The sequence below is a fragment of the Enoplosus armatus genome, chromosome 2, assembly GCF_043641665.1.
Source record: "Enoplosus armatus isolate fEnoArm2 chromosome 2, fEnoArm2.hap1, whole genome shotgun sequence".
In the NCBI taxonomy this organism is placed as follows: domain Eukaryota; kingdom Metazoa; phylum Chordata; class Actinopteri; order Centrarchiformes; family Enoplosidae; genus Enoplosus; species Enoplosus armatus.
In genome coordinates, this window is record NC_092181.1 from 24,605,491 (window position 1) to 24,749,669 (window position 144,179).

Consider the following 144,179-nt stretch of genomic DNA (forward strand, 5'->3'; position numbering starts at 1 on the left):
GTGTGAATGATGAACACACGCGCGTACGCACACAACCGGGGCTTGAAAAGCACGTACGGCAGACGCAAATACACACATCACACATGCTCGAAGGAAAGCCACTTCCCTAAACTTGCCATCTGGGGAAGTTTTGGTGGTTTTTCTGTGTAAATTTGCACAGTTGTGGTTTCTACAGAGCTGCTAAGAAAAGTCTGTACGGACTTGTGGAGCAGAGGAAATGCGTCAGCAGAGGAGGAATACTAACCTCTCAGGACAAAGTCATCCATTGACACACAAGCTGCAGTATATTGGGTCTGTGTGTGAGGGTGTGTATGACCTTGTATAGTCAGGGTCATTGTCTTACCATTTGACTGGGAAAACAGGTGAATACTGAAAAGCTGCTAAAGTAGGTTGTTTTCCATGCAATGCTCTTTTTTACACTGAAACATCTGAATGGTGTACGTCCAGGAGCTTCAAGCAACGCTGTGCATGGGAAAACTTGGTTTCATCACAGTATTACTTATTTATTACTAAAATGCTCAATAAAATAATCACACGGATGTTCAAAGCTGAACTCTCGAAAAGGTTTTAGGCCTCGTGATTCCTGGAAAGAAAGGGAAGATGGGGTTAATAAAAGATGTGCAACCGTGTTTTTCTTGGTCGGTAGCGTCCTCAAGTCCCTCCGGGGTGCAAGATATAAGCGGGCTACAATTTCACTTTGAGTAATCTTCTTTAATCGACACCAACGTGGCAAGACAGTGGACACCCGACTTCACTCTCTCTGGGTTCACAGCAGACTCCTCACTCCACTGTTGCACATGTTACTCTCAGTCTGTTACACTCACAACTGTCCAATGGCAGGTAATTACCCTAAGGCAAGCGGACATGAACTAGCAACTTAAATATCACACGTATAAATAAAATATGAGTTCTATAAATGATAATTAAGTAATTATTGCAAGTAATAATAAAACTTCTGCAAGTGCAACATAATATTGTGGAATTATTCCTACTGAAATATATACTATCTATATACAATACAGCTTAATAAGCAACATAAATTAGTATGGTAAACTTTAGTATTAATAACCCAAAAATGTAACGTGTACAGTCACTAAGGTTACCGATGTAAGAGGGGAGACAGAGGGATGGAGGAAGGAAGGAGAGAAAGACCGAAGGAGAAAATGACTGTGAGGTAAAACTATTTATGGAATGCACCTTCACTTAAAGTCTAACCAGGCAACACACACACACACACACACACACACACACACACACACACTGTGACAACCTAACCCGTTTCTACAGTATGTGATAAGGTAATAGGGGCATTGGGTTTCCACTCTTTCCCCACAAACACTATCTGATTTAGGGGACTTCCTGCCCCCCCCCCCCCCCCCCCCCCGAGTCTCCTGGCTCCCTTCATTCTTAAATTCTTGAATTACATTGATATCAATACTTCATGGTGCGTGCTGCTTCATGTGTGTGTACTCATGCCAGAAACCATATACACCCTATAAATGTATTTGTGCATTTCTGTCTTCTGCTACTTTGAGAACAATGTGTGTGATCATTGTGTTACCTTAAGTATATATATAATGTTAAGATTTATGATTTTTGGCTGTGATTGCACCTCCTATATCAGTGTTCTCCAGGGGCGTGAATTTTTGGTTTTGCCTGATAATATTAGTACTGTAATTACTTTGGTCCGATATCTGTGTGTGTGGGGGGGGGGGGGTTCAACCACAGACTATATAAAGATGGACGACGTGTCACTTCCTCCCACTGTACAAAATGAAGCCAAACTATCCCCGATACGGCCGCTGCCATTTTGCACTGGTGATGTCATCTGGGGCCAGAGTCAGTAGTTATCGGGGGGGGGCATACACCCGCCTGACCCAATCGCGAGCACACCACAGTCAATCAGAAAAATCTGAAGAATTCACACCTAACAAACATCAGCGTGATAAGAACTACCTAAAATGACAGAAACCATCTTTAAATTTATTGGCTGGTGGGCCGATGTTAGCCGTGGCTCTTTACTCACACAGGTTACAGGACTAGCCACCACAACTGGACCCATGAAAGAGAGATAGCTAACACAAGCTAGACCCCCTCCTCTCTATAACGAAGGACGAAACACAACGCCGAGTTTGTGAGAGCAGGTGACAGTTGTTGAAATAACAAGAACGAAAAGTAACATCTAGTGGGAATTAGTGCTAGCGTTAGCGTGGCTAACTAGCTTCCACTTTGCAAGCGAAATACAAACATACAGAATGATGACTGTTGTAAAGGCACAGATGTTGGTACACGGCACATAAAGAACGCTTGTTGAAAAATGGGAAGCAAAACGCTTATATCAACGTTTGCAGGCTACATGACATGTGAGTCAGTAGTGCAGTTAATTCAGACTCCACAACTTTAAGTCTGTTCGGATGTGTGTGATGTTGGATTGACTTCTGCTCCCCCCTTTGCTGTCACATCCACTGTCCTCACTGTTTCCTGTTTACATGAGACGACTTCCTCTGAACATCGACAAGCCTTCACACCAAACGGCCTCAGACCTGTCCTCTCTCTCTCTCTCTCTCTCTCTCTCTCTCCAGATGAGTCCATAAACAGCAGGTAGATAAATAGAGCAACACCTCACCTCAACCTCTTTTCTGCTCTTTTGTCCCTCTGAAGGAATTGATCAATGGTGGAGAGGAAGCTGAAAGTTGAAGCGGCTCAAATGGCCAAATTTTCTTTCATCTCTCTCCCTTTAAAGATGGTTTAGTGTGTAATACACATAAACATACACACACACTTATACGCACACATACACACACAGAAACACCATTTTAGGAGCTCTCTAATGTCCTGCCATGCAGGTGTGTGCTAATCTTCTAAATCCAATAATAATGGCAATCCTGATCTTCATACGATCCCATCAAGATCAATGGAGCAGCTGAAGTGTGTGTGTACGGATTAGCAGACAGACACACGAGTATAAGCACACGCATAAAGTAATACATACCGAATCTGTACCAGTTTGTCCAGTAACAGATTTGTGGGCTTATTTTTGTTGCCATTTTCAGGTAATTTGGTTCCTGTTCTGCAGCAATTTAAGTGAGCGAGTAAAACATTTGGGTTGTACAGACAATTCACTTAGTTTTTACCATCAAGATGTTGCCACTCATCTCACTCTTGGGGTAGATCCAACCAATCCAACCTCCATTTTCTCAACTGTTTTTATGATTTTGTCATTATTGGTTTATTAATTTCCTCTTCCACAGTAGTTTGGCTAAACTGGAGGTTTGTTTAAAACCTGCGAGATCATCCAACTCCTTGTGTTTCTTGCACCATTGGACTTATTAGCAATGTCACCGCATTCCCAGATCTCAAAGGTGCCCTGTGAAGATTTTGACCAGGTTGTATGAAGAAAAATTTGGACTTGCTTGGATCTTCCTCCAGATCACCTATGGTCGCCTCGCAGGTAACTGTAATTGCATTTTAATGTGGATATTTCATGTCTCAATTAAAACCATAACAGCATGAAGACGGTGAAACACAAAAACAGGTACTCATAATTATTAGGGGCATTTTTGCCACAACATTTTTAATGTCATGGCCATTTAACAAAGTTACAAGGACATTTTTCCCCCCCAAGTCTCAATTACTATCTGACGAACAGACACGTACATCTTAAAATAGTATTTTCACACACACACACACACACACACACATACAGACAATAGTGTTTAATGGCCCATTGTAGGTTATGGAAAAGACTAACAGAGGGGGGGAATTTACAGTACTGAGACAATGGAAGAAAAGGAGAGATTCAAATACACTGACATCACTAACTGAACCGCTGAGAAGTGTATGAATGTGTGGAAGAAGGAGGAGGGACACAGGAATACTGGGAAAGAGATGGTAAAAAAGAAAGACATCATAAGTCTAGCAGGATAATTTCATAATTCCTTTAATTGGACTGAGGTTAAGAAACATGACTGGTTTTGGAATTGTGGAAAGAGGTGAGGAAAGAAGAGAAGGTGAGGGAAAGGCATTGAGCGAGGAAAGAAAGGAGAAGGTCGGGCTGTGGAAGGAGAGGGAAGGATTGATGATGAAACAAGAAAGGTCAAGAAAAGGGAATGAAGAACTAGGCAAAGACATGATACAGAGAGTGATGGATGGAAAGAAAGAAGAAACAAGTAAGTAAAAGGAAGTATGTTGGGGGCAGACTGCAAAGGACCAAAAGAAAGAAACAGCAAAGAAGGTATAGCAACAGAGTGATGGATAAAAGGAGAAAAAGAAGAGGTGAAGGGATGAAGGAGAGATGACATGGGAAGAGGGCAAAAAAAGGAAAGAAGGGAGGGGAGAGAGAAAAGAAAGACGATGGAGGGATGAATGAAAGTAGGGGTGAGAAAGTAAGGAGGACAACTAAGGAAAGGAAGATGAGGGGAGAAAGAGGGGAGGAAAGAAGGAGCAAAGAAGGGAAGGAGAAAAGAAAGGGGGCAAGGAAAGAGCGAAGGAGAGAGAGAGAGAAGGGGAAAATCCAAGTTCCACATTAAACCACAGTTGAGAAAGTAACACCGCCACTCTTTCATCAATGGTTTGGTGTGTGTTCCTGTGTGTAAAAGTGTGCATGCGGCGCTGTAGCTGCATGCCTGATGTGACGTGTGTGTGTGTGTGTCTGGTCGCAGCCCGAGGGCATGACTGAGTGAGTGACTAATTGTGCCGTCTGCTTGCCATAACACACACACGCACACACACCGAGATTATGCAATCACTATCGGGATAATCTCCTTGGCCCGGCATTTTTTTCCCCCCTACAGGATGAATATCGACACGTCTAGATTACTCTCTCGTCTAGAAATCCTTCACTCTGCTTACCTAATCCCTGACCCCTTCTTACATTACACCATCTATGCATTCATCCCTCACTCCATTCCCATGGTCACAGAATAACTAATACCACACTTCCTGGAAAATTCCCATTTCTCCCGCCATCAGTGAGCTGTTTGGTTCGAATCTAAATTACATTGCAAAAACGATTTGGTAATTTTTAATGAGTTTATGACAGCAAAGGTTTAATGAATCAGCATGACTTCGTACAAACCTTTCATGTCGGGTTCGTTGTGGTTACTCGTGTGTCGTGTCTTTCAAACATGCACTACAACCCTGAACTTATCTAAACATAACCTGGAGAAGCTGTATGTGAGAAGGCAAATGTTGGAATCAGTGGGACTGGACATTAAACAGACTTTTAAGACCAGCACCCTAGTACAAAGTCCATGTAATGTCCGGTTGAGCCCATGAGAGACTAGAGCCAGAGAATTCACAACGAGCGAGTGGGCCTATATATAAAAATACATTTACTTGTCTGCGAGCAGTTCGAGAGGTTTAAGACTGGATCCGTAAACCACTCACATTACCAGATAATCTGGACCGAACATCGGTACCAACCAAGGTCCCAGATTTCTCTTCTCGGAAGGGGTGAATATGGATATGGATAAATGGGCCCAGAACTCCTGTAGTCTGAGCCTGGCTTCAGATAAATGAAAAGTCTTTGCGTGTATCAAAAATATTGGGTTAATAAATAGGTAGCAAGCATCTCAGAGTTTATTGTTGTATACCTTTTTGCATTAATGTTATAGCAGAGGAATAATGACCATTGACCTTTACAATAGATGAATCTACATGTGAAATAATTATCCTCAGTACCTCTATAGAATGAAATTGCCATTGAAATGGGTGTTCAGTGATGCATAACAATAAATAAAGAGAGAAGAGGGCCAGGATTTGAATCTGTATTAATGCTGAAACTGGTATATGTTGAAAGGACCCTCTCCTGCTGTGGTCTTATACAGTATACAGTATAGTATTCTGATGGACTTTGATGTATCCTGTTTCTCTTTCCTTTTTGGGGATCATTAAAGTTTCATCTTACCTGTAATGTTGTGAATAAAGACTTTTGAAAATGTTTTTGTAGTTTGCTGTTTGATGTTGAGCGAGACTTACTCTTATCATTCCTCACACAAACACAGATATGGGCAAAATAGTAATATCCGCCTGCTCTTCATTCCTGGGGCTGATCTGTGACACACACACACACACACACACACACACACACTCACACACACACACACTCACAGGCATACACACACGTGGACCATAGCCTTCAGATGAAGGGTTAACCCTTTCCTCCCCACCTGCTTCCTCCCTCCTCCATGGCTGTTCCTTTTTTGCAAACCCAGTGTTCGTCTTCTGCCTTTCTCTTAATGTCTCCATCAATAGCGTGCAAGTATTTCTTAATTTACATTTCAGAGTATAATAATAATGATTATAATATAATTTTAATAATAACCTAATTGTTCCTCTATTATATAAAAAGTTTTATGTAATGGCCATTTGTTTTAGATATTTCTATTTTGACAAGTCGCATATTTCCATTCAAATGAGCATTTTCTGATCTGCCACCTCTGTAAGTTTGAGCAACTAAAGCTACTTGATTAAGGGAAAGATCCTGATCCTGGTGCAGGGAACAGGATGTCTCACTCCTCCCACTTTTGCTACTTTGAGAGGACAGTAATTACTCTCACAGGTTTGTTTAAAGATAAGCAAATGTTAATGTTGTCGTGTTTCTGCTGCGGTGAGAGTGCTAATCAGAGTAGTAGCACATTCAGAATGTTTCGTTGGTGCAAACAGGACTAAAAACACTGCAGTCAAGTTGCTGAACTTATTCAAAATGTACCCAGACTTCGAAAAAGTACTGATTTAAACATGGGAATGGGCTGTTTACAGAGTTTTAAAAAGCATAGTATCAACAGTAGGTTAAGAGTTTTAAGCTTTGCCTACATGTTACTCCAGCTACTCAACTATTATATCTATTAGATGACAAATTGTGTTAATGATAAGTTAATTATTAGTGAACAGAGAAGAATATACGCAAGTTAAACGATGATTTTAGAAATTCTTGCCACAAATTATGATATACACTATAATGTGGAACATTTCAAAGTCAATTTGGGGAAATAAACTCCTCAACAACATTTTTGATCTGTTGGAGAATGAGAGAAAAAGTAAAACGCTCTCTTTCTCTGTCTCTTATCTGCACTATGAGGACACTTTCTATGAACACACACTATACAGATAGTTACTTGAGGACACTTTGCAATTGACTGTATTTCTAGATTTAGAAATGATGAAACACGGCCAGACATATGCAGAGAAGTCTCAACTAACATTTATCATATGAAGACGTGTCAGTAATGTTTATGATCGCTGGCAGCATTTTCACCTCCACATCTGTGTGTGTGTGTGTGTGAGTGTGTGTGTGTGTGTGTGTGTGTGTGTGTGTGAGCTGAGCTGTGCCGGATGAAAATGGAGTGTCAGCCACAGTTCAGGTAGCACTGAAACACAGAGCAACAAGTGAAAATCAAAACATGGACAGCTGGTCCCACACACAGAGTGGAGAGTTACTGTGGAAGACAAACACACAACACAGATGAGACCGATATGAAGAGGTGACAGACAGGGCAGGAACGACCAGGAAGGAGAAGAAGAGTTCATAGCTACTGTAAAGCTGATGTATTTTCATTGGTAATAGCGGTGGAAGTGTAACAGCAGTAAAATAACATGTTTGAATGGCCTTAATGAAACCTTGCCATTTGACATTGAGTCAATTTACAAAATGTAATCTTGTAGAAATGAAGCATCAAAGTAAAAGACTTGATTTTTTAAAAGAGGAATAGGATTGAACTTTGCTATTCTTTTATTCAGTGTTACACTACTGTCAATGAAACCCGCGCATAGATGTCTCACATTAAAATCTGTATGACTAGACTAGACTTGACTCTAACGAGCTCCTCACAATGAACAAAAAGAGTGTTTCAGAAACTGGTGAGTTGTTGTAAACACCTCTGCCAAAGCAAAGGTTTTGCAACTGTCGCTAAAAGTCAAATTTATCACAGTGTAAACCTGCCAGCCTCAGGTATGTGATGCACAACAAGCTGTTTCCATGGGCTTCACTGTGACAACAGGTATTGTAAATGAATATATACGAAGAACCTAAAAGTTTGTTGTCCACTTGAGTAAAAAAGAACTGAATGACACTAAATAAGAGAATGAAAAGAGGGGTCAAGGAAAAGAAAGACGGTTAAATGGTTTTAGCAGCAGGAAAACTTGCGTCTAATGTCTGCAGGTCATGGAAAAATCAAACTCTCTCAGAGGTTGTGACCCAGGCAAACATGAATGTCTGGAGCTTGCTTCACACTCTACATCTGGAGGATTTGTTCTCGTAAATCTCTTCCCCTCACACACTCAGACACACACTCACTCTAACACACTCAGACACTCACACACTCCCTCCATCCATTGCGGCCTTTCAAGTATCAATGGCTCCATTGATACGCTTGCGTGAGTCTCTCTGGGTGGATCCTGCTTTTGGGGTTTAGCCCTCCATTAGACATCCTGACCCTAAGTTTCCACACACGTACACATGCACACATGGCCATGCACGGATACAGAAATGTTCATAAATCAATTATTGTAAATTAGGAAATTGCTTTTTCCCTACGTGGCCATTTTAGCCATTTAGAGGATGTGAGGTAAATTTCTAGGCTAGACTATAATATTCCAGATGTTCAGATATCAAGAAGTAACAAACAATGGAGATATTAATTATGCTCTGAATGTGAAGTGATTTTTGCCTCCACACAGAGTGTTATTTTTAAAAATCGTATGGGCTATCCAAATACGCACTGTGCTCTTGTAATGTAAAATTTAAAGTGTGACACAATGATTTTAATGGTCAGTTATAAAAATGTTTATTGTGTGAATTCTGTGAACTGACAACGTGATTGCTACATGCACACACATCAACAGCAGAGAAGCAGAGAAGTGCATGCACTAAGAAGAGCGTTCAGAACAGGATCTAATGTGAGATGGAACCTATTGATGGTGTTGATACTCAAAACAAGTAACGGAAGTGTCAGTACACTTAATATGGCTTAGCTTAGTATGGGTCACTATGTGAAAGCTGTGTGGTTATTGGAAATAAATCCTTCTGCCACGAGACTCCTGCTAACAATCATACTGCATTTTAAAAGAGGTCAGCGGTCAGAGATGGCCTTGAGCAGGTAGATGTTGACTTTGGATTTTTCAGTGACTTTAAAGGTCCCATATTGTAGAAAGTGAGATTTCCATGTCTTGTTTGATTGTAAAGCAAAGCAAACTATACAGTCACCGCAGTCAACCACGCCAGCAGGTCGTCTGCTCCAGGTACGCCCACCAAGAACAGGGACTCACTCATCCACTTGCTCAGTCTGTCTGAGTTATTGGTCCGCTCTGCTCAGGACGACTCTTCAGGTCTTTGGAGGTTGTTCAGTTTTTCTAAAATGGCTTGTTTCAGACAGAGGGTGATCTGAGGGGCTGCATAAAGGGCCAGTAGAAGATAAATAAGGACTTTTTTGAACTGTGAATCACGCAAAGCTACTCAAGTGGAGTCCCAGAATAAAAATATAGAGCTGAAATGAGCATAATATGGGATCTTTAAGTTAAAAATGGTTTTTCAGCTAATGTGGCTGATGCTAACTAAAAAAGGTGGGTACATATAGTGCTGTATAGTGTTTGTTGCACTGAAAAGAAAACAAATGCAATAAAATAATAATAGTAAAGCTTGGATTACAGATTAATATAATAATAATAATAATAATAATAATAATAATAATAATAATAATAGAGAAATCACAAGAATCAGATCACTCTTGATTCTCTTCAGATCATATAAAGATTTCCGTGGAGGGGATCAATAAGAGTTTTACTCAAGTCAAATTCCCCCCCCGAGGATCAATAAAGTATTTCTGATTCTGATGCTGAAAATACATTCTGTAAAAATAGGTTTTAAGACGACGTTTAATAGAGTAGAGAATATTTAAATAAAGAGATCTGATCTGATGCTACATGGAAGGCTGTTCCAGAGCCAAGGAGCCAGTATAGCAGCAGCACGATCACCCTTAGTTACTAACTTGAACAGCTAAAAGGATCAAACTGCCAGATCAGTGGTCTTTCAGGACAGTAAGGGGTTAAATGTTGTTTAATCAAGAGAAAAGTAATACTTTAACCTCCCTTGTGAAAGACATTGGGAGCCATGGATCGATAAGTTCACTCTTGTAACTAAATACATAAGAAATAAAAGTTAATCAATTTTTATAGGGAGTTTATTTAGGATATGCTGCCTACACATAGATAAAAACAATGTTGTTGTATTGTCCTGTTTCAGACAGGAGGCGGGCAGCGCTCCAGACATGAGCTCACAGGGAGACTCCCTTTGGTGTGGTGGGGAGGTGAAGGGGAGAAGCTTTGTGGTGTCTGCAGAACCTAGGTGGGGATGCACAGTTCTGTAAATGTGTATAGCATCATACCTGTACACAAACACCTACCCACATTTATGCATGCACACACTTGTACATGTGCATTCATCCTTGAAAATACTTAATGTGCACACAAATAACTCGCATGTACAAAGGAACAGTACGTGAGGCAGACAGGTCACTGGAAGGCTGACGGTTCAAATCCCCTGAAAGCCTAAACAAGTGGAGCGGAGACGTAAATGACGAGTAACCACCGCTCGCTCAAAAGATTCAAGCCATGAAACAAGGCACCAAAGCCTGCAGCTGCCCAGTGGCTGTGGTTTTACCAGTATGAATGCAATTCATCTGCCCCCTCGGGTCATTACTGTCAAAAAAAAAAAGAAAAAGAACAGAATCTTCTCTTAGTCAGCTTGTCTGGTTAAATGAAATACACACACACATGCAAACATCAGACATATCATGTCACATTTTCCCTTCCTTTTGTCTAAACTCACATTTTTACAACCCACTGTTCCCCTTGATATGTCTAAATCACCGTCTGTGTGTACGTCTATTGATGTGGCAGTATCCATCGTTACACTATACAGCCCTCGTACTATTTATAGACTGAAACAGTCTTATTATTGCAGCCCTTGTTCACCACATGTCAGTATCTGTTGTATTTGCACCCATATAGGTGATACGATAAGAGGATAATCTATATGTTTCACCTTTACTGTTTACATTGAGTGTATAAAACTTTCTTGCTCATAATGTTGTCTGTCTAACTTCGTAATACAAATTTAATATATGTTATCGGAATTTCAACAAAATCTTACCCAACAACCAAATGAATAGTCCACAATATGCCCCTTCTGGACTCCTTTTGCATAAAGCACCACTCACATTAAATGATGAGGATGACGATATTCTATATTTTCGTTATCGTATTGAATCGCAAGTGTGGATACTGAAGGAAAAACAAATTGTCAACATTACACTCGGTTGTTCATTACCAACATTTCAATCCCTCCAACTAACACTCATCTTTCTATCTGGTCATTTACATTTACATTACTCTTCTGTCATCGCACCTTCCAGTTTAATAAAAATACTGGATTAGCCTTCCAACAGCCCACATATCTCTCATGAAGCAATGATGGATGATGAACTGGGGTAACAAATCACCTCAATTTAAAACGAGAAAAACAGGGACCTAATCACATCAGATGAAATCAAAAGTCAACGTTGGTCAGTTGAACCAAAGTTTAATTTTATTATTAATAACATTGATTGCCAACCCCCCCCCACACACACACACAGACACACACACTTCAGTAGTTTTAATTATAATTTACTGTGACATTGACGCTGTAATTAATTTTATGGTTAAGCTGTACTATTCTTGACAGTGTAGCTTGAGGATAAACGCAGGTGGTGGCTTGTGAAAGAAGTCAAACTTGGACAGAAAACTTTGACACCCACTCACAAAAAAAAAAAAAAGGGGGCTACTTCTGCTCACAGTCAGTGGATTTGGAAAAACATCAAGGTGACCGGCACTCACCTACCGGCCTACTCATCCTCAGGACAATCTGAGGAAGTGGTGATGATGTTGTTTGACGGCGGTGGACCGAAACGAAAAACAACACAGATCTCCTTTTAAGGAGTCTTTCCGCTGGCTGCCTGAAAGCCTCCTTCTCGCTCTCTGTCTGTCCACTACCTGTGATGTCGCTGATAAAGAATTCCCCACTGGCGAGACTTCAGGGAGGCTTTAGTTAATAAGTGACAATATGTGACAGGGACTTACTGGCCTCTGCACCACACACAAAAACACACAAAGACACTGTCTCATTTCTGTCTTTCTAGTCAGTCTGTCTCACACACACAGACGGAAACATAAAATCACATAACTGTGTGTAATGCCTGATGTTTATGTCATGCTCTGTTTGTCCCGTTGCCTATTATACTCATGCTCAAACGCACACACATACAAATACACAAGTTTCTGTGGTTGCATAACCATAAAGCCACTTGGGGGCAGCGCAAACAAGCTGTAAACACAACATTGACATATTATCACTTAATAAAGTTGTTTTGGAGAATGTTTTAGCAAACAGTCGCACATTTACACATCCAGCAGACACAGAGCAATGTTAACATGCATCTGGAGTCATGTTTCTGACCACCTGAAGAATTCAAGTTAATATTTACTCTTCTTGTAGCACTGTTTTTGGTCTTCACCAACTCCTGAGGGAAATATCTGGCTCTTTATCTGCTGGTTCACCAGCTGGTTGCTAAATTTGGTGCGGATAGGTGGCATAATGTAGGTTTATCAGAGCTTTTCTGCTGAAAACAGCTACTTGCAGCTGCTGGAAATGAGGTTGATGAGAGCAGTAAAAATGAAAGTGATTCGCTAAAAGGCTCTGTAGAACCAACTAAGTGGAACAGCAGAGTCGGTGATAATTCTCTGTGGTCACTACTAGCGACACCTTTCATAACATGTAGTCCTTTCATCCATTGTTAATATAGTAAAGTACTGAATAGCGTCGCTGTTCCAAAAAGCAAGTCTTAACCCTAAATCTCATGGAGACATACAGATTTACTGTAAACAGGATGATAGTACAAGAACAGTCTCTGTGGCATTGCGACATGCCACAGGTGTATGTCTGTTCCCATAATACTCCTCCTCCCAACCCTCACTCTCTCACAGACATCTCTGACTCACCTTGATGACATCACGACAGTGAGGTCAGTGTCCTGTTAGACTGGGGGCGGATTAAACCTGCGGCACGCTGCTGTCACACTGGTCTCAGGGTAGCTTAAGCTCGACCACACGGGGCCACTCTGTGTGGCTCAGAAGATTAAAATGTGTGCCACGCTGCTGGTGATGTCATGAAGTTGAGCTCTGCTCATGACCCATATTACGTTTCATTCCTCTTTCTTTGCATTTCATGTAGACTGTGATCTTCTTCTTCAGTAATGGTGTGAAAATATATGTTAAAGGGTCAATTCACAGAACCACATGTTTCATTAGTCCAGATTTTGAGATATCCGTCTTAATACAATGGAGATGAATGGAAGTTGGTTTGCTTTGCACACAGCATTTAAAAGTGATGCTTTCCAGAAACAGTGTGCCCATTACGCAACATGTCGTCAACACTTGAATAAGGACTATTTCTTAAGTAGAATGTGGTTCCAATGAAAACATTTCACAGTGAAGTTATCAGTCATTAGAAGTAAGTAAGAAAATAATGTTTATTTATTTTTTGTAATTCAGGTGAACCATCCCTTTAAGTAAACTGTGGAAATGCTCGTTGGCTGCTATGGAGGGAAAATCCATCCTGTTTATGCACATTCCAAAATTACAAAGGTCATTCTGTGTCATCTTCCTTGCAGGAAAACAGATTTGAGGGTGGAAATGCCCCTCGGCTTTCTCATGAAAGACATTTGAGCGTTCTCTGGAAAAAAACAACAAAACAAAACAAAGGCAGCTGCTAACATGGCAACTTTATCAACAATTCATTGAAAGTGTCTTTATTTCCTCTATGGAAACCCCACTGACATCATCATCATCATGATGGTAGGAGTTTAATTCTAAAGTGAGAGTTGAGGTTCTTGCTCAAGAGCACTTCAGCAGGGCACATGATTTTTGTGGGGGGATTTTATCTGCTGGTTACAGTGTAAACACTCATCTGGTGGTAACCATAGATGTCTGGACTCCATCCCATATTTAACCATCTAAATTTAAGCTTCTCACCAGACTTGCGCCATAAAATATTTAGTGAATGTGGCCTAGAATAAATGAAGCAAAGCCTGCAAGCCAGGTCAGGCAGACAGTGCGACACTCACACGACACGCTCTATTCGCTGCAAAATATATCTATCGCACACTTCGCAAAAGGGTTGTTCATTTAATCTGTTAATGATCTGTCTGCTTTGCTGTAACACTGCTGTAAATGTTTACTGCCACTGTACCACTGCTGCTGCTCATAAAGCAACCTCCTGGTGGCACAACAGGAACAGTCAGGGGATCACCAATCAGGGGGGTACATCATATGGGAACTATGAATGTCTGTGTAAACATCTGTGTCATTCCATCAAGGAGATGTTGAGGTATTTTTCTGAATTAGCAAAATCTTTGACCTGCTGGTGGCGCTAGAGGAAAAGTCAGGGGATCACTAAAGTCATTAGGATTCATCCTCTGGGGAACATGAATGTCTGTATAAAATCACTCCATCCTTTAGTTGTTGAGATATTTCAGTCTGGACCAAAATGGCGGACCAACCGACCGACTGACCGACATTGCTGTCCCTGTAGAGCCATGCTGCTCGCATAGCTAAAAATAATGTAGTGTATCCTATAACAATGATATAGTATGACAGTATGATATATATATTATATACTATATGGTATTTGCATGTAGTATTGGATAAGGAAAGAGCTTAACTTCCCTCAGGGGGAAGTTTATTTTATCATTTATCATCACTCCCCTATCTCTGCCAAATTTCAACTTTAAACACTGTACACAACATCTGTATATGAGCTGGCGGAATTAACTTTTTTGTTCATCCAGGAATAAAACAAACAATTCTGGGTCTTGTCAGATTTTTCCTATGTCACTGACAGTTATCCAGCATTGCATAATGTTAACCTTATACAGTGTACACACCTGCAGTACAGTGTGTGTGTATAGTGTGTGACTGGTGGATTTACTGTGTGCTGCCTATTAGGCCTTGATAAGAGATGGCTGGTGATGACTCAGACAGTGTGTGTGTGTGTGTGTGTGTGTGTGTATGTCTGTGAGTGTGGGCAGTGTGTGTCACCGTCTGTAGGTGTGCCCCCATGTCTGTTCGAAGATTTCACTCTCTCTTACCCTCCTCGTCTCTCCCCCTGTGTGCCCCTATCTTCTCTCCCTCTCTGTGTCCCTTTTACCCACCCTCCCTCTGTCTCACTCTTGGTCTCAAAAACAACCCCCCCCCCCACACACACACACACACACCCCGCACCGCCCCCCTCCCCAACATAAACACATTTCACTCTCACTCTATTTTTTGATCACATTCCAACCCAGTGACTTCAGGCCAGAAGTGGGAAAGCTTGTGTGTGTGTGTGTGTGTGTGTGTGTGTGTGTGCCCATGACGTCAGCTGTTTGTTGGCGTTCTGTGGTTGTGTCTGGGGCACCAGCTTGGTAGATAAGCAGGGTGGAAGTCTGTGTGTGTGTTGTGTGTGTTGAAGTGAAGAGAGGAGGGAAATGTCAGACATGAAAGAGTGTATAAAATCTTTTTTGTTGAAAGTCAGTGGAACTGGTCTCAGGAGTGATGAGCTTGTCAACTTTATAGACTCTTCATTGTTGGGCATCTGATGATTGAGTGTATTCCTATTTCTCTGTCTCTCCTTCTCCCCAGCCGGAGGAAACTGCTGCATAATGATAACAGACTGGGAGACAATGGGTTCAACGGGCGTAAATACACACGAACAAACACACACGGCCATGCACAATACATACACACACACGTTGTGCTGGTGAAGCCCAGGGGTCAGGGGTTCTGTCTGTGCTGCTGATAGTCTCCAGACCTTCTGAAATTATTTATCAAATATGGAACAATCCGGACATACCAGACGCATTTCTGAGCTCTTTTTCTTTTTTTTTTTTTTCCTAAAATGACCCGTTGGAATAAAGAATTATCCCTCTCCCGCCTTCCCTCCCCCTGCCTGGACCTTGTCTGCCCAGTGATAAGGTCAGATTGGATTTATTTTGGGCTGCTTGCAATACTGCAAAGAGTACCAAAGCCCTGAGGGTTTCCCTTAAAAGCATTTTGTTGTGTTTTGGAGAGGTTTGATCCCTCACATGTGGCGAATAAACTGAGGGAACAATTCTAACAACCTGGTCTGTCTTTCTGAGAGGTTTGACCTTAACTGGTTGCATTACCTGCTACTGGTGTTGCCACTTTCTATAAAAGGCTTTTACGTTCATTTGTGGAAAACAATTAATTAGTGCAGTGCCTCACAGCCTCTCTAAGAGTGTTACTGTTTATCAACAAGGTTTTCAAGAGCAATAAGTCAAGACAAGCGTTTATTGTCATATACACAGTTAAAAACAAGTTTCCCTGTACAATTAAATTCTTTCTTTTTCTTTCACAGGGAAACACGAGGTATACAAAGTGAAATATAAAATATAATATACATGATACTATATCATATATGTCTGATATATTACAGCTACACCTGCAGCTAATGCTTGAGTTCCTATGGCACAACATAGCCACAGCAGCTAAGTTAGGTGGGCAAAAAACTTTGCATTGATGCAAAGACGTAGATGTGTTTAACAAAATGAACACATGAATACTCTGTGGAAGATTTCATCCCAAAAGGCTTCATCTCAAATAAAATTTACCTCAATGCTCATTTGACAACATTTAAAGACATGACGTAAAATGTCAATAAAGGTAACCAATAACTTCACTGACGAATGGTTTTGCTTTCATGCCAGTGTTTTCCCAAAGCTTAATATGTTCAATACAACAGTCTATTGGAAAGAAAAATATATATATCCGTTTGATGAGTATACAAACTTTATATAATGATTGCTCTGCTTCATATCACACTGTTTGTTTCATTCACATTCACTCCTGTGCGCTTTGGTTCACTTGTAGATGCTGGAGGCAGCTTAATATCTCTCACCTCCTGCCCTCCTGTTTGAATGAATTTTCCCTTTGAAATAAGGCGACTGTGATGTCAGACAGTTCAGTTTGCTTCCAGATAGCATCTTTTTCACAGAGAAAGGTTTTATAAGTAACTTCACTGTAAAAGGCAACACAATTTGTGTTATTCTGTAATTTGAATAATAACATTTTGTGAATCAAACACCATAGCAATTCATGTTTTCACACTTTTTACTTGAGTTTGGTCTTAAACGTTAAATTGCTAATTTAATGGCCCTTGAGGCGATTTTATACAGTCTAACCGGCCTGTTCGGCGGTTCAGGACATACTTATTCACGGCAAGATGGCTCCACTGTGTGTCGGCAGGCCTGAACAGCAGCTGAGGGGAGGAGTTTCATGGAGGTCACATACATCACCACCAGAGGGCGCCCCGTATTTTGTTGTTGTCAGATGCACGGTGCCATGAACCGCTTGAACGAGACCGGAAACAGTTTCAAAATGTACAGCATCATTTCTATGGTCGTGTACAAAGAAATTAAATAAATAAATAAAAAAAACTTTAAAGGGGCCTCTCTGTTGTACAGTATTTCCTGGTGATAATGTATTGTTTTTATCCTTATAAGTAATATTTTATCATTTAAACAAGAAAACCACACACCATTCAGCTATGTGAGACCTCATTGTATTGCCTTTTACTTGTAATAATAATAATAATGATTATTATCAGTATAGCAATAATAATAACAAATATACATAAAATGTATACAATTAAATAGTAATGCAACAAATAGAATTAAATAAATAGAATAAATATATGTTTTTGTCCACCGGCTCTAAAGCGTAATACAAACTTTATTTTGTAGATCTTAACCGGAAGTTTTAATCTTTATTCTGGCTAGCTTGACTGCTACTGTCAACATTTGTAGCGGCGAGACGTCCGAGCTGTCACAGCAAGCTTCAGACTCAGCCCGCAGTCATGCCATCCATCTCCACACTTTACTTATTGAAATCCATCAATAATTAAGTTTCTGTCTTGAGACTTTGTCAGAGTTGAAGATGTTTGTGGAGATGTTTCTTTAAACGGAGCTTGGTGGTCGTGAGGGCTGAAGAGAGGATTATCATTTCCTGACAGAGAATTTGACAGTTAACCGCCTGGCTGTCGGTTGGCGTGGTGTTTTTTTGTTGAACTGCGACAGACCTTCAACAACACAACGAGGTAAGTTAAGGACACGCAGTAAAACAGAAGCCCAACTCATGTCTGATGTTGTACTCGCTTGGTAACTTTAGCTGTTAAAACAAAATGAGTTTTCGTGTCTCGGTGTTTAGTGTGCATGTGTGCTGCTTCGGGATGCTGTTGACAGTTCATCAGTGACAACGTAAGCTAGTTAACGTTAGTTAAGTTAGTTACATTTCACAATTAACTTAACGTTACATTTAAAACTGTGCTATACAGTATATTACATTATTGGGTTGCTAAAAATATATGTTAAATTGCTTCAACTAGCTAGTTTAGTTCAGTGTGTAGACGGATTTTTGTATATTTTCAAAATTGGCTTAGCCAAGTTGATGGCTACACATTTGAACGTTACTAGCGTTGAAATAAGCTAAGTTAGGCGAACTAGTTAGCTGACAGTGGTGGGATGTAAGTGACGTTACACTTTGTCAAGTACTGTAAGTACAGGTACTTGTACTTTATTTGAGTATTTCCATTTTATTATTTGCACATATTTACTTCTTAGTTAATTAGCTAGCTACTAGTTACTTTGCAGATTATTAATACAAAAAATAGCTAATCCACTAATAAATTATGATGTATTTATATGGATTAAGCCACCTGGCAGTATTTAAAGTAATGGAAATGAGCCCCACCTTTACCAGCTGCAACATTAGTGATGCTTACACATACATGCATAAATCTAATCCAATAATATAATATGTTTTATTCTGAATTGGGCATAATGAGTACTTACTAGCTGAAACCTTATTTAATGTAAAAATACAGGTATATATTACCTTTATATTCCTACTGGGAGAGGAACCTTGGTATGTCTGTCAAATGCAAAACAAGACCATGTTGTGTCATTTCATGTAACCAACAAGGGTGTAATTTGTTAATTGTTGTAACTTCTGAAAGTAGGGTAAAATTAACAAAAGCCTATTCTCTCTCTAGTTTAGTTATCCGGGTCAGGGGATCCAGAAGGGCATCCAGGGACCACCAGGGGTCCTTCAGAGGGTGTCTCTTGAAAAGTGATGTGTAATTTAGCTGAACTGAGAATGAGGTTGAGTGTTTTTGTTTTAAACTTTACGGCCTCCCATTGTCAGTACATCAAGTTTGTGGGAAGTTAATATTCAACAGCAGAGACTTTTTGGGACTTTAAATCTTACCAGATGCATCTGATTGTTTTTTTGGGTTAGTGGCCTGAATATTTTTATTTTTTTGTTTGTTACGAACCATGTACAATCTTACCAGATGCATCTGATTGTTTTTTTGGGTTAGTGGCCTGAATATTTTTATTTTTTTGTTTGTTACGAACCATGTACAATCTTACCAGATGCATCTGATTGTTTTTTTGGGTTAGTGGCCTGAATATTTTTATTTTTTTGTTTGTTACGAACCATGTACAATATTAAACATCATTTGATCTATTGTACCAGACTTAGCGTAAAACTAATTTTCATTTGCAGTCCCTTGGCAGGTCTGAACTTGGTAACTTTGATGTGCTTAATTTACTTTGTCTCGAGGTAGGGCTTTGTTTTAATATAGCAGCAATGTTGTTTTGAATGGAACCATATTGTGCTCATATCATGATAGTAAACAATTGAAAATACAGGAGTTATTGTAATCAGGTTATTATAGAGATAACTCTGATATGCTGTTCTGTTGCACAAACAAACGGTTAGTAAGAGATACAACAACAAATCTCAACAGTTAAGAGAGGGCTGTAAGATGAAGATGAGTTTTGAGGAGGCGTAGAGGGCATTTTGCCTGCCTGAGACTCTCATGCAGCGATCCTCAGACAGCTGAACGGCCCCGGACAACAAAGGCTTCGCAGCTGTGTAACTTCTTTCCAGAGGATCTCAGGCTTGTTCGTACTCCCAGCCTTACTGTAAGCCCTACTGTAACTCAGACAGAGAGAATGCAATGTAAGCATCTGGTTCACATTGATGTAAACAGACCTTATTAAGTAGCTGCTCAGCTAAATGACTGTAGCCCGTGGTTTCCCCTTCTACTTTACAAAGAGCTTGGGATAATTTGTCTAAAGGCAGTGCACACAGATGACTCATCTGCTCTGTATGCCTGAGTCATATTTCACTGGCACTGTCCTAAAGTTAGCCACAGTATTCAACTGTTTGGCAGTCCGTTTTGGCTTGATGAGGACCAATTCTCTGCATTCCTTTCTTTGCCCTCTCCTTACCACTGAATTTCCTTTTCTTCTTTCCCCAGCCTTTCATTATCGTGCTTTTTATTCCCCCTTTTTTCTGCCTTTTCCACTCATTGGGAAAACCCTTGCTGGCTTTTAAACCTACAAGAGTGTTATTTACACATGTTCCCTCCTGTGAATTCAAACTAAAGTACCTCACACACATTCCCCTGTTTCATCATTTCTCCCCTTTGTCATTTTATCCCGTTGTCCACCATTCATCCTGTCATCTTTGTTGTGCTGTCCATCTTTCTCTCCACCCTCCCTTTGTCCCAATCTGCTCCAGTTCTTTCTCTCATTTTTTCTCTCATTACCTCTCTGCTCTTGCCATTTTTTTCTTCTTTGTCAGTGCCCTGCCAGTGTCAGTGGTCAGGATACTGGACCAGTGACAGTGCCCCGCCCTGCCCAGCCCTGAGCAAACACCACCACTACATCCCAATCTCTGCTCCCTCAGATTTAGATCCTGTATGGATGCCTGTCTGTGGCTTTTTGGCCTCACATATGCTAGTACATGTATGTTTGTATTAGGTGTTTTAGCCAGTTTTACAACTGCTCTTAGTGCTGGAGTGGGTCCAACCTGCATTAAGCAGTGCTCATACACCCAAAAGAATTTCACTTTCTTTTGTTTATACATTAATTCATTACCCGTAGCTCTTGTAAGGGGATGTGAGGTACCAAAGGGATGACTGACGCAGCTCGCTGGTGCTCAGGAGACAGTTTCACTCTTGGGTTTTGCTGCTAATTCACTTCCTGTGGGCAGAGCACTGACAATACCTGGCACGCAGAGTTTCATTTGGACAAATTCATCTGAAGTTACTGCCAGATTATGCAGAGATGCTTTCCTGCTGCTGTCACAATAAGGGCTGGTTGAATCTTCACTGCAAGTGTAGCTGTAATGTCACATGATTTAAATGAAATTTTAGCAGCTTGTGCTCCCTGTTCTGGATGAACAGCACCTTTTGTGTCTTTCTGCACATGATTCCCACAGGAACTGAAACAGGTTTCCCTCGGTCTATCAGACAGGGAATGTACATGCACATGGAGGAATCATACCTCAAGACCAGAGTGCCTGAGGTAAAAACAAAAACATGCTTTCTTTACAGCCCTTCAGCGAGAGAACAAGGCTCTTGAAATCTTTAAAATGTCTTGCAACCCATTCCAGGATTAAAAAGGCTCTCCAAGTTTTGAGTATGAATGGGCAATTGTAAAATGTAATTTAGTTTTGAGATCAAGGGGATAGGATGATTACTAGCCTGAAACAAAGAGGGTAAGGCTACAGAGGAATGAAGGATGAGATCAAACATTTCTACAGTATTTCTGTGGAGAAATCGGTCAAGGATGTGAAGGTGAAATGAGAATGATGAAAAAAGAAAAAGAGGAGAAAGAGCTTTGTGTTGTCCTCTGCTTTAATAAGGAGGGGGTTGGGATGTTCAGCAGGGGAAAAGTGCTGAGCTAGGCTGCGCTGAGATGCCGTTTAAAGTGGAAGGAGGATTTGAGGGAATTATCGAACAAACTGCTCCTTTCTCTACACTCTTAGCTAAAGCCTCTTGACGTGCTATGGAGAAAGAAATGCTAATTGTGTGAAAGAGAGTTGTTTGCTTAATACAGATGCAGGCTGTTGTTGCTGTGGAGTCAAAATATTTGTGACCCCTGTTGCTGTTTGTTTGCTTTGTGTTCATGACAGGATGTGCTAAATGGTTTTAAAGCATGTCGTAATTAAAGAAATACATTTTGTTGTCAGTTTTTTGAAATACTATCTTTGAGAAATGATGTTTGTGTCTGATAGCAGTGTTAAATATTTCATCATCCGCAGTTCAGTAGCCACATCCTCTTTTTTTAATCAAACACACTAAGGAAAATTAAAGAGTTCAATCTGTTGTCAGTGACCTCTTTGGTATCGGCTGCTGGTAATCTAATTAGTTATTAGTAGTCTACTTTATGATAATTCTGCCATTGAAAGATCTCGCAGGATACGAGCATCAGAGGCCAATATGCAAAATGAAAATGCAAGAACTAATTTACATAAACAGCCTGGTGGTTGTATAGACACACAAGGGAGGGTTACAATAAATACACACATTTACAGCTGAGAAATGGCTGCTTCTTCATGCTGTTATCACTATTCCAATACAGTATTTTTGTCCTTTAAAGTTTAACCAATAAGCAGTTTGCTGTGTGAAAAATGTTTCTTAAGCGAAGAGATTAGTGGCGTTATATAAAATAAGACCTCACTTATGGATTGTTTGCAGCTGCTGCTGCAGAAAAATCAGTTCCAGCATGACGGTGTGTTGTCCTTATTTACAGTAAACAGAGAAGGTCTGTCTGCTGGCAGTGGCAGCCACAGCAATGGACTGCTGTTAGGCGTAATCATGTGTGATGTTGCTATTGTTGCCTGTTAACAACATCAACACAGTTTGATGATGTTCTGATGTCTCTTTACTCTTATCAGTCGTATCAGCCCAAATGTTTATGTTCAACGGTTACATGCACAGAAACAGTGGAGGATGATAAAATTAAATTAAATTAAAACATGTGGATAATCAATATAGTAATGCTGAACAGGTGTACTGGGAAAGGTTGCACATGAATGTAATAGTCTCCACTGATGAAGATAATCAAATTTAACTAAATTTGATCAATACGCCCCTTTTGGGAGCAGAGGTTTCAGTGTGCGTGTGTGCTGACTTCCTGTCTCTATCTGTTGGGTACAAACAGCCACAGCTTCCTTCTCTGTCACCCTCTGCCGCTCTTTTCAGTAGCGTTAGTAAGTTACTGCTCTGCTGTAGTCCTGTCCCTGGCGAATGATACCAGAAGGCTAATTCAAACAGTAACCAGGTTAGTTCTTCTAAGACAACAAGTCTCTTTTAAGGCCCAGTAGGAGGCAGGATATACTATAAAGTTACAAGACTGGATTACAAAGCAGATTCTAAAGGTTAGTGGATTTTCTGATGCTGTGGAGTTAAATAAATGGAGACTCGCAGAAGGGGTTGTCACAGAGCTGATTAACGCCCACTGGAATGGATAGACTAACGTTTATAACTTTTAAAAGCAGATTACTTTCTAACATCTCCCTTTTAATGGCCAAAATGTTACTTTCTACGTGATGATGAGTCTTTGTGTGTTCACTGACGTCGTGAAATCCACCCATCATAGCCGCAGCACTAGGATGTGCTGCAAGCTACTGCATGTAACTATAATTAAAAGGATGGATGACATTCAGCAGGAAAGACAGTTGAAATGAATCAATACTTGTACTCTCTTCTTTCAGCACTCTTGACATAGTAATATACTGTAAAAGTGAAGTAGTTAATTGCAGATATTCAGAGCTGTTGCAATATGCCGGGCTTTGTTGTCCTCGGGCTGACGTCTGCTGAGGCCACTCTTTACTTGTAGGCACAGCAGTGGTGTGCAGTTGGAAAGAATATGCATCTTACGGCAATAATACCAAAATAGTAATATGTCATATTTGATGGTTATTTTGGAAGTTTAGATAAATAAATCTTTGACTTTTGTATTTTCTTCAAATTCATTTAAGGGGGGTAACATGAAAGTTTGCTTGCCACAGGAGTTGGCCCAGTAGGCGGTAAAGCCCGTGAGCTGTGGTTTATGCTAATCATTTGCACTGTAAGAACAGACTGACCAATCAGATTGCTCATCATCTCAGATGCCTGTTACATAATGATCATGATGGCAGCATTTCTGAAAGTTAAGGCGGATACTTTCTAACAACCGTGACCACGACGTAGTGCGGCTGAATTCAGGTCTCTGCTGTCGACATCTACATCACCTGCTGTTAAACTGTAATACTCTCTCAAGATTTTTCTTCTCTTTAAGTATGGTGGGTCAGTTGAGGTATGCTGCATTTGTGTGTTTTTGTCTGCAGTATTGTTTTGTAAGAATGCACTCTGAGTGTGTCTGACAGTGTCTGTCTTTGCTCTTTAAGCTTGTGTGTTGAAATGCATTTGTTTTTGTGTTTTGGTGTTTTATTCATGCTCTGTAGGTCTCAGTGAGTGTTTGTCAGGATGGCTCCTGTAGATTAGTTGGATTACAGACTCCCAAGATTAACCAAGAGAGCATCTGTCAGGGACTTTCTGCTAGTATTACAACTACCACTGCTACTGCATTTACCGCTAGTACCACATGTACTGTTTGTATTTACTGATGCTTTACCTACTGCTGCTACTGCTACTACTAGAATATAACTACCCACTGCTGCTACAACGTGCCTACCACCTGCGTTTGTGGGTGTGTATTGATCATTATTTTGCTTATGTACAGTATGCCTTCCTAGTTGGTAATGATGTGTTGGGCGTCCAACTTGTAACAGATGAAGCTGGTGGAACTGCAAGAGAAATCTGTTTAAACCCCTTACGGCATGGTCCTGAATCTGAAAGTACAGTTGTGTTGGTCAAAAATAACTGAAAATAAATCAATATTTAGTTGAAGTTAGCTAGTGTGTGGAGTTATTCTGTAAGGAAAGATTGATTCTGTGTGATACGTTTTGTCAGTAATTGATGGAAAACAATATTCTGCTCCTTGTGTTCCGTGTAGACTTCACTTCACTAACATCAAAATCACGCTGTGTATACGGCACTGTACTGGCCACCTCCTGCCAGCATGTTCTGATCAGAGGCATTATGCAATTTGAGGAGCTATGTAAAACATTGGTAAATCACGTCTTATTATTTTTCCTCTCTGTGTCTTTCAGTCATGTCTCGTAGGAGTTCTCGCCTGGTGTCCGGCGGCTACTACAACTCAGATGAAGAATCTGATTCAAGTAGCGTGACAAACATATCCTACCGTGAAAACCCTGTCAAGTACGTAACTCTAACTATGTGTGTGTGCTCGTATGTCCATAGCTTGGATTCTAGTCAGCAGCTCTGATTTGCAAATTGAAATGTTAAGCAATCTTTGTCCTTTGTCCTGTACCACCTCCCCCTCCTGTGTGTGTGTGTGTGTGTGTGTGTGTGTTGTCTTATTATCGACAGGGTTTTCAAGAAGAAGGCAGGGACCCGCAAGGCCGGCTCTCGTACCCCCAGTAGAGCCAATAGCAATGCTACTTCTGCCAGCCCCGAGCCACACATCACTGCAGGCCAGTATGATGGTAAAACCAATACAACATCGTATCTGTGCAAGAGTAATAATGACATAATATCCTGTCAGTAATAATAGCATGAATGAGGTCTTGTTTCAGCAAAAATGCTTCCAAAATCTCAAATGTGAGGATTTGCTGCTTTTTATGTTTTGTACCAGTGTAAATTGAAAATGTGTATTGGACTGCTGGTTGGACAGAGAAGAAGATATCACAATGGGCTTGCTAAAATTGTGATGTGCATTTTTAATTATTAATTAGTCCCTACTTGCAACCCCTTGTCACTGGTTGCATATGTTTTCTTTCTTCTTCAAGTCTTACAACAAGAAAACAAATAAATAATTATTATGTGATTATTCACAGCTGACAGCTCTGTTTTTTCTCCCTTCTCCCTCTCAGGTCTGAGTCCTTCTCCCTCAAGCAGTCAGACCCAACCAACCATGAGGACTGTACCCTACACTTCGACCATGGCCACACCTCGGCCTGCCCTGACCCCATCATCAGCTCGGAATCAGACGCCGACCCGCTGCCCCACAGTACCTCCAGAGAAGAGCCCCTACGCTGCGCTCTGCAGCTCCAGCAGACCAGGATTACACCTCAGACCCAACCACAAGGAGCTGAGTCAGAGCGTGGACAGCTCAGGGTACTCGTCCTCTGAGGGCACTCACATGAAGCCCACAGCCGCCACCACCACCAGCTACACCAGTAGGAGCCACAGTGATAGTGGGGCTCCCACTACTGGATACAGAAGCAGAATTAACAGTGCCTTCTTTAGTCTGATGGGTGAGTATGGAGTGTGTGTTTGCTTGTATGTGTGTGTCTGTGTACTACTATGTAATAATGTCATTGTTTCCTATGTTTTGTGCAGACTCAATCTCATTGATGGCCGTCGCAGTACAATCAAAAATAATGCATCTGACAGCTTTAGGTATGGTGTTGGTGTACATGTTTAACTTTGTCTTTATATATATTTGCACATATATGAACAGTGTGTAAACACATGTGCTTGTTTTTGTAGCTTTGTTAAGTGGATTTACACAGCACGTGTCCACATTTCCTCATGTATGTGTATATACTGCTTTCACATGCCTGTAGGTTTGGTTTTGCACTTGATGCATGTGATTTGGCTTCAGCTTATCAACTTTTCTTCTCGTGCCTGCAGCTAATACATCATTCAGCAGTCACATGAAGAAGGCTTGTGGTCTGTTTCTCCTCCTCCTCATCCTACTTCTATGTAAGTGACATAAACATTTAACAGATTATGTCTGTCAGGGTTTTCAATCACAGCATGGAGACAGGTTAACTTATGCTGTGTCTTAAATGTTGAAGTCTTGTTTCCCATGTTTCCTTGTCAGAAAGAGACGATTTAGTTTTTATGATCACTTTGGAGAGCTCACTATGTTTGACGTGACGCTCACAAAGTTACTTAAAGAAAATCAAAGATTTCCTTCTTTGAGGATTGCTCTCTAGTTTTGTTTATATTGTGTATATTTTTGTTGGCTTTTTGTAGCAGGGTAATGAAATATCCTACCACACCTACTTTCCTGACAACATCTCAGTCTTAGTTTAGTGGTACTCAGGGTTTTCCCCCCAGGAAATTAGCTCGCAGAGGTGGTAGGGTCTGCCCCAGAATGTGTGTTTGACTTGCACTGCAGCACTGCGCGGTCTCCTCTGCTTGTGTGGTGACTTTTTCCTCACACAGCCCCACTTCAGTGTGACTGAATGAGTCACAGTAAATGTCAGTCATTACAAGTTTTACATGTGAGGGCCTTTAATCTTAGAAGCTACATGGAGTCAGGAGATGTTTACTTTGAGCAGACTGTGTCTCTGTTTCTAAGTGCACCATTCCTCCTGTTTTCTCCAGGTATTTGGTTCCTTCTTCCTTTGTTGGTCTCTCTCATTTCCCGCATGACTGTCACAAAGACCCTGTCGCAGACAAGACCCAAGAGTCAACCTGTTATCCCTGCCACTCCTCCTCAACTCAGCACCGTGCATCCTACACCTGTGGTGGTAGGGCGCATCATCTTCATCTACCTGTTTATGTGTGTGTGTATGTGTGTGTGTGTGTGTGTGTGTGTGTGTGTGTGTGTGTGTGTGTGTTAAATTGAAATTGATTGGCAATGGATGAGTGGATAGATTACCGTGGGTTATTGCAAATGTTTCTTAGCCTTCCTCCCTGTTGTGTAATGTGGCAATTTTACATGAACAATATAGTATTTATTTCCTAGTCCACATTTGGTAATTTAATAGAGGGACATTAAAAAGCAAAACTGTAAGATTGTGCAAGAACCAGACAGCAGAATCAATAAAGTACAAGGAACTGGCAACAAACAGAATTAAATTAGAAGAGAGGGGAGTGTACATCCATTTCCTTCAGAGAAGTTGTCAGACTTGTTGTCCACTCCTCAAATGAGGTCTGGGAGGTCAACGGATTGAATGATGTAACTATTATGAGGCCTACTTAGCATACAGTGTATACTGTAAGCATAATGACAGAATATAAAAGGAAGACTACAATAAAACACAAAGTCATGAACTAGAGATCATCTAGTTGGTCCCTTCCCTTCTTCCTACCTTCCTACTTCCAGCGCCCTTGCTCGGACTACACCCATCTTCGAACATGGCCTTCATTTTGATCTCAACTTTTGCACAGTTGTGACGCCAAATCAGTCCACAGACAGACATATGAACACCTGGCAAACCACTTCTGTGGTAGTTCCCGCTACAGTAGGTGTCTCCAGGGCCACATTTGCCATGATGACACACACAGAGAATCACGGCTGGTAGTAACTAAAATGTTTCTTAGTTCCTTATAACAAATATCTGTCTGTCTTCTGCCATTCCTTTCCTCTTGTGGTTAATTTGCTCGGTGTGTTGTGAAAAGTCCTGCCTGGTGAGTCCAGGATGGAGGCCAGGCTGGGAGTAGTAACAGGGTCACAACCCAGCTGTACAAGAGTAATATCTAGTGGTGGTGATGGGGAACTGCAGAGAATTACAGGCAGATTTTCTGCATGATTTTGTAGCTTTCTTATTTTGGATTGTTAGAAGAGAGGGGAGGATAACAAACATCTATCTATTTGGGGTTGTTGGTATGCAAATTTGGGGTCTTTTTTGTTACATCGATGCATTAAGAGATGTTTTTCCCTCTAGGATCCAGCAGCTGTGTCTGCTGCTGTAGAAGTGAAGATGCAGCATCTTATGGTAAGAGACAAATCGTCTGCAAATTATTGACAAACATGAGAAACTCCTGAGGTGTGATGCTCCATCAGCTTCACTTTCACACACAAAAATGAAGCCTGCTCAGCGTAACAAAATAAAGAAAGTGATGAAAGGACTAAAATAACTTTGAGGCCTCATATGTACATCTTCATGTTTTTGGAGTGTAACCTGTGTCTGTGTTTGTTGCAGGAGGAGCTGCAGCTGAAGCAGGAGGAGCTGCAGCTGAAGCAGGAACGCCTTCTCTCCCAGGTAAGGGGGTCTCACTCTCTGTTTCTGCCTGTTTCTTTCTCTGTTATCCTCTGTGTCTTCTGCCATTCCTTTCCTCTTGTGGTTAACTTGCTCGGTGTGTAGTGAAAAGTCCTGCCTGGTGAGTCCAGGATGGAGGCCAGGCTGGGAGTAGTAACAGGGTCACAACCCAGCTGTACGAGAGTAACATCTAGTGGTGGTGATGGGGAACTGCAGAGAGTTACTGGCAGATTTTCTGCATGATTTTGTAGCTTTCTTATTTTGGATTGTTAGAAGAGAGGGGAGTGTACATCCATTTCCTTCAGAGAAATTGTCAGACTTGTTGTCCACTCCTCAAATCAGGTCTTGAAGGTCGAAGAATTGAATCATGTAACTATTATGAGGCCTACTTAGCATACAGTGTATACTGTAAGCATAATGACAGAATATAAAAGGAAGACTACAATAAAGCACAAAATCATAAATAACTACAATGTTTCTAACATGGAGTTCCTTATAACAAACATCTATCTATTTGGGGTTGTTGGCATGGAAATTTGGGGTCTTTTTTGTTACCTCGATGCATTAAGAGATGTTTTTCCCTCTAGGATCCAGCAGCTTTGTCTGCTGCTGTAGAAGTGAAGATGCAGCATCTTATGGTAAGAGACAAATCGTCTGCAAATTATTGACAAACATGAGAAACTCCTGAGGTGTGATGCTCCATCAGCTTCACTTTGTTTTAGCAAAAATGAAGCCTGCTCAGCGTAACAAAATAAAGAAAGTGATGAAAGGACTAAAATAACTTTGAGGCCTCATATGTAAATCTTCATGTTTTTGGAGTGTAACCTGTGTCTGTGTTTGTTGCAGGAGGAGCTGCAGCTGAAGCAGGAGGAGCTGCAGCTGAAGCAGGAACGCCTTCTCTCCCAGGTAAGGGGGTCTCACTCTCTGTTTCTGCCTGTTTCTTTCTCTGTTATCCTCTGTGTCTTCTGCCATTCCTTTCCTCTTGTGGTTAACTTGCTCGGTGTGTAGTGAAAAGTCCTGCCTGGTGAGTCCAGGATGGAGGCCAGGCTGGGAGTAGTAACAGGGTCACAACCCAGCTGTACGAGAGTAACATCTAGTGGTGGTGATGGGGAACTGCAGAGAGTTACAGGCAGATTTTCTGCATGATTTTGTAGCTTTCTCACTTTGTATACTTTGTAACTTACAAGTACTCTGGAAGTGCAAACCTCTGCATATCCCAAACATTTCTCCAACTTGCTGTTGCAGACAACAAAGGCATCTGTCCTGATTTAAATGGATTTTGTTAGCTTTTAAAACTTTGATATTTGAATCTGTTTTAGTTTTATGGTAACATGAAAAAATATCTGATTTTGTTTGTTAGGGCAACCCTAACCCCAAACCCCAAACAAACATCTATCTGTCTTTTTTGTTACCTCGATGCATTAAGAGATGTTTTTCCCTCTAGGATCCAGCAGCTTTGTCTGCTGCTGTAGAAGTGAAGATGCAGCATCTTATGGTAAGAGACAAATCGTCTGCAAATTATTGACAAACATGAGAAACTCCTGAGGTGTGATGCTCCATCAGCTTCACTTTCACACACAAAAATGAAGCCTGCTCAGCGTAACAAAATAAAGAAAGTGATGAAAGGACTAAAATAACTTTGAAGCCTCATATGTACATCTTCATGTTTTTGGAGTGTAACCTGTGTCTGTGTTTGTTGCAGGAGAAGCTGCAGCTGAAGCAGGAGGAGCTGCAGCTGAAGCAGGAACGCCTTCTCTCCCAGGTAAGGGGGTCTCACTCTCTGTTTCTGCCTGTTTCTTTCTCTGTTATCCTCTGTGTCTTCTGCCATTCCTTTCCTCTTGTGGTTAACTTGCTCGGTGTGTAGTGAAAAGTCCTGCCTGGTGAGTCCAGGATGGAGGCCAGGCTGGGAGTAGTAACAGGGTCACAACCCAGCTGTACGAGAGTAACATCTAGTGGTGGTGATGGGGAACTGCAGAGAGTTACAGGCAGATTTTCTGCATGATTTTGTAGCTTTCTTATTTTGGATTGTTAGAAGAGAGGGGAGTGTACATCCATTTCCTTCAGAGAAGTTGTCAGACTTGTTGTCCACTCCTCAAATCAGGTCTGGAAGACCGAGGAATTGTCTAATGTAACTATTATGAGGCCTACTTAGCATACAGTGTATACTGTAAGCATAATGACAGAATATAAAAAGAAGACTACAGCAAAGCACAAAATCATGAATAACTACAATGTTTCAAACATAGAGTTCCTTATAACAAACATCTATCTGTCTTTTTTGTTAGCTCGATGCATTAAGAGATGTTTTTCCCTCTAGGATCCAGCAGCTTTGTCTGCTGCTGTAGAAGTGAAGATGCAGCATCTTATGGTAAGAGACAAATCGTCTGCAAATTATTGACAAACATGAGAAACTCCTGAGGTGTGATGCTCCATCAGCTTCACTTTCACACACAAAAATGAAGCCTGCTCAGCGTAACAAAATAAAGAAAGTGATGAAAGGACTAAAATAACTTTGAGGCCTCATATGTACATCTTCATGTTTTTGGAGTGTAACCTGTGTCTGTGTTTGTTGCAGGAGGAGCTGCAGCTGAAGCAGGAGGAGCTGCAGCTGAAGCAGGAACGCCTTCTCTCCCAGGTAAGGGGGTCTCACTCTCTGTTTCTGCCTGTTTCTTTCTCTGTTATCCTCTGTGTCTTCTGCCATTCCTTTCCTCTTGTGGTTAACTTGCTCGGTGTGTAGTGAAAAGTCCTGCCTGGTGAGTCCAGGATGGAGGCCAGGCTGGGAGTAGTAACAGGGTCACAACCCAGCTGTACGAGAGTAACATCTAGTGGTGATGATGGGGAACTGCAGAGAGTTACAGGCAGATTTTCTGCATGATTTTGTAGCTTTCTCACTTTGTATACTTTGTAACTTACAAGTACTCTGGAAGCGCAAACCTCTGCATATCCCAAACATTTCTCCAACTTGCTGTTGGCTCCTTGGCCCAAGCTACATCTGTCTGTGTATTTTAATAGATAACCATTCATATGTTTAGAGCCCTTAATCAGCTTCCAAGCAGGGGTAACTTTGTTTTTATTTAGGATGAACATCTACTCTGTTTAGAAACCTGGCTTGAGAGTGTGAGAGAGAGTATGAGAGTGACATCTGTAACGTCTTACTGAGCCATATTCACACTGCCCATCACTCCTCCAATCTCACCATGAGGCCAGTAATGACTGACCCTGTCATCTCTTTCTCTCTCAGATGAAGGAGAGACTACAGCTGGACATGCAGCAAATGAAAGCCAAGCTTGAGGTTGTGGACTCAGACAGTCGGCTGCGTCTGGAGCAGGAGCTTGCTGGGTTGGGCAGGCAGATGGTGGATTACCAGACAGACAGCCACTCTGCTGCTGCCAGCCTCAGCCTCAGGATCCAAGCTTTAGAGGCCCAGAATGCCAAGGTAACAGCGCTGGTAGAGATGACGGCCGAGACTCAAGATTTTTATAAGGAAATATCGAGGCAGTCATTAATCCTGTCTTTTGTTCATGTTATCTTCTAACCTGACGTGTTTCCTTTAGATTGTGTGGCTATAATGTGACTGCCTGTTTCTTGTAGCTGTCCCAGGAGTGGTCGTCCTTCCAGCTGATGCCTCCTCCAGCCCCCTGTCCTGATACCAGCACCATCCCCATCCACAACCATCTCACCCCAGAGCTCCAACAGGCCATGGAGAAGTGGCTCACTGACCGCATCAAGGTGGCTGGAGGGATAGATACTGTATCAACTCTTAAACCCATATAAATATAATCACAGTACAAGAAAATCTGTCGTTGTGAGGCTTAATTACTCTGTCAGTAGTTCTTAATTAGACCTCTGAATAATACTGCTTATATGATCTTCAATCAATGTTAATGTGTCCGTGCGCATCTGTATCTTGGCGTATGTTGATAAATATGACTTGGTGCACACATACTTACGCTACGTACTGTATGTGAATGTGAATCAGGAGCAGGATGCTATCAGGCCTGGTGACAAAGGAAGCTGCTCAGACTGTGGACGTCCCGTGGCTGACAAAATGGCCGACTTTGCACTGGAGACTCAAGGTTGGGAAGAACATCCCCATGTCACTGTCACTTGGCTTTATTCACCAATATTTAATCTCACTGTGTGGTCACGCTAGCAAAAAGAGTTATTTTGCATTGAAAACAATCACATTTTATTTTTAATATGTTCATTCAAAATGAGTCCCTTACAGTTAACATATATAAATTGTGTGTGTGTGTGTGTGTGTGTGTGCGCAGGTGCCAGTGTGGTCAGTACCAGGTGTTCAGAGACATATCGTATTCGTTCAGCATGTGTGACCCTGTTTGGATTCCCTCTGTGGTATCCATCTGAAAGCCCACGCACTGTTATTCAGGTATTGTGATGTTCTCTCTATGATCTGTTTCTCCTCTTCCATCCTTTCTATCATGTCAAACCTGTTATTTCCCCTAAACAACGTATCATCCATTACCTTCCACTCTCTTCTATCTTCTGAAGACATCTGACATCTCTGTATTTTCTCCTCTACTCCCTTTTCCTTCTCTCTCTCTCAATGTTTCTTAGTAAGAAAAAGGCTATACACAGTTTTAACAACTTGGCCCGACACTTAACAGCTGTGGCTCCTCCTTTCCTCCCAGGGCTACCCGGTGCTGCTCCCAGGGAAATGTTGGGCGTTTCACGGTGTCCAGGGGACTCTTGTGATCTCTCTGTCTCACCCTACCATGATAACTCACGTGACGCTGGACCACCTGCCGCGCTACAACTCCCCCACCGGCCGCATCGACTCCGCCCCCAAAGACTTTGAAGTCTATGTGAGTGCTCCCAGTCTAGAAATGCAACACATGACTGCTGCTGTTTAAAAAGTGATTTGCTGCATTGAGTGTCTTGCATGCTCTCTGCTCTGGAGTATTCTGACAGAACATTACCTAAACTGTCTGCCTGAATTCTGTTTAATTAACAGACATTTTTATTAGACGATAGCAGCTTTAAAAAGGAAATATTATTATTAGTCAACTATAACAAAGTTTGGATGATTGTGAATTTGGCATTTATGTCATTTAATGTCATTTCATATGTCATGTCATGTGCCTGTTGGATTTGTAAAAAGACCGATGAGGCTGGGAAAATATTGGACATGATCTATTATTAAAACAAAATTGTTTTTGGAGAAGTTTCTTACTGCTTTTTTGTTTGTTTTTGGAAGGTGTAAATCTGGTGGTCACCTTCCATTTTTCTTCCTTTTACGAGGCATCGCGTAGAGCGGCGTACCAATTGATGATGGTGATTCTGAATAGTCACCGCTCTGACATAGTTGCGATCTCTCTTTCTCTTTCCCAGGGAATGAAAGATGACACAGAAGAGGGAACACTGCTGGGGACATTCACTTACAATGAAAATGGAGAGTCAACGCAGACGTTTAAGCTGCCTGTGAGTTGAAACTGATAAATATGAATAAGACTTGGCTTAATCACTTCCTGTCCTGTTTACTGTGAAAATGCAAATAATCTCACAACTTCTTTTGTCTTTTTTGTCTTCATCTCTCCTGCACTGTTTTCCTCTACTCTCTTACATTTTCTCTTTTCTTTTTATTCTTCTCTTTCTCTCTCTGTTCTTTTCCTCCGTGCCCCCCCACCCCCCTCATGCAGAACCCCAGTGACGTAGTATATCGAGTTGTGGAGCTGCGCGTCCTCACTAACTGGGGTCATGTGGAATATACGTGTCTTTACCGCTTCCGTGTGCATGGACAGATCGCCTCTACATGAGACGCGAGATTCACGGACCACGACCTGACGGCTCATTCCGACATATCAGAAAGTGCATTTGCAATGTACACTGTTTAAAAAAGTAAAATTCAATTTGGTGGTCTGAGGTGCGTTCAGGGCCAAATGCTACTGAAAAAGTGTTGTCACTCCTGTGTGTAAGCAGGAGCAGCTGTGTTTTTTTTTTAATTGCACGCTTGGCTTTGAATAAATGTACAGAATGAAGTGTTTCTAAGAACCAAAAACACCTCTAGTGAAACCATTTCAAAGCATAAAGTTCTGGAAACTTTATGCTCTTGGTCATAGGAGAGTGCCTCATTATGATTTTTAACTTTCATTATTATTAATTATTACTGCTATTTATCAGGTTTTCCTACTTCCTTTCCAACCTGGGAGATCCATTTCTTTATGTTTTTCCACTGAGCAGCTGCAGTGGCTCGATGAGACTCTGACAAGTCAAAGGAAAGACTGAGTTTTTAAATGAACTTTACTGACCCAAATTTCCACAGATGGTCCTGCCATTTGAACTAGCAACGTGTTTGCAAGCTAGCACCTCAAGGCTTCCTGCCACAGCACATAAGTAATGAAGAGACATAAAGGAAGTAAAAAAAAACAACATATCTCTTAACATGCTCTGTCCATTATTAATATCTTTACAATATAAACATCTAGTTTGTGAAGCTCTCAGTCTGGCATGTTAGTTTCCTGTTATCTGAAGTAGATGAAACAGCTGTTACGCCATTTTTGACGGGACATTCTTCCGATATTTGGTTGTTGCTGATGTTGTCACTGATGGGATGTACCATCCTATGAACAACAGGTAGAAACTATACAGAGGGCAGCAGTGAATGTTTTTGAAGAAGTATTGTTTGTTAGTGTTAAATTTGATTTTATAGTCCTACAAAAGGTAAAATATGCAACATGTGTTTTGTTTTCTCTTTTAGCACGTTTTAACTCCTAAGTTTTGATTTCATTACTGGTACTTGAATACTTGAAAACCTCTTTTTCTAACCTCTTTGAAAGGCGTCATGTTGACTTCATGACATCTGTGTTTCTACGTCCTTGTACATAACACTTCATTTTTTGTATGAGCTACACAGCCAGGAAGGAAATGTGTGTATTTATTACTTTCCAACGTGTTATACACATGTAAAACCATCAAGTTTACGATTCAATAGCTCTAAAATAGTACCTGTTCACACATATATTGTTTGGACTACACACAGCAGAACTGTGTACATCAGTGTCATTCAACTGTCTCCCATGTATTCTTTGTTTCTTTGTGGTACAGTACATTTAGATGATGGAGAAAATATTAGATATTTGTTCTTATTATGAAGTGCACTAGAGGTAAATCCAGGTCAAATCTATCATTTCTTGCTAATTTCCTCTATTAAGTTTATACTATAATAATCTTAAATGAGATGTAGAGAGAGAGAGGCAAATGAGATAGAGAAGCTATTTTACAAGAAATACAGTGGTAAAGATGAACTCATATTTGTAACTTTTTATTTTTGTGGTGTGGGGTGGATGCAAAATATTTTTATATTTGTGCAGGTTACACGAATTTATGATCTTAGTGTATTGCATTTTTTTTTAATTTAAACTGATGATAATTGTAGTTAATACAAGGACAAGGACTGGTACAGTTCTAATGTTTTTAATTTTACTTAATTCATTAAGTACCTTGATTATGCATAACCATTAATTCATATGTGCAGTGCTTAAGAATCTCTTTAACTTCCTCATAGTAGATGCACTTTTATTTAATATGTTGTATTAAAACTTGATTGGCTTTTGAGATGCAGATAAGGTCAAATGTGTGTAATTATACACAGTACAATGAGGTGGAACGTTTGTTTTCCTATTTGAAAGCTGTTGAACGGCCTGTACAGTCCTAACGCTTCTGTCTTGTGTATACGTGCTCTTTCCTGGACGCACAATACAGACAGTGTAGTTCTCTTAGATTCTTGTTAGTGTAAAGCCAAACAGCAACGCAAAGAACAATGTTAATTAGGTTCATCTTCTCCATACATATCAGATGTATGTTTAATTCATCTCAATTTAAAACAAGCCTAAAATACGACTTAAAACAGTAAATCCAGATGTTTATTGCCGTTGCTGACAATTGTTTTCTCTTGTAATTAAACAGATTCATGTGTCAGATACTGCCTGAGGTGTTCTCCCGAGTATTTGACTATCAATGCCTATTTGTAAGCCAAAGTATGATGTTTGTCTGATTTAGTGAATAAAGTATTGTTATATATTTTTGTCGTTGCATGTATTGTTTTATAAAGTCCTACTTTCTAACGTCGACTTTTTAAACGTATTGGAATCTGCATTGTAGTTGTCACTGTGAAGTTACATACTTTTAACCACAATGGACCTTTTGACACTGTGAAGTGGTGTAACTAATAACATTAACGACGGCTCAGGTCCATTAACTGTTCCAGTAAGTCATTCCAGTGGGCCAGCACACACAACCCCAAGAGCCCGGAACTGGCTCACCTTTAAAGTTCTGTATGAGATTTCATGAATCTCTGTATTTAAATGAATGGAGAAAAAAAACATTTCTTTCAACATCTACAATATCTTTTAGAAATCAAGGCAAGGCAGCTTTATTTATAGAGCACATTTCAAACACAGAGGCAATTCAGAGTGCAAGCTCAAAATTGACATAGGCAAGAAAAAGCATTAGAATGACGTTAAAAACAAGCAAAACAAACCAATAAAATCAATTTAGATAGAATAAAATGCAATAAAAGACATAAAATGAAATAGAAAGCAGTTATAGTAGAGTGCAGTAAGACGTTTTAAAGTTGCTAAATCCAAATTAAAGCGGTTCTCTGACTTTGTGTTGCGCTTACATGAAATTGAGTGATTTACGTACGACAGATTTTTCAAAATCAAAATTGAAGCACCAGGGACCGAGATATCCTGACATCCTTCACTAGAATCTGGATGACTAGTAAATGCCCACATCTTTCTAGCTCTCTGTTATAAATTCAACACCTCCAGCCCCATCAGAGATAACCCAGATGACATTATCAGGGATTATGTTCTTAAACCACAACTGTTTTTGCGGGCTGACGATGAGTAAACTGATGGTGTGTAAAACAGTTGGTTGCGTAATTAAAAATGTTATGAAACACAGCATTATTTATCTAAGTGCTTGTTTGTCGTTTGACTTTTCAAGCTCGTCTTCCCAGCGGGGTTTTTCTCAACACCCAACACAGTCTGGGCACATTAGTAACACCTTGCATTAGATTTCTCATTTATGTTTACCTTGCATCACTTGTTTACTGAACAGAGTACAGGTACACAGTGCTGCTGTAGATAAGAATTACCCATAGGAATAGACCTGGGATCAGATTACCCTTTTATGAACCATCAGAAGGCAGAGTCCCCTTCACACATTAATACATGGACACAATGCCAACCCCATCTAACTCAACCTACACACGCCCCCTTTGAACGTATCCAAACTGTCCAGTGACTGAAGATGTCTCAGCAACCCTGTTTTGCATTACTGCCCAATCACAGCTTGCGTTGGTTACTGCACTGTGGAGAGATAGCCATTGTCCCTCAGACTGGAGCAATCCAACGATGGCATTAGTCCCTGTGGAGCGTATTTATAAACCCCTGGCCCCCGTGATCTGGTGCTACATGCAGGAAAGTTCTGCAGTAAGTGAAGAGGACTAGGACTGCAGGACTCTCTCTTGAGGTACGATGGGTTGATGTGATGTCTGGTTTCACTGTGTAGTCCAGGTGTTCTGTATGGAACATTTATGTGTGATTGTGACAATGAATAGTGCATTAAAATTGTTGCTATGAAGTTGACTGTAAAGTTTAGACTTTAAAACATGTGACACTTTTTAGGGGGGCAAAAATGATACGTGGATAATCAAATGTATCCCTCTACTCCCCATTCTCTGTCATGGCATCCCAGCCTCTCCTCCCAGCGTCAGCACTTCATCCCCACAATGTTCAACACCACTCTGAACCCCGCCACCAACCTCTACGAGAACTCTACCACCGCTGGTGGCCCCGGTGGACCTCCACCATGGTACCAGTTCCCAGTATGCGCCGTGGCCCCTTACGGCTTTATTTTCTACTTTGGGGTCAAGGTGTTCAACCTGGCGGTGGGGACGCCCTGTAACATCCTGGTCATCTGGCAGATCGCCACCAAGAAAAGTGACGCGTCCACTTCTGACATCTTCATATTCAACCTGGCCATCTTGGACGCCTACTTCTGCCTGATGACGCCCATAGAGATGGTCAACCGACTGCTGCTGGATGACAGTCGCATCTGGTACTCTCAGAGGTTCGCTTATGGGATCAAGGACGTAGCACCACTCTTTCTGGTGAGTTTTTGTATGTAATCCTGTACGCCAGCCCAGCATCAACTCTGCATCATGAAAAAAGCCAAAGAACTGTGACAGTGTCTTTGACAGCAGGCTTTTCTTAACCTGTTACCTGCGATGACACAAGGTCCTGTGAAGCTCAATACATGTGGCTAGGCTCTAATACAGGGGTATCCAACTAAAATACAAAGAGGTCCAGTTAGAGAAAAGAACATCATAATGTCTAACTTGCGTTGTGAGTAAGTGTGATATATATTGAAGAAGCCTGGTCGTTGTATCAACGTCTGCATGTAATCAACAACTGACTGTCAAATCAAATAAAGAAAGTACAATTCAATATCTATTGTCACTTAACATTGAACTATACAGATATATAATACTGTAGATATGTATAATGTTCCTCTCTCATTAAGTAAAAGAAGGGCTGCATTTCAAAATAAAAGAGAGAAAATAAATAAAACAGCTTTTGAAGCAGCAGCTTGAGTTTCTTTGTTAACTGTTTCACATCTTGACTTCACAGTCTCTCTTCCTGTGTCGCTCACTCGCCTCATCATCGCTCACTCGCCTCTCACCTCTCTCGTCTGCCTGTAGTCCAAGTCGCAATGTTTATCGCCTGGAATGCACAGATATGATTGGCTGAGTAGCATCACGTGGGCTGGCTTAACTCGTATGCAATTGGTCTGTGAGTTTCCTGATCCGCGAAACCAGTGCCGTAAAGACTAGAAAAGCTGCGCCGGTTAAAATAGAAGCGTCAGAAATACAGCTTTCTAAAAGCAAGTTTGCTGCTGCGTTTGGATGTTACACCGCTCATAATCCTGAATAATGTACTGTGGTTGCTGCAAATTCTACCATCATCTCATAGCCTCATACCCTTATTTGTCTCATAGGTTTATTGTAATTTAATGCTGTTGTATTTTAGACACATTTAAATATCATGAGCCTGATTGTTGGTCTTTAGAGAGCAGAACACTTTCTCCTTTGATAAGACGTATATGTATATGAAGGTCCATCTTTTTGTCTGGAGAATTCATTTTTCATCCATTAAAACTGTAGTCCAGTAATTTTGATTCAACCCCCTCCAGACACAGATTTTCCTTCCACTAAAGTGTTGAAATTTACTGCAACATGATATTCCTTCACTGATCTGCTGTTGCAGGTGTGTATCTGCCTGGACCGCTATGTGGCCGTGGTCCACCCAGTGCTGTTCACTGGTATCCGGGACAATAAGATCCGCATTGGCATTTCTGTGGTGGTCTGGGGCCTCATCCTGGCTTATGGCCTCACCAAGTGCACCCTGGGAGTCATGAGCGTCAACGAGGTCTTCAGCGGTGTCATCCTCTTCTCCTTTGCAGTCATGGTCTTCTGCAACTTCTCCGTCATCTGGGTCCTTAGACGTTCTGTGGTGGGAAAGGAGGAGATGCACCCGGTGAAGAAGAAGGCCTTCAAGATGGTGCTGATCATCCTGGCCATCATCGTGGTCAACTACCTGCCGCCCGTGGCTCTCATGCCCTTTGTGTCGTACTACTCGTTCATGGTGTTCCGCTGCCAGATCAGCATCAGCGTGTTCTCCATCATGGACCTGAGCTGCAGCATTGAGCCTCTCCTCTACATCACGAAGATGGATCGCGTGGACGGCAGGTGCTGTGGCTCGAAGAAGCCGCGTGATGTCAAGGTGTGATCAAGCCTCCATCATAAATTAACCCCATCTTGGAAACTTCTTCCTATGGATATTCCCATTTTTACCACGGATGACTGGACAAACAAAGCTAAAACGCAGAAACTACATATTTGGTCACAACTGAGTTTGACTGGCATCTGACTTTTTGATGTCTGTTTTACCCTCAAAAAAAGGGTTATGCCACAAAAATGTATCATTTCTGTGAAAGCATCACATTGAAGTTGCAGTAACAGCAAAACAGAGCTAAACACCAAGCTGAACTGCAGTAACTGTAATCTGTGGACTCTTCTGGCACTTTCTGCCAGAAAAACAGCCAACTAAACACCTAGCAAGAGACACACACACCAACACACAGATACATTTAATTCATATAGCTATACTGTAAATAATAAAGCTTTAAAATGATTAACTTGGACAGGAAGGCTGCATTTTTCCATCCTATTTCTTGTTATCAAAAAGCAGAGTGCAGTATCTGATTATATGTTTGGTATATAGTAGGTTCTATGATAACGATATATAAAGGTAAGATAATCAGCCTAAAATGCATAAAATGAAGAAATATGCTGCAACCTTTCTGTGTGTCAGTTTGCCAGCCAGCCTTAAAACTAAAAAAAAAATGTTTAACTTCACTGTTGTTACTGCTCATTGCCTTTGTAGGGAAGAAATGTACAAAATGTCAAGATAATAAAGTGTAGCTACAAGGGTGTGTGAGAGCACACAGATAAATATGATCAGTGCACATCAGGTTTGGTTTCCTTTCTCAACTCACATTTTACTCTTTATTTCAACCATATATATATATATCCTTTCAAATGTGGCTTCACTAGCTCCAAAGCAGTCACAAGTAGGGTTGGGTATCGTTTCAATTTGATCGATTCATGGTTCTGATTCCAATATTTTTCAGCTGTTTCTGATGTGCTATGACACAGAAAAATAAGACTCGATGGATGTTGCTGTGAATAAGCAGATATCAATCATTTCTTTTGCATACTTAACACCACACCAAGTCACGGCTCAGTGACATTCATCCACAAACTTTCGAGCGTATGCTGCAGTCAGCCATGCCTCCAAAGTGTCTCTTCTCACGTGCTTTGTTGGTGTACTGTGTAACAAATCACGTGACGTTAGGTCCTGGAAAATAACAACTTTTATGGATATGCTAAAGTTAGGAACCAATAAGCAGCATTGAAACACACGCGTCTTATCGAATCCACAGTTCTTGGAAATTTGGAATCAGTTGCGGTTCTTGATAGCCAACCCTAGTCACAAGACAAGTTTACACAAGGAACGGTTTTTCCCCCTTGTCTCATGAAATATGCTTTGCTGTCTTCACTTAACTAAAGTGGAAGTAGAAGAGGCTGCTGGTTGAAAGTGGGTAGATTGTTCCTGTAAGACTTTAGTTCGTTATCTCCATCTGCTGTAGCAACCGGTGTTAGAAACCCTTCTCGTTAACACGCACACCTCTTTTTGTCCATTTCAATGACAGCCTGGGGCAGAAACTGGTTTACAGAGCACTGATTAAGCACTTAGCCAGTCATTAATGAAGCCTCATAATCAGAAACGCACTGTGGGACCAATTAGCAACAGTGTAATGAGTGTGCATGCAGATTATGTACAAACTAAATATGTAACACACTGTAATTAATGATGAACACAGTGTAATCACTGTAATATATTTGAGTTGTTGTTTGAGAATTAAAAACTGACTTATATTATTTCAACTCTCAAAAGGATACATTATAAAAAAAATTAAAAAAAACAGTTGAGGTAATCGTCAAAAAATATAATGTAACTTTCGTCTGTGGTTTTCTTTTTCAGAGTGTAATATTTTTTATTTTAAATAACACTGACTTTGAAGTGCATAAAAATATCCATAGATTACCTCAATATAAATAAATTTAAACACTATTCTTGATCAAAACTTAATGAATCAAAGTGTTTGTTGTCATCTTACAGTACACATGTGAAGGAACTTGAACTGCAGAATGATTTGTCTTTTTTATTTTAATTAGAAAAACTACATTTTACATGTTAATAAAATCAACTCTAAAACATTTGGTGTATATTACATTACAAAATAAGTCACTCAAATCAAATTGCCTGCAGCAGGAAATTAAGGTGTTTGTTATTTTATACACTTCTTGTTTATTGTGTATATTGCATGTGAGTAGGAATCAAACTTTAGCATCAATCTGAGTAATTTTGATGTGCAGGTCCTTCAGACTTTCCAGGCTGGCTTCAGGTCCATCTTCTGAGGTCACATAACCAGGATAACGGGGGTAAAACTGGGGGGGGGGTGGTTTACTGGTGTCTTCTCCTGTCCCCGACGATGAAGGTAGACACAGAGGTATCAACTTGGCGTGAGCGTAGTCAACCTCAAACCCCTCAAAAATAAGCCCCACCCCCCAGGCACCTAAACCCTCCTCAAGAAGCTTCGACACCTTCCTGGCTGCCAGCACCAGTTCCTCATAGTCCCCTTTTTCTAGTCTGAATATATCAGAGGTCAAAGGTCGGCGTGGGACCAGCACAGTAAAGCCAGGGGAGTTGGGGAAAGGAGTGAGAAAGGCCACATGACCCTTGTCCTCCCACACCCGCCAGTTCTGCTCCTCCCCACGAACAATGCGCGGAAAAAGGCCCGGATCAGCCGGATCGCCCCCAAGGAAAGTCAGATTGGGCGGGGTGTCAGGTAACGGGAGCTTGGCTCGAATCTTGGCCTGGATTTCAGTCAGGCTGGAGTCCCTCCATCGAGGAGCAGTCTTGGAGGTGCAGTACCCCGGGTCGTGGGCATTGTGCTCCTCTTCTCCAGCCTCATGCGGGCACCATTCTGCCTCCAGACCATGCAGAGGGAGGACACGGATCTGTGGATATATTTAGTTACTGAAGCGCTGATTGACGTGAACACAGGAGTGATTCGAGCTGCTGACCGGCTTAGTTGTGAGTTTTTGGAGGAAAGCAATTTTATTTAAAATTTTTATTTAACAGACAATTCATAAGCTCATATAAATATATATATATATATATATATATAAATATAATAATAATCTTTTTATTAACAACTACACCTCCCATGAGGCGCTGAGAGCACACCTATGTTCAAGACTCATGGGAGCTGTACAGTAGTTACAAATGCTTATGAAATAATTGTGTCTAGTCGTTTCTGAGGCTTCACTTTCCATGCACTGGTTGTACTGTGCAGCCAACCACTCTATCAACTGGTCAAACAAACCCTCACCTGGGCAGGTCTGTCTCTGTGGGGTCTGCTAACCAGCGCACACCTCCGAACTGCCAGCCTGTCACACAGCAGCTCTGCAATAGCTCTCGCCTCCAACAGCCAGGATAAGAACTCCTGCCTCTCCAGATGGAAGATGCTACCTCCCAGGCTGCCAGGGGTGCTGCGCTCCAGGATAACAGAGCCCAGGGTCCAGGGCCTGGGATGAAGGTAGGCCACCAGTCCCCCTGACTGCCAGATGACATGACGGAAAAGAGTGGAGGACATTCTGTGGATGATTAACAGCAATCCTTTATATTTTTTTTCTTTTAAAGCAGTACAAATCAGAGGATAACATAATGTTACATGTTATCTATATGATTGACAAAACTGGTCCAAAATGCCAGATTCCTGACTGGTTCCAGGTAGAGGGACCATATCTGTCCTATTCTAGCCTCTCTGCACCGGCTACCTGTACACTTTCACATTTATTTTAAGGCTGCTCTGTTAGTTTTTAAAGCCCTGAGTAGGACTACTACATCACAGACCTCCTTCACTAATTCCAGGCTCCTCTGGCTTGGGCCTCATGACCATCCCCCGCTGCAGATTTAAACAAAGAGCTGATTGTGCATTTATTCCCCTAGATCTACTCTTATTTTGTTACTTCCTGTGAAACTTTATTTTGAAAAGACACTGTATGCGTTCAGCAAAGGGAAACTGAAAGGAAAAAAGGTTCTTGTAAACAGTGCAGAAACGGAAATTAATAAGTGCATTTATTTGTGTCTAATAATTTTGAGTTTATTTTATGGAACCAACTTTCTGGTGCTAACAGAGTTTAATGTATTATTTTGCATAGCTCTTACGTTGGTCTATGAAGGATTGAAGAATAAACTGCATTAGACCATCAGTACAGGCTCAGTTACATTTCCTTTGACTGGAAGTTCAATACATCATTTATTTATTGAGGAGGTATAAAACCTTAAAGTGATGCATTTTTCATAGGTCAAATTATTTCTTTATTATCATGGATGTGGCATATAAAAGCAACCAACCACTGTAAAACCAGACTCAAGGATGAAGCTATGTATTGATGCTACTGATATTTACTCAGAAATATTCAGTAATTTCTACTTAAAAAAAAGATGCAGTTTGTCTGAAAAAAAAATAGGGGAGATAATACTTCAGAGGGTATCCGTGGATACACATATCTGTTTTTACTTCAATGCATATCTGTGGATACTATAGTAGTATTGTATCTGTATCTGTACTTAAATACCATTTTTTTTTAACTTTTACTTCAGGTGAGTATTCTCCTTTTGTGCTACTTTATACTTTTACTCCACTACATTTCAGTGGGAAATATTATACTTTTTACTGGACAGCTGGAGTTACTGGTTAATTTTCTGATTGGACATTTACACATTCACACACAAAACTTGTACAGTTACAACAGTAAAATGCTACTTACACATTCATGTTTCTGTGATAATAATCATTGATATAATGTATAATCTTTTAACTTTCCGTTTTTTCGTTTTAACGATTCGTGCATAAACAGACAGACAGACAGACCACATTTGTATTGGTGGCTATGATTCAATCTTATTCACATATCGCCAAATCATAAAAGACCCAACCCTAACCCTATCCACATTTATATAAATGTTTTGAGACACTGAGTGTACAGACCTTTTGGTGTTCACATGTGCGACACCTGCTGGTCATTTATTGTAACTTGCTGTTGGTTTCGTGCCGTTCTTCTTTCTGATTATTGAGAACAGACTTTACTGTCCGCAGCACATCCTGAGGAAAACTTACTAAAGTGCTTTCATTTTCGAAACAGACATGATGCGTTATGATCACTCAGCTGCACATGAACAGGCAACACAGTAAAACGCTGCAGCATGACTTTATAATCCAATTTGAAATGATTTTTTTTGTTATTGTCATTGTAAGTCATAAAACAAAATTCTGTGCGGTACCTGTCAGTAAGAGCATAATAATACATTATTCTTCCATTTTAATCAATTATTAAAGACTAATGGGCACCATAAATTGATATTATTACCACTACCATTACCATTACTCTGAATCTCTATGTGGAACTTGCATTGTGCTGTATGTTCCCCCCTCTCTCTTTCTCTCTCAGCCCAACTGGGAACTCTTGGGTCTGTAAATATTACGAATCTGAATGAAGTCTGGTCTAGACCTGCTCTATATGAAACGTGCCCTGGAATAACGTCTTTTATGATATGGCGATATGTAAATAAAACTGATTCATAGCCACCAATACAAAAACTGAGCGGTAACTTCGTTTTATCACTAAAATCAGGAAAAACAAGAAATCGAGCTAAATTTGTGATCTTTGTTGTTGCTGTCCAAAATTTAAAAAACGAAAAAACGGCCTGCTTCTGGCTTCTGTCTGTGTCAAACGCATCGAAAACGCAAACGGTTAAAACGCACCTTGGTCTAAAACGTACCTTGGTCCCGCAAGTTACAATAGTCTAATAAATAAAGTATTTCTGATCTGCCTCAGCTGCACTGCACGGACCTGTCTCTGGTTGCTTGGTAACGTTAGCAAACGGCAAGCTTGTTAGCACCACGGAGCTAATGGTCCACATAAAATAGATTTTATTTACACAGAGAGATGTGTTTGTAAGTCGCAGTGAGTCAGTCTCGTGTGTGGGTCCCGATGCTTGTGCTCGCGCCTACAGCTGGCGAGCACGAGCAGCAAAATGGAACACTCCGCGTGGTCAAACTGTGACACACCCGACGCTTTTAGCTGCTTCAGACATGTTCAATGAAAAAAGAAATACTACGACTGTGTAACTTAACGTTACCGGTGGTTCGCTAATTTTGCTAATATGATATCGACTTCAACAAAGGATGGGAGCAAAGGAAACGCGGTCTCATAATGCCGCGTTCACACGTATCTCTTGTTTATATTTGTCTGAAAAACTGACGTTTTTAGCTTCTCGTTGTCAAAATACTCGATGTTTTCTCCTTGTGTGACGGAATTATATAACATCAGATTGTAGAGTCGGTCGCGGAAGACAATACACTTTGGACTGCGACACTGTCGATCATTACCGTCGACATGCCCGCCGACAGTGCGTGGGTTTCAGAAACATGCCCTATCATAAAACACCTGCTTTTAAAATTGAGTTTGGTGTACCGGTCTGTCCCGTCGAGAGGCCGTCGGAAACAGGGGATTTGGACGTTAATGAGTCACATACATTGAGCTGACCTTCAATAATGAACCTTGTAAACAGCATACAATAACCGACCTGTTTTCAGCGTCTCTTGACTCGTGGTAAAAGATCGTGTAATAAACACAAAATGCTATGAAAACAGAGAAGGTGGCTCCGCTTTGCGACATCACTCAGGGATGTCGGAAACCGAAAGTGAAAAGTCTAGTGGGCAAAGCCTTTCTTTTCAGTGTACTGAGTCATCAGAATCAATTCTTTAAAAAGATTCGTTCACCAAGTCATTCAGCGCTTTACTGGAGCTCCGTCTGCATGGTCCCATCCTACGCTGTATACAATGCGTTTATATCGTCCCACCACTCACTGAGCTGAGGAATTTATAGGGGGAAGGGTGTTTGTTGAAGGTATGATAGTGTTATCAGTCAAAGGGATCGATGAGGGGGGGGAAGGGCTGTATGGTTAAGTTCTTTCAGGAGTAGGTGGCACTTATTAGCAGTTCAACAGTTACTCATTGACTTGTCCTTCTGGGAAACCGCAACTGCCATCATAAATGTCATTCAGCTTGTCTGAAAAACTGAAGAGAACTTGGGGAGATCGACCCTTGGAGGTCTGAGGGGGCCATCAACAGCGATGGTCCCTCCAGAGGAGACAATACATTGCAGTCATGCATTTGGTGGAAGAAAATACAGGCGCATCTCAAGGAATTAGAATATTGAGGAAAAGTTCATTTATTTCAGTAATTCAATTCAAAAAGTGAAACTCATATAATGTAATGAATCTGTATAATATGCGTTTCACTTTTTGAATTGAATTACTGAAATAAATGAACTTTTCCTAATTCATTGAGAGGCGCCTGTACATCCATGGTTAGGTGGCAGTAGCCTACTAAAACTCCTGTTATTCATTTATTTAATGACGCGCATTGATCAACATCATCATCCTTATGAAAGCTTCTGTTTATCTTTTTTCTAATATATCTTATAGGTCTGTATCGGTGGCTTATATGTGTATAAGTTCACTCGCCTAGTTCGCATGTGATATTTTATTGAAAGATGTCATATAACTAACTAATTGCAGTTTAAATGTTTACTTAGATTGTTGTACTACAGCTTGTGCGATTTCTTTATTTCCAATATTATCTGTAAACGCATGGAAAATTTGCAGTTTTGCAAGACATCATGAGCCCGTAGCAGTAATAGTTCTGGTAATCATGATACAGATCACGAACAGAAACTGAAGTCAGAAACTGATGCAGCTGATTACGTCTCAGAAGGCGCCTCCGACACACTGAAATGAGTCCGCAGGTGTTTCTGATTATGTGTAAAAAGCAGTGAAGCAGAGAAAAGTGTCGCAGAGAAAAGAGTCCCCTGAAATCCACCGCCCCTCCCCAGCCCCACCCCAGCTGTCCACGCGGCTTCTGTGCTCGGCTTCACATGCTGTAAATGGAACTACTGAAAAAACTAATCCGGCTCCAAACCCTGCTTTCACCGGTTTGCTGTTGAACTCAAGCAGTATGGCACATTCATCGAATATGTGAAGAACAATAAAGTTCTACAAAGACTTTCAATATTAATGTAAAATAAAAGGATGTACATTTTATTTGATGCAAAAAATAACTCACAATTGATGTCTTTGGGCTCCTCTGGCTTGTACAAAGTTGCTCCTTACTGTCTTACTGTTTTTGTGTGACAATTGTTATTTTACCGCTTTGTTGTAAAGTCAGTTTTTTTTTTTTTTTAAGTGGAACTACTAATGAAACGCAGCGCTGTTTCAGAAGAAAACGAAAAATCGAGTCGTTTTACAGAAGTGCCATTTTATTGTAGGCCGAGCATACAGTTTGCATCAGGTACAGTAAAGAAATAAAACCGAGCCGCGTAATAGAAAATATATTTATATATAATATATATATATGATATATTTATTTCAGTAGCCGCCCTCTCGCCAAACAGTGACGTTGTTTGTGTTTCTGTGAACGAGCGCTTTAGTTCACGAGATGATCTGAACGTTCGGCCGTGCGTCAGTTCAGTGAATCGGACTCCGCAACGAATCTTTTGAACGAATCTTTTTTGTAAATGAACTGATTCTAATGATTCAGTTCACTGAATATATATATATATATATTTTAAAGACCTTTAGTAAATAAAGTCTGGCCATTACAATAAGTTGGTAACAAAGTTATAACATTACAAATCCCAGACGGAGCACAAAACAATAAAAATAAGGCAAAAACAAGGAAAAACCAGAGGTCTAATCAGAAATAAATAAATAATAATAACTGTAAATGTCCAAGGCTTGTGCTAGTTTTTATACATTTCAGTGCGTTCTTGAAATTTGTTAACTCATTAATGACGACTAAGAAGAGTGGGCTGGCATTAATAAATTTACATGTGTGGATAAATTGTTTAGTCGTAATAATCAGGCTATTGTACATCATTTTTCGTTTTTTATCCCCAATTATAACTCCAAATTTAATATAATTATTGTCTAATTTGGGCAATTGAAAGTCCTTTTCAGATATCCAATTTTTAATTTATTCCCCAAAAGATCTTGTATGATTACAAGCAAAGAACAAATGTTCTAAAGCTTCAATATCCAAATCACAAAACATGCCATTGTTTTTGTCCGTGTTGAATCTGTGTCTCAGAAACTCATTACAAGGATAAATATAATTCATCATTTTGAAATGAGTTTCTTTAGCTTTCGGTGAAGTAGGGAGAGTGAGGCATCTTGTTCTAATTCTGCTTGAAATCTCTTTAGGATGATCTTTCAATAGATTTTTCCTTTTCATTGGTAAAGGGAAGAGTTCGGAGGTCATACAATGAAAAGAACTGCTTTGCTTTCACTTAACTGGCTTCCTCCTTCTTCCTTGTGGTTTAACTGCAGCTGGCATCCTTAGTGTTGCATTACTGCCATCTTCTGGAGTTAGTTAACTCCTACAGTGTCTGCTTTGGCCGACCTTTCCCATCAAGTTCCTTTACATTTCCCTATAACGTAAAGTGTGCCTATCAGATTACTCTCTGCTATTCTTAATCTATTCATTATTACCTCCTCTTGTCTTTTTCCTCATGTATTTCTTACAACACCCACTCTACTTTGAATTGAATGTCTTCCCCTTTTCTCCTGATCTCAGTGCGGTTGCCACACTTTATGTCTATGTTTTCCTGTTTGGTTAGTTTGTCCACTCTCTAATTACCCAGAATGCCAGTATGAACAGGAACCAAAATGAATGTGATCCTATAAATAGTCTAGTCTTAAAAGCCCAGGCATGGCTCACATCTAATCCTACAGTTTTTGATTATCTAATCAAATTAATCTAATTAGAGCTACACACACACACACACACACACACACATATATATATATATATATTTCAAGGATGCAATTGGCTCCCTAGTCCAACCCTACAAGGCATCTCATCACATTTATACATTTTTTTCACTTATCCACAATATTTTTAATGTGCTCTCTCCATAATACTCATTAGTCAAAATATACTCCCAAGAAACGAAATGTCTCAACTGTCTCTAAATTATTTTAATACAGTTTCAAATTAGTATTTTCTCTAATCTTTTGTTAGTCGTCAGCTGGGGGACATAAACTCTTTGGTTGAAGTTTGAAGAAGTGACACCAGAGAGGGCCCTTGAGTTGCAGATAAAGAGGAGTGAATTGCTCACTGGTAGAATAAAAAGGTTCAGAAACAAATTAAGCACCATTTCTGCAATAAAACCTTTTGACTAACCGGTCGTGCCAACACATATTCAGTCTGCACCACCAGTTTCCATTTCGACAGAGGTTTAATTCCTGTGTTGTTGCCTTCTTCTCAGAAATATATTCACTTCCTTTTTCTGCGGAACTCCAACAACAAAAAAACCCAGAGTATATTTGCAAACATCCTTCTCTACTGTCTCTGCCCATTTCTCAGTTACACGTGGCCTGATATGACTCACACACACACTTGTACTTCTTTGCTTGTGAGGACCCTCATTGACATAATGTATTCCCTAGCTTCTAATTTGTATTTAAAACATTTTAAGTTTGAGGTAAATATAAGGAAGAGAATCATTACTCTCCTATGCAACACATGTCACCGAATACCTCCAATATAATATATTATGGAGTGGCGTTTGTCACATATTGTATTTCAAGCATACAGCGGAATACACCTGTTATTGCCCCTCCTCATATATTGCAGAAAGTGTTGGTCAGCCATATATTTTCTATAGTTACTGTGTATAAGGAAAATATGTGATGTAGTCATTTTATTTAGTGATGCATTGTCACAAATGGCAATTAATTGGCATGTACTAATAAAAAATATGTTACATAATTTCCAATTATTTCCAATATATGTCAAAATAAATGTTAATTCCTTTGGTTTGCATGTGGTCTCACATCAAAGACAGTGAGGCACGGTGAACAAATGTGTCGTCCTACTTCCTGGGAGTAAATCTGTCTTCCTAATCTGCAGCCCTTGACCTCAGTAATGAGCTCAGCTGCTCAGAGATGCTCTGTGGAGCGGATCAGCTGAAGACCAGCAGGATGATTCACTCAGCTAGAGTGGGCAGAAGGTCACACTGGACCACGAAGAAGTGCCCTTATACAGTTTAAGTTGCTGGTGTAGAAATCTGCGTAAGATCAACAAGTTAACCCTCCAAAGGAACCTTTTAAGAAATGCAATCTGGTTACATCCCTTTTAGGTTTGCGTTCATGTCAGATTGCAAAAGGAGCAGGATTCAGAAAATTGTAGGGTGCTTTCAAGGGTCACTGTCAAAAGACAGATAAGACAGATCTCACATAGCATTATTTAAATTTCAGAATGGAGTAAAATGAAAAAAAGAATCGTATATGTGGAAGGTTTATCAGTGAGTTCTGCTGCAATGACTCCAGAGTTTATATTTATGGAAGTACTGTCTCACAGTTTCTTGGTTTTCTGGTTTAAACAGTTTCAATTTCTCGGTTTGCTGGTGCAGGACAAAGGTGTAAAGTAGGAAACATTTACAGGATGTGATGTAACAAACTCTTGAGCCAAAATCAAGCTCAAGTTCTCCATCACAGACCGCATGTACAGAGCATGATGGAGCTTTCTGACACACTGTTTTTATATCCTTTCATTCTTACTTTTGCCGTTTCCTTACTTCCCCCACGGGAAGACATTTGTTTAATCATGTTTTAGTTATGGTCTTTGCCGAAATGGTTGTTGGAGATCAATACCTATAGCGATTCTGATATTTTCACAGTTTCATGACATTATTCATTCAAATCTGTGGATTTGCTGAAAAACAACACATTAATTCAATGTTTCCTACAGAACTTTACTGAAGTCATGAGGGCGAAAGTCTCTGAATCATCACTGAGATCATCATAAAAATGTGTGATACCCACCAAACACCAGACAAATGATATTCTTGGCGGAGTATGAGTCAACTTTATGGTAAGAACAAAGGAGCTGCAGAGCTTTTAGCTTTAAGCACATTAAATCTCTGCCTCATTTCTTGTTGGTGTATTTCCACTATCAACTTTCTTTATATCACAATCCAACACTTTGGAATTTCAAATTTGTGTAGCAGCTGCTGTAATGTTGAAAGTCCAAACACGCTGTACAACATTTTAATCAGGGAACAACGGCACAAAAGATCTTAGCCAAAGTATGACGACGAGTCTACAGCCATGCTGGCGGCTCTGTGAGGGCGTACTTAGACACAGCGGTGCTTTGAGCTTGCTAACATGTTCACAATGACTTTGCTAAGGTTAAGTTAAGTATAATGTTAACCACGTTCATAGAGCCACACAGCAAAGGTAGCTAAAAATGTATTTTTATAAATAAAAATGGGCATATTGGTCTTGAAGACACTATTCTTATGTACCATTCAGGAGTCACTGGCTAAATCGTGAAGTTGGTTATAGCAGCACAACCATGTTCTCATCCAGGTGAATGGATAAAGGTTAAAGTGGTTTAGTTGTTTTATTCTCAAATGTTTTATCACTCATCTAAGAGGCTTTATCTGTCCTCTTCACTTTCCTTTAGCAACCTAAGCATATTCTGTTTGGGCAGATCCAAATCCAAGTGAAAATCAGTTTAAAATGATCCTTTCCTGTGTCAAGGTTACCAAGATATGACAGTATCCACAGTTGGAGTTCATACAAGATTATCCACCACATGGTGTACATGTGATATAGTTAAAATCTGCCAGGAATAGACCTGTGAACAGCCCAGGGTCAGAATATTAGAATGTGTCAGATTGCTTTGCTATCACTGACTTACAGTAGACAAACTATGAATAGCCTTATAGCCTTACTAGGTTTCACCCCTCGGTGAGCCAAATGCCATCAAGTCGTGTAACGTAATTTTAAATATGGCTGAGGATTGTCTCAAACAGCCTGCACTTTAATGCTCCTATACAAGGCTACAATTTAATTTGTGCCCTTTCAGAACTGGGTTTTACTGGTTTGGCTCCAGGCAACAAGTAAAAAAAACAGATTTTTCAAAAAAGTAAAGGAAATTAGAGGAGGGTTTATGGCTCAGTTGCCAGTTTATTAGGTACCCCTAGCTAAAAGGAATGCTGTCTCATGCAAAAACCCTGCAATAAATGAGACCTTCATGAAGGTTAATATGGTTATATTTTGTCTTCAAGGTTAGGTTTGTAAAAAATATTACAAACACCTCAACTAGCCTGACTCTGTGCGAATGTAAGAAAGTCTACTTAATGGATTAAACAATCGAGATCATGTTTAATTACAGAGCTTTAAGGCAGGTTTTGGTACTAATTTGGACAGAGCTAGCTGTTTCCGGCTGCTGATGTTAGCTTCAGATAAAAGAGTGGTATCGAACCTGTCATCTAACTTCTGGCATGAAATCGAATAAATGTAATGTAAAGGCTATTACTAGGATTTACATTTTGTGTAAAAAAAATACTGCTACCCATAGATACTATACATCAATGTTAAATACATTTCACACCAACAGTAGTTATGTCAGAGCAGAGATAAACAGATGATTTCTTGGTCTTTGGCTTTGCAACAATTCATAATGAACTCTTTTGTCCTTTTAAAAATATGTGTGCAAAACAAAAACCCAGCATCACATCAATTTGCCGACTACAAAGCAGCCCGTTGTGTGTCGTACATAAAACGAGGCTTTAGTTCAGACCAACTCAGTCATGAAAATCTCTTGATTTAAGACACATGACTGCACGCAAACACGCACAGATTCTGGTCTGTCAAATTAGTGAGAAAAGACGCACCGTCACTGTGCTGTGAATAAATGAACTGAATGAAACTGCCGTGATCCTGATTACTATGGACCGCAGAGGAATGTGACAAGACAAGAATAAACTGTGCGGCTCTGCTTGGAGCCACCACACCCACGATCTGCTCATGTGGTGGAAAACTATGTTTCAATCAGCTTTCTGAAGAACAGAAGACACACTTTTACTTGAAGGATTAATGTTAAACTTTTTTAAATTAATCTCCAGTGCTTGAAAACAAACTTCTCAACCATTGCAAGATCTGTGTGGGGAGCATGTGTCGAGGTTTCTCTTACAGTAACTGGACGCCACATGCATGAAACCTCTGCTTTACTCTGGACTCTTAAGGTCACGTCTCATGTGAGGCTGAAACTTATCTCTAATGCATTTTCTGCCTACTTCTTAGGCACATGAATTACCTTCACACTTTTCCCCTCCATTATGAGGCATTCATGGTGAAGAGTCACAGAAGTTCAGACTAGAAAAGACAAAATTTAAGCTGTATAAGGGGATAATATAGTTAAAACCTTTTTTTTAATATGAAGACCATAAAAAATCCATATAATGCTTTACAAAGTGGAGGAAAATGTGCCTGACGTCTCTTTTACAACCAATGAAAAACACTCAAAGTTTTGGTCCCAACAGGCCTATTTAACAGCAGGCATGTCATAGCAGGTAAAGCACAGGTGTAATCAATAACATTATCAATGGCTGCTGCTTATATGCATGAATATTCACTAGCTGAGTCCTAAATTCATACTACATACTCATTCTGTGCAGGGTTTGAGTGTGAAGGGCAGTGATACTCAACTTGCGGCCTGTGGGTCAATTCTGGCCCACGATAGGGAGCTGGGTGGCCCGCAGTTAATGAAAATAAATGGATTCACACTGGGATTTCCTCACTGGGCTGTTTGTGTCCCCGTGTGAAACCGAAAGTAAACGCTGACTTATTATTTTAACCCAAACCATGATCTTTTCCTAAACCTAACCAAACTGCGAGACTGGAAAATTGTAGCATAGCAGTAGATTTGTGATTGTCCTTTCACATGATGCCTTGCTTTGTTACATATATAATTATTTCAGATGGAAGTATTCATCTTCTCATTTGTAGTCTACATATCAACGTCATAGCACAGCAGCCTTTATCATCTCTGTCTCTCGGCCTACAGCTCTTCTTATCTGCATCTTCTCAGGAGGGCAAGGCCTCACTACTGTGGAATCTGTCAGGGAGGAGTGTGTGTGTGTTTGAGCTCAAGGAGTTTTACTGCCAAGACTAAATTTACACAGCTGCTTGACAGAAGTGTGCACATTGAGCTGACTCTGAACCACACGTGTTGGTATCACTTTCAGGGATACTACACTGACTTATTTTCAGTCCCAGGAGGCATCTTTGGAACCAGTTATTCAGGTTGTCCTCAGTCAACTGCTTTAATGTCCAAAAATGTGACCACAGAAAGGGTGGTGGATATACACATCTGTGGCAGTCTTTGGACTTGTAGTATTTCCTGCCACCCCCCTCTCAGTCACCCACCTGTGAAAAGTGTGAGATTGGTGAGTGTTGTCTGGTTTCACATTTACAAGGCCCTTCCCATAAAACATTTGCCCAGGTGTTTCTTGTTTTCTTCCTCCTCATCTCTCACTTCCTGATAGAAAGCTGTAGTTTTAGCTCCAGGCAGTGACATGGGACCTCACTTCATCTCGTTGCAGCTGAAAGTTGACCAGTTACAACTTGTTTGCCAGTTCAAGTCAGGGGAAATTGTAGGCACAACACAAAATATGTGATTCTGTTTGTGGATTTTTACCTCTACTCAAGACTCACATTTAATATAAAATAAGATACATGACGGCCTGCACAAATAAGCATTTATCACTCAAAATGTGTTTATATTGGTGGCTGCTGCCTAAAATATTTTAACTACCAGGTATGCTTTGGTTCTTGCTCTGAATGTAACCCTCAGTGTTCACACCCTTTTTCCTGGCACCAATGAAGCAGCTATATTTTGGACACAGCATGGAACATGTAAATACTAGTACGGTACAACTCTTCTGAGCGCAGTGGAACCAGTGTAGCAGGATTTCCCTAAACTTTGTCTCCATGATACACATCATGTTTCCTGTCTTAAAGCCAGATAATCATTTATTTTGTTATATATACTTATGACTGAAATATTAAAAGTTTGATTTCCAAAATATCTTCTGTTTCTACTATGGCCATATTTGAGAATATAGGATTATATTACTTTAAACAAATTAGCATCAAAAGACACTTTTTATATTGATGTAAACAATCTTTTGTTCAACTATGCAGGATAGCAATTCCCAAAGCACGCAATTTAAATTGTGGTCACTACCCTTTTGATGTGGATAGCTTTATTCTTTGTTTGAACTTTCCATAAAGCTTAAAATAGTCAATAATTAACCATTTTTAAAATCAATTAATCAATTCAGCTCAAACACTCTTTGGTTCCAGCTTCTCAGATTTAAGGATTTGCTGCTTTTCTGTTTGATATTAATAGTTTCATACTTATTAGTATTATCTTTAACCTCTTTTCTGTGAAGTTCAAGTTCTAAATTATAGTTGTTTTTTTAGCTTTTTTTTAATAACAATCTTTGTTTTTATTATCTACTTATGTCACATTATCGCACTGTCCTGTGTGCTGCTGTAACAATGCAAATTTACCTGCTGAGGGATTAATAAAGGATTATCTCCTCTTTATTTTAACTGTTGGTTGGGATAAAACAAGCAAAGACATCAACTTGGGTGCTGTGATATTAAAGCATTTCTCTCCATTTTCTGAAATTTTAGACTAAACTATTTATCGCAGAAATAAACTCATCGATTAATACATGAAAAGAATCAGGTTGTAGCCCTTCAGTGGTTTCTCGTGTAGAAATAATTAAAAACATTTGAGAGATAGTGATGAAAATGCAACTTTAATCACTTTCTGCCATCAATAAAGCACATCACACGAGTTGCTTAAGTACTGATGGATATTTATTAGAAAAAGAAAAGCAAAGCATTTTACAAGCCAAACAGCTGCTCTAAGAGAGAGAGCTGAGCTACTCGAGAAAGGATCAGGTTTTATCCAGCATTAAATAACAAAAGCCACAATCGGCAAGCAAAAGGAGAAAACTATACATACAAAAAAAGAAAAAAAATGTTGACAGTGTAACATCAAGAATTCATTAATAGGTTGAGGCCCCTTTCTGGACTTGAAGCTGTTAACAGGAAGGTTGAAATAGAGTGACACTGGGTTAAAAAGGAGTGAGTAACAACAAGGTAGAAGTGCTATCTCACTTGACACACACAGGAGTTATTGTATTAAAGCTGGGCTGGGGTCTGGGTATTGACTGATGTTGAGAGTGTGCGGGAATCTCTTGTCAAAGGGATACAAGTCTACACTACCAGGAACTATGATGACTCATGTTTTGCATACCTAGTCTACAAATACAAATACAACCCGCCTGTTTGTACAAGAGCTGCTAGTAAGACAGGAAGTACATTATGGGGATCTAACAGGGGGCTGAGAGACAAGCATGTACAGATGCTTCCCCTGACTACCTCCCAGCCCCCTGTCTAACTAATAATCTCATCAACTTCCAGAGGCTTTTCCCTTTTCATCCAGCCATTCCCTCTTTTGTTCAGCGGCAGGTTTCATACATCCACCCTCGCATACCATTCTTCTATAAATCTCTTAAGACATATACTTCTAATAATAAAGTGGACTTTGTTATGGCATGCGAGCATTAGAGCAGAAACAACGCCATCACTACTCTGCAACAGCAGACTGTGCCTCACACACAATCTGGTTACGAAGCCACTGAGCTGGTCTTTCCACGGCGGTGCTTGCGAACTTCCTCCATCAGGTCCTTGAGGTACTGAATCTCCCGGCTGATGGACTCTGCCTTCTCCGCCAACTCATGGTTCCTCTTCTCCAGCCCATCGAGCTCTGTGCCAAGCAGCTCCTGCTCGACCCTCTTTTTCTGTCTGTAACGAGTGGCTGCCGTCTTGTTCTGCTCCATCTTCTTCAGTTTCTTCTCTACCACCTTGGGCGCACCAGACACCGATTTAACCCTTGAGGTCTTTGCAGAGGGGGAGGGAGCGGCCGTAGGCTCTGGTTTGGAGTAGGGTTTGGTCCTAGAGGAACCAGCTGTGGGAGAGGGGGTGAGAGGAGGAGAGGAGGGGCTAGCAGGTGAGCCAGCAACAGACTCGATGCCAGAGTCGCTGTCGCAGTCGCTTGATGGAGGAGAGATTTTAATGGACTGGTCAGGGAGAGATAAGGAGGGCTCATCTTTGTTGGTGAGCACGACCACAATGTGGCCAGAGAGGACAATGGGGCTGGTGGTCTGAATGCTTCCACTGGGATCTGGAATGATGGTGGCTGTGATGGATGTGGCCAATTTCTCTGCATCCAGGACATCCACCTCACTCCCCAGCTCCAATGTGTAGGCTGGAGAGGGGGGAGACAGAGGCTCAGACTTCATAACAACCTCCTGATAAGGAGCCACCTCTGTCTTCTTGGCCTCTGTTGCTCCAGGGAGAGGGAACTCCAGAGGGAGAGAGGGGATGCTGGGCAGTGACAGACCCAGCTCCAGGCCTTTGTGTGGGGTTGGGATGGTTGTGTCAAATGAATCTAGATCCAGATCCATGTGGGGATCGAGGGAGGCCAGGAGATCCTCGGGGGAGCTGGGAGACTCATCGGTTGAGCAGGAGCCAATGAGGGAATCCAGGTCAAATTCACTCAAATCGATTTTTTCTGACATCCAGTCCATGCCCGCAAAAGCGTCATCTGTTGACAGAGGATTTATTAATTAATATGTGATCAAAACAATTATGAAATATAAAATGATAAACACAAACCATTTCAGGAATTTTGAAAATTGGGTCTTCACTGAATACAAAATCAAAAAACTGCTGGAATTCATTTCACGTCATATTGAGTGTCCTGAAAATAGTCCCTGATGACCTCTTTTCAGCTGCCCTAACCCTAACCCTGTATTGTTATGACTTTGTGACGCATATAAACACTTGAGATTGTTTATCCAGAGCACCAGGAACCTCGTACTTGTGCTAAACAGATGCCACAATGAGCTTCATACCAACATTGCAACAAAAGGGACACGTGCCATTGTGAAATAACACATTTCACAAAACCAGTCTGAGCCAGTCTCAACTACGCACTTTAGAGCCACACCTGCCAGCTGCTAACCAATGAATGTTCTTCATTGCCCACCACACCTACTTATTTACCCAATTACTCATTTGTGCCTTAAATTTAGGTGTTGGATGAAAATGTGAGTGACACAACTTACAGTTATTACCAACACTAAATGCATGTTAAGTCATACATTTAGTAGTGTTAGAGCAGCTTATAGTTCACAATTTTTCATTTTTGGCTGTAGGAATATCATAACGTGGCACTGTCTTAGGGCAACCACAAGTGCTTTATGAACACAAAACCACCAATATAAAATATTTACGACTTGCCTGAAAGCAATTAACATAACCAACATTACCTCTTAAGAACAGTGGTGGAAACATTTTTCACCCTCTACATTTTTTCCATGTAAAAACTGACCTTTTGGAGACAATTTTTTTTTTAGATTGACCTCACTTAAGTTTTAATACATGGGAATTTAAATTCACTCTCACCTTTGCCATCTTCTGCTCCAACATGGACGTCGAGCAGGTTGCTGGCACCCAGCCAGGGGAGGGACAGAGAGACGGCTCCGTCCTTGATTCCCAGAAATGAGGAGGGATGGGTGGGAGGAGGAGAGGGAGGTGGGGAGGCAGAAGAGTGCGAGGAGGATGACAAGGTCTGGTAGGGAGACAGGGAAGATGTGTAGGAGGAGAAAGAGAAGGGGGGCGAAGCTGGCGCCTTCCCCTCTAGAGAGGAGGAGGGAGAAAGAGCTTCTTCTTCATCTTGGTCCAGAAGGGGCCCCATGGGGTCAGCCATCAGAAACGAGGGCCCTGTGGACAAGGACTTTCTCGTTAAGTATCTTATTTTTTGCACATAATACTTATTCAACATAGAAGATAATCTGATCCAATTTATAACCCAGCTATGTCTAGCCATCTGATACCACACTAAAATAAACTACCAGACTTCAAAATCAAACACTTCAATGACCCAATAAAATGGAGATTATCTAATAGGTTAATGCCACAAAATACTACTTTTCTGTTTTTAACAGACATGAGTGATTTCATTTTCATTATTGATATGAATTTTAAGTCCAGGAAGCTAAACTTTGCAATCTGCCACACTTCCCATTGGGTTATCCAAACTCAGTGCTCTGTATTCAGTAATGTCTGTAACAGTGCTTTGGGAACATTTGTCATCACAAAACCAACCTAAGTACAGGGCCTCCACGTCCTCCAATGCCAGTTGGGAGAGTGTCATGGCTGCTGCTGGTCAGTGGTAGCCGTGAACGGGTGAATAAAAACAACGTTGGGTCTGGTGACGTTAAGTCGAGGGGTTCTGTACTGCTGTCGACGGCAGCAAAGCTGAGGGTGGTTGCCGAGAGAGACCTGGGTAAAGACAGAGATAAAAGCCATATTATGGAGAGGAAATTAGGAATATGCACAGTTAGAGCGTTGATTGAATAGGCTAGATACAGGTAGAAACATTTTGAGAGTTGTCACTAAGCTAATGAATGCCAACCAAAAAATATTTACAGGAGGAAAGAGTGTAAGGTAAAAAGAAATGTATGGGAATTCTATGAAAACATTATGCCAGGGTTTAACAACCTTATCTGTGTATCTGAAAAACTCCACATCGTGTCTGCACGTCCTGAAACAAGTAAACAATGCGGCTGTACAACTTTCTTCTTAGTGTGCGCTCGGGTCGTTAAGGCTGTTAACGTCTCTCCGGTGGGGGAGGGGAGGCTAATTTTGGCTAATCTGTTCCAATGAAGTGTCAAAGCGGCGTTGACGTGAAACCCTCCGCCCTCCATCGGGGGGGATAATATTTCCTAATTTGGTCATGCTTTAGCCGGTAACTCCGCCCTCCTCAGTGAGTCACAGCGGAGATGTGGGAGGGCAACCGCCATTTTCACAACAGAGCCATCTGTGCGAGGGGCTGGGGGGAAAAAGACAGCGCGCGCCATTTTGGACACGCCACGTTGTCAGTGTTTTATACACAAACACAACCAATGTCGAAAAATACTCAACAGCCTCGCTGTCGCTGTGAAATACATAGAAACTTTAAATGAGCGGCTTAAAAGGTTTTCGCCGTTCACCGAGACAATCTCTTTAAGATGCCTCGCTAATGCCACATAAAACGGCACAACACAGGCTGTCGCGCCGGCTGGAACAAACGTTACTACAACTGACAGTCCGTAATTTGACACCACCGCTAACTCCAAACCAGGAAATCCAGCTCCATAGCGGGATCCACTTGTAATTTTACAAGTACTTTTCTGTAGTAATGGACAATATCTAGCGCGCTTAACCGTACTCAACAAGTCTGTTAACTTTATCAACACAGTGGAGTTGACACTAATGTCGGTTGAAGCCAAATTCATTCCCGGAAACAAAAATGTCGATTAAAAAAATACTTACGCCATTTTGCCAGAAATAGCCAGTGCACTTAGCCGTTGCACTGCCGGGTTTATGCCGCTGCAAAGATAGCCGGCGCACGCCTTTAAACTGCCATTTTAGCGCGGGAGAGCTTCCACCGAGAGTCTCTATGAACAGTAACTGATGTGAGAACGATGAACAGGCGGCGAGAGTCACAGTAGTATATAAAGAGCCTAGGCACCGCCGACTGCTTTCCTCCGCGGTGTCACTCCGCGGGGGCGTTTGTTTAAAGTTTGACTGGTAGCGCGGGTGAGAGGACGTTCCGTGTCATTTACAAGCAATGACGAACAAATCTCCATCCAGCTGGGCAGTAGCACCGGTGACCGAAACAAGCGTACCACTGTGATTACGCGGCTCGAGTCTTGTTTGTGATTGGTTAGGTGCATAATGTCTATACTGTTGACAAAATAGATCCATATGGAGCTTTAAGCACGAGTGCCTCCCTACGTCAAATATAGGTCAAATACAAAATGTAAACATTGAGAAAGGAAACAGTTTTATGGGTCTTTTATGAATGTCAGCGACTGATAAAGACTGCTAGACTACAACAAACATTACATAACACATACTTCAAGATACTTTACCATCTGTTTGAAAAATAAAATTATAATTTTTAATTTAAATCAGTTCCATATTTTATTCCCGGTGCCTAGTTATTTCAGAAGCATCTCTAATTAAAGATCAAAAACAGTTAAGCCTAAATTTAGCCTGCCTTTTTGTTTATTATCTATTGAAAAACGATTTATGACTTTGAACTTATAGGCTATTTTAAAAATGTTGTTGTTGATGAAATGTTCTTGAGCTCAGAAGTTGTCTTTCGTTGTTTCCTAACGCTGTGTGGTGAAGCCGATGACAATTTTACACATTGTGAACAATAAATTACAAAGTAACTTTTATGGGAGGAAGAAAACTTTCACATCTGTGTATTCTACTCTCTGTCGCTTTTCAGACATTTTCATGTTTTGCCCTGTTTGTGGGCTGCCCCTGCACCATAGCTGCATTCCTATATTATTTGTTGATATGTTTCTGCATTAGCAACTTGCAGTCTCTTGTGTATTCATTGCAGCTGTTGGTGAAACTCGATGAACCCGGCTGGGGTTCACTGGAGTGACCACTGGACTGCCCCCTGGTGGTTAGCTGCGGGTATTAAAAAGTATTTCATTCTCTTCGGTCTCTCAGAAATTTCAGGTAACTTTCAGGTAAATTTGTACAATAACACAGATGATGAACTGAACATTAAGGCTAGTGTGAGAGAGGATTATGACTTACTTTACATTAGTTTAATTATTTATGTAAGTTATCCACAATAACAAATAATACCAAATATTTACAAAGCAAAGCAAGTTAAGTGGTGCGGGACATTTCATACACAAAGGCAATTCAAAGACATTATGCATTTAAAACAAACATTTAACAGGAAGTCCTGCATAAAACACTAAAACACAAAGTAAAAAGAAAGAAATATTTAAAAATTTCCCCCCCAAAAAATGAAGTAAAATAAAATACAAAATGAATAAGATAAAAAATGAAAGATATCAGATATAATAATATAATATGATAAAGATATAATCTCTTTATTAAAACTGTAACCTGTAAGTAATTTATAGAATCTGGGCTAATCGTTGTATAGATTTTCAAGTTTGCAATCCCTTACGTTGCAGTTTTGGAGAGAAAAATAAGTGAATGAAAATATATGCATATATAAAATTATGAAGATAAAATCAGGCAGGAGGAGGTCTAAAAGTTAAACAAAACTATTTACTCCCCTGAACAATGGGTTCTGAACAAGTCCTTGACCTGCATGAGCTCATCCAAAGCCTTATTGAGATCCTCTGCCAGCTTGCGGATTTTCTTCGCAAACTTTGACTCAAAGCCCTTCTTCAGCTTCTGACCATCCTTTCCTTGGGTGAAGTACATATCCATGCCGAGGGCGAAGCCTTCAATCAGCCCAGATGCCTTACTGTTAGCCTCTATGGCCCTGGCACTTGCTCCTCCTGTGGCGGCCAGCTGTACCATCCTGGCGACTCTCACTGAGTCCATCCTGGCGTCACTCAAAACAGACAGATCATGCTGCTTCAGCTGCTCCATGCCCTCATTGATGAACTTTAAGCAGGCCTGAATATCCTCCATCAGGCAGTCGTACTCCTGGAAGGTCTTTTCAATTTTCTTCTTGTCCTGACTGACGTTCACCTGGAAGAAATGATTTCATAATCTTGTAAACAGAAGTTTTAAACACATAATGGTGAATTAAAAGAGTAAAGAAGAAGCTACTATGTGTAGTTCTTTTTGTGTTTAGAGCATCTTTTGATTATTTGGCATGAAATTGTGTTTGTAGAGAAACAAACAATCTTGGTGGATATTGGTGCAGTCTGTGTGTTGCTTTGAGCCCATTCATCCCGAGCATTGGTGTCTGCTACAGCATGTTTATTAATACTACCATTAGCACAGACACAAACCACAAACAAAGACCGTAAACCTTGTTCCATGTCTGGTCACCTTGTTAGCGATGGCTGCTGATGCACCAGTGACGCCGCCGGCTGTAGCCACGCCAACCCCGACTGCAGTCAGGGCCAGTGAGGCTCCCAGTGTGAACGGAGACAGAATCACCCCGGCAGCTGCTGCCACACCTCCCGCTACAGTTGTAGCCCCTCCAGTGATGCCAGCAATCTTTGTCCTCTTTGAAACCTTAAGATTAAAGGGAATTAATTTGATATAATTTCTCAAAAATGATTAAGAGCAAGTTATGATGACTTTAATCATACATATGATATATTTACAGCATCCAAAACACATGAGTGCAGCCAAATACATACCAACTCAGAACACACAGAAGTCAAACATGGTTGGTCTAAATTAAATTATGACTGGAGAGCCTGGCTTAAATTTTGATTTACTGTTTTATGATTAGATTGAGTGCAACATACATGACCTTTCATTATCATATCTGGTCATTTTACCATGTCTAAATTGTCAGCAATGCAGAGCAGCTCATCAATGTGTTGCTTCAGGGTGCCACCGTGTTCAGACAGCAGGAGGATGTAACGCAGGATAGCTTTATAGAGCTGTTTAGCTTCAACTTTGATGATCCTGGAATGTATTGTAAGAACAGTTGATCAGATTATTATAAGTCAGCTTTAGTTGGAGGAACCTGTCCAGTCTGGTCTAAAAAAGACTGACTGAAAGTTTGGACCAGTCACTAACAAGATGCATCATCCACCAGGCTGCACCAAAACCAGTACAGTTTAAATGGCCTTTCAGGTATAACATTTTGACCTCAGAACCCCAATCAATCTAAGGTTTTGAAACAGCAGCACACAGTTGATCTTTTGAAGATCAAGGGGTTTTAGCCACACGTGGCTCTAGAGATGGCAATGCTGGTTAGTCAATCCACCACTTTGGTCCAGACTGAAATATCTGAAGAACTATTGGATGGATTGCCATGAAAATTAGTATAGACGTTGACGTTCTGGATCAATTGTAATCACTTTGGTGAACCTTTAACTTTGGTTTATGACCAAACACCTGCAAGACTAAAGACATTCCCAACAGCCTCAGATGTACTTCATGTTTAGTGCTAATTAGCAAATGTCAAATGCTAAAATGCTAAACTAAGATGGTGAACATGGTAAACATTACACCTGCTACATTACATCAGCATCGACATTTTTCATGTTAGCATTTAGCTCAAAGCCCCACTGTGCAAGAATCTACTTACATTGTTTCTGTCTCCCCTCTAAGTTTGAGGTCTCTGCACAGAGTATTCCAGGCTGTAAGTCAATAAAACTGTAGTTCAGCAACAATACGTTACCACTATGAACATCAAACATGAATCTCTTCAAACTGGTTTTCTTACTCACGTGTCACTCCCTTCCACCAGTCCAACAAAGAGTTGGCATCCTGGTAGAAGATGAGAGGTAATTTACAATGCAGCTAAAAAGACTGTAATTGTACTCTCTTTATATTGTGTTAGTAAAACACCTTAACGGTTTTAATATAATTACCATGATTTCGTTTTCCTCGTCAGGATGTGCTTTTGGAGGTTTCGGAGGCAGCGGAGGAGGTGGTGCTTCACAGTTATCATTAATTGATTGTTTAGCCTCCACCTGAGAAAATGAGTGACAATCCAGTTTTATTAAGTGTACAAATAACATGTTAGGTGAGTGACCACTATTTTCACAGTATCAGTTTTTCAGTTTCATGGCATGCGTTTACCAGTTCAAAGAACTTTAGAAACATGAACCAGAATATTTCGTGGTTTCGGTAGCTGTAGCATTTTCATATTTTACTTACTAACTAGCTGCTTTGCTCACGCTGCACCCTACATTAAAGGTTGAAGTAACTTGACAGAAACGTTATGCTTTTTTTCCTTTTTACTGTAGGTGGAATTTCTTGCTGTGCTTACAGTTTAAGTTTCCCCAAATTCTCCTAGCTCACTACTAATAAACTACGAGGAACCTTTGGGATTTGGGGTCACTACTGGGGACTTTGACAAAATCAGATGGCAAGAACATTGTTACCTTCACTATTTCCAGAGTTTCTCCTGAACTCCTTTTAACAGTCCACTTCTTTGGTGACACTGGTGGAGGAGTTGAGCAGACCAAACCTCCCTGAGTTCAAATGGAAATAAACACACTGAAAAAGTCTCACAAAGACACATCCTGAGTCTTATTATACCATTCATGTTACTGCTGCCCAATGTGTGTGAGACTTTTATTAGTCTGTTTGAATCTGTGATGGATTATATGGAAGTCTGGAATTCAGAATCAGAATCAGAAATATTTCATTGATCCCCGGGAGGAAATTAGACACGTTACAGTTACAATTATGCATCAGTTCCCATCCAGTAATATCAGATTATTAAAATTTGACCACAGACGAACCCTGATTTAAAACTGTGCTTTGCACATGGCAGTTCAGAATCAGAATCAGAATCAGAAATACTTTATTGATCCCCGGGGGGAAATTGTTGAATGTGGAGATTACTGCGCACCAACCTCCGCAGATTTCGTGGCAGACTGAGGAGTGGCGCTACATTTTAACGGCTTGTCGTTCTCAGTTTCGTCCAGATGGGAAATCTTTTTCCTTGGCAATGGAACTGGCTGCAGAAAGAGAGGAGGTGTCACTCAACCGCTTGGATACAGTAGGAACATTTAAACAGAAGCTGCTTGGACTTTCTTAGGAAGGTATTCATTCACTCTGTACTTAGCTATGAGATGAGATATGAGATATTTTCATTTTCTCAATTCCCTCACATATCTATCCAGATGATAAAGATGCAGTTTACAACTTCAATGCATCAGTTCAGACATCTGAACTGTTCACTAACCTTGTCAATCATGCCAGACAGGACCGATTACATATTTGTTGTTGACACACCTCACCTCACCTGTTGTTTGCTGGTTTCACTTTTGCTCTGAACAAAAACCTTGATTATGTTGAATGTTTACCTTTGGAAACTGGATATTAGGTAGAAAAAATGTCTTTGCAAATGGCAACCTCCCACACACAGATGGAAATCAGATTGATTTGTTAAACATCCCCTCCTGACATGTTTCAAGACATGAAATAATGTATGTTTATTATTATACTCTATTAATAATATAATAAATTGTTCAGTCAACTTGTTAAAAAATATTAAAATCACATCTGCTCCTTCATTAACAAATTCATCAATCTGTAAATATGCAAATATTTTTCATTTCAAAGGTTTAACTGCTGGACATAAGATGTCTCCTCCTGAAAAGACCCTTTTCAGTTCAACTTTCTACATCATTTGTTAATATAATGCTAAATTGAATATTGGACCACAACCAAACTAGGATTTGCTAACTAACTCTTAATGGGAAGCAGCACTTCAGATGAAAGTGTAAACTGTGTGTTTATACAATATTACACTGTGAATACATAGGCTACCTGGATATCAATAAAATCTACAGTGTTAACAAATGCCTCAGAGTGACTCAATGTAAAATATGACTTTGTATTTCAAATATAATTGAAAAGACCAATGGGATTTGAGAGTAAAGTGATAAAAAAAGGTATTAGCCTATTAGTTTAAGAGTAGCACCCAGCAATGTTAAAGACATATAAAGCCCTGGAAGTAAGAGAAATTAAGTAAAAAGGGCCACAATAAAAAATATTATTGGTGTCCAGCAACACAGATAGGTTTGGTTTTGTGTGCCGTGAATTTGAGATGTTTGTCTTAGAAACGTCTGCCTCCACCCCAATACTGATCGCCATTTACAAATTATTTAAGAACAAATACACACTATCTGCATGGCTACATACAACAAGCAGAAACAGGCAAAAGTACTCTTTAAATGCGAATTCACCCAAATGAATTTTTTCAGCAGCATTTGGTTAAACAGTAATGCGACTTAATACTTTCATAATCGTTACACATGATTTAATTCTTATTTCTTACCCGTGGCATTGTGTAATAATCCCAGCTGTGTTTGAGCCGTCCTGCTATCACTCTCCTTTGCTACTCTCACTATCAACTTATGAAAGCTGATCCTAACAGGTTAGACATTAAAATGAACAACTGGTATTCATTCACTGTCATTCAAGCAACTGCATTCTTCTTTACGCACCTTTAAAGGTTCTGCTATTGCTGGAATGAAGAATACTCTATAAAGTCAGCTCCGTGTCCTGCAGATAACAAAGCTGGGGGCCACACGGCATGCACACAGTGAATGTGCAAGTGCTCATCCTATATGATATATGATGTACAGTGAGAGCATCAACAGGTATACAATACATATATAATAAACGACAAATGATTGGAATTTAAGTTAAAAATCATCTGAGATTTTACTATTTAAGCTGTACTTTGCAAATTCGCCCATCTGAATGTTTGTGTGTCGATTTAATGGTTAAACCTGTTTTCTTGGAAAGAGTCTAGTAAACTGTCATCATGGCTAAACTCATACAAAGTTATCTGAATCTGAATCTGAATGACAACAAAGTCAACCTGTGATTCCTCATATTGAAATCTTTCTTTGAATTTCTGCTCAATAACGAAGGATGTCTTCATTCAATTAAATTCTAGGACAAACCGGACGGTCCTGATTGGAACATCAGTTAACTATAATTATAAAGAAGAAATTTAACAATTTCAATTAAAAAAAACTTTTATTGTTGCTGAATCTTTTCTTGACAAATGTAATGTAGGTTAGATTCTCAATATGTGAAAACAAAGTGACTCAAATGAGGTGTACTATGACAACTACAATATTAGGTCAAGAGCATTTGAATAAGCTGCACTTTCCAGTCCAATGTAGTGAAACTCTTGGCAGGAAAAACACTGTACATCACATGTTGCCAGTATGCGACAGTATGTGTCTGCAGTCATAACTCCAGCACAGATTCAACTCATAAAACCATTTCTTCTCAAAGTTTTCTTGTGACATTGTTGAGACATGTGAAATGGGACCAACTTCCAGAACATAATCTGGTCCAGAAATCCACTTTGATCCACAAAACGCAGCTCTGGCGTTTCCACTGTGGCTGCAGTGTCTTTGTGTTTCGGTGCGCTTTAATTCTTCTCCTCGACAGTCCTGCCAAAGTATTCCTTCTGGAACTGCTGGAACTCCTCCTCTGTGAACAAAGACTGTGGCTCCTTGGCCTTCTTGGCGGGTTGTTCCGGGTGATTCCTGGACTGTCTCCCTAAATTGTGGCTCAGGATCTAAGTGAGACAGAGAGCAAGTCAACACTGCATGACAAACTCACTCGAATAGGTAGACAGTAGAGAGTAGATAGAGAGATAAATTAATGTAAATCCAAAATCAAATAATACAAATAAAAAAGCAATGTATTGTAATTGAAAATAAATGAATGAAGAGGGTCAGCAATACTGATGATAGCTGTAATAGGCGAGACATGCCTTTCTTACCTTCAAAGTGTCCGAATCTGTTGCTTTGTAACCAGTCTCCATAAAGTACTTGAGGTTAGCACTCATCTGGCTCTTCCTCTGCTTCTTCCTGAACTCCTCTACAATTAACACCAAAGAAGAACAGGAAGTTTAGCGCAAGAAAGTACAACAGATGTTGTAACACATCAGGGGGCTACTAGTAGTGCAATTACATTAACTATGAATACTGTTAAAGAGGACCTATTTTGCTTTTCCTTTTTTCCTGTCATATACAGTGTTACAATGTTGGATATTCCTATTAAACGTTGCCAAATAATGAGGAAAACGTATGTAAAAGTAATCCCTGTGAGCCAAATCTCACTTCGCTTTTCGTGTCTTACTTCCATGAGATGTATTATGAAATACACCCCCTATTTCCTCAGATGGTCATCTGCTCAGGGCCCAGCAGTGACAGCACACCCGTGAAGAAGAAAAAAAAAGCACACCCACGAAGTAGAGGGACGTTTCATCCACCCCTCAGTCTGTCTGAGTTATTGGGCTGCTCTGCTCAGGACTGATATATATATATCTATGCTCTTAGTTAGCTGACTCTAACTATCTGACTCTCGGAGCCCGGGACTAAAAACCTCCTCCTCCCAGCGGTCCAAAGCACCTGTGCTGGCGGTGTAAACACAAACACTCCACTGGAGCTCAGAGCGAACTGAGCTAATGGCAGCTACAGTTAGCAGTTACTTTAAAGAGAGATGAGGCAGAGCAGCCAGAGGACATCAGAGGGAAAACAAGAAAAGATTATCTCCACAAAATTATCAAGTTTCACCAAAACCAGTGAATAAAGTTGTGTTTTTTTGTACAGTTATCAGTGAGGCCCAGTCCGCAGAAACACTCAGCTCCAGCAGAATCTATCGTTTTTTCCAACTTTACTCTAGTGGTGTCGTTGTCCCAAAATAAAGATGTAGAGCTGGAAATTAGCATAATACCTTCTCATTAAAATAAAACGAGTCAAATTATTGCTATGTTTTATTCTTATTTCTGCTTAGCCACTGAAAGGTTGTTAGCTATATAATAGAGCCACCTAGTGGTTCTGATAGAGAAGAGGCAAGAGGCAACACAGAGCAACCTCTATTCTACAATCTACATAATGACAGTTTTAATACAGTCGGTGTCCCCCATTAAACACGAGTTAAAATGGGTCTACTCCAGTAATTTGGGACAGTATGACCAATATTGACATACACATACACCTGGCTCCCCATTCAGACACTATATTCACAAAATAAAACTGAGCTGCACATTGCTGACATTGCCTGTGAACACTGATGCTATGCAGGACTACGAGCAGACTGACCCACTGCAGACTTTATCCTCTTGTCTTTGACTGTAGCTTTGCTCTTGCCGGGACCCAGGCGACCCTGCAGCCGTTTGACCTGCTTGGTGACTCCCTGCCGCTTTGTGCTCACCAGCTCCATCACCGTGGCCGAGCTGGGTGTCTTCTTCTGCTGCTGCTTCTTCTTCTTCTTCTTCACTGTACTGACATCTGGCAGGGAGCACATGACACGTTTTTATTCTTATTTTACCTTTTATAGAAGAGGTGAGGCCTGAGAGAGTTATTATTGGTTCAGAATCTACTGCAGCTCTAAATAGTTTGAATTCAAAAGAAACAATAAGAGATGATCTATTGATGGAAATAAATACGATAATGCTAAGAATACAAAGAGTGGGTACTCAAGTACAGTTTTGTTGGGTTCCTGCGCATGTTGGTGTGGAGGGTAATGAGAAGGCAGACAAGATTGCAAAGAAAGTTCTGAAACTAAATGATGATAAAATAATGAAAGCTCCCTTTGGAAAAGGTGAGGCCAAATCATTAAAAAGAAAAGCAGTGAGGGATTCGTGGCAGAAGAAGTGGGACACAGATACCAAAGGGATTACAGTATACTATTACAGTATACAGAAATCAATCAAGGTGAAGGTTTTCAAAGGAAAGTGCAGAAGAGAGGAAGCGTTTTTTTTTCGAGACTAAGATTTGGACATACTGGATTTAAATCAACTCTTTATTTAATGGCAAAGTGCAAATTAGATAAATGAGATTTTTGCAATGTTCCTGAAGATGTAGATGGAATTTGGAAGGGATATTAGGGATGGGTGAGAAAATTACCTTTTATATTCTACATATTGTTGTCAAAACAATAGCACCTTCAGACCACGGCAAATTCCTTGTAATGTATGTTACTTGGCAATAAACAGTTTCTGATTCTGATTCTGACAAAGAGAAACCAAATGAACGCTGCCAACAAGGCAATACATCCCTCTAAATGTTTGGGCAACTAACTGACTGGCCAATGATGCACTAAACATTTTGTAACGACATTGATATAGTATAATCTATGATTAAATATATAGTAAAATACATAACCATATATTGTGGTTCACAAATGGTACATTTAGTTTGTTAAATTAAAATGAATACTTTGGCTTTTTTGTCCAAGTAAAAAAACCTTAAACAAGCCTCTATTGGAGTTTTTGAATGACACGATGAATCATAATGAGCGATAATAAGTAAAGTTACTGCCCTAACGAGGCAAAATGAGAATTTAGTCGCCAGTCTTCTATTTCAAGACAACAGCAGTGATGAAATGTGGAACTGTAACAATGAAACAACACTCAAAAGCAGTAACATTGGTCGGGGCTGAAAGTGGCCACTTGTGTCCAATGCTAATGTTAGCTAACAGCAGTTTAGCTAACCAGCTAACAGGCTAAACTGACCTTTAATGTCACCGCTCAGCAGCTCCAGTCCTCTCCTGATCAACGACGCCGACATCCTGATAATAAGAATTTGTTGTACTGACTGTACAAGCTACATCGATTCAGAAGTCTGGACAGCAACGTGTGGGTCTATCAACATCCGGTAAGTTGGTGCACCATTTGAATGCAACCGGCTGGAAGACAAAGTTCCTCCCTGACAAATTACAGTTCCTAGTTTCTTCTTCTTCTTCTCCGATTTAATGGCGGATCGCAAACCAACGTGAATAGGTGCATACCGCCACCTACTGTACCGGAGTGTGTGGCATCAGGGTTTTACGTACTTCTTGTTACATCAAAGAAATTAAGCGGTAAGAAAAAGAAAAAGAAAAAAAAGCCCTATATCTTACTATCTAATCCTGTATCTTTAAGATAAATAAAGCGAGCCCGGAAACATTGCCTCATTTTCTCACCCATCCCTAATATCCCTTCCAAATTCCATCTACATCTTCAGGAACATTGCAAAAATCTCATTTATCTAATTTGCACTTTGCCATTAAATAAAGAGTTGATTTAAATCCAGTATGTCCAAATCTTAGTCTCGAAAAAAACACTTCCTCTCTTCTGCACTTTCCTTTGAAAACCTTCACCTTGATTGATTTCTGTATACTGTAATAGTATACTGTAATCCCTTTGGTATCTGTGTCCCACTTCTTCTGCCACGAATCCCTCACTGCTTTTCTTTTTAATGATTTGGCCTCACCTTTTCCAAAGGGAGCTTTCATTATTTTATTATCATTTAGTTTCAGAACTTTCTTTGCAATCTTGTCTGCCTTCTCATTACCCTCCACACCAACATGCGCAGGAACCCAACAAAACTGTACTTGAGTACCCACTCTTTGTATTAGCATTATTGTATTTATTTCCATCAATAGATCATCTCTTATTGTTTCTTTTGAATTCAAACTATTTCGAGCTGCAGTAGATTCTGAACCAATAATAACTCTCTCAGGCCTCACCTCTTCTATCCACTGTAATCCTAAAATTATAGCCATTATTTCTGCTGTAAATATATATATATATACATATAAATATATATAAATAAACATGTCCACTCCCTAGATCTTTAGATCCATCTGTAAATATTGACATATAGTTATAATAATTCCCTTTCACATAATCTTGGACCAAATATCCAATGTTATCTATATTCCTTTTGGTCCATTCCCTCTTCAGTTCCACAGGTTTCAAGTCCACATTGAGCAGTGGGAATATCCATGGAGGAACATTAACCCACACAATATTAGGCCCATAATCTAGCCTATTTAAACCATATTCTTCTACCATTGTTCTAATATTCCATCCAAATCCTTTACCTTTCCGTTGTTGAGAATATTCCCAGCAATCACACAGAACCTTTGTTGCAGGTTGTTCCTCTCCAGACTCCTTCAGCTTAACCCACTATGCTAATGACAACTTTGATCATCTTAAATGTAATGGTAACTCATCAGCTTCCACCAGTACTGCATTAGTAAGAGTTGTTTTAATTGCACCAATACTGAGTCTTAGAGCTCTGTGCTGTATTCTTTCTAATTTTTCCAAAACACTCTTGGCTGCTGCTCCATATATCATACATCCATAATCAATACATGATCGTATTAAGGCCTTATAAATGTCCAGTAATGATTGTTTATCTGCTCCCCATGCATAACCAGAAACTGATCTCATGAGATTCAATACTTTTTTTTACATTTTGTTTCAACCTGTTGAACATGGTTTCTCCAAATACATTTCTCATCAAACCACAACCTTAAATATTTCAACTCATATTTTCACCATACAATTTAAGCTGCACATTATCTAACCTTCTCTTCCTGGCAAAGAATATGTAACATGACTTATGTAGTTGACATCTTAAATCCCCAGTCACATGACCATCTTTCAACCTTCAATATGGCTCTCTGAATGCTATTAGTCACATGTCTAATGTTTTCCCCTCTTTTCCATATAGCCCCATCATCTGCACAAAGTGATGACCCAATATCTCTACCAACATTCATAAAAATATCATTTATAATGTTTTCTAGTTCCTATGCATAGCCTACTATGTTTTAACCACTATACTACTAGTACTACTACTAATGATAATAATAATCAATTAATTTGATAAAATTAGGGTAATTTAACGAAAAACAGAAAACGGCAAATTTCATATAAATCAACAGTCTCCACACTAGAATATCTTCTGAGAAAATTAGAAGGTCAAGAGAATAATAAAGTTATCCAAAAATGTTTTCAAACTATCAGCCTAAAATTAACAGTCGTTACTGATGGTGTATGATTTCCGTACCTTCCCGTAATAAACCCACATTTTGCTTTCTCCACCCTTAGGGAACTTTAAAAGATAGGATAAATAAGTTGTAGGCTAACTCTTGTAAGAGTAATAGTGGGAACTTGCAGCGTCACAACAGCAGTACTGTTGCTGCATGTAGGCGGCACTGAAATGATATTTGGACCAATAATGATTTCTGTTGGGATACAGTTAAATGTGGAAGGCCTGTGTGATGATGCAGTTACCTGTAGGCCTATGAACTGAATTACCCACTACCGTTTAAATGGCCCAATAGTTGCTCGTTACAGTAATCACCGCCTCCATTCACTTCCAGCTGTTGCAGGATGAACTGGGGGCGTGTTGGTTGTTGCGCGCTCTCTCTCTCCACCGTTGCTCTCTCTGTTACTCTCAACCTTTGGCACAGGATCAGGTGGATCTAGTTTAAGTACAGTAGACTGTGCAGCCTGTCTACCTCTCCTGAATTAACCATGGCGAGAGCTGTGCTCACCTCTAAATGGCTTGCGGAGGCTGTGAAGGTCCAGGGGAAAATGCGCATCTTGGACACTTCTTGGTATTTGCCTAAACTGCGGCGCAACGCCAAGAGCGAGTTCAAGAAGAGGCACATCCCGGGCGCAGCCTTCTTTGACATAGACCAGTGTTGTGATAAAACCTCTCCTCTGGACCACATGCTGCCGTCGGAGAAGAATTTTGCAGATTATGTCGGAAATTTGGGAATAGAGCGCGACACGCACGTCGTGGTGTACGACGCCAGCGAGTTCGGCGCGTTCTCGGCGCCCCGCGTGTGGTGGATGTTCCGGGTGTTCGGGCACAGCGCGGTGTCGTTGCTCAACGGCGGCCTCAAGAACTGGGAGCTGGAGGGTCGACCGCTGAGCGAGCAGTGCGTCAGACCAACACCTACCGAGTTTAAGGCCTCCCTAAACCGCTCCTGGATCAAGACCTATGAGGATATCCTGGATAACCTGGACACCAAAAAGTTCCAGGTGGTGGACGCCAGGCCCCCAGGCAGGTTCAAAGGACTGGACCCTGAACCCAGAGACAGTGAGTAGTCTGAAGTCAAAACTATGGCTATACACAGGAAGATTGTTTAGGGAGTAGATGACTACTAAACATCACCTTACCTTATGGAAGCTCTGCCTTCTACTACTTAAATAGTCTTCTTTTCATCTAATGATAAATTAGCAGACACCATCTGAGCTGTCTGAGTCTTTTTACTGAAGAACATCTTGCAGCCAGCACTGAAAACTTATTTCTGCTTTTTCCACTTTGTTAGTATCCTCTAGAAGAGACGACTAGTAGTAGATTATAAAAAAAATTTTTTTTTTGATCCTCAGACTTTAATCAGGTTAAAATATTATGAATATGGTCAAAGAACCAAAAGGTATTCTAAGGTTTAAAGATTCTCTTTAATAAATAAATAATACTTCAAGATAATAAAACAAGCCCTCAGCTGAACCGCGATGGGTGCGATGGTTCCTTGTACTATACAGTCTCCTAGGGACAACAGCACTGGTGATGATGGTGATGATGAAGATGACCTAAGAAATTAGGTTTATTTCTCACATCAGGGTCAGCTCATTTAGTTGTGTGGTTGCAGGCATGCACTGTGAAAAAACTGTCTTTTTGTTTGTGAAGTTATTTTATCTCTTTCATTTCGGCAAAAACATGCTGAGTTGAATTTTCCAAAAAGCAAAGGTTGTCTATAGGATAAGTCATGCAGACCAAGCTGAGTTGTTTCACAGCCTATTGTGTTTCCTGTAAGTAACATATTAGCTTATTTCAGGAGATCCACAGCTGCCACAGTAACTTTGGTAAAAAGCTTTTAAATGTTGTAAACTAATGTAGAACAATGACTATGACAGTGACTTTTCATTATATGGGAAAATGTATAATTTTAACTTGCCCGTGTTTAACTAAAAATATCTTTAGTGGCTCAAGAATGAATCCATAGCCTTATTGATTGCATTAATCAATCACGTGTGTGTAAGCATCACTGATCAGACACTCTTCTTTCATTGATTAGATCAGGAGAAGCTTTATAAGAGCAGATATGCTGACTGTCATTAGGCAACAAAGGCAGCGGGCAGATTACAGTTGTGAGTTGTGAGTCCAGTGGCTGTCAGTCATGTGTTGTTGTCACACAAACACAATAGCAGCCAAATTCCTGAAAGTGTTGATAGCAAATCAGTATGTTTGTCCTTTGAAGCTTGACAAATTGGAAAACAAGTCAAATCAACGTCGTGATTTTAATGAGATATTCTATATTGTGGCAAATGAATGTAAAGTCACATATAAAAAGATCAACACTCTTTACACAGTTTGCTATTTTGTTTTACCCCCAAAAGACATTTTTGCCATTTATTTTTCCAATCAACATTATATACTTTATATACAATATTTACATATTGTGCTGAGTTACACATAAACTACTGTAAGTGCTCAGTGACTCATCATTTTCAGAGTTAGCGTCACCAGTAAACTAAAATAAACACTCTTCTTCATCTTATTATCTGCATTCATTTATAGCATTTGTGTCAGAAAATTAGCCCAAACAGTAAAAAACACACAACACTGCCTGCTATTCCATGCTGTCTATAATTGTAGCTCCTTATTTAGTGCCATTCTGAAAACACATGGATTATATTAGCATCAGTTCAGTGTGGCAGAGGCATGCAGTGGTAAAACCATAATGGTCCAGTGAGTCCAAGACTTCCTTGTACGAAGGCTTTCTGCAGAGTTTACTCTGGACAAACACACAGGCAGCAGGCAGCAGGCTAAATCACCGCACAACACAAACACACAAGGAGAGCGAGTGTACAGGACATGCTCGCATAACCTTGCATTTTATCAGCAGTCAGTGACCCATATGCTCACACACACACACACACACACACACACACAGGACAGTAGCAGGTAGAGTGAATGGTCAAGAATTTAGATATTGTCCACCCTTAGATATGTCGATCTGTACAGATAGCAGTCTCTATACAGTGATAAGACACCCATAGTACATGCCTTATCTTCTTCCATACACTCTCACTCACTGCATACACACTGTACATAGATGCACAATAATACACACAGAAAAAAAGCTTTGATGTGCTGTTAGAGTCCCCATCTGCAGGTGAAACTCCATTTGTGAAAGCAGTCTCAGGAGTGAACTTTGACCTCAGGGAAACTGACTGCTATTGAAAAGACATGTTTTCCATGTAGTGTATAGTTTAGGGAAGTATTAAAGGGACTATTATTCCCCCTTTTTGTCAAATGAAGTTGATGATTTTGCCGCATAAATCCTGAACGTTTACCACTTTGGGGTAGAGCTGTTTATTGTTGTTATAGCTGTCTAGCATAGTATCAGATTAAGGATAATCCTCTTAATCAGGGCTTGGTATCAAACTTGAACACTCTTTTGGTACCAACTAAAATGTGCCCGTAGCATCGAACAACACTGAATTAGATCTCAGCTGGAAAGCAGGCAGCGCTCACAGCTGCGAGTTGTGTTTGCATTTCTGTTTCTGATTCTGATTCTGATTCTGATCATGAGTTTGCTATCAGATTGGAACGTGAAGTAAAATAATAATCTATCTATTCTACGAGGCACTGCAAGAGACAAACTACAGGGAGCGGAGAAAACCACAAACACACCATTGCCATAAAACTGGATGCGATGGGGCTCGGCTGCAACTATTCTGGCTTTTTGTACCACCAGGCACAGAAGAAAAAGCACAGTAATAACATTAGTCACACCTGTGACTGCATGTGATCCGAATCGCCTCCACACTTCTCTCACTCTCATTCTATTGTCTCTATCTGATTGACAGACACAGAGCCAGGCCACATCCCCGGCTCCATCAGCGTGCCCTTCTACTCCTTCCTGTCCCCGTCGGGTCACTTCCTGCCCAAGGACCAACTGCAGGCTCTGTTCGCCAGAGCTGGCGTGGACCTCAGCCTCCCTATTTGTGTCTTGTGTGGCTCTGCCGTGACCGCGTGTCACGTGGCGCTGGCGGCCCACGAGTGCGGGCACCCGGGGGTGTCGGTGTACGACGGCGGATGGTCGGAGTGGTACACCCGTGCCGTGCCCGAGCACGTCATATCTGAAGGACGAGGGAAACATTTGTGATTGGTTCAGGATAGTAGGAGGTGTGGTCGGTTGTCTGGATCAGGCTGGCACTGGATGACAAGAGAAGAAGAATGTTCTTTGCTTGTTTTTGGGTAAAGTATGCTATGGTTTAAAGGAGTAGTTTGACATTTTGGGAAATACTTCCTGCTTATGCTGCTTATTTGCTTTCTTGGCGAGAGTTAGATGAGAAGACCACTCTCGTGTCTGTGTACTAAATATGAAGCTACAGCCAGCAGCCGGTTAGCTTAGCTTAGCATAAAGACTGGAAATGGGAGTTTTCAAAAAATCTGACATCCGGCACCTATACATATTTCTAATTTACACGTTGTATCTTGTTTGTTCAGTCTGTGCACAAAATAAATGTGGTTGTCAAAGCTAGGCTAGCTGTTTTTCTGCCCCCACTTTAAGCCTAGCTAAGCTAACCACCTGCTGTCATATTCAGTGTACAGATATGAGAGTGGTATCGATCTTCTCATTTAATTCTCGTCAAAAAAGCTAATAAGAGAATATTCTAAAATGTAAAACTATTCCTTTAACATTAGAAAATGATGGGTAATCCAAACATACATCACTAAGGGACATTCCTTTTGTTCCAAACACATTAATAGATGACTTGACTGAAGAGCCAGCAATATGTGAACACTAAACTAGACTTTTTGAAACTGGAAAATGTTTGTTTACAGCTGTAATGCTTACGTTGGAATAAAATAGAGCTGCACTTTGAATCACAATGAGTGTTGAAATCTCATACATCTACTCTAATATATATACGAGTATTTGTATTTGGAGGGGCTTTAAGCTTGATAGACGGGATGCAAAACTGACCTGAGCGCAGAGTCTAGTTTGGCAAGCTGGTTCTAAAGTGTGCTTTGAGTTTGACCGTTGGACCTGTGAACTGAATATTCAACATGCTGATTAGACAGTCACATGCACGCAAACACACACACACACACACACACGCACACACACACACACACACACACACACACACACACTGCTTCAAGATTGTTTTTTCCCCTTTCAAAATAAGATATCCACCACTGACAGAAAAGTGTTCTCACAGAATGATTTGAGTCCAATAAATGCATAAAATGAATTAGAATTACAACCACGTTTTATTGCTTTAACAGACTATCTCCCTCTTATTTAATCCCCAGATTTGATCCACCACATTGTCCCACAGCAATTACAATACACAGTCTTGCCTAAATGCATCTTGTAAAGATATATTTTTAAAGCATTAACACATAAGTACATGCACTGTAAGAAAAAGAGAGAAGTTGTAAATATAATGACTTCTTAGGAAGCCAACACAGTCAAGTGACTAGTTACTTGTTAAAATAAGCCCTAACACCATCACCAACAGTCATGGTTAACACAGTTTAAAATAAAAGGGAAGTGAAATTACGTCTTCCTCTTTAGTTTGAAGTGGCCATTTGTACTGTCAACATGCTATGGATTCCTCATCTTTGCTGTTCCAGCCTGAGGGAGTAGCCGTCTTGTCGTGGCTCTAACTGGTGAGTGTGTTGATCTGATAAAGGAATGATTTCAGTTATCTCACTGCGAACATGGTGAGGTCCACTGAGATAGATCGACGCAGTACACTGCCTACAATGTCTCTATTTATCCAGTTTTGGAATTGAGTCCTAAAATTTTTTTTTTTCTTAAATCAATTTGAAAAAATCTACATGTAATTTTGTATATACCATTGAAGTTTGCCACTGTCTTGTTTCAAGATCAAACTTACTCTACTCAGAATAATTTAGTGAACAATATGAAGAAGGAAAAGTCCATTTTCTAACAACAAAATAAATTAATGTCTGGATTTCAACTGATAAAAATAAACAGTGTTAATGACAAAAAAATCCAGTTCCACTTTACCAGGATGGTAAATTCACAGTGTCCACTTGAGGGCAGCAAAACATCAGCATTTTTTTTTACCATGCTTTTACCATCAGTTAGACATTAGTCCTCTGGCTGTTGTCCTACCTACTGATGAACAAATGGTTTGCTGAGTTTTTCTGTCTATGAATAAGGGCGAACCAAACCATTGAATATGAATATTCAGGGCATTGAGGAATATTTTAAACATTCATGAACAAAGACTGTTGGACTCCTTATTTATCTTCTACTGGCCCTTTATGCAGCCCCTCAGTTCGCCCTCTGTCTGAAACCAGCTGTTTTAGACAAACTGAACAACCTCCAAAGACCTGAAGAGTAGTCCTGAGCAGAGCGGTCCAATAACTTAGACTGAGCGGGTGGATGAGCGCCCCCGTACTTGGTGGGCGTGCTGTGATTGGAGCAGATGACCTGCTGGGGGCGTAGCTGAGTGCGGTGACTGTATAGCTGTGACATCACAACCTTACAGAAATCCTGACGGCTCGTTTAAAGGCACAGTCTCTGAATACGGGCTGTGTGCATTTGTGTTTTGATGCTTACACCGTATTAATATAGCACCTTGACCTGCTTTATAATAAAAAAAACCCATGGAAATCTCACTTTCTACAATATGGGACCTTTAGATAAACTTGAAAATAGTTTTGTTGGCCAATCGATACCACTTTCAAAGTTATTATCAACGCATGATTCACTGAAGTATAAAAAGAATATTTAAGAAAGTTGGACTCGGACTTTAAACTAAAGATTAAAACACACAACTTAGGCGAGGAAGAAAAAGGCAGGAAAAATAAACAGGGAGGAAGAGTGAAAAAACGAAAGAGAGGGGACATCGGGGATCTAACAGTTTTATCTACCGTCAGATATGGGCATGTGTTAGAGGTGCCCAACTTGCTGTGTACCTCTTGGATACCATACTTTTCTTCGTTCTGAGGAGAAACATTGTTTATTCTTTTATTTTTATGGAAGTATATAATTTAATATGTCACAAGCAGAAATCACATACTGATACACATCACTATGGTCAAATTAATAGTGATTACAATATCAAATTGTACTAATAGGTTTCACATCAAAGCATCCAACAGACATATTGCTAAACATACCTCATATTTTAAAACACCCTTAATCATAATCTTCCTAACTACTTAACTATCAGAAGCATCATTTTCAATAACGCTACACCATACTGGCCATGAAGTGATCCATGCCTAGCACGATACTGTGAGATGGGAGACAGAATTCCCAGTCCTCACTCTGCACGAAAATTACATCCTTAAGTTCAGCTTTAGTTAATAGGATGCTTCAGCAGTCTGAGTTAGACTAATCAAGTCGATTTATTCCAAAGTTACAGTCCTTTTAGTCCAAAATTCCCCCCTTGTGTTCCCCAATTTTCTCATCTAACTCTTGGCAAGAAAGCAAATAGGTGTATTACCCAAAAATGTCAGACTATTCCTTTAAAATAGAAAATAGACCTATCCCTTAAGTTGCAAAATAAGGGAACAAGGAGGGATGAAATTAAGGGTCTTAAGGGTTGTGTTATGGTGTGTGTGTGTGTGTGTGTGTTAGGGTATTTTAGTGTTTAACGGGTTGTTTAAGGGCATTTTAAGGCCTACTTCAGGAAATCACACACTTCTGTTGCTTCTCACCACATGTAATAGTAACACTATGACATTTTTAAGAGGTAACAGTTAACCAAAACTCAGTTTCTACTGTGCCTGAAACTAAAGTGTTAAATGTAAATGTAACATGAACAGCACAAAAACAGGAACGGAAAGTTACAAAGCAAAAAAAAAAAAGAAAAAAGAACAGCCAACCCTAAAAGGGATTTCCACCCTGCTATGTCACACGTTTTCTTGAAACATGGATGCATACAATCAGGGAAACCACATTAACCGCTGTATTTTTTTCTTTACTCAGAAACCTTTCCTATACGTCACTTTAGAGCCAGATAGTCTAGCTTTTGAAGTGAACGTTTTCAGTACACCCTGAATGAGTCTACAGATTAAAACGAATGATCAATCATCTTGAATGTGCGTGATGACAGTCAAGTAAGGGGAAGAGAGCTCCACAGAAAGACACTGAACAGGTAGGTTCTCGTATAAATTAACTTTGGTCGAGAGCTATTTTCTGATATAGATCAAACTTTTTTTTCAGCGTAATGAATGAATAAGTCTGTGATGGGAAATGATGCTACAGCAGAAGTGGTTATGGTAATGATAATAAAGTGAGTTGTGTTTGCTCATGAGGTATTTTTGATGATAGATTAGTGGTGGTTTTAGCGTGTGTGTTTTACAATGATGACGATGATGATGACAGTATCAACTTTTTTAGCCAAATAAAAAAAACATAGTCATGCCTGTGAACCATCTAAGTCACATGGTGCCTGTAACAAAAGATTCATAATGCTCACAGATAAACTATGACGTCCTGCGGTACACACACTACATGTTTTATACAAAAAGATGGGGACATTAACAAGAGGGAGAAAGAGAGAGAGGTATTGGGGGAAGGAGTGTTTGATATATGGGAAGGTGAGAGGAGGTGGAGAAAGCGAGAGACAGAGGGAAAAGGAGTGTGTGGGAGTTTAACATGTTCTTTTGCCTAATAAACAATAGACAGCCACACTCACACTGCGAGGCTGTGCTTTAAGCTAGATGCTAATGTCAGCATGCTAACATGCTCACAACAATGACAATGCTAACATGCTGATGTTACCCATCAAAGTATTGGATACACTCTGACCTGATGCTGGCACTAGAGGAAGAGTCAAAGGGACATCCAAGTTATTACATTTCATCCTGAGAAAATCAGGGGATCACCAAATTTACTGGCATATATATCGTCTGAACCATGAATGTCTGCGCCGCATTTTGTGGCGATCTATCCAGTAAATGTTGACTAAATAATTTGACACGCCCACACTCTTATTCTGGTGATTAGTCATGTCGCTGGTGCTGTTTCAGGTTATGCTGCTTACTCCTACATGCTACATGCTGCTGTTGCAGGTCATGTTAATTTCTCCCACCATCACCCCACACGCCTCTAGTTATAGCTTTATAACCAAACCAACAATGGCATTTTATGCCATGTGCATTGCGTGTTGCATATTTCATTGAAATATGTCTGCTGGGTTGCAGATTTGAATGTGCTCCTCTCAGCATCTTACACAATCCTCGGATTCCAATTAGCTGACAATGTAAAACTATTGAGATCACCATACAAATAACAAATAGCCCCCGGCAACCTGTCTCACCTTTGCTCATCAGAGCAGGTGGGATACAGCAACAACGTAATCGTCACATGTATCCGCATGCAACCTCAGCTAACTCAACTGTCGACAGCTTGTGGGGGCGTTCACACCGAAAACAGCCCTGTGTTACAACAACGCTAGTGGCTGTGTCGGTGGCGGCGTGTTGCCTCAGGTACTGATGAGACATGAACTATGAAGATAGAAACCTTTTCTGATCTAACGCCCCTATCGGCAAGACATGACATCATTTGTTTGTGCCTCCTAAAAATGTTTTATGATGTGACAAATCCATGGTTAAGGTTTGGTTATGCTTAGGCACAAAAACAAGTGAAAGATCATGGTTCGGGTTAAAATAAGTACTAGCACTAATACTAGCTTCGTTGTCATGGTGACAATAATAAACACTTGATCGTGGTCATGCTTAAAAGAATAATGTTGACTGTCGGTTAGAAATGGGAAACGAACGGCTGTCATCCGTGTTGAAGTCCAATGTTTTGTTAACCATTTTTCCAACCTGAACTTCTAACTATACTAACTAAGCCTTTGTCACTCTATGAAAACATCACCCGAGTTCCTCCTTTGCTCCTGTCATAATTACTACAGCCGCTAGAGGGCTTTGTCACTTCAACATAAAGATCTGTTGTTCTTCTTGGGAGGACAGTCTCGGTTAATGATGTGCTCAAACTTCTTGCCCACATTGCCATAGCTTATGTCCCTAGTTTTTCAGGCCAGTTTTATCTGTCTAAGGACCAGCAATGGCCATCTTGTGTATGAAACACCAACTGATTCTAACTAGTAACATCATCATCACAATCATGAGGAGCCTATATTTCCCGAATCATTGTTCTGCGCATTCTTAAACACATTCAATTGACTTTTCACAAAGAAAGGATTTGAATGAATTGAAATGCTTGTATGTATGTAGTCTTTGCATCAGTATCATTAAGAAAAATAATTGTATATAAGAGTGTAAGAAAGGAAGAGAATACTTGCTGGAGAGTGAATGAGTTTTTTTTTCTTTTTTCGTACAGGAAACAGCAGTAGCTTTCTGGGAAGAGAAGCTGTTTAGTGGTTTTTGTGTGTGTTTTCTGTGCGTACTAATTTGTGGTTTCTGTGTTTGTGTCTCTGTGAAACAGAGAGGAAAGAGAGAAAGGGAGGAAAGAGCAGAGTGTCAGCTTTTTCATTTCACAGTTGGAGCAGGTTTAGGGGAAGTCCAAATGTCAAAAGAAGACAGATATAAACGAAAATGTATCTCGGTGAAAGAGGTTAGAAAGAGGTAGACTGTCGTGCAGGTAGTGGCTGACAAAGTGAGACTCGAAAGACTGCTTGATTTGTTGCTGTGATTCAGCATGCTGCTTCCCCATCAAGGTTTTTCCCACTAACAGTCACTGATCATAAGTTGTAGCCGACTGAACTGAGTCACTTAAATCTCCAATGTTCACTTGGGAAATGCTGGACAAGTAGACCTTCAGTTGGGGAAGTTGGTGGGCTGTACAGCATGACTTCCAATTGTGACATCAGGTTTGATTTGACAGCTACACTGTCACGAGTTCATCCTGGCACCTGGTAAACAGCCTTCAGATTCAGAGCACAGAGACTGTCCTTAAACAGGGGAATGCCACTTTGAAAAGGCATTAAAGGGGCTCTCCAACAATTTAGTATTGCACTTTCAGAAAGCTGGGGCACTTGTGAGAGACAGGTTTAAAAAAAAGACTGGTCAAAATTGAGGATGCAGAGCTAGGGACCTTTAGTCCTTAATATGAGTCATTTTGCCAAAAACACTGGGTTCTACACTTCCCATAATGCAACTTGATAGTGTCTCTGGTTAGACTCTGCCTGGTAAATGCCACTTAGTAGCTCCCTCCAGACCCATAAAAGGCATTATACAACTGGCTGAGTAGTGCTTCTCGTCACTAGTAAATTGATTTTCACATGTAGAATTGGTGCAGTGCCCCTTTTGAATAACTTATGATATGTTTGTGGTTTTGAGTTTCAAAACGTTTCAAACTTTGGATATGAATGTAGACACTTGACACTTACTTATCACAAAACAATGACTTGGTCTCACCTCTATGTGTGTTACATCAGCCATTTTAGATGCCAAATTACCAAAAGAAGTTCAATCAGGAACATAATTCAGTGGATAACTTGGGCTCTACATTTTGATTCATTTGGTTCTGAAATCCAGAGATATGTTCTTTCAATATAAAAGATAATCATCTTCTGTTGTTGGCACTATCAGTTCTCACACAGACAGTTATTCTAAATCATGCCATTGCTGTGGAAAATACTTGTGATGCGCAGGCAGGTATCAATTAAAACTGTCCAACAGTTTAACCACTGCTGTACATCAGTCCATAAGGTATGTTAAACTGTGGTTAGCCACAATACTTCAGATAATACACTGACCTAACTTTCAGTTAAACTGACAGACTCTAAAATTGAATTATGATCATCAAACATCTTTTAGGGCAATCTACTACCCTGATTTCTCTATTTTTACATGTGTAATGCATCCACGTATTTTGTTGTAATTACTGTGATCGCATTACACATAATTCAAGTTTTATAGCGGTATAGCAGTAAAATCCCCGCTTCCATCGGCCTGGGGAGTAGTCGTGGATTACAGTTGTCAGGATGGTGTATTTGTGCAGATAACACTAAGACCAATTTTACATGGACAGTCCAGTTGAGATGTGATCTGCCTCCATTCATACACACACATAGCCTGGCCATGGCAGTTGCCTCTGTCTTGTTTCAGAGAAGATGTTTTTGCTTTAGGTTTAGCTACCAATGTATAATCGATACTGGCTTTAAACCTTTTGAGCCTTATAAGCAGAAGCTACAACAGAATACAATACGGTGGTATACTGTGACTTTAAGAGGATCTATTCAGTTCAGCTTCCCTTTTCTCACTTTTTTAACAAGTGAAAACGTGTTTTTTTAAATTCAGAAAAAAGAAAAAAATGTGACTTGTAAATATGTCAGCTTCCTGATTACTGGCACCTTTGCTTGTTTCCTGTGAATGTAATTTGGAAGATATATTTCAGTATTTCGCAGACCTCATTGTGATGATAAGTTAATGATTATGAATGTTGAAATCATGACCTGCAATCTGATTAATGCTGTTTAAGAGAAGTGTTGTTAGCAGGAAGTGCACCTGTCAGAAAAATGGAACATTTGGGTTCTCAGAAAAAACAGTCTGACCTTTATTAAACCACATGAACTGCATGCCTGGGGTGTCAACAAGAACTTGTGCCTTCCCCTGTGTATGAAAATGGAAAATAAATATTGCGTGCACACTGCAAAAAAAGAAAAGTTTGCTTTGAGAGAAATGTATTCTTACAAAAATAAAATGTTTCAAAGGTCCTTAAAAAAGTACTGTTATTGTTATTGAGTGAAAGTTTTTGTATTTGGGGCTGTGGGTGTCTGTGGGTCATTTGCAGTGGGGTGTAATAACCACATACCACAAATCCCACCTGAAACTCACACACACACACACACACACACGTATTTATTTTTCATCCTGTTTTTGACGAAGTTTAAATGTCAGTGTGATCCAGATGCAAAAGCAACAACTCTTCAATATGTATCAATTGAATGTTTGCCGTAAAGGGCAAATGCGGAAAAAACATCAAATTTGAGGTATTAAACAACATACTGTGCTTGTGTGTGTGTATGCGTACAATACAATATACTGGGGGAATGACAGGCTGCAGGGAAGTAAAGGAAGCAATTAACTTGTACAGGTGATAAAAAATCTAGCATCAACACCGAAAAAGTCAGTATCCAGCTGTGTTAGGGCCGTGTAGTGGATTTTTAGTTTTTTCCTCAGCTTCTAGTTGTAGAAACAGCTGTATTGCAAGTAGACTATGTCCTTATTTATTAGTCGAAGGAAAATACAAGAGGAAACTGCTCTGAAGTGTGAACATCTTTTTTTTTCACTCCCTGAAGTGTTAGTTAGTGCGGGGGTGGATTCAAACTGAGATAAAAGGCTGATCTTGATCGGCGATTACATTTCTCAGTTGAAACCTTCAAAGAGAGCAAACGTTATATTCTATCTTTCCTCTTTACGGGGTGGCGGTTTGCCATTTCCTATAAGAAGGAAAACCTTATTTGTCTGATGTTTTGTCACAGGACATCAAATGAAATGAAACCAGAGCTTTGAAGCAGACGCTGAGCAGCTTCACCAACAGGTAAGACACTACAGTTCATTTACCAGCTGCATGTGGCAGGTATTGTTTTCACCTTGCGAGTCTGTGTGCGATGTTTATACGTCTGTCTGAGGACATATTTTGTCAACGCGATAGCATCACAACCAAGCCATTGGCCACATTCCTTTTCATGGCTGGTGTGATCCCATCGCAAAACGGTCTGTAGTTTCTAATGTCTAACGTGTGAGAGGTCAGAGAGGATGTGATACTTGAGCAGGCAGGCAGCTGCTCTGCTTGGATGTTTTATCCTAAAATGTTTTACCAAAGGCTGCTCAGCTTCACCTCAGTTGCAGAGTTTGACTCCCACATAATGAAACAGGCTGTGGTTTATTAACAGCATGATTATTCATGTATCAACTGCTGTAACTGGCACCTTTGTTGGGTCATTTGAAGTAGTATACAAGTTTGGTTCTGTTTATTTGACATTATGAGAAGAAGCACATTAAATCCCACACAATTACAAAGATGTCAAGGATGACGCAATAAAGTCCAAGTTATATTTCCATTGTTGTCCTTTATTGGCTTGTCAACAGCTGCATCAGGTCAAAAAGTTGTAGTTAGCATTAGTACCAGCTTCATGCTTTAACATATAATTCACCCCAAAGCCAGACAACTTTCATTCTCTTTAAAGCCTGCGCATCGCCCAGTGATGGTATCACCCAAAAAACCTATGTCATCATTAACTCATGCCACAAAATGATATAATCACATGAACTATAGTATGTGTTGCAAAATAATCTAAGTTCAAAGGTCAATGTAGTAGCTTTCAGCCACATCTCACATTCTTCAGCTTGGGCAAATAATGACGCTGCCGTTTGTAGTCTGATGTGTAAATAAATATATACACGGAAAATATAACGTATGTACAGTAGGGGACAAACAGTAAATTTGGCCTAATTGCTTTAGGCCATGCATGAAGACAATGGGCCGTGAGATGTGGTTGAAAGCTCTGAATGCTATTAAGTGGACCTTGAGCTTTTGTTATTTTGTTACACGTGTAGCTCCCACAAGTCAAAAATAAACCTCCCTGCTTAAAGAATAACTTAACACCCCTTGACAATCTTGTTTCTGTTGACTTCCAGTGGTTTAACTTCTCACCTTGCGACAATCGGTGACGCTGGTTGTGGTCGGAGGTGAAACAGGCATGAGACATTTAACCAGAGAGGGCAGCAAAACACCGATTTTCAGCCTGGTGTTAAGTTACTCTTTAAATTCAAACATAGTGGCTTTAATTGCTGTACCATAGATATGTAGCATAGGCCTAAATACAAATTGGTACAAAATGAAGTGGAGGGATTACCCTCAATTTAGGCTAGAAATAATCAATATTTATACTAAATAACTCATATTGAATTCACATCGGGACGCCACCCTTGAAAAAGGGAAAACAATAGCTAATTCATTAATTTAGTCTCAGGTTGCTACGGAGTTCTTGACTCATGTAGAGTGACTGTAACACTTCATACACACAAACCACATGATATTTAAGTTCTTTATTAATGAACTATTTATTAAGCTATTAACTACACACACAACTATGACTACTAAACATCAAAATGAATGAATAAATGCAGCCATGAATACATGTAATGAATACAGGGATGAACAATTAATGCATGAAATGAGGACCATTTAATAACCGATGTGTCAATTATTTTGCCAAACTATATTAACTTGTGTATTAACTTTTCAGTACTTTTCAGATGGTTAGTTAAACATAGCATATTTATTAATATACATTTAATTCTGCGTGGCAAAGTCAGTTCCTTTGTTCTTTGTTTCATAAGTCCCCCCCCACCCCCCGCGACTTGTGTGTTTTCAGCGAATCTTCTCATTTCCTGAAAGGTGGGAGTATTAGCAGTTATCAGACCCAACAGAGCCTGTTTCATAACACTTAAGGTTCATTCTTTTATCAATAAAAGGAGCCTGAGTTAAGAGGGAATGTCCTAGCAAAGCATTGCATGATCACCGCACCACACTGGGTATTTATCAGGTATTTATCGCATTTTGAAAAATAAATCTGGAACATTCAAATAGGTGTTTTAACAGTCTGTATAACCATCTGAAACATTTCTATTTCTGTTTTTTCGATCACCTGTTGGTGTCACAACTCTCTCTTGCAGTATTTGTGGTCAGGGTATGTGTGTGCGCGTGCAGAAATAAACTCCACAAAACAAAGAAGCAGAGGAATATACAGTGTCATCCCTCTGCCACTTGTCAACAGCTGTATCTCTTCATCTGCACAGGATGAGAAAAGGAGGAAGCAGTGAGTTACACACTGAAGCAAGAACAATCCAGCAAAACCCCCACATCTCCAAGTCATCCAGCTTTGGAAACCAACCATCCCGGTGGTTTGACATCTCCCAAAAAGAGAAGACTGATGACACGATAAATGGAGAGAAATAAGAAAACCCCTCCACTGTTTCTGTTTCTAGCTCTGCTTCATGTCTGCGCCGTCACAATGGATGATTGTCCCAGCCACCCAGATAAAAGTTAGTGATTTTTTGATAAGATATTTCACAAATCAACTGCAAAAAAACTTGTTTCATCAGTTTAATTTCACCTCATCTGCGTTATTTCTCACAGATCTCACCTGCTACAATGACTTCAGTCGTAACATCACTTGTGTGTGGAACAGCACATATGTGTCTGACCATGCAGACACTGTGTGCACATTGCACGCCAAAAAAGTCTCTAGGTAAGGACAGCAGTCACAAAAAGAAAAACTGGACAGATATGTACTTAAAGTAGATGCAAACACACAGTTGAACATGAAATGATTTCTTACAGTGTGTCTAAGTCCAGCAGTTCCTGTAACCTGGAGCCTGTCTCCAGACCGGCGCTAAAGAAGTGCTCCCTGGTCTTCAAAGGCAACAGGAATGTAAGTCCAAGTTCTGTAGTAACCAAACATCACTGTTCTTAACCCCTGTTCTGAAACTCTAAATTGGCTGCTGATTGTAGCTTTATATTTACTGTACAGACATAAGAGTGGTATCGATCTTCTCATCCAACTCTCGGCAAGAAAGAGAAAAGGCGTAGTTCCCAAAATGTTGAACTAGCCTTTAAGCATTCAACACCTCTAAATATACTGAATTCCCTAATGTTGTCTGTTTTATTTACTAAAGTACTGTCAATTATTCTAAAGTTTTCTGACAAGCACTGATATCTATATTTAAGACTATTAGATGGAGCTTTTAATCAGAGCTTCTTGTGAGTTCATCTGTCCAGTAGATCATCACCTTTACTACCAAAGAAAAACATCATGTTCAAAGCCCCTACACTCATTTCGATATACACTTATTTCATTCTGCATTGTTGACTAATTAATGTTTTCTAAGAGCAATATTCTTTTCTTAAATTTTCCTCAGTTTCAGTTGTTCACTGTGCTCTCCATTAATCTGAGCTGTAACCCTGTGAAGCAAAGTTTGGAAATTTTGTACAAGCCATCTTGTCACAGTGAGTACAGTGAATGGTATATCGCCCCCTTGTGACTTACCTTGTGAGCTATTCATGATGAACTAAAACAAACTATGTGTGTGTGATACTGCAGTAAAGCTGGATCCTCCGCCAAAACCCGATATCAACCCTACCACCTCCATTTCCTGGTCCCCACAAGTTACCAAGCACGCAAGAATCTCACATTACAGCTCCCAACTGCAGTGGAAACGAGAGGATCAATCATGGAGTGTGTGTATATATTTTGTGTCTATGTTCGTATGTGAATGCTTAAATGAGAGCGTGCATGTTAGAGATGAGTGTAAGAGATTTTTGAAATGATTTGTACAAATGAAAATGAATAGACATGAAATCAGCCTATTAAACAACCACACATTTGTTTCTTCCTTGTCAGAATTCCACTGTGCTGAAAAAAGAGTGCGACTTGAACTGCACAGTGGAGCTGGAGCAAGATTTGCTGGTCCAAGGCGAGAGGTACGAGGCACGCGTTCGAGTGCAGGCCAATGAAGACTGGGTCGAGTCAACCTGGAGTGACTGGAGCTCCACTGCATCATGGAAGTCTCCCATAGGAAGAATAAAAACATCATTAGGTAAAGGTTGCCAAATATGAACAAAGCTAATTAGTTTAGTTAACAAATGCAGTCAGTGGAAAACAACATCTTACTAATGTCAAAGCCTTTAAAGCCAAGTTCAGGAGTTCAATTTTGGCATTTGGAAGTTTGGTTCATGGCTCTGCCTTGAATTCCTGGGAACAAAACCAGTTGGATAAACAATATATCTTTAAAAGAAGGGTACATTTGCAAAAACATTTCTATACGTTTGTATTCATTTCACTAAGTCATGTTTTTTTTATTGTGCACTCCAGGTAATATCAATCGAACTGGTGTTGGTTTATTCATTTTAAGAATGTTTCTTATATGTTTTTTGCAAATGAACTCTTCTTCTAATGTGGTTTTAACACCCTTAGAACATACAATGCTTCTCTTATTAAAAGTAATCCTTGTCACAGTTGTTCTGTTTAGATATCTTTACCTGCTCTCTCAGAGCACATTAGGTTCTCGAGATCTAGGTAACTAATTGCTCAAAATGTATTTGTGTATCAGGATAATTGCATGAAAATCACAGACAAACAACCCAGATTTGTTCTTTACAGTGGGATAAATACAGTATGCTTTGCTCTTAACTAACGTGGCATGCTCTGTCCTGTGTTTGTCAGATGTTGCTACGGTTGTTTTTGGCGTTGTTGCAGCTGCGCTACTGTTTGCCTTGTTTCTGGCTGTCACTAGGACTGACATAACTACCTGGTAAGCAACCACAACCACAAAGAAATATGTTAAATTCTGACCTTCTTTGTTCAAGAGCAGTATATTTTTCCAACAACTCCGCTTTAAGATTATGTCATTCTGTCTTTTAGGGTTTACATGGTAAAGAGAATCAGAGGTCCGCCCCTACCGAACCCAGCAAAGTCCTTCCTGCAGGATGTAAATTTCCAGGTGAGCTTGTGAAATCGTCCTTTTCTTCGTGTTCATAACTGGTTTAAATCAGGGTTTGCTGCTACTAATCTTAATAAAAACACAAGTTTTGCAATATAAGCTTTCTTTGAAAAGAGTTTATACTGCACTGTAAAAACTGTGTTAAAGCAAGATCACATAACACATTAAAGGCCATAAAAGGCAACAAGAGTTGTTGCTGCCACCACTCGCAAACCCTGGTAGTGACGACACATAGTCATTTGACCCGTGGTTAATGTAAAAATATTGATTAGTGTAGCAGCAGGATGTATAGTCCACATAGACTGTGAAACCAGACAGAAAAAAATGACTCATGAGTCAAAAGACACATGACCTTTATCATCGAAAAGGTTAAAACTGTGTCATTGAAGCAGCAGAGAGTAGAGAAAAAAACACTGGGTATTTGCCTAATTGCAGACTATTTACAGACAGTTTTATTCAGCTTTACGACCTCATAGTCTAATGCAGATTTAATTTCTTCTGTATTTTTAACCTTTCCAATTCCTCCTCTCGCTCCTCCACCTTTGACCTTTCCTCCTCCAGAATTGGTTGAGCCCCCACTTCACCAGCGAATCCTTTCATTCCTTCTTGAAACCGGTAGAAATCGTCTCTGTAGAGATAACGTCCACCTTGGATGCTGTTGCACCCTGCGGGCCAGAGGCAGCACTACAAGAGAAGATGAGAAGCGAAAGAAACCACGAGTCGACCAGTTCCAACTTCTCCAATCCCAGTTACTCCCAGCTGTGTGCTTCTCCTCCTGTCTCCTCGCTCACTGCAGGCAATCTGGAGCCCTGCCCCTCCGACACACCTTATGGGCCTGTTGGTAGTCAAGGTGGAGGTAAAAAGTCAGAGCAGAATAGGGAGGAAGTGAAAGGCAAAGACATTCAGATCCTACAGTTGCTTCCCAAAGGCAGCAACAACAGTAAGCCTATGCCAATAATTTCAGATTATGAGAAGGTTGATAAACTCCAGATTGAGCGTCTCAGGCTCCAGAGTCTAGATTCAGGCGTGTGCAGTGGCGAAGAGGTCAGTCAGGAGAGCCTGGAGGCAGATAGCATCAGTGTGATTGACAGCCATGATGAGGGTCCTGAAGGCAAGGAGGAGAAGGAGGGGGGGGATGCAAAAGAATTACATTTTCTGAAGCTGTTTGGAGGCAGTAGAGGTATTTTTGGCAAAGGGTCCATTCAGGTTTGCTCCGATTACGAGCGAGTCCAGAAGTTGCAGGCTGACAGCCCCGAGCTCCCCAGTCTGGATTCAGGCATTAGCAGCGGGGGCGAGGAGCAGGTGAGTCAGGAGGAGAGTCTGGAGGGCCTCGATAAGTCCACTGAATCTACAAGCCTCCTCTTTCCTCCTCCTTCACGTCCTTCCAGCACCTTACCGTGCTCTTTGCCCTCTTTCACACCGCTGCCTTTGAACTTTTCTGGGCCAGGTTTGAGCCCAGCTCTGCGGCCTCTGCCAAGTCATATACTGGAGAGGATTGCTCTGATATCACCTACTCGGTTAGTGGAGCCCTCTGGTGATGGATATATGCCGGCAAGACAGGAACAGAGCTAAAGCAGACAGAAATCTCTTCAGTAGGCCTGACAGTAAATACAGAACGTAGCCTGAGCTGGATTCATGAGAGCCCGACAGCCAGAAAGTCAGTTAATGCATGCATGTTGATTGTTCTTAGTAGTATGTAACATCATATCTATTTAATACTCAATATTGTGGTTTCAAAGATGTATTTTATTGTTATTATAAATGTTTTATTATGTATTATTATTTATGACAGACTATATATATATTTTGTTTTGCTCATGGTGACATTTCTCAAGGAAAAAGTGTTTTCCTGAGTTTTGCTGGGTTTTTATGTTGCAGTGTTGCCAGAGATACAATGTGATGATCAGCCATTTTAGTACAATAGCTTTTTTACTTGTTTAATATGGGTGTATACATGAAGATTATATCAAATTGTTATGTCAAAAAAGCAATTTTTAAAAAAAATATTTGGATGTACGAAGGCATAGTGTCCAGGTACGTAGGCTGACTAGTCTGTAGACTAGTGTCACCATTGACGATAGAAATAAGAGAGCTGTATCTGATGGTGAAAGCTATACTGAAGCGTAAAATGTAATTTCTCTTTTCTTAAATTTTTTCGATTTGGTGTTATTTGTTATTTTATCGCACACCACCGACAGTAGCCTGGCTAATTTCTGACGTATTGTCATACTGAACAAATCATAAAGGTATCCTGTCAAGTTGTGATTGTAAACAATCATGGATTTGCTTACATTCAGCGCATTTATTGTTAGGACAACACCTCTGAGGATTTTAAGACATGTAAACAATAGTGACCCACACATCAAAACATTGCTCTCTAGCACCACTGATCAAAAACTCCTAATTAATAGCATCATCAGTCATATGGCAAATACATATAAACGTTATGGATTTATATTTGTATGGCAGCTATATTAAAAACTACTGACTGTAAAGGTGAATACATTTTTGACTTCTGTAAAATCTATGTTGGAACTATTTTTTTTTAATTGTAATGCTGTTATCTTTTATTGTTTTATCATTATATGTAAATGGATAAACAACCAAGAAGTGCACCACTATCACCACTCACTTTCCATGTCACAGGAATGTTGTTTTGTTAGAAGAAATCAGTATCTGAGGTAAAAATATTGAATCTTTAGTGCAACAGGTAAACTCACAGCGTCCTTTAATACAAATCTCTGCCTCAACCTCAGGCTTCCTCTCTGTGCAGCAGACTCACTTGTTTACGTTGAAAGTGAAATGAACTCTGGGAAATGATTTGCATAAATAGCCTGATCCGGCTTCATTCCCACCAGACCTGCAGGGAAGATGACTGGAAGCATCACTGTTGCTAGGTAATGATTAGTGACATCAGCGCACCTGTACCCACCTGACTCCCTGCTGGTCCTTTTAGATGAGAAAAACATATATGACCGTTGTATTGGTTATGATCAAGCCACCAGTTATGACTTTGTGGATGTATTTTGGTTTTATTCCACTGTCATCCAAAGCATAGACATAAATCATCTTTAAGCAATGGACATCTAAATCAGCTTTGGGAAATATTGATTGACTTTTTTTTTTTTCTTTTTTTTTTTTTTTAACCTTTGGACTTACAAACAGAGAAGGAGCCGTTCTCTGTCTGTCGGAGCAACATGGCTATGTGCTTACCAGAGATGCTTAATAAAAGCTGTTAAATTGGACATTCAGACTGCCTCCATGGACAGTGAGATGATTTCTCAAGGAACTAAGGATGTGGAGTGATGCAATGGCACTCGGGCACGGCTCTAAGAAGTCAATTTCATGTGACGAGGGGGTCACACCTGCTTCTCTGGACAATGGGGTCAGTACTGCTAATACTAAAATAGCCACATATGTAGTCTGACATTTATAACTCAGATTAATGTACATCAAACCTGTATGTAAGTTGCATTCATATGGCTTTTTAATGCAGATGCAGGTATAAAATACATATTCAGAAAAATCAAAGATACTGTATCTATCTAAAAGGCTTTAGCTCAAGGCTTATGGGTGCAGCTGCTTTTCGAGACACTCTTGGTTTAGTGTTTTTTAAAATGTCTTCCCTTACGCTAGGTAAGAATAGCCTTAAAGGGGAACTTTTTACACATCAAAGCCTGTTTACAGGTCTTGGGGAGTACTACTGCATACATGAAAAAAAAAGCCTTTTGTGGCTCCAGAGGGAGCTGCGTGAAATCTGATAAATTGCCTCAAGTGATGTCGCTTGACTTGCTGGGGCTGAAGACAACAAGTTGGAAAATGCAATAAAATCTCAAGATGTGGATTTAGAGAGAAGTGAGCTTTACAGACTGTAAAGACCTCTGTAGATCGAGTTGCATTGTGGGTAATGTGGATGTTCTGAAGGTTGGTAAACAAAAAAACAAAAAAATTGAATATATGCATATCTAAATTGTAAGACTTTTGTTCATTTTCAGTCACATTATTTTAATTCATGAGCTGGTTAACAGTAAAAAACACCAACTCGCTGACACAGCATTTGGGCCGGGAAAGTGGATAGCCCTTTAAATTAAGGATGCAATTAAACTCACCAACCTTTTCCCTCATCACAGTGAAAGTACATCATCATCATCATCATCATCATCCATAGAACATTACTGAGGTTTGCCAGAAAAGCAAAAATAAATGCTTTCTTAATAAATAACACATTTTATTTTCATACATGCTGTGTTTTTTACTAATATGAAACTTGATTCCTGGTTCATCACAGTAGCAACAATTCATGGATGTTTTTTTGAAGTAATCTGTTAATAATATAGGAAATAAATATACAAAATCATTAGTTGCTTAGTTGTGGGTGATGACAGTTCGGCTGTTGATCATGTTGTTGTCTGAGGATGGATTTCACCAGGGGAGAGAAACTGAAAAACCGTAACAACTCCGTAGCTGAACATAATCCACCGGGAAGCCCTCTCAGTGGTCCATGTGCCCTAATGTGCCCTAATGTGCCTCACTCAGACGCTGGATGAAAAGACACTTCAGACTGGATTTTACAAAGCAGATTTTATATGTGTACCCTGAAAGAAAGTCAAAGTGTTATCTGTTCTTAAAAGGTAGGGGCTGCTGCACAAGCTGTGGCTCCACCCACCAGTAGGTCTCGGTCTTGCAAGTGTATCCTGGGCTTCCTCATCATCATCGTCATAGCCGCAGGAGCCACACTGGCCTGGTACTACCTGGGTATGGACTTTTCTCTATTTCTCTTTACTTTAATTCATTTTCAGTCATGCAAGCAGAAATATCTGACCAACATTTAATTGCTGTGACATTTTGTACAGATATTTATGTTCCCCAGACGATGAATCCCACTGACTTGGGTGATCCCCTGACTTTAACTCTAGCGCCACCATGAGGTTGATCTTTTTAATGAAATATCTTAACTATTGGATGAATTTCCATGAAATTTCATGGCCCCAAGAGGATGAATCCTTATGACATTGGTGATGCCCTGACTTTTCCTGTTTTCGTGTATCCCACGAAATATCTGATTGGTGGATTGGCACAAAATTTTGTACAGATATTCATGATTCCCAGACGATGACTTTTCCTGTAGCGCCACCATGAGGTTGACATGTTGTGGTTTTGAGTTGACATGTCTCAACAACTAATCAACATCAGCTTGTGATGTGTTTTGTAGTTACTGCTAATTAGCAAATGTTAGCATGCTAACATGCTAAACCAACATGGTAAACATCATACCTGCTAAACATCAGCACGTTAGCATTGTCATTGTGAGCATGTTAGCATGCCGACGTTAGCATTTAGCTAGCTAGCAAGTACTGCTGTGCCTAAATACAGTCTCACAGAGCTGCTAGCATGGCAGTATACACTCTTAAATTGTGTTTATTTATGCTGTGTTGATCTTCATACTTTCCTCTGCAACAGAATACAGGGTTTGGGTGTTGGAGCCTCGCGTCCAGCAGCAGTACTCGGCTTACCTGTCCATCCTCAACAGGAACTTCTCTGCTGGTCTGTCCTTCCACAATAGTCCTGCATTCAAGAAAGAGGCCAAGGTCGTACAGAACATGGTGAGCAGGGACCACGAATTCCTCTGATACTGATGTACACTAGAATAACCTGGTTCACACCCTAAGGGACCCAGACAGACACAATGCAATTAAACTACCTGACAAAAAAGATAACAAGCAGAACTCTGGTTGGAAACCACTCAATGAAACTGTATAGGTAGATAATTCAGATCAATTCCCATGGAGAAATGTTTTTATTACAGTAGTTTACACAAGTACAGCAAAAATCTTAAAAAGAGAATGTGAGGGACTAACTGACATGCTGGATTATGTCCAATAATTCTTAAATGTTGAATACCCACATGTGAACAGGTGATATTGTCTTTCTCTGTCTTTCAGGTAGAGAGGATAATGAAGGGTTCAAGTCTTTCTCGATACTTCAACTACACCACTGTGTTTGCTTTTGGGTACGTGGCTCAAACGTTTTCATTAATACTAACTGGGGAGAAGAGTAGAAAATCTTGGTTTACAGTGGATGCTTTTTTTTCAGAGGTAGAAGACCAAGAAACAAGTGTTTAAACAAAAGACAGCTCACTCTGTTACCACATGTGGATGCTAGAAAAATTTCAGTTCATTCATTCATTCAATTGATCAGGATGTATAATCAATGATTTGTTGTCTCTACAACTGTATCTCTTACCCACCATGGACAGTTTTAATTAAAGACCACTGTATTTTATGGTGTACTCAAGATCACAAAGTTTCTAACAATACCAAATATGCTAGGCTTAATCCCAGGAAAATGTGCTTTAAAGAGCAAAGTAACATCAGCTGAAAATATTGTTTTGCTGACCTCTAGTGGTGCAGTGAACTGTACTCCATGGTGTGTCTGTACACTGTGACATCACTGTTGGGTGGGTGTGGTTACAGGTGCAACAGAGCACACCTAGCAGAGGTCGCAGGTGCAACACACTTCAAACTTACAACCTGAGAGGGCACTGCTTTGACACACTGCTTCTCAGCCTGATAAATGTTAATAAGCATTTGCATCATTTATTGTTTGCCTCTTGTCATTTCGATATATCTTTAACTGCGTGTGCAAATTTTGATATCTGCTTTGTTTCTACAGGGAGGGGAGTGTTGTGGCTCACTTCTGGATGGTGATGTCTGTGCCAGGCAGCCATGTTGGGAGGGTCACTCTGGAGAAAGTCACCGGGAGCCTGGGGAAGGGACTGAGGTGGTACAGAGGGTCAGAGGAGGAGGAGACGGCCAGCTTCAATGGATACCTCCTCCACCTCCCCTCGCTGTCTGTCAGTGGTGAGAGCAAGAGAGCAGCAGAGTCAGAGGGAGGGACAATGTGTGTGTGTGTGTGTAAGACATAAATTAAATGTGTGTGAGGAAATATAAAACAATGACAACCAGGGACATGTTTCAATTCCTTTACTTTAATTTCTCTTCTGTCTTTTTGTTCTGCTCCCAACAGAAACCGACTCCAAAGTTATAGAGCTTTTGAAAGCCTCATTTGGTATCATACTTTATTTTCATTTGCTTCTTCATAATTCCTTATTTTTTTTCAATTAATTTATTTTGATTTTGATTGAACTGTAATTAGCATGCAGCACAAAATATATTTTTGCCGAAATATATACCGATATATATATATATGCCGAAATTAAACTGCTTTTTCCATGTCGCATTATACATTTATGGTTGTTCCATTATGAGATGAAATATGATAAACTCGACCTCCCACACTGATAAAATGACTCACAAAAATACAACTAAAAGTCACAATAGACAGCTTCATCTTTTCCCCAAGACTGCTACCGCTACCAGAAGGTGGTGTCCAGCAGCCCTGTGGCTCTCCGTGGCCCCGACACGCAGCGGTCCTCCTGCCTGTGGCACCTCCAGGCCGTTCCCGGCTCCCAGCTGGAACTCCACATGGAGTGGCTGCTGCCAGAGTGTCGGGACAGGCTGGTGGTGTACAACTCCCTCACCCCCACCGATACTCACCTCATCACCTCGTGAGTTTCACCCACAGAGTTAGACAGATGTATGTATTTACTGTGACATATCAGGCCAACATTTGCCCCCCTGCTGAACATCGGATACTGGTTGGTGTACCTCTAAAGCAATGCACATTTTCTCACTGCTGTCAGTCATTGCATCATTTGGAGTTACACTGACTATCTTTCCCTCTGTCCTTCCAGTGTGTATGGCTGCAGCAGACATGAGCGCGTGGTGCGTGTCCTGTCTTCAGGCGAGTGGATGACGGTGGTGTGGAAACAGGGTCTGTACAACTATAAGGACCCCTTCTCTCTGTCAGCACAGGCCTGGGACCGCCAGGGTAAGATCACCTGAAAGCCCAGGCCTTCTTTTACTAGTTCAGGTGATAGAAGAAGATTTCAATTCAGCCTCACTGAGCAGAGTCAAATACCGACAGCTTTTTTTAATTGATAGACTAAAGGCAAGTGGAAAGGTGCAGTAGGAAAGATTACTAAACAAGACAAAGAGTCTACAGCCATGCGAGCTACTCTTTGACGTGCTTTAAGCTAAATGCCAACATTACCATGGCAACATGCTCACGACGACAATGCTAACATGCTAATGTTCAGCAGGTATAATGTGGACCGTGTTCGCCATCTTAGTTTAGCCTGTTAGCATGCTAACATTGTCTTTTTAGCTCCAAATTAAACTTCTTTTTTACCTGATGATGGGGCTAGAAGAAAAATAAGGTATCACCAAAGTGATTGCAACTCCTCTGACATGAATGTCTGTAAAAAATGTCATGGTAATTCATCCACTGGTGGAGACATTTCACTCACAAACCACAAATGTCAACCTCATGGTGGTCCTAGAGGAAAAGTTGGGTGATCACAAACACCATTAAGATATATTGTCCAAGAAACATGAATGTCTTTACTAAATTTCATCCCGTAGATGGTTGAGATATATTTCAAAGTACAAAGTTGGACCTGCTGATTCAAGTCAGTAGCTTCATCCTCTGGGGACCATAAATGTCAAAAAAAAAATCATGACAATCCATTCAATAGTTTGTTAAGATATTTCAGTCTTGACCAAAGTGGTGGATTAACCAAATCACTGACCAACAGACCGAAAGACCTACGTTGCCATTAAGCTGCCAGCACGGCTAAAAGTGTTACCCAGCAATGGGCTACAAAGGTATCCACATTAGTTCACTCAGCTGACCTTCCATATTTTGAGTTAGTTAGCTTGCCTGCTAAGCTGACTTTTCATCACCATGAATTCTACTGATATTGAGGGTTTTTTCTACAGCAGTTTGACATGTAGCAGAGCTGTAACATTTTCCACTTAGCCATGCACTCAGGAGCTACACCCACTTAAATGTAACTAGACTTAGTTAATTATTCTGCCAAAATTACTGCCGAGTAAAGCGTCCCTAACGTAGCCTATTTAATACCACTATGGCTCTGATCATACCAGCTTGTATCAAAACCTGCAGGCTCTATTTTTTTGTGCCAGGTGGAAATCTGTGATCTATTATCCTCTGAAATGTCATCATAAGTGTTCTAGTTGAAATGAATTGATGCATCAAAGTATAATGGATCTGTATTGAGGACTTCTCTCTCTGTCTTTCTCTTTCTCAGACTGTAACGCCACTATAGAGCTGGAGGCAGTATCAGGGGTCCAGGGGACACTGAGGACACCTTTCTTCCCCAGTTATTACCCCCCTGACACCAACTGTACCTGGAGCTTTACTGTAAGACACTCTTTCATCCACGTCTTCCACTTCTTGATTGATTGAATGATTGATTCATTAAGTCCTGGTAACCATTTACAGCCCCTTATATTAATGATAAATGTTTATTTATTATCCTGTGTGATTTCAGATGCCCGGAGTAGGGATGGGCTTGTCTCTGGAATTTGAAGGCTACGAGCTGAGCAGAGGGAGCTACAACCAGGCCTGTACCCAGGGACAGTGGATCATCCAGAACCGCAGGTAGTAGTAGTAGCAGTAGTAATAATAATGATAATAACAATAATAACTTCTAACTTCCGTCAGTAGAGTCAACTGTAGCTGGTTTTATCTCCAGTTGATCTGATCTGATCAAGGTATGGTCTGGGTCAAAAAAAAGAGAAATGTTTCCACAGCTTGTGTGTCTTGTCACCTAATTAAAGTAATGTCTATTTATAACTGCCACCTGTGTGTGGTTTGGCATCTGACAGGAAGCATCTGAGCACGTAAACGTTTTCCACACAGGTCATGATGTAGAGTTCTCAGTTGGTTTCATAATAAATATAAAACACAAATAGACCAAATTACACAGTAAAAATGTTGAATGCTGAAAATATTTTATCAACACATTATTCTATTCTGTATTGAACAACAGGGGGCAGTAGTGCCTTATATTTTCAATCTTACAAATCTAGCCAGTATTTAGCCAGGATAAGTTTGTCATTAGTACCCTGGACAAACTAGTACCTTGCATAAGGGCACTCCATAGTTATTTAGACAACACAACAAACCTGTGGACTTCCACGGGAGCCTTTTGTTGTCTCTGCAGGGATACATAACTTCATTGAATTCCTTTTCTCAGACTGTGTGGTACCAGGGGCCTACAGCCATACAACGAACGCCTCCTCTTGCTCTCCACGACGGCCACTGTTGTCATGACATCAGAAGTGTCACTCACAGGGCCGGGCCTTCAGCTGCTCTACAGAGTCTTCAACCTATCAGATCGTAAGTTGTGAACGCAGGAGAGACAGCCGAGAAATTCCAATAAATGCGCCGCAAAACAATATTTCCATAGTCTTTCGCTTATGTTTATAAACAGATTTTTGAATTGTGTGTGTTTTATAGCTTGCCCAGGCCAATTTCTGTGCACTGTTAATGGTCTGTGTGTTCCTGCCTGTGATGGAATCAAGGACTGTCCCAACGGACTTGACGAGAGGAACTGTGGTATTTATTTATGTTTTAAATTAATTTCACACATAATTTGTTATTACATTATTAATAATAATTACATTATTTTCTGTTGACACAGGAAATTGACACATCGACCACCACACAAATTTACATTCACATAACATTTCGATATTGATGAATTTACTCTCAAATAATGTCGAGCTTGTTGGAAGATAAGAAGTTGCTCATTTTATATGATAAAAGCTGCTAATGGCAGGATTGTTCTAACACCTGTAACATGACCCTCGTCCTCATGCTGGTGATGCTGATCTGATCTGATGGGCCTGTTCTTTCTAAAACTTCTGAGTCCATTTTGATGCCAGACAGTATCTCACAATGTGAAAACCTGTGAGATTTGGCAGCTTGTCAAGCAACAATGTAATTATTGACTACTGGTAGATCTTGGATTGTCCATTAATTAGACACAAATATAACAGAGAGTAAAAGTATTTATCATGTGATATAAACAGATCATCAGAAAGTAAAAGCTTTGTAAATTTTGTTTGCATGCTTTTCTAAGAAGGTGTATGATATGATGTGGAGAATTTCTGTAGCATAAAATCATAGACTGTGTATAATAATGTATCCAATGTATTGTTTCTTAAAAAAAACATACTCCTTTTCCCATTTCCCCTACCAAAGATAATCAAATATGTCGACATGCATAGTATCTGGTTCTTCACACAAGAACCCGTCACCTCAGTTCATGTGACTGAATGTTATTGAGTATATAGAGACATGTGTGTGTTTCAGTGTGTGTGGCACAGTTCCAATGTCCAGAGGACAGTCAGTGTGTGGACTACTACAAGGTGTGTGACCAACACCCAGACTGCCCTGAGGCAACGGATGAGATGAACTGTACTGATGGTAACACACTCAAATCACATATACAAATACACCATCACAAGCACATCACACACCCAAAAACCTTCACGCAGACTTTTGCAAAATCTAGTACCTTACTTTTAATCTTTGCAAATTATTTGTGTCATTGTTTTACTTCCTTGACAAACAGATTTCCGACCTCAAAATATCATGTATTCTCAATAAAACCTGCTGTGTACAGTATAATCAGAAATGCAACATTAACAAAAATCAACCAACTCTCAGTCCTGAAATGTGCTATGTGGAGGCTCCGACAGCTGCAAAACTAAGCTTTGTAGTTCATATGACTCAATGTTATTGGGTATATGGACAGACATGCAAACTGGTTCCTCGTGTGTGTGTGTGTGTGTGTGTGTGTGTGTGTGTGTGTGTCCAGGTGTGCAGTGTACAGATATGACCTATGTGTGCGCTGATGGAACGTGTCTGAAGAAGCCGAACCCAGAGTGTGACTCTGTCAGCGACTGCCCCGACGCCTCAGATGAGAAACAGTGTGGTGAGAAGATAAACGCACACAGTTTTTACGTTTTTTATTTCACATGAATTCAGTTAAGCCTGTATTTTGACTTCATACTTTCAATAAAATCTGATTTGATTAGTCTTTGTTCTTTTGTTTTTCCTTTATTTCTCCATTTTTCCTTGTTGGCAAAAGGAAGAATTACACATGATTTTGATCTTTCTTTTTCAATACAACTATGCTGATTCTATTTACAGTTCATATGTTACGTGTATGTTTGCTGTCGGCATTTGCAACTGTTTTAATATTTCTGTGTGTGTATTCAGACTGTGGCCTGAGGCAGTTCTCTAGCCGTATTGTGGGGGGGACCAATGCCACGGTGGGGGAGTGGCCATGGCAGGCCAGCCTGCAGGTCCGAGGTACCCACATCTGCGGGGGTGCGCTAATCTCCAGCCAATGGGTGGTGTCTGCTGCCCACTGTTTCTATGACGACCGGTAAGTGCAAGAAGAGAGGGAAGGATGTGGCGTGCTGATGAAGGTGGTAGAATGTACTTTCAAGACAAGTTTGTTTTTACCTTTCTGTTTCCTCCAAACTTCTCCTATGTTTAGTCCTGCTGTTGCGCCTTTGCTGTCCAGGGTTTAGCTGTAACAGCATATTTGACTCAAAGCCAGTGTATTTATGTATTTATATATGCTCTTGTCTTTGAAAGCCAGAATCAGCTGGCTGGACCATGACCAAAACTATAGCTGCAACATCCTGCTCTCTCTTAATGTTCCTTGTATGGTGATCAAAAGCTTGTGCAGCATTCAGTGAGTGAAATTTCAGTAGATGGGAAAGATGTTCTAAAATAGAAAGTAAGTTTGTTGGCAGTCAACAACTGCAACTATATATAAATTGCCCCTGTAACAACAACTTTCTTCCCCCTCCTCCTGCAGTCTCTACTCCCCCTTGGCGTGGACGGTCTACCTGGGTAAACTCCTGCTCAACCGCAGCAGTCCTACTGAAGAAGTGGCGCGAGTTCAGCGGATCCACCTTCACCAATACTACGACGACGATTCCCACGACTATGACCTGGCCCTGCTCAAGCTCGACCGGCCTGCCTCCATGGTGCTGGCCGGACATGCTCGACCCGCCTGCCTGCCTCCGCCCACCCACCAGCTGGAGCCGGACCTGCTCTGCTGGGTCACCGGCTGGGGGGCTCTCCAAGAGGGAGGTGAGGAGGGAAAGAGGGAAGGGGAGATTGGGGGGGATGTGGTCGTGGAAGGAGTGTAGTTGGTAGACAATGGGATTTAGTATTAAAACCTGAATCACTTAAACTTTCCATGTGGCCTATAACAGTGATTCCCAATTTTTTTGGCTTGTGACCTCTTAAAATGAAGCAATAAGCCCCTCATACTCCTCATCACAGGTGTGTAACTGTGAGAAGAAACACTGTTGTCTTCCTGCAACAAGCGAGACTTCTGTTTCAGAGCGAGACTTCTGTTGTTCTGTTCTGGTTAAACAAGAAGGATCTTATCCTTTAACAAAAAGGTCTATCTCTGTAGAGATCCTTCCCATAATGTTGTCAGATACAACAAAAAACAAGCATTGCCCCCACTGATTACGTTGCAGCCCTTGCAGCCCTTGCAGCCCGTTTGCGGCTGCCGGTTGAGGCGATATACAGGACCAATTATGAAACCTTTGGAAACTATTACTCATTTAGGCACAAAAATCTGTAAAAAAATAGGTCACATGTTTAAAAAGACCGGAATTTCCCTTTCAGATCAGCAACTGGCTTTCTCACACTCACTCTCAACACTTTTGTTGAAGACAAACTAGTGAGACAAACTGATCTTTTGTATTTCTAAGTCCTAAAAACTTGCAATCCTTATTTAGGAATGTAAGTTTACACTTTTATACTTTACAGGTCAGAAGAAGAACAACTATCCAACATTTCATCAGAAAAAAGCAACATTCAAAGAAAGTCATATACATTTGTGCAGCACTACAATGAGTTTTGGCTGGATGAAGCAAAGCAGGAGTCAGCCCTATACAAATGCTGTCTGTCATGAGTGAGGGAGTGAGTGATGAAGGTACATCATTGGTCAGTCGGGTGTCACCATGAGGGAATGAAACAGGAAAACAACATAAAACCTACTGCTGTGGGAAGTGGAGATAATGGTTACGCACTGTAACAGTCCAGCAGAGAGCAGAGTAGGAGAGAAAACAGCTCTCCATGCACCGAGACATGAGGGACAGTGCACAGTTAAGGCGGCACAAATAACAATCACTCTGACAAAACACTCACACAGAGTGAGTTACAGAAAAACAAAAGACATCACGCAGATAGAAACGAACGAAAGAGAGGGGGGAGTTAATAGATAATTAGAATAGTTACAATTAGAATTAGATCAAATTCTCTTTCAAATCAAACATCTTAAGATATGAGTGGAAGGTTTTGTTCTTGAAACTGCATTTGTAACATTTATTGACTCAAACGTAGCTTAACCATGTCATGTGATATTCTGCTATAATGTTATTGAAGTTTTACTGGGACAACTACAGAAAATTGCAGATGAACATTTAATATCCCGGAATTCACATTATAGACACGACCACTGACTATCTGTGTAACTATTTGGCCTTTGTCTTGTTTTATTTTCTATCCAATTAGTCATCTTGAACCCCATCAGATTTATCTTCTGACCCCTCGAACGGGGAACACTGCACAGAGTTACTGCGCAATAAGAACGTCCCTCCAGTTTGTGATCACAGTAATAAATTCAACAAATCTGCAAACTATTGGCAAGGACTTGCAATGTTACAAACTTCCACTTTCAAAGTGTCTCTCAGAAATACAGGTAATCAGTTTTTTATTCATCCTATTATAATTTCCATTTAACCTCAGGCTTGCTATGCGTGTCCTAGAGAGGAACACATCATTGTGCCTCACAAAGGGACACTTTTAAATTAAACTATGCAGTTTTGTAAACATGAACCATTTTAAAATGGACTTTTATTTGGTGCTTTTGACTTGCAGGTTTATTTTATAAAGGCTGAAGTTCAAGTGCAGTATTTGTTTTGTTAAGTTGTTTTATTTCTGTTACAGGATGAGCAGTAAACTTTTTCCACTGGCTTGTGTATCATGCAGTATAATGCAGTGTTTTAGCAGGAAGTGATTTTATTTGACTTTAAAAATCCCATTTTGTCAGTTGCACTTTGAAATAACGTGAAAGACGTGGGGAGTCTTTGTGGGGATGGTAATGTCGAGGAAAGTGGTTATGTTATTATGATAACAGAGTAAAAACACATGAAATTAACTAATTTAAATGAAAGAGGCAGGCGGAGAGTAATGTGGGTGGAAGTGTGTGGGTTGTGGTTTCCGATGAATGACAAACCTGTTTGAAGGCTGATTTGAGAGAGAAGGTGTTGAAAACCATCTTCCGACATGCACAGTTTCATAAGAATTCACAAGATGATCTTTTGACAAAGAATCTTAGATTTAGGTAGATTTGTGTATATTAAAGTGCGATCACACCCCCGTATTTCCAACGAAGTGGTTTCTTTTCATTTTAAGGATGAAACATTTAGTACACGTTTTGTTTACTGCTGGTAGGTACGCGTGTGCTCATAAAAACTGCGACTACAGCCATGAAGGATATTTTCAGGCTGGTTATCGTAGTGTGTGTAACATAAATACCTTTAATGATTTCTGCTGAAGCTGAGGAATCAATATGACTGCAGTCTGTGACATATTTCATTATGGGTTTGTGTGGTTTGGTGCTCTAGAATTGACATCCAGTTGGTGAATCAAAACTGAGCAGTGAAGATGTCAATTTCAGCTCTCTGTAGACTTAAGAAACATTTTTCTTTTTCAATATACCTGCATGTGACAACAACATTAGGAAGGGGAGGTGAATGCAGACTTTTGGCTTTATCTTGAAAATATCATTTATGCATTGTCTCTAGTGTATTAATAGAAAAAGGATAAAAACCCTTTGGTCTTCACTGGTTGATGTTTTCCCTCTGACCTCTTCAGGCAGTGCCAGTAATGTGCTTCAGAAGGTGGACGTTCGCCTGGTCAGCGAGGAAGCCTGTGTTCGCTCCTATGGCCACATGGTCACTCCCAGAATGCTTTGCGCCGGTTACCGTAGTGGAGACAAAGATGCCTGTCAGGTACAGAGAAACACATACATACAAAACCAGAAGATATAATGCTCTTCTTTCATTTTGTTTCACAATCCAGTTTAAATTTAAAGATGCACTATCACTGTTTTTATGTCAACAATGGATTAAATTACCTCATGAAATAAAGGTGACACAACGTACAGTGTTGTCACCTGACTCCGCAGTTCCCTCAGCTCTACGGAGTTTTCAGTGAAAAAGCTCTAAAAACCCACTGTACGCTGCCTGACCGGCACCAAACAGCCTACAGACAAAGTTAACGACTAGCTGATGAACATAGTGGAGCATTTAGTAGCTAAAGAGCCAGATATTTCCTTCAGCAGTCAGTGCACTGTTTGTTGACACCATGACAATTTTATAAAATGTCAATGTTGTGTTTAGAGCTAGAGTTGCACTGCCCCCAAGTGGCAAAGCACATGTTTAAAGGCTTTATATTAGGCACTACATACAGTTATCTAATACCCAGTGAGGTTCCCGTAATATTTCATAGTTGATATAATACATTAGAATTGAAATTTCAGTACGTACTGTATGGTTTGGATAGAATCATCCATTCTTGGTATATGTAGTCTCTTGACTTTCTGACTGGATGCATCTCAATGTAAATACATGTATGTTGGGTGCATCCTGAAAGTCCTCAGGGTGGGGAATTTGTGTTCCCCCATAAACAGGAAGAGACATACAAGACATAACATGAGTTTTAAAAGCCAGACATCCAAGCACCGAGTGATATCATAGTTGACTCATTGGTATTGATCAACAGCCTTGTCAATTATTATGGTTTTTGTGCTGCAGAGAAATTAAAATCTTACCCCCTGCCCTTTTAACTTTGCCTGTCTCTGTCAGGGAGACTCTGGTGGTCCCTTGGTTTGCCAGGAGCCGACGGGTCGCTGGTTCCTGGCTGGGGTGGTGAGCTGGGGCAAAGGCTGCGGGCGTCCAGACTACTATGGCGTCTACACCCGCATCACCAGGCTCACTGACTGGATCAAGCAGGTCATCAGCAGCCTCTGAGACATTGGGGATCTTCATCATCCTTACATCAATATCTTCATAACCTGAAGCTGGGTGCAAATAAAACCATTATCCACATGAGGATAAAAAGCGCTGGCAGATTATTTGAGATTGCTTCTCAGCCAAACAGCAAGGTGGTACAGTGTGACAGGCTTTATTCCAAAGTCATTATATAATAAAGCTAATAATAATCAACCTTATTTATGTGGCACCTTTCAGAGGTGATATTATAAAGTGTTCATGCAGCATGCGGAAAAAAGAAACATGCCAAAATACTGAAAATAAAATAAAGTCATTGAGAAAAGCTCAGTTTTCAGAAGTTATTGCAATGTAATGATAGAGCACAATGAAATCAGTTTGACTCGATTATGATCCCTCGTTTGCTCATTTACTCAACTATATTTGAAAGATACTGAACTAAAAGCATTTTTCCCATAATAAAATATCCTTCTGTTTTGTAATCAAGTATACTGTGTTTGTTTGCATGTTTAGCTGGAAGTGAACATAAAATACAACAATACGAGCCGACAGCCATGCTTGCAGCTGTCTCAGGTTGTACACAGGCACAGTGAGTGATGCTTGAGCTAAATGCTAAGGACAGTGGGCTAACATGTTCTAAATGACAATATCAGCATGCTGATGTTTAGCAGGTACAATGTTTACCATGTTTACCATGTTTGGACCTGATGGTGACGCTAGATGAAAAGTCAGGAAATTACCAAAGTTATTACAATTCATCCTGTGGGGAACATGAATATCTGTACCAAATTTCATGGCAATCGTCCAACAGTTGTTGAGACTTTTCAGTAAACCACAAATGGTGAAAAACCTCTTGGTGGTGGAGAAAAAAGTCAGGGGATCACCAAAGGTATTAGGATTCATCCTCTGGGGATCATGAATGTCTGTACAAATTTCTCAGCAAGCTAAAAACTACCCCATGTACACAGTGTATGGGGCTGCGACAGACACCTCCCTCTAATACATGCAACTGCATCCTGTAAAACTTCATCCTTTGGCATCTGATTTCATGAGATACTGTTTGCAGGTGTAAGTTTAATGTTCTCTTTCACAAGCTGCTTTTGAGATTGTAAGGTGTTATTTTCGAGGTCTATGAATCACTGTGTCCAAGGAGAGGCAATTTTTCTCTTCTGCTGATTTTATTTTATTTTATCCAACAACAACAATATTCTCAAAAGGGATTGGGAGCAGGTGCCAGAGCTTGGCATCCCTCCATGTGGCTGGATGCTCATGAGTCATTGTGATTTGTAAACAAAACTGGAACGGAGAGCGCTTGTCCTCCGAAATTGGATTTGATTCTGCTGAATGACAGACAAGCAAGGTCCTCAGAAACACATATGTACATATCTACCCATCTATCTGTCTATCCATCTATCTATCTGTCTATCTACACTGTCTCTCCATCTCTCTCCCCTCCCCTCCCCCTCTGTGTCTCATTAACTTCCACTCTCTCTCCCGCTCATCTTTTTCACTTTGGAAATGAGCCCTAATGCTCGGGGGATGTTTCAATATTTGGAAGTTCCCATTTTCAGTGTAATTGGTATTTTATTAGGCTGTAAACCATAATGACAGTTCTGCTCTGTGAGGCATAACAACAGTGCTCAAACTGGCCTCTGGGGGCCACAGAAACCATCCATCATGGCTGTTGCCTATACAGTAATGTTTAAAGCTCATAAATGACCTTCACCATTTTCTATGGAGCTTGTTTTATAGGACATTTTGACATTTAGATTCTAAAATAGGATTTATTCATTGCAATTTGTCCCGTGTTATTTGTAAATGACGTCACATTTCGGGATTTCTGGGTCTTGAAGTTCAAGTTTTCCTCCCTTTGGCCGCCATTAGGGGGTGCCATTGAACATAAATAGCAAGTGTTCTTGAACACTTGAACTCACAATGCCCAGCTCCGGAGGCCGATGTCTTATCCGTTAGGCCACTGGGCCACAAAATTAAACCAGTGAATAATGAAATACGTACATAAACATTCAGTCAGACTAGAAATTCAAAATGCCACGTTCATGTTGAGTCTGCAAATGTAATCCAGTCCACAGAGATAAACAAAGAAGAAAGTGTTTTCATCAATGATTCAATTTCAGTTGTGGACGCTTTCTTTTAGGGAAGCCAAATCTAACACACTGGGCCACTGAGCTAAACTTGTTGCATCTATAAAAAAAACAACAACCAAAAATTCCAGACTTTCTCTGCCTCCCAGACAACGTCTCTCACACACACACACACACACACACACACACACACACACACACACACATCCCCAGAGGTCTTAAAATCAAGGTTCTGGTGTCTGTTTACCCACAGAAAATATGATGCTTTTCTTGAAATATGTCGCTATCAACTATGCAAGATCATAAATGTTATTTCCCGGGGAGGTGCAGTGTCTCGGTGTGTTTTCCTGCATAATGAGCTGTTTCACTCTCTGCCTCGGAGGAGTTGAGGGTTTTCAGGTCACTGATCAACAACAGTGCGGAGGAGACTGCCAGACAGAAGACGTATGTATGATTGACTTAAGGAGGTGGCCTGCAGCTCCCTTAACCTCTTACTCTTCAGTCAGTTAATCAATCATGTCAAATCATTCAACATCCATCCATCCATATATACTGTAGATCAACCTAGCAATCTATATGTATATTTAACAGGGGAGTAGAAGCATATAAATGAGTACCGTCCAAAGTAGAGAAGTGGTTACCAGAATCCTACAGAGGAGAGAGCCAGAAGGAAAAGGCCTGCAGACTTGGCGTGGGATGCTGATTCAATTATGGACATCCGCCATCTTGCTGCTCTTATGTTTTGCGGTGCCTATGAAAACAGTTAGGAAGGCAGATGGAGCTGATTTCATTCCAGCCAAACAGAACAGCATAATGTATGCCTTGTCTTTATTCAGATCTTATTAGACACTGACCACAATATTGACATTAGGTAAGAATTAACATATGACATTGAAACAACATCATCCGCATGAAAACTGGGAAATACAGGTTTAGGAATCTAGAACCCTTCCAGAGCCATATTTCCTAAAATTATGTGCGTTTGCATGAGTGAAACAAGTCCAAAACAAGGAACACCAAAACTCCTATCCTGGAGGGATTTTGGCTTTGGATTATTTTTCAGATGTTTATTTCTCTGGACTAAAAAGTTGAGAAATACTTGGATGCTTTGAATGGTTGGAATCAACTTTTCTATTTTGAACTGTCAAAACTGTTGATTGTGACCAAAAAATTACATCAGAAGGGAGAACAGAGAAGCAATTGCAAGCTGAAGGTTTGTGATTGGAAGAAAAAGCTGTGGCCACAGATCCAGATGTTTCACTGGACACTCAGCTGGGAAATGAGGTGACTTTGTGCTTGTAGCTTGAATATGATATAAAGAGCATTTTAGTCATGAGAGAACATTCAAACTACTATAACAAGTACAACCCAGGTGGGACTTGAACCCACAATCCCCAGCTCCGGAGGCTGATGCCTTATCCATTAGGCCACTGGGTCTCGGTACATACTGCTATTTGATTTGAATTCGCTTGTATTAAATTGTTGCTTGTTCCTGTCATGTAGAGAGAAGCGCTGAGAGAAAGCACCTGAATACAACACTAAAGCCCTAAGCCTGTATTCAAGTATTCAGCAATTCCTAACAGCCTCTCTGACCTCAAAACATCGACCCAGTAGGTCTCATTCACTGATTCACATTTTACATTAACTAAACTGCCATATCTAACTCTTACCAGCTAGCCAAAGTACACAAACACACTCATGTGCTTCAGGGGAAATTCAAATCTGACATTTTAATTATCTATTTGAATAAATTAACATTCCCACAAATGCTCAGTGAAATATCCAGTGTGCTTCCCTTGACTGGATCGATATATGAGTGTGTGTGTAGGTTTTTATATCTGGCAACCTTGGACATGTTCAGAAACTTACTGTTAGAGGTTCTTTATAAACGGGGTCTGAGTACATGCCATGGATGCACGCTAAGATGCACAGCATTTATCATCATAACTCAAACAAAAACAAAACAGTATGAAGGACAGCTGCTGTTTTCCTTGACAAAGACCACAGGCTAGTGAGAAAGTGGCACAAGTTTCATTCACGGCTAAATCACCAGCCGACATTAGGTAGTAATACTGTCTGATGATGTCGAGCATACATAATGTTAAGCAGTAATTTGAAGTACAGACATTGGATTCAAACAACTCCTTATTTATTTTGATCAGAGCTATATAGGGCAGGTTTTATCTCCAGTTCCATTTTAGCATTCAAGACTGAAGCAATTCTGTGATCATTTCTCTACTAGAATGTCTGCTGGAAAATATGCAACCATTCGCATACCACCTCTTATCACCAGAGGAGCAGCACTATAAGAGGAGTGGTAGTTTCCTCTCATCTTTATTACAGTACAGTAACAGTACAGTACGGTTTCATTTTTTGCAAATGGTCATGGGTACTACATTTTTCTAAATAACTCTACAGTTATATATTAAATTATTGGGTATGCTTTGCACTTTCTAATGATATGTAATATCAAGTTGGCTGATACAGAAACAAAAAAACATGTGTAAACTGTGAGTAATGTGACTATCTAAAGGACTGGACAAATTATTAGCCATTTATGTATATCAGAGATTGAAGTCAGCTAACTTGCTTATTTCATGGTCATCAAATGATGTATACAAGTTGTTCAAGAACATATACTTCGAATAGTTGTTGTATGACCTGCTTTGAATACGTGGAAGCAACATATCGTTGCTTTCTTTTAGCCATTGCTGTTTGCTAAAACTTGCTTCAAGGTAATTTTACATGCTATACAAAGCTAAACCCTGGAAATAGCTTACCACCACCAATTCTTCTAAGACAGATGGTCAATGCGCAGTGAGCACATGGACTGTATTTAGCCTATTACAATTTGAGCCTGCCTAATTATGGGCATAATGGCACATATTTTCCAACATTTTCAGTCTCCCCTAGAAGACATTCATAGTTTTGCACTTGACTGTTTACATGAAAAGTGACGAGAATGAAAATAGAGAGCTAGAGAGAGATGATCAATCCCCGGCACCTTTCACACCTCTGCACAGTTGGCCAATCACGATGTGTAGTTGGTGTGAATGTCACATTGTCGGTTTCGGAAAGTTACAGAAATGGTCTGACGTTGGAAATGTGTTGAGGGGGGGATTTCTGAAAGTATTCATCCATCCAGCCAGCACTTCAGATGGTACACACTGGCCCTTTAACGCTGTCGAAAACTATTGTTATTGCATTGCTAGTCTTCTGGCTTATGTTGTAGATTTGTAGTGTTGAGCAGAGAGATCCTGTCAAGTGCACTTTACAAGCATCTTTGAATTGGATTCAGTGAAGGCCAAAGTTGTCTGTCTTTTATTCTCTCTCTCGCATTATCTATGGCACATAGGCTACATTTCAAACTGCCGAATCTTAAAATTTGTGCTGTACTTGTGACTCTCTGTGATGCTTTTGCTTGTTGTCATGGAACTCTCCGTTTGCTCTTTGTAGTCACAGCAAAGTAGCTCTTACAATTTTGTTCAGGGGTCGTAGTTTTGTGTGAATGCTATTGTGAGTGCCTTTAGTCCAGTAATAGACTTTCCAGGGTTTACCCAGCCCTGAGGCAAAAATGAGCTGCTGGCCCCTGTTCCTTTTACTCTCTGTTCATGTTTAACTTGCCATACTATGCCAGCAATAATCCAGCATCCAGTGCATCTGAGGTTGACATTAGTTTGAGAGGTATCCTGAACTGTTGAACAAGTGGAAAGGAAGATATAACACTCGGGACAAAAGTGTTGGACAGACAGTGACGGACTCGTCCATAGAGCCAAACCGCTTGGGTGGATAAAAACAGCTTCCTGCACACTTAACTTTCTCTGGACTGATGAAGGTTAATAGCCCTCTCCAAAACTGACAGCTGTGAAACCCCAGCAGTGGGATATTATTCTGCCTTATTAATTTTGTTTTTGTAACACCCAACACCTAAGTCAGGGATATTCAGAGATCTCTGATTGACAGTAAAATGGAAAGAATTGTTCAAGATCGATCCGGCACATAAGCAGTTCAATTAATGGAACCAAAAACAACCAAATGGGTCAAATCTGACGGCGATGGAAAGATTGGATTTAACATTGTTGTTATCTCACACTGCTTTGACTCATAACTGTGGTGTCCGTTGTGCTGCCATGATGAAAAAGCCAGACGTTTAGTTTTTTCTATTCCAAACTTTTTTTAAAAAAAAGACACAGTTTCATTTTTCTCCTTTCTCCATCTCTCCATTGCTCCCCTGGGCTCCTCTCCCTCTCATTCCTTGCAATGATGGGTTAAACAGCTGAAGGCTGTGTGTGTTTTCATTGTGGTTCAGATTTATCTTGGGAGTAGTGGTTAGACTGGGAGAGAAGGAGGACGTGGGAGGATCGTGTTGAGAGTGTGCAGAGGTCCAGCAGGAAATACGGAGGGAGAAGGAAAGACAAAAGATTTGCTAAAGACAGACAGATGGATAAGGAAAGATGCAAGACTTTGAAGCACACATTTTCCACCAGGCTATGTATCATTTCTATGCTAATAAAGCGCTTGAGTCTTGCCCCCTGTCCTTGCTAGCCTCCAAAGTTTCTGCTACTCAACAGAATTTTTTTATAGAAAGTTTCTATGACACATGATACTAAATTTGAATTTTAGCGCAATCATTTTAGCTCTAGTCGTTCAGTTATTTCATCTTTCATAACATCACAACAATCGCCAGGTAAACAGAAGAAATATGGCATTCTCATTACAATGTAATCCACCAGGAATGTGTGTTGTCACGTATGTTATTTGCCAATTTATCACCCTAAGTGCTAAGTAGGCCAGTCTGAACGTGGCTTAACCCTTGGAAAGTAAAATAACACCTTAAACCTCCATCCACTACATCACTTTTTATCAGGCTTCAGCCTTTTTAGGAATGGTGTCCTGATGAGCTTCTTTGGTTCATGTCTTTTCTCATGTTTTCAATAACTTCTAATTAATAGGTGACACTTTGGCTGTGTCCAATTTCAGGGCTGGTAGTTTGAATCTACACTTCTTCCAGTTGCGTCCAACAAATTCAAAACAAGGCTGTATTTCTCAGAAGTATTTGGAGGAGCCTTCGGTGTGGGAGAACCTTGTCAAACCATTCTGACAGTTTCAACCTTGAAATGCAGACTTTGAAGGAGGCAGCCCAGCCCCTGAAATGGGACACAGCTTGTGTGTATACGTCCAGGTTAATGGGGATCAGATGTGTCTCGTTTCCCAGTTGGGATGCTCATGGCTCTCTCCGCTTACTGGTACAGGATCCCTCTGTTGTGCACCATGAGGCCACTTTTATTTGTTTTGGAACAATGACAACATAAAGGGGGGAATGCATGCTTTGCTTGAGAGTCTTAAAGTACTTGCATGGGTTTTTGCCGCAGGCAAAGCACACACACACACACACACACACACACAAAATCAAATACATAACCAAAACTTGCATGTGGAAAATCACAAAACAACCTCAGAGGCACACACAGACATGAGTCATCATGAAGTGTATACTGTAGTTTTGTTTGTGTGTGGCAGTAAAAGATAGAAATGTGAGGGTTGTAGAATATATAAACACATTTTTTATACTGTTTATATTTAGGGAAGCTTTTTTTTCCTAATATGTGAAACAAGAGAACCAAAGCAAAAAGGAAGAGAGACAGCAAGAGAAAGAAATGTTAAGAAGAGGGAAAGAGTGAGAGATAATAAAAAACAGACAACGATAGAGAAACCTCATTATATTTTCTGACTTTGTGAGGGAATGCATGAAGTGCACTGATGGGTCTGACCCACATCCACTCCTTCTGACACTGACTTTAATCAAAACTCTGAAGGGCTGCAGCTGCCTGCAGTTTACCACTATAAAGAGGAAGTAAGCGGAAGAAGAGAAGGAAAGGGACGCAATAACTTGGATCATTTTGGTTGCACATTACAACCATTTCTGTGAAATACCACAGAAATAACTGTGTTATACCATAATTACTACGCCGTACAGCAGGATGTAATTGTTGTCAATTGTTTAGTGCTGTTTACCAGTAGGAACTGTACCCCGGAGGTACCCAGAACTTTCAAGTACACAGTAAAAATACTTACAGTATAATTCATTTCTCCTTCCCTCTAAATTCCCAATTGCTACTTGCTTGTTCCACTGTACCTGCATTTACGTACCAGTGGGAATCAATAAGTATTTCATATGTATTCATTCATATAGTGAAATGACACCATACATTGCGGGGCGTTACATCGTAAGTTGCGGGAAGTTACATAGTAAATTGCAGGCGGCATAACGTTACATCAATTCGCTGTCAAGATTTCCCTGCTTGTGGGCATATTGGGGGTGATCCCGGGCTAAAAAGTAACAAATATCAGGTCACATTCACGGTTCAACGTTAGGCCTATACATAGATGGCGTGGGTTTTTACTGGGCTTTAAGCTTTTTATTTAATGTAATTCAACTGTGTACAAGTATGTGTCTAAAGCCGCTCTCATGTTAGCGGATGTGATAAATATCTTACAGGGTTGCAAAATAAAACTCACGTACTTGAACTGCTGAAAAAAACTCCTAGGGGAAACACTGGAGAATAGCAGTGACACATGACCCATGGTATGTAGCACGGACTGTGTCATTGCAGAGAATAGGAGTGGGAGGTCAAGGAATAGAAGTACAGGCAAAAGCAAGAAAAAGGGGGTTGTATAGGAGCTGAGGGAACAGTAATATGAGTCGGAAAAGACAAGAAAGAAAAGGTGACAGCACAGCGAAAGGGAGAAGGTAGAACAAAAAAATTAACAAAAGGGAGGAAATCTGAGAGAAAGAGGAGACAGAGGGCGAGCTAGAGGAAACAAATCAGTTACTTTGAAAAAAGAGGATGAGAAATGAGGAATATAGGAGGAGGATATGGGAATGAAAAAGAACAGACAGAAAATGACCCCAAAGCCACAGGATGGAAAACTCCATGTAGACAAGCTCCAATCAAATAGACAGCATGACGGGGAGATGAAAAGAAATAAATGATGTGAGGGAGTGGGGGTGGAGAGCAAGGGGGACAGGAGATGACAGAAGGAAGGAAGAGTAGAAAATTGGATAGAAAGAGTGAGGAAGATATTAAAGTGAAAAAGAGATGGGAAAAGGAAAATGGTGGGCGTAAAAAGACAGAGATGGAGGGAGAGAGCGAGAGAGGCATATGAGGGGGTGTTCGGTCAGATCTGAGAATAGTCAGATACAAGAAAAGAAAAGCCTGTTTCTTTTTGCAACCCGAGCCTTAGCAGCCGAGCAGCCAGTCATTCATTGCAACAGAAGTGACCAAACTGTTTTTTAACAAGTCATTAAGCCCAGATATAATGACAGTATTGAACATATTTGGAAGGGAAAACAACATTTCAGTGGTCAAGGTCATTAGATAAGGTTGTCTTGGCTTGAAGGAATTGTAATAAAAGACACAGCAAAAACACACTGGACATAAAATCTTAGTTCACATTTGAATGTATGCTGAAATAGTGGCCAGGTATATATTTCTTCTTCACTTTACTGAAGTCAGTCAGTGGTCTAAATGTCCTTTGGTATTAGTCTGTTATGGAGTGGCTAAGTATCTGAGCTTTAATGCCCCCTTTTAAATGTTATAGAGTGTGTAAGGGAGTGTGTTTCTTTGTCTTGATTAATTGGTATTTTCTCTTTCTGACAGTGTTATCATTAAATTGCTGTTTATCAGTGGCAGGAAGTAAGGCACTTAGGGCCTTATCTTACACACACAGGTGAAGTGTAATCCCCCCCCCCCCCCCCCCCGGCATGTTGAAGAACAACAAGAAGCCATTCTTGAGGCTGTAGGCATTTTATTAAAAGATGTTTCTAATGTTTTGTCCATCTCAGTTTATATACATGAAGGGTACAGAATATTTGAAAAGCCTGTCAGTATGATGTCCAAAACAAATACTAAGTACACCCTCTTACATAAAACAAGTGTGAAGATAGGATTTATTGATTATCTTTCTGGGCTGTTCCATTGGATTATATTAGATTGTACAGGTATCCCTAATAAACCAGACACTACAGTACTGTTGGTTAATGTAAAAACACATCTAAATTAGCACATTCATTGTTATATTCATTGTTTCCATTCTGTTCTAAAACTGTCTACATGCATATTAATCTATTACCTCAAGATTGTCATCTATAGAAATTCATTTTAAACCTCGTAATCTCCTGCAACACGTTTTTAATACAAGCGCCTCAAGGACTGAGCTCCATCGTAATATCCACAAATTTGTGGACAAATTAGCTTTTATTACAACTTATAACTTAAACAAACAATGTGTTGTAGAAACTTAAATACTGTATGTCAGCTGACTACAGGAATTTAAAATGACATCACCATTACTCATCAAGGGAAGAGTGCCTAAGCACACATGCTTGGTTTCAGCCCTGTTTCACATTCCCACTGTAATGCATGTTCCTACATAAATTGCAGTTTCATTAAAAGTGTAAGTATATCCCTCTTTTAAGTTCATGTGCATCCAAATTTGGCTTTATATAATTGATTTCAAGCAGAGTGATCCAAAGAAGGCTGTTCCAAGGTTTATGCATCTGGCTCATAAATGCAGAGTTATTGGAGACAGGGGGGCTGCAAAACATTTCCCTCTTCCTCAGAGCATGTTAAATGAAATGGAAACTGTTTGTAGAGAGTGAAGGGTTATGGAAAAGATATGGAAATTCAGACATTTTTAGACAAATGGTGACTAAATGAGAAGCACAACACAAATTAACAAGCACCAGTGTTGCCAGTGTCTTGTACTCATCAGGATGGGGATGATGGTTGGGAATTGTATTAAAGGCATACCAAAGGATTTCATATTAATGAATGCATTTCTACAAAAGATGCTGAGATGAACTGATTTTATGAATGAAGATACAAAAATGCACAACAGAAAAATCATGAATCTCCAGCAGGGGAGGTTATATAGTTATATAACATTGTCCATATTTCATGCTTTAATCCAATGCAACAGGTTGTTCATACAGTCCTATGGGATTTGTACATGGGAGAGATTGGTTGGGCATAGCTGACTTTCCAGAAGGGGCAGATCTCTTCATGCAGAACCTACTGTAACTGTAACTAAGAGAGACTATTTGCAGAAAACTGCAGGTACGAGAGCTCATAAAGCAGCAGAATAACAGAGACGAGTAAACTAAACAAATTAAAACTGTATACATTTGGGGCCACAGTTGCGCCTGTCGCAGTAAATCAGTGTCATTCAGTGTCACGGCCTCTGGCTGACGCTCTGCTGTGACTGTGAAAGTTTTTGTTGAAGGTTCATTCAGGGACGGAAGGGCTGGAACCTTATTGCCCGATAAAACCTGGACACTGGACCAAAGCATGGCACCTACAGTATCATCGTTATAGCAAATAAATGTTGGCATTATAAATGTAAGTTGTGCGCTGCAATATTGTCCAATATAACTGCAATTCTTACTGCCTGGGCTGACGTGCAGAGAAGAGAGATGAATAGAAAAAGTGTAAGAGAGAAAGGCATGATGGCAATAATGAAGAAACAGAAACAAAAGTGTGTATGTGGCAGCATCTTTATGCATTACAAATCCTCAATCTTCTGGCTTTATGTATGAATCTGCATTTATCTCTAAAAGAATATCGTTTTTAGTCTTCGTGTAACTCACACATAGAGCATTTTAGAGGGAGTTGATGTGTTAAACCTGTAACTACACTCTTGCATGTGCTGCTCCTCTGTAATTTGCTTTCTAGTTCATAGAGGTAGCACTTAGCTTTTAACTAATTTATTGCTCTCAACCCTGCACACTCTCCCACATGCAAATACACACATACAGAGAGAAGAGAGACAAAGAGAGAGAGAGAGAACAAGCTGCAGAAACAAACAGTGCACTCTCCGGCCTCCCTCTAAATTACACTCACACACACACCGTTAACTCCCCCGGTCTCTTCCACCATCTGTCTCATCTTCCTCTATGTTGAGTTCCCACAGATGGGACCCAAAGGTGTCACGCAGAGCTGGGAGATGATACAACGCCACGATAAAAAAAAAAGAAGATGTCGAGAGACAAAGAGGAGCAGAGAAACGGAGACACAAACAGAACCAAAGACAATGTGACAGAGAGACAGGCAGCATTATAAAAGTTTTATATTCATACAACAAGGTACCAGATGGATTGGGAATACTCTGACTTGTGGAGTCGCTTGGAGGAACACACATTCAGCCTCACTTACATCACTCTGAAATGTATTACTACAATACTTAAAGTGAATATTTCTCCACAATGATTTTTGCTGCTGTAGATCAGAGCTGCACTAAGCCAGATGTTAAAGCAAAAGTACACCTGTTTTTATCAACACCTACACTGACGGGTTTCACAAATTCAAGTTATCGTAAAACCTGGATTAAATCATAATTCATCCTGGTTTCTTTTAGCATTTTGTTGCACCACACCTAGTTTTAGAGAAAACTGAATAAAATTAAACATTTTTCTAAATCTAATTTCTTCAGTACAGTACAGTAGATCAAAGTAAGTAAAGGAGTCTAAGCAAACTCCTGAGAGAAAAGTAATGAAAGACAACAACAAGGTTTACGATCTTGAGTTTTGGAAGTCAAAATAAATATAAAAATAAGAATTTGAGCATCTCATTCTGTGAAGTTTTAGCAATGCAGCTAGCGAGTTTTCATCCAACTGTTCACACTTCTCTCTACTTTTGAAGAGCTACTTTTTAAAGCAATGATCATTTAAGCCTTCTATAAATCTGGTTTCGAGCAAATATGTTTAAATTTATTTTGACGGAGTCTGGATTTCAATCAAATCATGTTAAATTTCAGGTTTTTATTATTTCCAGCATAGTTTAACTTAACTGAGAGAGACTGAGAGATTTTTTGGGGGGCAGCAGAAACAAACTGTAACACAACATTGGCATATTATCTTTGGCGAATAACTGTTGCTTACAACACTAATCCAGCAGGCACAGAGCAACATTAGCATACATTTAAAGTTGTGTTTCTGGTCACCTGTTGAATGTAAGTTTAATATTCACTGTCCTTTAGCTCTGTTTTGCTCTCCACTAACTCCTGAGGGAAATATCTAGTTTTAGCTGCTCCACTATGTTCACCAGCTAATTTCTTTGTCTGCTGATTGGAGCTGGGCAGCTAGCGTACAGTGGATTATAGAGCTTTTTCGTTGAAAACAGCTGCCTGCTTGCTGCCGAAAACCAATCAGCTGACAGACGCTGCATCGCTCTGTAGAGGTGAGGGAAACACGAGAGCTGGTTGATCATTTTCTGTGGGTTCTTCGATACAAGCAATTCTTTTTCAGATGCACGTGCCGTCACTTGATCCATTGTTAAGACAAAAATATCCATCATAGCGGCTATAAATTCATCCAATGTGTAAACAAGTATAAAATAATATTTTTGCAATATATCTATTACATCTATTACACTAATGAGACACCATGTATTCACCCTGTTTACCCAAATGAAAGTCTGGTGTCAGTATGTACCCTTCTCCTCCTACAGGAAGTGCCAAATCTCAATTTAAGACTTGAGAGACACCCAACCCCCATACAGCCTCCTGATTTACTCCTCGCTCTGCTCATACAATGAACTGATCAGCTCAACAAACTCCAGATCAGATGAACAAAGACGTGGAAAGTCACATCTGCAGCCAAGTCATGCAACACTCTCATGCTGCCCGGCCTGCTGTTAATGATAAATATGCATACATGCACAGTATAGCTGGAAGCCCATGAGCAGAAGGGGAACTTGGACTAACTTGGAACATATGGAGGACAAAAGCACTAAAAAACAATGATTGCCGAGTCAGATGAAATGATTTTTGTGCCAAACAGGCATCCTCTGAAAATGTACAGTAATACTTTGACTTTACTTTGAAGGTTGGAAGATCGCTGGTTCAACTTACAAGCCCACTGGCTGAATCAGGACTGACGCCAGCCTCCCCTTCCTCAACGATCAGTTCTTTTCAAGCAATGCACTCAACACTGTGTTCTCATTTTTCTGATGTTTTAGTGTCTCTTGTTGTCTTGAATCATCCTCAGTTTAGTCATAACACACAACAAAGCCTCTGATGTTCACAGAGTTTTCTAACGTTTGAGTTGCTGTTGAATTCCCAAAGTGAATGCTACTAGCCTGATATCAGACAGAATTGTCAACTCGTTTCACTCCATTTCCATCTTCAGCCTGACATTGCCTCCACTCTAACCGATTTCCGTGGGGGAGGGGGATTCGATTTTCCCTAATCAATCACTAGAGACCAATGTATCCACCTGAATCTTGACAACACTTGACAGCAGCTTGACAACGTCGTTAGTTCCCCCGCGGCGCTCATTGGATCAATCGCTTTTCAGTTGAGAAAGCACTGTTTCATGTTATGATGCCAGACCAGAAGCAGTCAACTCGGTGGAGTGGGCGGATTCAAAGGTTTGGACCCAGGCAAGAATGCTACTATTTATGTCAGCATTAGCTGGAAATCATACTTTGTTTTTTTAAGAAATTAAAAAAGGATTTTCCATTATTTTCTTTCTTCCATCAATTCTGAAAAATCCACTCGACAACTATTTGATGAATTGCCATGAAACTTTGTACAGGTATTCATGTTCTGCAGACGATCTAATGACTTTTCGTCTAGCGCCATCATCAGGTCAAAATTTAATTTCACCCACTACTTTGGTTTATGACCAAATACCTGCAAAACTAATGAAATTCCCATCATCCTCAGCTGTACTTTCAGTTTAGTGCTAGCAAATGTTAGCATACTAACACACTAAACTAAAATGGTGAACATCATAAACATTACCAGCTAAACATCAGCATGTTAGCATTGTCATTGTGAGCATGTTAGCATGCTGATGTTAGCATTTAGCTCTAAGCACTGCTGTTCCTGAATACAGCCTCACAAAGCCACTAGCATGGCAGTTTGTTTACAGTTTGTCTCCTCTAAACCTTTTATCAGACTTCCCTATTGCCAGTTTAATGTGCCATTAATTAAAAATGTTTCCATCATCTGTTTGCCAGCAGGGCTGAAGATCCCCAAGAGCACGAAACTGTTACTGTCCGTCAATACATGCTTCACTGTAATGTATGTCTTTCTCTCTGTCAAACCCTGAAGATGTAAATGGTGCAAAAGCCCAAACAACACCAGTACAGCTGCTTGGTGGCCAGCAGCAGAAGACTGGTTGTAAAGTGTGAATGTGTATATGTGAAAGAGTGTATCCCCGTTCACATCCTGTGGGGAGAGCCACTCCCTTCACATCACAGGTTTGGGCAACCACAAACTAAAGCAAATAGCATTAAAATCACATTCACACGTGCTGCAAGCCTGCTCGACAGGCGCTTCACCACGTGCCCTCGCTATTTTGGGTTGTTTTCTGCACTTTCTATTGTTCATTGGTCTAAATGGAACGTGATGGATTTTAAGTTTTCTTTATGTAAATATATGTGAGGTTTTATACCTTTCTGCACCAAAGTTCCCAGTTTGGCACAAATCAAGCACTGAACTCTTGCACTTGTGAGCTCAGCAAAGCTGCCAAAATAAAGATGTCTAAATAAAGAAGTATACTTTTCCAATGGAATTTTACTGAGGTCGCACCTACTGCTTTGCATGCAGTGATTGATTGTGTTCAGTTTTGCAAGTTAATATTATTTCAGGGTTTATATTTAATTTTACAGTACAGATGCACTTATATTGCCCATTCAGGGTCACAGAGCAACACACACACAGTGCCACAAGTCAATATAATCATTGCATGAATGGGTAAGTCATATTATAAGAAACTAAATTGTTAAGTTTAGTTAAGGCTAGCTTCTGTTTACAAGGCCCCCCACTCGGTGAGTGTTTATACCACTCGTCTGTGTGTGCATGTTCATTATTATATGTGTATATAATTTAAACCAGCTGTTTTCAGCCATTGCAGTTGAATTGACTGATGAAGAGTTACTAGAACTCAGCTAGAACACATTTACTCCTTTACTCTTATTGTCACATGCTTGACCTTAAATCTAATGCTAGCCTAAACCTAATTCTGATTTTAATCTTTACCCTTGACCCAAATCCAACTCTTAAACATAGCCTGATTAACACACTATTGGCCCCGACTGACCCTCCACCCACACCGACTCCACCACACTCGTAGTGGCATGGATTTTAAAGTGTGACAAAAACCTAAAGTTTCACTACAACCCTGGCAAGAAAAAACTGGAGGAAAAATGGCAATTATAATTAATAAATCAAAACCAAATCAATTAAAACTCTGGACCAGAACCCAAAGACCAAATCGTGTTAGCACTCAGGATTAAAGCCCTTCCCTGCACCAGCAATTAGCACCCTATAATAATACATATTACTCAAAACTCCAATTGTACCATGTCATTGTAAAAATATTGCATAAATGTAAGCTGTTATATCGAAAAGGTTGGTAATAGCATAGCTAATATGTATCCTTGGATGGTTCCCCTTATCTTTCAAGCTTTGTTAGGACATTTTGTCTTCACTATAGAGACACAAGATCCTACCACACACATAGATTTCACTCTTCTTCTTCATGTGTTTGCTGTAGTTTGTCTTTTCAACTCTGTGGCATCCGGTTGAGTGACTACTCAGCAAGCTGAAACAGAACAAGCAGAACACAGCCAAAAGGGTGATGGATATAGACACAGGAGAGGGAGGTCTGTGAAAGTGGGGAAAAGATAGATCATGGGACATTTGGGAGATTAACTGCATAAAGAGATATATACTAAGATATGATAAACTAAAAATACACTGTAGTGAAGGGAAAAAAGGCCTTTTGCTCTGTTGCTGCTATTTCTAGACATAGAAAGAGAGATGACGGCAGCCTTTTGGTTAGTGTCTTCCCCCAGCAACCCATGGCATCACCCATAAGTCCGTTATGTGGATGGACATGGAGTCAGTGTTTCCAGGTTGCTGACCCTGTGCTGAAGCATGCTACAGGAATTCCCACAGGCAGCGAGTTGGTGAAGTGCAGCTGGTAACAAACGCTCTTTATGAGGAAGCATGGGGTGTGCTTGCCGTATAATTAGCTGTTTTTACCATCATTCCATATGGGCTTCATCCAATGAGATTGCAAAGAAGAAGAAGTGGGCTCCAGGCCAAGACCACTAAAAAGGAGAGAGCAACTTTGTTCCAGTTTGACTTCACACAAGTCTGCTCATCAAATGAAATCCCCCCTCAGTTGATCTTACACTATATCATCAAGAGGCATTTTCTGGGTGCTTGGTGTGTGTTTTTGATGATTCCCTCAGCCGACCTTGCAACTGTACTTTTGGAATACATTTCCCAGATGGCCTCTCAGCAAACCTCTGAGGTCGTCAGAGGAAGCTGGTGCCTGCATCTTTGAGGTTTGGAAATGGATACAGGCTTATAGGAAAACTAGATACCACATTCCCAGATGGCACCCCATTCATTCCACTGAAAGCTGTCCAATGGGCGCTTAAGCCTTTTTTCCATTTTTTGTCTGTTAAAAGGGTTTTTTGGGGGGAGTTTTTCCTCATTTGAATCGAGGGTCTAAGGACAGTGATATTGGACTGTATATATAGAACTGACTTGACTTTAGCTGAAAAAGTTTTTCAGGCTTTTGCGTCAGCAAGTGTGTTAGAGGCTTCTTCCAGCCGAGCCAGCTGACTTCCTGGTGCCTCCCTGCACAGAAGAATGGCATTAAATAATGTAATGATACACACGTGCTGCAAGCCTGAGAGGGTTTTCCATTTTTTATTGGACCTAATGGATTCAATTTTGATCATACAAAGAGGCATTTCGGGGTATTTGTGATGTTGATTTGTGTGTGTTGTGATGAAAGTTTCTTTGGGGTCAGGGTGCGTCACATGCTCTTGCAATACCGAGTGTGGCCACTGCACCAAAGGTGCCCAGAGGTGCTCCTGGGGGCTTGATTTAGGCAGAGAAAGAAATAGCTATAGGAAGGGAAAGGTCATTATTTGATGCTACAATGCATTGTGGTCTATTGAGGCTAGAGCTAGTAGAGAAACTGCATGCTCCTCCTGTTTTACTAAGACCTCTCTCTTATGCATGCTTTGCTATCACACTCGATGGACTCGTTTCCCACTTTCTTACGATAATTAGAAACCTAAACATGCCAGATTGGCTGGGATGTACACAACTCCTCTTTGTAGGGCTGTATTAATCAACAAACCAAACACAGCTGTCTTTTTTGTCAAAGTTGTTTGGTTTTATTTTATATACAGTGCTTAACAAATTTATTAGACCAACTGTCATAAAAATGAGAAAACACAAATATTTTAGAAATCTGTCAAAAACTTGTTTCAAACTAAAAATTGTATTGTTATTTATTAGGCAAATAACAAACTGGAACAACTAAATAGTCCTTATTCACATATATTAACCAAAAATCTTAATATTTTGTACGACCTCCTTTGGCCCTGATGACAGCTTGCATTCTTGCAACCACAAAACAAATTTTTCTGTTCAGGAATGCAAGTGAATAACTGTAATTTGGCATCTCAATCAAAAAATAATAACGTGCTTTACTATTCTTTTCTGCTTTTTTTGTAAAACAGTAAATTTGAGAATTCATGGGTAACAACAATAATTATATTTTAGCATTAAATATATCATTTTGATTAAAGAGCTTGGCTTGCACATACTGGGGGATTAACCACTACAGAAACATAAAATATTTTGGTAATCAGCAATACTGTTAATTTAGGGCAGCGGTGGCAAACACCTCACACTGGTGGTGGTGGTGGTGGTGGTCTAATACATTTGTTAAGCACTGTACATGACATATATAAAAATGTACAGTGGAGAGTGCTCTATGCTGCTGGTTTTATATTTCATTATGTTCTCTGTGCAGATGTATGGGCCCGCTGGCTGGCTGGGGGGCTCTGGGCACCCAGGACACCCAGATGTTAGATCCGGCAATGTCAGATTCATTGCATGTACATCTGGAAAACAGTATTGCTTTTTTAGTGATTTGTTCTTCAAACGTACCAGGACCTGCATATGGGATATTAAATACAGTGACTTTAATTCAGAAGACTGACGTGTATCTGTTTAACTTTATTTGTATTACCCTACAAGCACATTTTCCTTATGCTTTTCTTATCTTCGTAGCCAAATTATCTTGACACTACAACGGGGTCTTTTACGCCGAGAGATCGAGAATCAGATGAGAGCGAAGAAAAGATGACAGGTTTATGTAAATGACAGCATTATAAAAGAAGCTTCTACAGCATGATTTATGATCTGCAGTGGCAGTTTATGAGAGGTGATATAATGTAGTTATTTTTGGCATGAAAAATTGGAAGGCATGGGACAAATTAAAGGAAAAGCAGTTGTTACTGTCCAGATTCTCTGAGTCATGGACACAGTAAAATGTGGACAGAGGAGATTGAGAGGGGGGGGTTGACCTGATTTTCTGTTTGGGTGGTGACAGTTCCTTCATGAGGCATTTAGCTGTCTGTTGTAAAGCTTCAGATACAGCAGTTTTGACTCTCTTAAGTAAGAGTGATGGATGTGGAGTTTAGGGAGGGATGGAGGGGGAAGTAGGCTACAGGAGATGATCACAGGAGGAAAAAGCAAGAAGAGAAGGGGGGGGGGGCATAATGGGGGAGAAAGACTGACTTCTGATGTTCTTTGATGAGGGAGGGAGGGAGTGAATGTGTGCGTGTGGGAGAGAGAGAGGGGGAGGGAGACAGTGTGTATGAGAGAGAGAGAGAGAGAGAGAGGTTGTTCCTCAGTAGTTCCTCCTCTCAGTCTGACACCAACAGCCGGTTTTTTTCCTCCTCCGCTGTGGTGAAACTCCATCAGGTAAGAAAAGCGACCAGACACCCTGACACGAAGTGACAACGACTTAATGACAATCCGTCTCACGGCCGACGCGACTCTGCATAATCCTCCGGAGCTTTAAAAAAAAAAGAAGTAGAAGAAGAAGAAGCACCCGGCGGCGCGTTTGCGTGCTTGCAGAGACGTGCAGGACTGAAGAAGTTTTATTCACAAGTCGCCAACTCAGCAGCAGTTTTTTGAAAAGATACTCCTGACATCACGCCGGCTCACTTTTTAAAGTGTGTGTGTGTGTGTGTGTGTGTGTGTGTGTGTGTGTGTGGTTTATCCGGACTGCAGTTGCATGCCAAACTGATGCTCTGGCGTTGTAGACGTGGCTTCGTAAGCGGATTCATTATGACTGTTGCACGTGTGTTGTGGTTGGGTTGGTGTCAGACAGTGTGTGTTCACTTCATTAGCGGCGTGTTGTCATTGTGATCACGGTGCAACTCGCGCACACAAAGCTCTGGGGTGTGTGTGTGTGTGTGTGTGTGTGTGTGTGTGTAGGGGGGGTTCTCATGATCTGTGGGTGAGGGTTGAGGAGGTAACATGAGGTCATGATACATTTGGCATCAGTATAGCTCCTGTCACACTGAGGTGGCAGGAAATACCAGGTTACCTGAAGGTTACACCATATTTAGTCAGTTTAGAGACAGCAGGTGGTGTTCAAGCATGGACTGAGTGTAAAACTGTTTAAACAAACTAACCCGTTGGTTCATGTGTCAACACATCCATGCTGTCTAGCCTCACAGCTTATATTGGGTTTAATCGGGTAGAGAGGACAGATTTCATTTTACATTATCAGCTAATAAGAAAAACAAATAATAAGAGGCCTGTGTTATATAACGTGTCTATAATAGTTTGAGTAACCATATGCAAATAGGATAATAATATTTATGTGAGTACACTTGCTAGTGTTCCTATGAATTCACTCTTGAGAACGAAGTCTTGATGCATTGCTAGTCCTGGATGGCTATTTGAGTGAAGCGGCCTTGTCTGGCAGTCGGTCAGGAAATTCCCAACCGCTTACCTACTTATGGGAAGTGACAGTACAGGAGAATGATGTAAGAGGGTTGTTAAGTAACAAAAACATGACTTGCACTGATGGAGTATGGGTGAATTCCATTTTATAGTCCATGTGACGGCTGTATTCTTTAAACCGGACTATAAGATGCAGCTCATTCAGTTTTACAGGCATCTTTTTTAACAATGGCGGTCTATGGGAAAATGCTTTTTGGACTTTTTTTTGCAGTACCTAGGTTGGCCCTGGGACAAAATGGCAGCAAGGCTAACTCAGTCAAAGTATAGCAGCTTTTTTAGTACATCTATGGTGTATATAAAATGCTCAAAGCGTATCATTTCTTCCACACTCACCAGCTGCAGTGCTGCTCAGAAGCATTGCACTGTGAGTTATATTGCAGCAGTCTTTGCTCCTACATTAGTATTGTTGAAATACTGAAAGGGTTTGTGCTTTGACACACATCAAGGCTCTGTTTCCCTTAAGACCTATATGCTGCATTCAAGTGATTTACTGTAAAGATAAACCACCCATTGGTGAAAACTGAGGTAACTACAAGAGCTGTACCAAGTGGGATTGTTTGAAGCCTTTTTGTCATGTCACTGCAGTGAATCCACAGTTAACAGTTCTCCAGGAAAATGTAGAAAAAGTAATCAGTTATACTTTCCACGCCGGGACAATTGTTGTTCCAATGTGAGCACTTCCAGGCTGCAACAACCGTCCAGTTCTTATACGTTTTCCTTTATGACACAAATGCTGCAGTTTAGTTTGTGCAGTTTTGATGGTTTATAATGTTGGTGAAGCCATTCTGTTGTTGCAGTGATTGCAAATAATCTGGGGTATGTGGAAGTAAATTAAAATGATTAATCTGAACTAATTTTCCAAACATGTTGCGTAAGTGAGTAGAATTGTATCCTGACATCTGGCTGGCTGTGATAGTGAAGCAGATTCAGATAATAACTGTTATGATTACATTTTACTATCAGCAGTCAGATAAACGATATCGCAGCAGTATCCAGTCATTTCTTTTTCTCACGGTCATGCTCCATTCATCATCTCAAATCCAGTTAACAGTCATCTGTAAAACCCCTGGGAGTCTCTCCGTTATCTCTTTCATCTTTCTCTCCCCTGTTTTTTCTTTGTTTTGTCTCTCATCCACCTTTTGTTTTCGTTTTCTCCTCTCCGCCTTGCTTTTCAGAGGATTTGTGTTGCTCATGTGCGGCTAAACGTGAGGATGGATGGCACAAAGACAGAAAAGTGGGAGGAAAACTGAGATATACTGCAGAACGAAAAAGACATGAAGGGAATGATAGAAAAAGACGGTGAACACAGAACAGAAGGAACGCTAGGATTCATTCAACGATTGTTTTAGCTCCATGTTTTGGTTTAATGGTCCTCAAATTCCACTCTCATCAACTGTGTTTCCCACAGCACCTGGCAGCTGTTTTCAGCAAATAAGCTCTGATAACCCCACTGTACACTACTATGCCTCTCCAGCACCCGCAGACAAACACAGTTGGTGAACATAGTGGAGTATCTAGCATCTGACTTTCCAATATTCACTCTCCTTTTAACTTCATTTTTGGTCTCCTCTAACTCCTGAGGGAAATATCGGTCTCTTTAACTGCTTAATGCTCCACTTTGTTCACCAGTTTGTTTCCAACTTTGGCTGTCTGTTGTCCGGAGGTAGGCAGGTAGTGTACAGTGGGTTTCTAGAGCTTTTTTGCACCAAAACAGTAAAGTCGCAGGCAGGAAAACCAAATGTGCTGACGCTATACTGTAAAGCTCTGCAGAACTGAGGGAAAACAACAGAGTCAGGTGATAATTCTTTGTGGGTTTATCAGTACGAGTGACCAATTTCAAATACAAGTAATCACGGGATCCATTGTGAATATAAAAATATTGATTATAGTCATATGTAGCAAAGTCTATACATCTAGTATTGTAAGGATGCTTAAAGAAACACTAAAATGCATTTAATACTTTTTGAACCAGTGGGGTTTCATGCCTTATCATGGACTTGTGTGACTCAGTGAGTTGAGTAACACTTCCAGGGTTGGAGATTCCAATCCCCCCCAGGATTATCCATCCTAGAAACATATGCGCTCAGTTTACCATAAGGCATTCTGGGTAAAAACATCAACCAAGGGCCATATGTTTTGTGTTATGTTATTTAACATAGTCTCACAGAACTACTATAAATGTCTTTGTAACCTTAGGTGTTCATTCAGCAAGACTCATTATTGTTTTAATACAACGAAAAGCTTTCAGGGTAGTCAAATAAGTAAATCTGGTGTCTTTTGTTTCAACAATGTTTTCCTTTATTCTAGTTTGTGGTGTTGCAGAAATGTGTATCAGAGAGAACTATTAGAGAGAAATGTGTGTGTGTGTGTGTGTGTGTGTGGATCTCGGTGAGGTTCAGCAGCACATATTGTCCTTGGAAATTTGTGTGAAAGTGTTTTTGCTCTGAATGTTTTCACACCCAATCGAGTCCAGGTGTGTACGTATGGAAGACCACATGACTCCCTCCTTCTTATTTTTCAAATCTATAGCTTTCCCCCCAGGCTTATATCTCTTAATCCAAGTCCTCCCATATGAGAACTCTTAGGTCACAAGACAATTTGTCATCTGTGGCTTTAACCTTCAAACCACAGTTCAATGTGGAAAGTTCAATGGAAAATATCTCCTCAGACATGTATATTGTTAAGTGTCATCTGTCTGTGATGTTCAGTGTACATTTACACTGTCTTGTCTAATGAATGGTTTCCTACATTTCCCAGAAACCTTTCAGCTGCCAGAGATTAGGTGTGGAGGACTTGTATTTATCGAAGATGAAAATGTGGATAGCTAGCTAACTAGGTTGTGAACACTGGGACATCCATGACTTTGGCTGCACCCATTCAAACCACAACATGGCTGCATTGCATTGAGACAACTATTGCTGATGAAAATGGTATATATCTGTAAATTTAAAATTTTTCTCCTTGTTTGATTGTTGTTCATTAGTGCAAAATCATGAATCCAGGAAGATCCTTTTGCTCTTAAGGACTACCAGCGAAGCTTTACTGTCAGTATTTTCAACTCTTGAGAAGATAACCCTCAAACTCTACTGTTATTGTCATCTTGACACTTAACCAGTTATCCACAGGAATGTGAAAAGATACACCACCAAACAACAAAACAGACCCAGAAATGTTGGTTTGGGGTCAATGGTTTTTTCAGTATTTTGCTTAAGTTTAGCTTGTTGGACTTTTCAGAAATTCCTCTGGCGAAGGGAGAAAGCAAAGAGCTTCATTACAAAAATACTGCATTAAACAAACATTCAACTCCACTCTCCTTCCTTTCTGTTTCATTCCTCTCTCTGTTTGTGGCAGCCATGTTGGCGGTGTGTTTGAGGCTGCTTTTGCTCCTCCCCCTGGTTTGCTGCGTCCCCTCCCTCTCCAGACCTCCCTCCAGACTCTGCAGGCGGTGCTGCGACCACCCGGAGCCGTCAGCAGCCACGGCCCAATATCAGATGCCTGAGGTCCGCACTGTCATCAACATGACCATCCTCAAAGGTACCAGAGCCTGGATTAGCTTCTGTCAGCTACTGAGTACGGCTGACTTGAGGTTGGCTTGTACTTCCTGTCTGTTCTGCAGCTCCTCTGTTTTCCGTTTCCAGTTTCTCTTCAGATTCTTGCAGGATGTAACATGGGAAGTCAGCCATTATCATTTATTTGTATGTCTGTTAGGTATTGTGCTTTTAGCGGCCGCATGTTCATTCACACAAAACTATCCATCCTCGAATATCTGTGTTACTGTCTCCCTGCTTCAAGCTAAATTTCCCTAATCAGATCACAGCTTCTGCTTTTCCAGATGGCTGTGTGTCTGGCAAGGCTACTATTTAATCAGAAGAGTAATCGTGTATATTGTAGTAGAACAGTGCTGCTGAAGTGTAACCATGCATTGATGTTAAGTAAAATTGAGACAAAAAATGAGACTGTCTTTGAAAAGGAAATTAGACATTCAACTGATAGATACAACCTGGAACCATTTAAAAAATCCTGAACCTGACTTTAATAGCTTTTGCAGTCTCTGTCATAGAAAATGCATATCAACATATGACAATCTGTAAGCCATGAAGGGAAGAAATTGAAGTATGGAAGAATGACAAAGTAGAGTGTCTGCACACTGGATTATCGCTCCAAAACAGTTTTATTAGACTGAAAAAGGCAACATTTCAACGGAAGACCCGGTAGGGTCAAGACGTTGCCTTTTTCAGTCTAAAATCTACAAACCACATGAAAACACAACCACATAAATGTGTCTGTTTTTAGTCTGTCAAAGAAGCATATCACCATGCCAGGAATAACACAACAACATAGATACATTCATGTATGGCAGCGGAAAAATGTTACACAAGCTTGTCTCCTAACTTCATTTGACTTGCTTCTAGATGTCTTCTTGGGTTCAAAACTTTGGACTTGGTCCGGAACGACCCTGTAGAAAACCTACACAAACCATGCATACATTAATTTTCAAAATAATTAGACCACATATGAGAGAGAGTTAATCCAGACCTTGTCACAACCAGAAGCCAGGGCTGAGAAGAGACTGTGGAGGAACTGTGTGGACCCGTGAAGACCTTCATGTTACACATGATTGATTCACTGTGAGCCATGTCAAAGTCAAATCTATGAGAGCTTTTATCAGATGATAATTGTGTGTTTGTGCATGTGTGTGCAAGTGTGTGTGTGATTAGGTCCGGGGGAAACAGAAAATGACAGAAAAATGTGACAAGAGAAAAGACATTTGAAAATACAGGGATTTTATAACCACACAATCACAGCTGGAGAGGGATTTGTGAGAACATGTGCGTCTAATATCAGAGCCTCAGCAGCCAACTGAACCAGAGCAGTCCAAACGATGTGTCATCATTCTGCTGTTTTATCTGCTGGTCCTTTGATAACTGGACATGCCAAGTCTGTTCTGACCCACGATCAACCCCCAAACCAGTCCAACTGCTGAACCACGAAAAGAAAAAAATCTTTCTTTATCTCTCTTGTCTCTCTCACACACACACATGCAGACACAATGCATGGACACGCATAGTTTTATGCAATTTAGGCCCTTTTATACTGCAGAAGAACCCATAACGTTTCCACCAAAGAAATCCAAATTCAATTTTGATGTCTTAGACACAATTTGTATCACACAATGTCTTTGCGACTAAGGCAATACTTTTCATTGGGCCACATGCTAACTGGACAGTATCAAAGATTGATGATTGGCACAATGTAGACGTGTACAGTATGCAGCTATAAGGTGGAAGTAAAGACTGCACACCAAAACAGTATTCACGCCTTCACTGAGCATCAAATGATTCAATTCGGGCTCAAAATGTTATTTGACATTCATGTGAGAGTTTTCATTGGTGTGAAGCCAGCGAGGGATCATGTTTTTGTTGCAAGCAAACTGAAAAAAATATTTTGGAACCCTTAGTAGGCCTATTTTTTTTTCGTTCAAGGTCTTGCAAAACTTCAATGGAAAATGAAAGATGTAGCGGATCGGTTTTTGGGAGCTGTCAACCCCTGAGGCTGCAGAAGTTGCATTTATGTCTCAAACTGTTGCTCCTCTGTACAAATGAGGTAATGAAACAGTGTACAGTGTTACTGAATTGCAGCTGTGCAATGACGGAGGTCTCATCAGGCGCTTCCACCCTGCGCTGAACCTGCTTATGTGGCAGAAAACACACACACATACACAAATACACAGGAACATATGTGTACTCACATGACCATGCACAAAGCTTAAGCACACTAAGCACACACACTAAGCTTTGGGCAAATCTAGTTGTGCTCTTGCAATATGCACAAATAATACACACAAACACACACTCCTTTTTCTTCTCGGTCTTGCACTGACTCACTGACTGCTCTCTGGAAAACAATAAAGCCTGCCTTGAGTGTGTGTGTGTGTGTGTGTGTGTGTGTGTGTGTGTATCTGTGTGCTCTGTATGTTTGCATGGTGTCCGTGTGTGTGTGTGTGTGTGCAGTTGGGTTTGCTCCCACAAGGCTGCGGTGATTGGATTTAAACAGCGTGACCCACAATCAGTTAGACAGCCAATCTCAATTTCAGAGAGCAGTCAGCCAAATTTCTCAAAAGAAACCAGAACCCTCAGTCACGGACGAAGGTGATTCTGCACCCACACGTTCTTGACATCACATCTACAGCGACAGGATTAGATCAGAGTTTACACAGCGTTAAAATATTTAGGTTCAACTTGGCGTAAGTATAGTTGAAAAACGAAATGCATATGCATCTTAAATTTTGTTTGAGATTTTACCTTTGAGGTCTGAAAGCCCAAAATGATAACATATGTTAAACAGAGACCTCCAGATCTCATATTATAGATTCTTAAGATGTCAATTCAGTATGTCTTGCTATGTCTTTAGCATTACGACAATATTGTGAGTCGATATAATGCTTTTTCCTGATTTCTTGTGTCTTTTTAGGACTCGACCTTGCAGGACAGTAAATTCTTTCAATGATTTTAAAAGACTAAAGTAAGATGTCAGTGTGTCTTCTAAGTCAGTGGTTCGCAGCTGGTGGGTCACGGTCCACTTCCCAATTTCTCCAGAGTGGTTTTATTTTGAGTGAGTAGCGGCATTACATCATGCAACGACTACCATTAGCCTATTAATACCAGCTCTGTTGGTCACGTGATCCTCGCCTTGTCCGTCGGTTGACTCTTGTGGCCGTTCCAGAGTCTTATGTTATGCTGTACTAACCTGAATTACTTGTAACTGCTAAGGGACAGGACCTGCACTGAACTGTACATGAATAGGTGTTGTTTGTTTAAATGTTTAGAATAGACATATATTTAAATTTGATTTACTTTTGGCAAAGAAACAGGTGGTCGCCTTTCTTCTTCCTCAGTGTTTATACCTGTGGATGTCCTGCATGTTGGTTATATAAGTATATTGGGTATTTTGAGTAACGGGAGCAGTTGCAGAGAATCACCAACTCAATTAGAAGGACGTGAGGCAGGTTTAGGGTGAACCAGAAGAGTAACTTACAATATTTCCTTTCAAATGTACTCCGGGAATTTATCAAACATCGCACATTGAAATCTAACAGTGTGTGAGTATCTAAAAGTGGATATTTTTCTGTAATATATAAAGAGAAAGGAAGGTCAGAATCTCATGTGGGTATGAGGTTATTTGATTTCTGGAGAAAGGGTCAGTCCCATATATGGCCATCTGGTGTAGAGGTGCTGCTAAGCTGCTGTTTGTGGAAACTGCTGTAACTCTCTCCAGGGCTCTTTGTGTGGACACTGGTCACAGCTGGACAGATCATAGACAGAGCATTGAGCATCTGTCCAGGGGATCACTGGTGTTTACCTCAGGTCTCCAGGAAGTGTTGGTCATGGTGAGCGAGGGCAGCGCTGTGGCTTCTTCCTGTGTGGTTTACCCAACCCAGAGGTGTTTAACTCATGGCCACATTAAGACCTGCCTAAGGGAACCTTGGTAAAACAATGTCCTAAAGACAGCGGAGCAAGATTTCTTTAGAGCCTCACAGACATATTTATATATATCCAGGTTATTTGAAAAAGTTTCTTTAAAATCACTAAACCCGTCAGTAACCTTTCCTCCATATATTATAGGCTGTTTTGTTTCTCGCTTCTGTTTATCGCTGAGGGAGTGTTTGTTTAGCTCACAGGCTTTTTTTTTTATATTACAGCTGCTTCACAGTGATATGGTGAAGAAGTCCTATAAGCAGTGTCACTTGATTTCATAGCAAATAGGTTTTTGTGTACTTGGAATAATAGCAACCCTCAAAATGTTCACTTAACCAGTGACATTTCAGTCAGCGGTGACAGGAGGATGTACATGAGCTTATAAATCATTTTCAGAGCTTCCTGTCAAGTCAAGTACATATTTAAAATGCAGACGAACAGTTTTGGTTCGTGGCAGCAAAACAGGATACAACAAGGAAGCAGCATATAAACAAGGACGGAGCTTCTGAGGGCGAACACATCCAAATAACAATCTTTAACATTAGCACATGCGAGTACATGTGTACACGTGGGGACACATAACAAATTCAGATGCTTCCATACAGGGCTAGAGGGCTTACTGAAAGGTTTGATGGTTGATTGTTTCATTGTTTGAAATTGATGTGAGTCACATGCTTCACAACAACAACAGATCAAGAAAGAAGAAGGACGTTCCATCCCTCCAATAGAGTGTCAGAAACTGTCAAGAGGCTGTTTTGGTGGCTCGTGGTGGCACAACAACTTACTAAGACACTTTATGTTGTTGTTTTTCCTTAAATTTGTCCCCCATCTGTATATTTGTATGTATCGAAGTGTGTATGCCATCTGATCACTCTGATAATCGTATATCTCCAAAAGGACAACTTTCCATGAGCTGACAGCCCTGTTTTCAGCTGTGTGACGTGTGCATTTCTCAGAAAATCCAGAGGGGTTTTAAATGGTTTATTTAACTCATGACGAAGGAGAATTTCTTTATCTGGAAAATTCCAAATCGCAGAATTCGGAGATACATGGTTTTCACTAGACAGTGATGTTTCCAGTCTATTGATCATGGAGTATATCTTATATATGAATTATACTACTACTACTAGCTGTTTTGTATCTTACAGAGCTAATACCCATTTCATTTAAACCCACCTTTAATTGTCTCATATGAGGAGAAAGTGTTGCGTGCATTTAAAACATATGTTTTCTTTTAGCCTGGTGCTCAGATTTATGACTTTCAAAACTCACCTTTAACCCTTTTCTTCCTTTTATGATGCCCTTTGGCATTACAAGATCTTTCCTGTAAGAGAAATACATTTCATTCTATATGTGTATAGAGAGAGAAATAATTATATTATTAATAAATCAATGTTATTGCAGTTCCTACTGGTCCTCAGTAGAGGTCAATGAAGGTCATAGATTACATAAAAATTTAGGTTTCACTTTCGTAACCATTATGAAAGAGGAGCTTCATGGCATTGTATGCATGTCAAAATGAACGGTCTCTTTTTGCAGCAAGAGCCTGGACCCGTTTTCTACTCAGTAAGAGCTGCACTTTGGTAAATGGCAAGTTCACATCAATAAATCAGGAATATTCATGTATTAAAAGCTGAAATATTTAAATTTCCTATATACACCCAAATTAAACAGCGTTGGAAGAAGTAGACCCTTTACTAAAGTACTTCTACCAATACATTCATGTAATTTAAAATCCTATGAAATGTATTTTAAATATGACAAATGCTTAAAAAAAGGCTCTTCGAATATTATATTATATTAGATTGTTACCGATGCTTCGTTATGCAAGCTTTTTACTGTAGCAGTTTGAGATGGAGCTAGTTTGAACGACTTTATATACAGGTATACAGGTATTTTAGTCCAGTGGTTCCAAGCCTTTTTAATTTTTCAGACTTTTCTCTAATCGTTGTTGTCATTTGTAAAATATTGATCTCTTTGGGCCTCGTACAACTATTTAAATGACACCATCTGAGAAATGTGATGGGGAAATGTCTCTTTAGTGGAACAGCTAACAACTCATAGAGATCTGAAACATGACAAGAGGCCCCATCCAGACACTGCTTTTTGGTCAGTGGTCAAAAGGCTGAGCGACCGCTGGTTTAATCTTTAACAACGTGTCGTATTTTATAATCTCATTATTTGTTTTCTGATGGAAAATCTTCTAATAATATGATGAAATATATAATTTGATCAACTGTTGATGTATACTACAGTCAAGTGTAGTAAAGTAAAATATTTCCCTCTGAAATGTAGTGAAGTAGAAGTTGAAAGTAGCATAAAAAGTATCTCAACATTGTACTTAAGTACAGTACTTCAGTAAATGTACTTAGTTACTTTCCACCACTGAAATTAAATAAACAAAGAAAGTCTGCACCACTCACCTGTGTTTCTTCTTGTCCACCCAGGTGATAAAGGAGACAAAGGCGATAAGGGCACACCTGGCAAATCTGGCCTAGAGGGACCTCCCGGCTTCCGAGGACCCATGGGCCCTAAAGGCAGCAAAGGCCAGGCAGGTGCCCCTGGAGACGCCTGCAAGATTCCTCAATCTTCCTTCTCAGTGGGACGTCGCAAGTCCCTGCACAGCGTGGACTACTACCAGGCGCTGGTGTTCGACACAGTGTTCGTCAACCTCCACGAGCACTTCAACATGTTCAAGGGCAAGTTCTACTGTTACGTGCCAGGGATCTACTTCTTCAACATTAACATCCACACCTGGAACTTCAAGGAAACCTACCTCCACCTGATGCACAACGACAAGGAGCAGGTGATCCTGTACGCTCAGCCCAGTGAGAGGTCCATCATGCAGAGCCAGAGTGTCATGCTGGATCTGGCTCTGAATGACGAGGTCTGGGTTCGGCTCTACAAGAGGGAGAGGGAGAACGCCATCTACAGTGACGACGTGGATGTTTACATCACCTTCAGTGGATACCTGGTGGCACCAAGCATCCAGTGAAAATGAGATGGGGGGGAATGATGAGAGGAGTGGCAGAATCTCTGGGCCGGATTATTTGCCATGGACACTGCTTTATGCCAAGAAAGGAAAAACTAAGTAGACGACATTACAAGTTTGGTGCTCAATAAATTTCAGCCTGGAGAGGAGCGTATCGTGCTTTCTTAAATGAGGACTGCCCAAAAAATATTAGAATCAAAAAGAACAATAAAAAAGAGAAAAGTAGCAGAGCACACAATTAGGAAGGAATGTTGAATTACTTCCTTTGCACTAGAAATACACTTTTGTACAAAGCAAATCTTTTTTTCCTACTTCTGTGCTGTGCTAGTTTTCCTCTTGGATCACTCCTTTCAGGGACTTTGTGTATCAACACAAGTTGTATCACTTATCAGGAATCCTAAATCTGTGCAATCAGTTATGTATTTGTGCTATGACACTTCTTAACAGGAGAGTTTCTGTCAGATTAAAATGTGTTCGGACAGACTGCCGTCACACCTTTAACAAATGTTTCCTTTGTGCCTTTCAGAAGAACACTTCAAAGGGTTAGTTCACCCAAATGGCAAAAACACGTTGTCCCACTTACCCCCGACGCTGTCTAGCCTCACAGTTGTTAAACTTTTAGCTATCGATTTCTGAAAACGCCTTTTGCAATTCTGATACAATAATGTTACGCAGTCAGAGGTGGAAAGTAACTAAGGGCATTTACTCAAGTACTATACTTAAGTAACATTTTGAGGTACTTGTACTTTACTTTCCATTTTATGCTACTTTATACTTCTACTCCACTACATTTTGGAAGCCAATATTGTACTTCAGTCAACAACTGGTTACTAGCTACTTTGCAGAGTCAGATTATTAATAATGTATTAACAGGGATTAAGCTACACATTAATATTATAGAGTCTAGACCTGCTCTATATATAAAGTGTCATGAGATAACTTTTGTTGTGATTTGGCGCTATATAAATAAAATTGAACTGAATGAATGCATCAACAATTATAATCCAGTGATATTATATCAACTATTCTGAAATGGGCCATTCTGCATAATAATTTTAGTACTTTTTACTTTTGGTACTTTAAGTATATTTTGACGCTAATACTTATTTACTTCAAAATTTTGAATGCAGGACTTCTCCTAGTATTTTTACACTGTGGTAATTCTACCTTCCACCATTGTATTCAGGTGGGTTAGCGTCTCTTTTTACTGCCACAGGTCTCAGGTATGTGTCCATTTGTCTAATACCCAAGTGAATCTGAATGGATGCTTACTCAGTATCAGCTATGACCACAGTGAAATCAAGTATTTTAGTTCAATTTAAAGTGGGCACGAGGTGAAAATAAGACCTCTGACTGTGCTCGCCCTTAGTTATCTCTTTTTTTGAAAATCAATTTATACAGTTTGGGTTCAGGTAAGTTTTCCATGGGTCCGTTTCTGATTGGGTCCAACATTTTGGACCAGTAAGGAGTTCTAGAGCCTGCCACTGCATGTTGCAAATTTGACGTGAGGATACTTCTGTATCTCCGTCGTATGTGAGGGCAGTGTCTCATCCTGTTTTCCTGGAACTGGTTTGGTTTTAAGGCTGGTAGTGACGTTAGCCTGTACGGCTTGAAGGCTTCTTCTAGCTCTGGCCTGCCCTCACTTCTTTTGATGGAGGCAGTTCAGGTTTTATTCTATAGTTGAAAAGTTAGATGGTGAAGTTGTTACAATAAATCAAACAATTCATCATCCGTGTATAATATCAACTGCTCTTCTAGTGCATCCCAGGTGTGTAGCATCAGTGGCTAATTACAAGTCAGATCCTGCCCCCCATATGCAAACAATTCTGACCCTTGAATCTCTTCCTACATACACGTTAACCTACAAAACTAAAAGAACTATCTATAGAGATAAATGGCGTTTTCTTTGTGGTGCTCAAAGCATTAAAAATTACATTTAGCACACAAAGCTCATCAGCAATCCCTCTTTCCAGAAACAGTGATGTGGTTACTCTGGAAAATGTAAAACTGCTTTAAATGAAACAGAAAATACCTGCATAGCTGTGGGTTAGGGGGTAAACTCATTTTGTACTTTTGGTGAACTGACCCTTTAAACATAAGTATATCCCAACATATCAAAATGAAAAATAAAGGTGCTTCATTACTAAATGCAGGAATGCATTTGGGTTTTGACGATTGAATATCATGTATTCTTACAGAGACTTTCAAACTGCAGAGCAGTTTATGTAAATAGCTGTACATAGCTGTCTTTATAGCCTAAATCTGTGCTACCACTCATGCTGTTGGGGGACTGTGTATGTGTTTGTTTGTATTTGTAAACCGTATTTCATCCTTCACTAACCAAGTCTGTCTTTGTTCTGTATCACT

The 144,179-nt window shown here is 40.3% G+C and overlaps 9 protein-coding genes and 1 non-coding gene across 10 annotated transcripts; 5 read left to right on the forward strand and 5 right to left on the reverse strand.

The window, feature by feature from the left end:
• Window positions 1-25,103: 25,103 nt before the first annotated feature.
• Window positions 25,104-34,819, forward strand: sun2 (Sad1 and UNC84 domain containing 2). Its single transcript, XM_070926997.1, has 17 exons — window positions 25,104-25,210; window positions 25,382-25,497; window positions 25,885-26,268; window positions 26,354-26,413; window positions 26,648-26,719; window positions 27,350-27,495; window positions 28,636-28,686; window positions 28,894-28,953; window positions 29,538-29,588; window positions 29,797-29,856; window positions 32,192-32,386; window positions 32,542-32,673; window positions 32,897-33,026; window positions 33,225-33,340; window positions 33,603-33,776; window positions 34,303-34,392; window positions 34,611-34,819. Exons 1-17 carry the CDS (start codon window positions 25,104-25,106, stop codon window positions 34,725-34,727), a joined length of 2,061 nt encoding a protein of 686 aa, XP_070783098.1. The 3' UTR covers window positions 34,728-34,819.
• A 3,888-nt stretch (window positions 34,820-38,707) lies between these two features.
• On the forward strand, window positions 38,708-40,766 carry LOC139290088 (G-protein coupled receptor 4). The gene is made up of 2 exons (XM_070911784.1): window positions 38,708-39,088; window positions 40,245-40,766. The coding sequence occupies exons 1-2, from the start codon at window positions 38,708-38,710 to the stop codon at window positions 40,764-40,766; spliced, it is 903 nt and encodes a 300-aa protein (XP_070767885.1).
• A 2,091-nt stretch (window positions 40,767-42,857) lies between these two features.
• Window positions 42,858-47,365, reverse strand: LOC139302621 (uncharacterized). The gene is made up of 3 exons (XM_070926327.1): window positions 47,262-47,365; window positions 43,999-44,263; window positions 42,858-43,624 (listed from the first exon to the last, which is right to left on the reverse strand). Exons 1-3 carry the CDS (start codon window positions 47,351-47,353, stop codon window positions 42,941-42,943), a joined length of 1,041 nt encoding a protein of 346 aa, XP_070782428.1. The 5' UTR covers window positions 47,354-47,365; the 3' UTR covers window positions 42,858-42,940.
• A 10,036-nt stretch (window positions 47,366-57,401) lies between these two features.
• atf4a (activating transcription factor 4a) lies at window positions 57,402-62,122 on the reverse strand. Its single transcript, XM_070919374.1, has 4 exons — window positions 61,989-62,122; window positions 60,780-60,956; window positions 60,078-60,395; window positions 57,402-59,214 (listed from the first exon to the last, which is right to left on the reverse strand). Exons 2-4 carry the CDS (start codon window positions 60,826-60,828, stop codon window positions 58,235-58,237), a joined length of 1,347 nt encoding a protein of 448 aa, XP_070775475.1. The 5' UTR covers window positions 60,829-60,956; window positions 61,989-62,122; the 3' UTR covers window positions 57,402-58,234.
• A 1,458-nt stretch (window positions 62,123-63,580) lies between these two features.
• On the reverse strand, window positions 63,581-68,547 carry LOC139302115 (apolipoprotein L6-like). Its single transcript, XM_070925708.1, has 9 exons — window positions 68,431-68,547; window positions 67,001-67,105; window positions 66,524-66,613; window positions 66,008-66,109; window positions 65,864-65,903; window positions 65,722-65,773; window positions 64,964-65,093; window positions 64,503-64,691; window positions 63,581-64,196 (listed from the first exon to the last, which is right to left on the reverse strand). The coding sequence occupies exons 1-9, from the start codon at window positions 68,437-68,439 to the stop codon at window positions 63,765-63,767; spliced, it is 1,149 nt and encodes a 382-aa protein (XP_070781809.1). The 5' UTR covers window positions 68,440-68,547; the 3' UTR covers window positions 63,581-63,764.
• A 603-nt stretch (window positions 68,548-69,150) lies between these two features.
• On the reverse strand, window positions 69,151-72,777 carry rps19bp1 (ribosomal protein S19 binding protein 1). Its single transcript, XM_070924637.1, has 4 exons — window positions 72,640-72,777; window positions 71,225-71,413; window positions 69,901-69,998; window positions 69,151-69,693 (listed from the first exon to the last, which is right to left on the reverse strand). Exons 1-4 carry the CDS (start codon window positions 72,692-72,694, stop codon window positions 69,544-69,546), a joined length of 492 nt encoding a protein of 163 aa, XP_070780738.1. The 5' UTR covers window positions 72,695-72,777; the 3' UTR covers window positions 69,151-69,543.
• Window positions 72,778-75,486: 2,709 nt separating this feature from the next.
• Window positions 75,487-79,810, forward strand: LOC139299297 (3-mercaptopyruvate sulfurtransferase-like). Its single transcript, XM_070922200.1, has 2 exons — window positions 75,487-76,006; window positions 78,787-79,810. The coding sequence occupies exons 1-2, from the start codon at window positions 75,496-75,498 to the stop codon at window positions 79,083-79,085; spliced, it is 810 nt and encodes a 269-aa protein (XP_070778301.1). The 5' UTR covers window positions 75,487-75,495; the 3' UTR covers window positions 79,086-79,810.
• Window positions 79,811-96,113: 16,303 nt separating this feature from the next.
• Window positions 96,114-110,776, forward strand: LOC139296568 (transmembrane protease serine 6). Its single transcript, XM_070919010.1, has 18 exons — window positions 96,114-96,782; window positions 98,029-98,152; window positions 98,858-99,000; window positions 99,340-99,407; window positions 100,070-100,257; window positions 100,424-100,465; window positions 100,760-100,964; window positions 101,151-101,287; window positions 102,570-102,682; window positions 102,813-102,922; window positions 103,521-103,663; window positions 103,784-103,882; window positions 104,642-104,755; window positions 105,150-105,266; window positions 105,554-105,722; window positions 106,164-106,441; window positions 109,247-109,383; window positions 110,239-110,776. Exons 1-18 carry the CDS (start codon window positions 96,693-96,695, stop codon window positions 110,401-110,403), a joined length of 2,442 nt encoding a protein of 813 aa, XP_070775111.1. The 5' UTR covers window positions 96,114-96,692; the 3' UTR covers window positions 110,404-110,776.
• Window positions 110,777-113,848: 3,072 nt separating this feature from the next.
• trnar-ccg (transfer RNA arginine (anticodon CCG)) lies at window positions 113,849-113,921 on the reverse strand. The gene has a single exon. It is a non-coding gene; the product is annotated as a tRNA-Arg (tRNA).
• A 20,777-nt stretch (window positions 113,922-134,698) lies between these two features.
• Window positions 134,699-142,765, forward strand: c1qtnf6b (C1q and TNF related 6b). The gene is made up of 2 exons (XM_070921437.1): window positions 134,699-134,879; window positions 141,268-142,765. The coding sequence occupies exons 1-2, from the start codon at window positions 134,699-134,701 to the stop codon at window positions 141,813-141,815; spliced, it is 729 nt and encodes a 242-aa protein (XP_070777538.1). The 3' UTR covers window positions 141,816-142,765.
• The last annotated feature ends 1,414 nt before the right edge of the window (window positions 142,766-144,179 follow it).

Bases quoted from the DNA above. Each gene is read 5' to 3' on its own strand.
- sun2 (XM_070926997.1), top strand. From the start codon at position 25,104: ATGTCTCGTAGGAGTTCTCGCCTGGTGTCCGGCGGCTACTACAACTCA. The intron at 26,269-26,353 runs GTGAGTATGGAG...TGTTTTGTGCAG, and splicing joins TGCCTTCTTTAGTCTGATGG to ACTCAATCTCATTGATGGCC. The intron at 33,777-34,302 runs GTGAGTGCTCCC...TCTCTTTCCCAG, and splicing joins CCAAAGACTTTGAAGTCTAT to GGAATGAAAGATGACACAGA.
- LOC139290088 (XM_070911784.1), top strand. From the start codon at position 38,708: ATGTTCAACACCACTCTGAACCCCGCCACCAACCTCTACGAGAACTCT. The intron at 39,089-40,244 runs GTGAGTTTTTGT...CTGCTGTTGCAG, and splicing joins ACGTAGCACCACTCTTTCTG to GTGTGTATCTGCCTGGACCG.
- LOC139302621 (XM_070926327.1), bottom strand. From the start codon at position 47,353: ATGTCGCAAAGCGGAGCCACCTTCTCTGTTTTCATAGCATTTTGTGTT. The intron at 44,264-47,261 runs GTCGGTTATTGT...AATCATCCACAG, and splicing joins TCAAGAGACGCTGAAAACAG to AATGTCCTCCACTCTTTTCC. The intron at 43,625-43,998 runs GTGAGGGTTTGT...ATATATCCACAG, and splicing joins ACAGAGACAGACCTGCCCAG to ATCCGTGTCCTCCCTCTGCA.
- atf4a (XM_070919374.1), bottom strand. From the start codon at position 60,828: ATGACACTCTCCCAACTGGCATTGGAGGACGTGGAGGCCCTGTACTTA. The intron at 60,396-60,779 runs GTTGGTTTTGTG...CCTTGTCCACAG, and splicing joins CGTGGAGGCCCTGTACTTAG to GGCCCTCGTTTCTGATGGCT. The intron at 59,215-60,077 runs GTGAGAGTGAAT...CTCTGTCAACAG, and splicing joins TGGAGCAGAAGATGGCAAAG to ATGACGCTTTTGCGGGCATG.
- LOC139302115 (XM_070925708.1), bottom strand. The intron at 65,774-65,863 runs GTGAGTAAGAAA...ATTGACTTACAG, and splicing joins CTGGTGGAAGGGAGTGACAC to CCTGGAATACTCTGTGCAGA. The intron at 65,094-65,721 runs GTAAGTAGATTC...AATACATTCCAG, and splicing joins AGAGGGGAGACAGAAACAAT to GATCATCAAAGTTGAAGCTA.
- rps19bp1 (XM_070924637.1), bottom strand. From the start codon at position 72,694: ATGTCGGCGTCGTTGATCAGGAGAGGACTGGAGCTGCTGAGCGGTGAC. The intron at 71,414-72,639 runs GTCAGTTTAGCC...GCTCCCTGCCAG, and splicing joins GCTGAGCGGTGACATTAAAG to ATGTCAGTACAGTGAAGAAG. The intron at 69,694-69,900 runs GTAAGAAAGGCA...TGTCTCACTTAG, and splicing joins CAGATTCGGACACTTTGAAG to ATCCTGAGCCACAATTTAGG.
- LOC139299297 (XM_070922200.1), top strand. From the start codon at position 75,496: ATGCGCATCTTGGACACTTCTTGGTATTTGCCTAAACTGCGGCGCAAC. The intron at 76,007-78,786 runs GTGAGTAGTCTG...TCTGATTGACAG, and splicing joins GGACCCTGAACCCAGAGACA to ACACAGAGCCAGGCCACATC.
- LOC139296568 (XM_070919010.1), top strand. From the start codon at position 96,693: ATGTGGAGTGATGCAATGGCACTCGGGCACGGCTCTAAGAAGTCAATT. The intron at 100,258-100,423 runs GTGAGAGCAAGA...TGCTCCCAACAG, and splicing joins CCCCTCGCTGTCTGTCAGTG to AAACCGACTCCAAAGTTATA. The intron at 109,384-110,238 runs GTACAGAGAAAC...TGTCTCTGTCAG, and splicing joins GAGACAAAGATGCCTGTCAG to GGAGACTCTGGTGGTCCCTT.
- c1qtnf6b (XM_070921437.1), top strand. From the start codon at position 134,699: ATGTTGGCGGTGTGTTTGAGGCTGCTTTTGCTCCTCCCCCTGGTTTGC. The intron at 134,880-141,267 runs GTACCAGAGCCT...TTGTCCACCCAG, and splicing joins CAACATGACCATCCTCAAAG to GTGATAAAGGAGACAAAGGC.